This window comes from Vanessa cardui, chromosome 13 (assembly GCF_905220365.1).
Source record: "Vanessa cardui chromosome 13, ilVanCard2.1, whole genome shotgun sequence".
NCBI classification, from domain to species: domain Eukaryota; kingdom Metazoa; phylum Arthropoda; class Insecta; order Lepidoptera; family Nymphalidae; genus Vanessa; species Vanessa cardui.
In genome coordinates, this window is record NC_061135.1 from 7761172 (window position 1) to 7905350 (window position 144179).

At 31.3% G+C, this 144179-nt stretch overlaps 1 protein-coding gene and 1 long non-coding RNA gene across 4 annotated transcripts; one reads left to right on the forward strand and one right to left on the reverse strand.

The window, feature by feature from the left end:
• Positions 1 to 4299: 4299 nt before the first annotated feature.
• Positions 4300 to 89473, reverse strand: LOC124534858 (hemicentin-2-like). Of its 3 annotated transcripts, none has more exons than XM_047110886.1 (7): positions 87838 to 89473; positions 63655 to 63881; positions 36688 to 36872; positions 9459 to 9669; positions 8042 to 8141; positions 7692 to 7861; positions 4300 to 6641 (listed from the first exon to the last, which is right to left on the reverse strand). In XM_047110886.1, the coding sequence occupies exons 2-7, from the start codon at positions 63692 to 63694 to the stop codon at positions 6409 to 6411; spliced, it is 939 nt and encodes a 312-aa protein (XP_046966842.1). In that variant the 5' UTR covers positions 63695 to 63881; positions 87838 to 89473; the 3' UTR covers positions 4300 to 6408. The 3 variants fall into 3 exon arrangements, with proteins under 3 accessions (XP_046966842.1, XP_046966841.1, XP_046966843.1); XM_047110885.1 differs by having other exon boundaries at positions 63655 to 63913; positions 87838 to 89472; XM_047110887.1 differs by having other exon boundaries at positions 7692 to 7849; positions 63655 to 63913; positions 87838 to 89470.
• On the forward strand, positions 51894 to 86610 carry LOC124534860. The gene is made up of 3 exons (XR_006966766.1): positions 51894 to 51983; positions 84236 to 84337; positions 85343 to 86610. It is a non-coding gene; the product is annotated as an uncharacterized LOC124534860 (long non-coding RNA).
• Positions 89474 to 144179: the final 54706 nt, after the last annotated feature.

The following is a 144179-nucleotide window of genomic DNA, read 5'->3' on the forward strand; positions in this document are numbered from 1 at the left end:
AAAACTTATTAATTTAGTGTTCCATTGTGCGTAAAATGGTAAATTTAGCTTAAGACGCCAATGCATAAAGGCGGTGCATAACAAAGATAGTATATTTACTCGTTAACGAACCTATTTCATATAAAAAAAAAGTATAGACGGTGCTCGCCATACCCACTAGCCACACACATGACAGGCGTATCATACCTCCCGCTTGGCCATTATAGTAATTACCAAAGCAACCGTGTTCGTTAAGTACCTGCGTCAGCTTAAATGTCAGGATGACAGCTCAGCACAGCGACGCAGATGTGATCGTATCGCCTCCATTGTCGCCAGGCCCGCTGAAGGAAACCACCAATTCTTCTTCCAACCCTCCCAAATCCTTTTTTATTGTGTAAGAACATTTCTTCTATGAACAAACATTTAGGGAGATAAAAATGACTTCCAAGGACTTCAAAATACTAAAATATGAAAATCCGATGAAATCTCGATTTCCGAAAATTGAGATGAAAACATGTAATCCAAAACCAAGATATATCCTTTATTCCCATTTATGTCTGTTTGCTCTTGCACCAAATACGCATCGGATACAGACAAACTCTCAAAGTGAAATGGTACGGTTAACGAAAAATATATTCCAGGTTTTCCATGACGCTGAAAGTTCTACAATAAAAAAAAAAAAAACAGTTGTAGGTATTAAATGTATTTCTTTTTTCTAACTTGTGGTTTATTATGTAACTTGATGTGCCCGCGATTTCGTGCGCGTTTTAATTTAACAAAAAGTTAGCCTAAGTTACTCCTAATTAAATATTATCTATCTGCGAGTGAAAGTTTCATCAAAATCGGTTCAGCCGGAACAAACAGACTGACAAAAATTGAAAATGTGTTATTTGGTATATGTATGAATTTAGAAAAAGCGGTAATTTTATTATTACTAGCAGACAATTTGAAATTTTGTTATATATGTGTATATTATAACTGAAATGATAATCAGTTCCTCCGAATTCATTTATTCCTACAAAAATTTGGTGTGAATTCCACCAAGTTCTTGTAACAAAGGAGTTTAGCATATTTTCGTTGAAATATTTTTACAACGAATCAGTAAAGCCTTATTCTAAAAACTTATAATTTAAAACAATAAATTATAATACAGTTGCCGTCTGGCTCGGTAATGTGTGCAAAATTTGTCCTTAAATAATAATAATTAATACAAAAATTATAGTACGACACATCTTAGATGTGGTATTAGCAAAATTCGTAAAACCGATCACATCCGAATTAAGTAGGCTCTCCCAAAATATCGCCATTTATTTCTTATGTGAATATAATCTTTACAAAAACGTAATAACTTGTAATATCCTATGATCTAATATATTCCTCAATTCGACGCGTCGATTTACATACACTTGCTTTCTCGGATTGAAATGACGCGAGAATCTATAGCGACGAAGAGCGTGGAATGGCAAGATAGGGGAGCTATTTCTATTGGTTGTATTAATCGGTTTTATTGAATTTGCCGATGCTACATCTTAGTTGTGTCATACTATACTTTCAAATCTCGAATCGAACAGTAATGTATACAACGCTATGCATTTCGTCAATAAAGTATATTATACGATTAAATAAACCATGAAAAAATAAATTTACATGTGTGCTAATGGTAATTTTGTACAGAAATAGACCAAATCTGTTAGACTAAGAATTATATCGGCTTTCATTTGTATGTATAGGTATAGAGACGATATTTCAGAGGAAGAGATCGGAAAAGTACAAATTATCAGCAATTATTTTGAATTACGCTGTAATAATTTCATTCTCAAGTTGATTTTAATAAATTCCTTTGTTAATTATTATTATTGTCAATGAAATTATTAAAGCGAAATTGATAATGAATACGTTTATATTGTATTTTTATAATATTTTAATTTGACTATCACAACCAAACTGTACTTTCACCTGTGGTCGTCGATGCCGGGATCCTGGGTTTAAACCTCGGGAGATGTCATTAAAAAAGTTCTAAGTTAGTCTTTCGTTAAATTGACCGTTGTTACAGATTCTGTTGAGACTTATGTATTACTTTTGTATTATTTATTAATTATAAATAAATTATGTGCAATAATGGGAACCTTCAAGAAAAGAGTGTATCCCTTTATTAAAGGCCGGCAACGCACCTGCAAGCCCCCGGGTGTTGCAGATGTCCATGGGCGGTGGTAGTCACTTTCCATTAGGTGAGCCTCCTGCTCGTTTGCCACATATCCCATAAAAAATAAATTTTGTTCATCATTGAAATTAAAAACCGCCACTTCACATTGAATTAAAACTTAATAACGTTTGTAAAGCTATCGTCGTTTAAAAGTGGCTTGGATTCGCTATCATAATATCATGTACTCAAAAAATGCGTCAGTATAAAGATATATATATATTTATAAACATTAACCCACAAAGACATGATACATAAACACATTCTGATTTCACAACAAAACAGCATCGCACTCCAGGGACAACGATATGTCAAAGTCTTGCCACCAAATGATCACAATAACTTTGAAACGAGAAGATAAAAAAACGAGAATCTTGTATTATATTTTGTTACGTGCTTTTCTTTGACGACCTCCGTGGTCGAGTAGTGTGTACGCAAGTTTTCAAGGGTACGCCACTCTGAGGTATTGGGTTCGATTACCGGCCGAGTCGATGTAGAAAAAAGTTCACTAGTTTTCTATGTTGTCTGGGGTCTGAATGTTTGTCGTACCTTAGTAACTTATGATTTTCCATTACACAAGTGATTTAGCTAACTAACTACTTACATTGGGATCAGAGTAATATACGTGATGTTGTCTGATATTTATTTATTTATATATTTTCCTTTCTATGTATCCAAAGGTATTTGCTAAAATATATGTTCAAGCTATTTAAAATAACTCAAGATTTAAAAGCATGAAAATTGGTGCCTATGACATTCTGACCCCTTATAGGTCATGTAGAATTATTATCCTACTAGCGTGAGGCATATAGAGTACACCTATTCTAATGCATTGTAATATCTGCGTTAATCGGATCTTATTATGATCAATCGCAATTGTCGATATTAAGTCAGAACCTATTAACCTTATTATTTGAAATATTACGTATATGTTACGAATAGTTGAACCTGCGGCTATACTCGTATAGCAAGAAAAGATAATCCTTCTGAATCCGACATCGTGTTATCAGAAAGAGAGGTTATAATTATTTTGTAACAATCATAATAAGGTATAATTAAATATAAAAGTTAACCCATCCAGAATAAGTCGTTCTGGTGTGATTGAGTGACAAAGATCTATACATCCAAAGTTTTACATTTTATGGCATTAACAGTTTTAATATATAAATCGAGGAAATTAAAAAAAAAATCTATAATTTTTCACATTTAAATGAGCAAAGGTGATAAATAAAACCCGTTGACATAACACGTAAAACATTTTTATTTACAAAAATTTATACACAGTGTTTCGAGCTAAATAATACATATTACAGTACTTTATTATAATCGTTTTAATGGAACTGTTACGCATTTGAGATGTAATATAGACAATTTAAAATGTTAATAATTATTAATCTACAATATTTCATATAATTTACAATTGCTTATTTACAATATAGTTTCATATACACTTAGTAGCCGATAAAAATATATACATAATTATAATGTTATCAGCCGCAGAAAAAATATCCCGTTACAAGTTATTTAAAAAAAACCATAATTTCACAAAGGTTGCGTACAAAATCAAAACACGTGTGTACGATCATGAAAATCGATAATTTTTTCTTCGAAATCATAAATGTTTTTGTATATTTTTTTTAATTCGGAACGTAATTCCCGGTGATAATATAAAGTAAGATATAAAAGATCGGTAGGTCACTATAATACCAACACATAATGAATTTCTATACACATGTTGTTTAAATAAAAACATTTTCGATCGAAACTGTTTAAATGTATTAACAATTAATCGAACAAACATTATCTATAATCTAAACAAATGTCTAAACATGATACAAAATTTCTAGTAAATGGAGACTTCATTATACACTGTCAACATAGTAATTAATAGCGCTGCGTCATAAACGAGTTATGCAATATTGATGACGTTATCAATTACTGTTCTGATTTAATTCCCTCAGTTATTATGTATGCGTGCTTCATATTTACATCGTTAATGTAATATATTTCGACAATGTTGCAGGAGAACCACGTTGACAGTTACGTGACTGTCATCCCGTGTACAGTCAGCAGAAAAATGTATACAACTTTTTTAGTTGATAATTCAAGTGTATGCTAAACAATAAATTGAGTATTTGAGGATTCATGATGATAGATTCGACTAAATTAATAATATATATGTGCTTTTTGAGAAAATATTTGTAGCACTTTCTGTGAGATAGACGATCGTTTATTTGATAGACACGTTCATTAGCTGAATAAATATGAGCCAATGTACCAATTTATTTTGGTCATTGACAACGATTAAATTATTTCGAAATAAAACTTTAGCCGTTCTATAGATCATTATATAACTTTTGAAGTTGACTGTACAGGTGTGCCTTTGATGAGATTAGTGTCATATATGTCAAAAGTGTGACTACCTGTACATTTCCAACTACTTTCTTTGCTAAGTGGCAGTGAAGCAATAAAGAAGAAAACCATGATACATTGAAAATGTTTAAAATATATACTATATATATACAAAAAAAAAGTTACTAAGACCGTTTAAATTGGTTTGCATAACTATTTTAAAAGTCACATAACTCATATAAACTTGTTAATGGACATTTAAACAAATAATCTAATTACTATTTAGATCGTCATTTTGATTTAATTATAAGGAAAATAGAGTATAATCATAATAAAATAAAATTAGATTAATTCAATAACCATTAACAAATAAACGGCTTGCTTATGTAGGTATATTATATACTATTGCTTATATTAAGTATACTTTTCTACATTTATTTTAATGTTATTTTAATCCATACACTCATCCACAAAGGAGTCAAAAGACATTTAATGCTATTCAAGCAGCACTTTCGACAAAAAACATTTTCAGGATAATAACGAACCAGGTAAAGGAACATCAAAAATAAAGCTTTTGATCTTCTCCGCTCCCACATTTGACATCCTCTTTGATAATACACTCGAATATTGAAATTGTCGTTTATTCAAATTAGTTCAAAATAAATGGCAATTACGAATACTATGTAGGTAAAGCGTATTTCCCCTATATTTACATATGATATGAAATATCATTCGCCCATATCTGACTGTTTTTGACAAAAGCGAAGCTAAATATTCAGTTAATGTTGACAGATGTCATGTATTTAATTGTTCTATGTGTACTGGGCCCCAATCCTTCTAACAAATTGACATTTTATCGCAATCGAATCCAAACTTAATTGTTGCTGATCGGCGGTATACTTATTCTACAAATTCAACGGTCTAATTGCGGGTCGGTAATGTTGGATCGGAATATTAACGGATTTGTATCGTAAACGCTACACAGTGAAATCCTGTAAATTTCCCACTGCTGGGTTATAGCCTCGTCTCAATTTGAAGAAAAGATTTGTAGAAAATTTCACCACGATGCTCCAATACGTGTACATACACATGAGGCAGAATTTCATTGAAATTAGATACATATTTTCCTCATGATGTTTTCCTTTACAATCAAGCACGAAATAAAATATAAACACAAATTAAGTACATGAAATTTCTAACTTGCTTTGGTTTGATTCCGCAATCATCGGTTAAGATACACGCTTTCTAACCACTCGACTATCTCGGCTCCCTAACCGTATTATTCAAAGTTAGTTTACGATGATCCTTAGATACTTTTAATTTTTCCGGAAAATTTATTTTTCGGAAATTTTATTTTTCCGAGGAACAGTCAAGGTTGAATAGTAAATAATCGGAATCGCGTCATGACCTATATATGTTAGTAGAAAAGACCGCCTGATGGAATTAAATTAACCGACTTAAAATTATAACAAGAATTCACTGAGAGTATTTTGATTTTTATTGTAACGTTAATTGCTTTTCTTGACGATGCGTCAATATATATTTTTTTCATATCGTTAAATGAAATATTTTTTAATATATATACACACATATGTATAAGAATTAAATATGACAAATTTCCTTAGTAAAAATAATTACTTTCAAATATCAATCATATGAAATATTTAAGAAACATAAAAACTAAAAGTAGGTTCGTGGTTTAACTATTTATAAGTTACATTATAATTAATTTTAAATTACAACATCAATCAGTATTTTAATACATTCTAAGTTAATCAGACGGTAAATATTATAGTAATTCGTTTTTTTCATAACTAAGTTAATTTTAAAACTTATAATGCATCTTATGCCTTTAGAATTAGGTTTAAATTTGCACGTCATCTAGATATGAGTCGAACAGAAATATCACTAATAGATCGATGTTTGATTTGAAAATGTATGATGGACGTATACACTAAAACAAAAGTGTCCATGATATTGTCAAGTTTTTGTCTTAGAATAAGTATAATTAAAAATATAAGAGTATTGGCTGGCTTTGTTTGGTAAGCGTCGCTTTGCATGGCCGCCGGTCGCTCACCGTTCAGGACGTGTACGACCACAGACGCAGAATCTGTCAAAATAATTCGTCTTATTATTTCGTTTATATTTAAAATTATCTAAAATTTAACGGATAAAAGTTTTGAGTTAAAAGGATAGGATAACATTAAATCCCGCAATCTACAGATATGTTTGAAGATTTAGATAATAGTGCATGATTGACTATGATGGTAAAGGTATCTCTAAATCATACTATCAGATGGCCTGTACGCTTACTACCCTAAAATAAAATAATAAAAAAATTATACTTGGTAGATATATCACCAATTAACAATATTGTTAGTTTTGCTGTGCCCCGGTTAGAAGTGTGAGTAGTAAAAATATAGAATTCTGTAATAGTATCATAGCTGTAGTACGACACGACATAGATGTAGCATCCAAGACAAAATTCGTAGCACCGATCGCATCCGAATTGAGTACGCTATCCCAAATTATCAATATTTATTTCTCATGTTAATATGATCTTTATACAAACGCAATAACTTTTAATATCATATGACCTAATATATTTGTAAATTTGACACGTCGATTTACATGCACTTGCTTTCTCGGGTTGAACTGACGCGAGAATCTATAGCGACGAATAGCGGAGCTATTTCTATTGGTCGTGTATATCGGCAGTAATCAGTTTTATTTTCATTTCATTGCATTTTTCGTTGTTACATCTAATTTGTGTCGTACTATACGTACCTCCAGCTATCACACTATAACAGAATTCTACTTTAACGTAAAGTATATGATGATCCCTATTTAATGTAACGAAGTATAAGATTTCATTCCTTCATTTTACTTTATAAAACCTTAATTAAAATATCTGTCTCATCCTTTAAGAGGAGTGATTTCGGAGTGGTTTAACCTCGAAATCTTGATGCAAATTTAAGTACTGAATTGTAATTTACGAGTATTTTGTCTTGCGGCGAAGAAAGATATCGGGGACGAATTTAAAGAGGAATGAAATATTTAGATTTAGAATTTAAATGTTATGATTATTGCTCACGCTTTATATTTAATTTAATTTTCATGATATTGTCACTTTTACGTTATTATTTAAAAAAAATCTTACCGGAACTACTCGGGGCGCATGTATAATTTCCCGAGTCTCTTGGGGATGCTCGCGCGATCAGAAGACGGCTTGTGCGAGTACGCTGCTCTGTTTCAACGCTGATGCCTCCGCGTTGAGCGTAGTTCACGACATTCGCACCGCGATACCAGTATATAAAGCTGTTGACAGAACTGTTTATAAAGTAAAACTTTTTTAATCAAACTGAGAGTAAAACATACGTGACAATTTCATTTTCCGTTGTACAAAATAGAAACTATTGAAATACATTTTTATTTGTATCCAATTTTAGCTTACTATGTGCATAATTCAATTTAAACTTATAATGTGTTAAAATATTCAAAATGTTTTACCTTGGTGGATCGGGTGCGTGCCTCGCAACGCATGTTAAATTAATATCAGATCCGGCGCGCACAAACAGCTCTGGACCCGACAAGATCTCGGCCTTTGAAACTGCAACCAAAATCCAACATAATTAAAATACCAACTTACATACAAATTATATATCATCTGGATTCCTATTCGAATCGCAGAATAAAATCTATATGAACCACAACGAGATAGATAACGCCACTAGAAATTTTGATAAAATTATGTTTAATTACTGTTTAATTTATAAACTATCTTATTTCCAAACAATTTGTACTATTCAATTAATATAATAAAATATGGACATTGCTAAAATGATTTAAGTGAAACTAGGACAAACTAACAAGAATTATTAAACACCTTTTGAACACGACAATCAAATTTACAATTATTTGTTTAAATGAAATATAAATAGTAAAGTAACTGTAAATTTCCCACTGGTGGGTTAAGGCCTCCACTTTCATTAAGGAGAAGGAGAGAGAGAAGGAGGGAGAGAGGAGAAGGTTTGAAACATATTCCACCACGCTGTTCCAATGCGGGCTTGTGGAATACACGTGTGACAGAATTTCAATGAAATTAGACACATGCAGGTTTCTCTTGATGTTTTCTTTCACCGCCGAGCATGAGATGAATAACAAAGACAAATTAAGCACATATATATAGTGGTGCTTGCCTGGATTTGAACCCGCAATCATCGGTAAGGATGCACGCGTTCTAACCACTGGGCCGTCTCAGCTCGAATCAAATATAGTGAAGGGATATTTTAAAATAACTATACGTTCCTACATTTGTTTATCAATTAGAAATGTCGATTAAATAACACTTTTAACATTTTAATTAAATAACATGTTTTCCATAACACAAGAGATTATAGCTACTTAAATTGGGATCAGAGTAATGTATGTAATATCCAATATTTATCATTTATTATTATTACTTTTGTTATTCATATGGTAACTTATCAAAACAGCATTATGGTCACAACATACGTTATCAGATTTACGGTTATATGGCCGTACGTATATCTGGTTTACTATTCAATGTTGGAAACTTTGCGGCTTATTCTCGGCGCCGATAGTGTGTCTGTGGTGGGGCTGCAACGCAGTTTTAATGTGTACACAGTATTGCAGTTCGGTGACAATGCGGCTGCATCGCCATGTACACGAAGCTTAGCCTAAGTTCGTCTCCATGTTTCAAACTTTACGATGGAGCATTGAATAGAGAAACAAGATGGAGGATCGACATTATTTTTCAATTGCAACTTTATAATTACTTCATTCATTAAGTTCGGTTACATATTTTATTTGATTTAAAATCTAGTAAAATTTTAATGAATTGTAAATAATTAAAACGAGCAAAGCTTTGTTGAGCTTATATTTAAGCACCTATTTAAGTACTTACCCACAACAGTAAGCCAGAAGGACAAACTGATTTTTGGCTCTGTCGATACTTGGCATTCATAGGCGCCAGAATCTCTGGGTTGCGCATGCGCCACTCTCAGCGTCCATTCATCAGAACCGTCGGTGTGCAGCGCTGCGAATCGGGCATCGCTACTGTACGTGTGAACACCTACTGTGAGGATGTGTAGGTCACGTTTTCGTATCCAGGATACCTGTAAATTTAGAAACTATTATTTGAATGAATTAACGAATTTATAATTTTATATAAAAATAGAGAAAGTCCAGCGATTGAATTGTAATCGGTTCAAACTGAATTGAATACCATATTACCAAATACACATACTTTTTAATTAATAGAAATTCTAGTTAGTCATGCTAAAAGATAAAAAATAACATAGCGCCCAAATGCTAGTCAGACTCGCCCACGAAGGGCTCCGTAGCAGCAACTAAGATAGTGAATGAGTACTTGTAGTTCGTTATAACTTTGATGGATGTTTTAATAATAGTGTATTTTTTATATTATTTAAAATTCTGGTAATCGTAAACCGATTACCAGAATTTTCTCTTCATAATTTTATATTTATGAAATAAATAATAAAAATTCTTATCGTTTCGGATATAAGTGACTTTCGGATAAGAGAGACATGACGAATCCATAAGGGTTCCGTTTTTTTCCATTTGGCCACGGAACCCTAAAAATGAAGGGGAATTTTGACCGCAAAAGGTCGGTATATATAGGTCGATATGATAAGTGAATTTATTATATTAGATAGCAACACAACGAGGGTATGAAACGATCGACTCCGGACTATATGTTATATAGAAAATTATAAATTTCTATGAAAACTAACCGAACGAAGAAAGAAAAATTGTTGTTTATTTTCGGATCTCCTCATATATGTATAAGTATATATGTTTTGTTTAAATATTAATAAGCATAAGTGCTATGTATAATTCAGAATAAAATATATTAATAAATTAATTCGATCAGAGTCGGACGTGGTTAAAATCTATAATCATTATTAATAACGAGTTAATTAGTAATTTATATACATTCAGCTATTAATAATAATTTGAAATCAAACTATCTATAACACAAGTTACACTAAATATATGATAAAGTCTCCGATGTAACTAAGAAAAATTTATATATTTTTTTAATTTTATTTCACAGTACTCGTTAACTCCTTTGAGTCTGATTTGGCAATCCCAACGCATACCAACGTTTTAAACTGATTGTTTTTGTATTCAATGGCGTGATATTTTTCCCAGTTGGTAAATAAAAACTTTTAATTATTCTGATAAAAAAAAACATCTTAGTCACTAAAAAAATATATGATGTAATCACCTAACCAAAAATATTCGCTAAAAAATAGATAGAAGATAAGAAAAATAGATAGAAACAGTCTATGTATATCATCTTTAATTATTTATTGATATGTTTATAATCTCGATACTGAAACGAAGAATGTACAACGAAAATTATGAAAACAAACATTCAAAGGAATTCGTTACAGTATCATAAAAATAAATCTTAACCCATTCGGATTACAGCATGTTTTGCCAAACGGGTGTTTTAATAGCATTGTAGCATTTTATTGTTTACCCAATTACAATGAACATTCGTAATTTATACCGTTTTATCGCTTATTTACTGTTTGTTTGAACATTCCGAATACGTTGATGTGTTATTTTCGTAAATTTAGGTGGATATAAAGATAATGAAACCACTTTAAATAGCGAATTAAATGTGTTTTAATAAGCTTTGATTAAAAAAAACAATATATACTTAGATATAGTGTTATCATTTGTTTTTGTAACTAAATGCTCCTTGTATACAGTGACTGAAAAGAGATCTCAAATCTGATATAACAGAAGTAGTCAAACTTCAGACAGAAACTTGTTATCGAAGGCTGCACTAAACAAACGAACAAACAAACTAGTCAACGTATTCTCCATGACATACGTTTAAGTCCCTACTTGTACAAGTGACGTAACTTTATACCGCATTTACTGGGATCTTTGGATTTCCTCGCTTCCTTCAAGTGGATCTCTCCTCTTATGTGTACTTAGTTTAAACATTGTAGACTTATCTTGGAAAAACTTTATTTTAGATGTACTTCAAATTATTCCGTTTTAAAATCTTATAATTACATATTCATTCAAGGCAAATATTTTATAATAGAGCTGTACTCGTCAAACATATCTCATATAAATCATACAAGATATTTAAAATACTAACGAATGCTACGCGATACATTAACGTAGCCTTGCTACGAAGGTCTACGCTCGTAGCCTTGTAACATCAATTCATACATCATATACGAGAAATAAATCTGTAACTAATATCAGCAAAATGTATAGACTTTAATACAGCACTTTCCAGTCTGACGGTTCTAAATGTAATTTCCAAATAAAAGACTGCCACCCTCCGACACGGGAAATTTTCCTCGGTGTAGCAGTTTCCTTTCAGCGGGCTTGAGAGCAGGCGTCAGAGCGAAACAATGTGGGGGCAGGCCCTCAATTAAATGCAGTGCTAGCCAAGCGCGCCAGACTGCAATGCCTGTGAGCGTTACATAAGGTGGATATAATTATCATAATACCCTAATAGACACGTATATTGTATACTTCTGTACATATGGTTAAGCATGTTTGTTTTAATATAGGGTGTGTGTTTCCTAGTTTATCGAGCAATATTTATTTTGATCAATATTTTGATATACCTACGAATTAATCTACAATGATACAATTTTAATAATTAATTATAACATGCTATTTAAATGTCTTTCAAAAACGATATTTTTATATGTTAAATATTACAAAATATTACGCACCACAGCATAGGTATTTGGTAAATTAATAAAAATATATTGGAATAAAGTCAATTAACACAATTGATTAATTATAATAATAAATATCGTTTTAACCAAATACTTTAATAGGTATATAATCATTGAATATTAATTATTTCAGGATTACGTAGGAATGTGAACGCAACTCGGAACAATTTATAAAATTTTGATGGCTGAACAAAATATGTATACGTCCATTGTATTTTTGTAACGTGTGAATATTTTGGTGTTCGTTTATATTTTTTACGTGTGAATTGTTCGATTGAAACTTCGAAAAAGGTCAACAGTCAAATGTTTATTTATTGACTATATCTAAGTGATTTTTATTGCGCGAACAAAACGTAGAATAGGTATAGCATAGTTTATATATTTATGTATAGTCTTGTGATTTGTGGTTACGGCACGAGTAGAAAAGAGTGATAACACAAGTTATATGCTATTACTACATTCAATAAAATATTACATGTGTGCGAATTGTGGAAGAGACTACCAGGCGTGAGCTTTCTTGGTTTTCCAAGAAAGCTCACGCATTATATAAAACACATATACAATATTAACAGTTCGAATTTTCATAAATGACGTTTTTATTTAATCAAAAATCAAAACCAATCAAAATAAACTTTATTTAAGAAGGCTTTTACAAGCACTTTTGAATCGTCATTTTACAATTAAGTGAAGCTACCACCGTTTCGGAAAGTAGATTCTACCGAGAAGAACCGGCAAGAAACTCAGTAGTTACTCTTTTTCAACATTTAAAAAATACAAAGTCATGTTAGTTTATACAACTATTTAAATTAATATATCCTGCTTGGAAATCAACAGGTATTAACTCCACGCTTTTTTATCATCTATTAAATCTTGTATCGAATAATATCCTTTTTGTACCAAGGTATTTTTTTACAAACGATTCGAATTTACGAAACGGCAAAGTTAAAAATCTATACTATTAACTGTACTTACTGATGCAGAATAATGATTAATCTGATGTAAGAATCCTAAATAACAGGTTTTGGCGTTAGATCAATTGAATGTCAAGTGTCTGAATGAATGAAAGTGTACGATTGCGAGAAACCAATCCACGATCGTAATTATTTCCAAAGTTGGCATTAGCAGCAGTCTCAAAAATCTGCCAAATGATTTCCCTGCTTTTTATATTTATTTTCATCTGTTCATAAATGTAGCTGAGATTAAAATCGTTATTCGTAAATATTTTAATTAAAACAAATGATTTCGCAAATGAGATCATTATTCAAAGAGACTAGGAAATAAATTGTTTGAGGTTACGAAGAAAAATTACTTATTTTTCGGCGAATTTCGCCGAGAAACAACAAAGATTTCAAAGATTATAATTAGTAGGCTCAAACACTCTCAATAAATTTTAATTAAAAAAACTAAAATGAATGTTTTTTTTTCAATTCATATATATTAAGTTTATATCAGAATTTAGGACTAGCTATGACAGTGATGACGAACTAATATAATGATTAAATTGAATAACATAATAATAGTAATAAATATTGGATCATATCACATACATTATTTTGATCCCAAGATTTTTCTACAATAACTCGGCTGGGAATCGAACCCGCGACCTCGGAGTGGCGTACCCATGAAGACCGATGTACACACAACTCGACCATGGAAGTCGTCATAAAATAAAGGTTACATGCGTTGTAGCAGTGCAGTAGAATAAGCTGCACAACTTTTTCTTTAACAACTCAGCTTCTCTGCTTCAGCAGAAATAGTTAATGACCTATTTACCTATACAATCTGTTGTCTTTCAACTCTGTGATACGAGTACATCGTTTACATTTATTTTAATACTTTTACCGCTCAAGTTTTGTCAGTGACTTTTTGTATCAAGAATTTTTCTGTATATGACCAGAGTTAAGAAGTTGGCAGGCTCAGACTCCCGTGCCTTGGGAAATACTTCAAGCCGTTGGTCCTGCGCCAGATCTCTTCAGTCGTGTCAGATTACCGTTCCATCGCACTAAAACCCACACATAGCTATCTATATAGTAAGAATAATGAACGTATTATCTTACTTATTTTTTTCTTTACATTTAAAATCGACAATCGCAGCTATGCATTAGAAGTTGATTTTCTCTGATTACTTTTATAGACATAACTATATTAATTTTCTCTTAGGTATTACTTTAACCTAAATTAGCCGATATTTATAATGTTGTGCAAACGCAATTCTCTCTGGGGATAGAATTTACGATAACCAAATTATTGTTGATAATTACGAGCTATAACATAAATTTTCAATTTATATTTGAAGCACAGAGTAACTTATTCATTTTCAATCTTGTAAAAAAATGGATTTCGATTAATTTAATCACAATGATATAATCTGCTTTGGAGTGAAGAATTGCAGTCGAATTATGAAATAAATAATTACACCATTGAAACCGTGCTTTTTTGTTGTATAACAGGCGGCTATTAGCTTGAGATGGCAATTTAAGAATAAAGCTATGGGTCTATCCAAAAATGTATATATATTTTTTTATGCTGTAGTTTATAAAAATATAATAAAACTAGCTATTTACTAACGCGAAATTTATTCAACTATTAGTATTATCTAAAACAATCATCCAATTGCCGTAATATACCTACAATATGATGAATTATAAACACATATTAAGTAATTAAATATTTAATGGTGCTTTCCTGGACTTGAATCATCGGATAAGATGCACGCGTTCTAACATTGAGGGATTTGGCTCGGCAATTGCCTATATCAAAAACATGCAATATTATTAAAATTAATTTAGCATTGTGAATAGAATTATTGAATATTATTTATGAGTTACATAATTATTTCAAGATTATTGCTTTGAATTTTACTCAACTAGTCGTTATTTAATGTATAAAATAATGTAAAAAATATTCAAATATTCATACACGTTATGTTTAACGATTGGTGTAATTGTAACACGCGGAGTTTCGTGTTAAAACGGCGCGCCTTATTTATATTAAAAACGATAAAATAAAACAAGTTGACACGGAAATTAAAACATTACGATAAACTGTTTTCATACTTCTTGTTTATGTTTAAAAATGGAATTATGATTAAATTGTTTAGACGCTTCTACTACTATAATAATATTTTTTTACAGAATAAAATAGTAATCGAAAAAAAAAACCATATTATAATACATATTTTGATATTAGTGATACTGGTGTGAGTTCATCTGATTGATGTATATCTATGATGGACTAAAGGATTCCGTTTATATTTGCTAAGAGTAGAGGCAGTGCACTGTCACTGTTAATCTCACATATTCTACCGAGTAAGAGTAATACAATAAAATAGTAAAATGGTTGAACTGATTGCCTGTATAACTACTAGCGCTATGGAAATAACATATTAGTTCTTAAAACCAGTGGCAGATTTACCAATAGGCTAAGTAGGAGCTTAGCGCGGCAGATTTAGAGGGGCGGCTGATTTAGCCATAATTGTCTTTATCTTATAGTAATAAAAAAATCTTATAATTATATGTATACACATTACGTCCGTAATTCGTATACTCGTCATTGCATAACGGGTTGCAAAAATAATCTAGTAACTGACAGAAATATCACCTAGTTTATAATCATACTAATAACGGGAAAAACCGATGTAATGAGGTCGACAGAAAACAAATCATAAATTTTCATTTTCAGAATAAATTGTGATTGTGAACTAAACCAACGTATCGAATTTCAAAAGTCAGTAGGGGCGGCAAAAATCGAATAGCCTACTAGCGGCAAATTTGTAAATACGTGAAAATAAATAAATTTGTGATCACTTCCCTCTAGGTGGTGAATCACACATAATGACAATTTAGACGACTAGTCATCGTCAGGTGTTATAATTGGACGCCTTGACAAAATGAGTTAAAAAAAATTAAAGATTAAGTTATACTGACGTAAATTAAATCTTTATATATATCGCTATGTATATTTTTTATGAAATACATTATTAAGTAATATTGCTTGTTAAAAATAGACGGACAATAAATCTTCGAGTGATTATATAAACAAAAAAATACCGACACAACTTCCACCTTATAAATCCAACTCTTACGTCACTGAACCTCAAAACGCTTAACGAATCTCAAATCCGTTTTAATAATCACTTTGTTTTACATTTTATAATCCATCAAACATTTCTAACTAGGACTAAAACTTTGAAACAAGTCCATTGTCAGTTTTTAATTTGAGTAATAATCTAAAAAAATAATAATTGGCTGTATACTAAGCAATTTCAGATGTCAATATTAAATGCACTTCAATTCACATTCAATTTAAACTCGAAAATCAATTAACATGCGGTTTTCTCTCAGAGCTTGTATGTAATATACTCAACGGTATAGGGACAGTAGAATGGAGCTTTGTTGAAACTAGGTCTGTAGTTTCCAACGTAGCAGTATTCATCTGCCCGGTAGATAGAAACCAGACATCCACTAACATACTTTTGTTACTTATAAAACTTTAGCTAAGTGGTTTTGAACAACGTTTATGAGGTAAACATTTTTATTATTATATTTTTAAATATAAACATGTTCTTACTGATAATAAGGAAAGTTGCATTTTATTTATTAAAAAAATAAAACCAACTAACCACACAATATTTTTCTTTATTTCATAGAAAATTTTCAACTATTCCATTCTATTGTATGCTAACATTTTGAAAACATATTTACATTATAATATCATAAATGAAAGTAAATGGGTATTAGTTTTTGAATTAAATTGTACGAATACTGTATTTAGTTCTAATTTTAGGTCATTCTATATCATTTGTGTTATTCTATTGTGTTACAGTAATACTATTTGCATAACGTTTGTTAATTTTGGTATCGAGTTAATGTACAACTTATTTTAATGAGTAATTTACTTCAAATATATATTTTTTACTTTCATTTGTCACTGTAGTGTATTAAATGAAGAAAATTAAGTACCAACGCCACCACCATTTAGTTCCCCACATCTGGGTAAAGGCAAACTCTCGACGAAAACGTTTAGTGTAATCCACAACTTTAAAGTGGGATTTTGGAAACACAAATGGCTGAATTTCATCTGAAACTTGCAATTCGCCGCTATCCGACTTTTGCGACAACGTCATCTTAACCGAAGATTTTAACTTTAAATCCGCGCATCTAAGTATTCATGTGTGTATGATACATCACGTGCTCTGCGATCAAAAGATACATATTCTGCGAACTAGCCTGTATGGTGTTAATCAAAATAAAGCGTGTGAAATGACGAATAAACCCACAACTTGATTACCCAAAGATGAAAGGTTGTTTTTGACCATTGTAGGACATTGGCCATTATTTTTATTATATTAATGTATGATAACTTTATAATCGATAAGGACCTAAAAAATAAATTTGCTGTTTTTATTTTATGCAACGTGTTGTGTAATCCATCTAATTGCTGTGTTGCAGTTTGAAGTAACTGAGTCAAGGATAATTACGGGCTTAAAACATTACAAAGTCAGTTGCAAATTGATAATATGAAAAACTATTACTATATTATATAATTTACGCCGGACGGACGATATTTGTACGTCGCGTCTGTGTATGTGTGCGTGGTGCCTTATTTTAACAGATGTTACATCCATACCACATAATATGTACGTCGATTAACTGTATAAGTTCAAAATTACTTGTATTCATTTTTTATGGCGACAATTTATGCCAATCTACATCTAAAATAAAAAAAAAAAACCACACAGTAATGAAATGCAACATCGATATTCTTTTAAGGATGACATTTGTTTCGATAACAAAACAACAGTAACAGCCTGTAAATTCCCACTGTTGGGCTAAAGGCCTCTTCTTCCTTTGAGGAGAAGGTTTGGAACATATTTCACCACGCTGTTTCAATGCAGGTTGGTGGAATTCACATGTGGCAATTTGTCACTTGCAGGTTTCCTCACGATGTTTTCCTTCACCGCTGAGCACGAGATGAATTATAAAGACAAATTAAGAACATGAATCAGCGGCGCTTGCCTGGGTTTGAACCCGCAATCAACGGTTAAGATGCACGTGTACTAACCACTGGGCCATCTTGACTCGATATTTGTTAATTGTCCGAAACTGAATTAGGTTTACATTAATTAGCATTTTGTTTTCATGCAACGTTTGAGGAATTGAAATACATATTATACAGCCACAAATAAATGTTTAAAATACATATAATCTAATTTAAATATTTGGCTGTCTTTACTGTTTGTTATATTAATCGTATCACGCACACTGAGATACAATATCTATCAAGTAGGAGCGCTACTCGTACTAACACACCGATTATAATGGTATTCGATTTGTCTTTCCTTATAGAAGCTTGTTAAGGTGTGACATATATGTCTTCTGAAAACGATTACGTTTACAAGTGTACATCTCCTTTGTACGCGTCCTTTCGTGCTTGGATATCATTCAAGAGGGAATGATTTTAACACCCATTTAAATTAAGAATAGTTTAAGAAATAAAGTTTCTTTGACAGACAATTAATTGCCGCCATACCTGAAACTAGTTTAGTATCAAAAATAATTGTATTATGGCTTGTCCAGTATTGTTCTGATAGAAAATATAATTGTTTTTATTAAGAAAGGCAAGAAATACTAAACTTAAATTAATCTAATTAATTAATTTAAGTCTTACCTTGTCTGTATTATTTATTCAATTTTCAGAGTATTATATTAACGTAATTTTAGTTATTCGCTTTAAGTTACTAGTGTTTATAATATAAAAGAGATACATTATGAAAGAAAATATTGAACCTAACCAATAATACATAGAAACATAGTTTGTTTGTTTCTTATTATAATGCAATTTAGAAGCGTACAAATCCATAACTATCGAAAATTAATTCTCAATTAGGTAAGTTAAAACAAATATACCAAATCTAAACACGTACTTTACATTAGAAACATTAAATAAATTTAAGTAATGTTTTTTGTAGATACTACAACGTTCTCATAACGAGGAAGAAAAAAACGTTTAATGTAATTTAAAGATGACGGAGAACCTAAAAGTATAGCGCGATCAAATCAAAAAAGTTACTCCAGGTACGATAACTTTCGATGATATAATTCATCTCGGGGGAAATTTGCTGCGACTTCCTTACATATTACTGTTATTTTTGGCAATTTACTATCTGAATTATTTACAACCCAATCATTACGGCAATACATCCACTTTATCACTGTCGAAATTATTTTACAATCAGGATATTTATGTATATTTCGCTATCAGACATTTCGATTATTGAACTATAAAGTAGACTGGTTAAATTGCATAGTTCGTTAGTTTACTACATCAAATATTCCTATTTTTCCGATCAAGCGCTTCCAAAACTAGAAACGGCAAGAAAACCAAAGCTTTGTTCTCAATAACTGTCGATTCTCATCTCTCGTAAATGGAACAACACATTATTGACTAGAAGAAATGGTCATGCAATATTTTTATAAAATAAAATAAACAAATCGCCACAGCTTTGGTTGGCTTTGTTCCAAATGTACTATTCTGCAAGCCTCGACCCAATTCTCTATACTTTATTCCAGCCAGGCGAACGCTCACGCGACATTTCCTATAGCACTTACTGAAAATCAAATCCCACACACCGACTGTAACAAACGGTCGAAAAGTCACGTTCTATAAATTGACGGTGGCTAATAGAATTTTCCTGTTTCATTACGCCCATGTGTATGAAATTACTCTTCTAATTTATATCAAACAAGCCGCGTCGTGATGGGATATCTAATTGGGACAATATGAAGAAACCTCCCGACAATCTTCAATATTTAATTGAAGATTTTAGTAAAAGATTTAGTAAGGTCTAACTTCCGTTACCTATCCATCACTTTTCCTATTTATATTTACAAATATGAAACTGTCATCATGGTCTATCAAAGTTGTTCATCACGTCAACCCTAGACTAATCCTCTTGAGGGTACTCATAAACGGAAGCATAACGATCAATATCCACATTTTTAACATCAAATGTGTAGAACTTCAATACAAACTCTCATCCTCAATTTCAGGTACCGCTCTTAGGTGATGTACTTTTGTATTCAAAACCCCAGCTATACATATGCATAGAAACAATAGAATGCAGTGTGCCGTGCTTTGCATACTCTAACTTGAAAAAAATAACCTTCATGCGAAAATTCAAACGTTATTTAATCCCCATGGAATTTCAAGAGGCTCATTTAAAAAAAGGAACAACTATCTTTTATATATTAAAACAGCTGTAAATGTCGAACTTCAAGTTTCTAACTTTAAAATATTACGAAACAAGCTTTATTATCTGTCTTTGATTAGATTCGAACTGATATGATGAATTTTCATATTCGTTTTCACTACGTCCTAGAAGGAATTTCTTTGCAAAAAATCATGTTAGTGCTGATCAGAGCCTACAAGCTTAAGCCTAAACCTTAGTCTGTCTAACAGATAAACATTTTAAAATTGTATGAAATAGATAAACTTCGAATAAATAAAGCATTGAAAGACTCACAGCACTCAAAGTATTTTGATGACAAAAGTAATGACTTTAATAAGAGCCATTTTGCCAATGTGATATCAGGCAAACCTTTCTTATTCTTCTAAATTTTTGTGTAAGTATTTCTCTTCACGCGATATTTGACTACGATAAGATATCTCGACGAGAAAGTAAGGTTAAGGCTATTGGAGGTGGGAACGAAAATGGATCTGTGAATTTGTTGAAATAATAATTCCTCGGGACAATTTGAGGAGTTTGCAAAAGAAACTTTTGTTATATTCGCGGGCATTCGATCTAGAGTCCGGGAATCACTAAAGTTTATTCATTTTAAAAATATGATTTGCGATTTAATTGTTCTCTTTTATTTAGAGAGTTGTTTAATGGTCGAAGCCAAACAAATGCCGATGTAAATGCTAATGGTTCTTGGAAAGAACACCTTTCATTAGAATATACAGACTATTGTATTATTTTGGATGATTGTTACGTGTACTGAAATTATAAAACAAACTTTACGAATATAAATATTATAAATGGAGAGGTACTGTTCATATTATACTGAAATACTAAACCCTTAGGATTTTACTGTTAATTAACATAATTTCATAAAAAAAAACATATTCATGGATGAATAACGTTTTATAAAAAATAATTATAGGTGCGAAATGGAACGGAACGATGGATATGAATATAGTTATAAATTTTTAATATCATCATTTCATCATTATTTTTGCAATGACGGTAACTATGCTAATAATTCTTAGGTAAATATTCAAATAAAATATTTATAAATAATTTTTAAATGTACTCATAAATACGTATAACTATAAATATTGGATATTAATTTAGAGGTATTCGCGTAGTAACAAGATTTAGATTTTTTAATTCTATCAGAATGAATTGTCTGGAAGCGATAGCTAATTAGCCGCTTCTTGTAAAATACAATTATTTATTGCTCTTAAGCAATTTTCTGTACTGTAAATTTATATACATTATTTTGCTGGCGTTTTATTTGAGTAATTTTTTCGTTATAAGATAACATAACCTCGAAAAACCTAACTTAGTTTAACATTTGTTTAAAAGTTATAATATTTATATTAAGTTATAATATTAGGTTGGGGTAAAAGTCTCTTCGCATATAGTATGTATGAACTTGTAATAAAATCTCTTTGGCTATACCATTTGTATCTGGCTGGTTTTGGTATCATTAAAAAGTTTTAATTTTAAAGAAGGCACTTCCAAATTCAAATTAGGAATTTGTGTGATTTTCGTTTGTTTTTGTTGTTGTTAAAATGAGTGAATCTAAAGAAGAAATCCGATACATTTTAAAATTTTACTATAAAAAAGGTAAAAATGCAACTCAAGCCGCGAAAAAAATTTGTGATGTTTATGGACCTAATGCAGTATCTGTGAGAGTAGCGCAAGTTTGGTTTAAGCGTTTTCAAGCCGGAAATTTTGATATCAAAGATGCATCTCGCTCTGGTCGCCCTGTTACGGACAAAATTGATGCCATTTTTGAAAAAGTGGAGCAAGATCGGCATATTAGTACTTACGATGTAGCTGAAGAACTGGCAATTGACCACAAAACGGTTTTGACTCATTTGAATAAAGCTGGGTACACAAAAAAGCTCGATATATGGGTGCCTCATGAACTCACTGAAAGAAACCTAATGAACCGTGTACTCATTTGTGATTCTTCATTACGACGTAATAAAACCGAACCACTTTTGAAGAAGCTGATAACTGGTGATGAAAAGTGGATCACATACGACAAGAACGTGCGAAAAAGATCGTGGTCAAAGGCCGGTCAAGCTTCACAGACTGTGGCAAAACCCGGATTAACTCGCAACAAGGTAATGCTGTGTGTATGGTGGGATTGGAAGGGCATCATTCATTATGAGCTGTTACCGCCCGGCAGGACCATCGATTCAGAACTGTATTGCGAACAATTGATGAGATTGTAGCAAGAAATTGAGAGAAAGCGGCCAGAATTGATCAACAGAAGGGGTGTGGTTTTTCACCATGACAACGCTAGGCCTCACACATCTTTAGCCACTCAACAAAAATTACGAGAGTTTGGCTGGGAGGTATTAATGCATCCGCCGTATAGTCCTGACCTTGTACCTTCAGATTTTCATCTGTTTCGGTCTCTGCAGAATTCCTTAGGCAGTGTCAGGTTAACATCACGAGAGGACTGCCAAAACCACTTGTCGCAGTTTTTTGATCAGAAGCCCCAAAATTTTTACAGCAATGGGATCATGTCACTACCAACAAGATGGCAAAAAGTTATGGAACAAAATGGCACCTACATACTTTAGTCAAATGTAAATAAACTATAAAAAAAAACTTTTTGAATTTTCATATAAAATACGAAGAAACTTTTTCCCCAACCTATTACGTCATTTATTAAATGTAGATATATTTTTGATACGAATTTTATTTATTTCTTCCACACAACTTTTGATTTGTCATTAATCAATAATAAAAATGTTTTATAATAATTAGAACAGAGTGAAAATGATTATAGGTTATATACTATTGTACCTATAACCTATAACCTGTACTATGCTTTTTTAAATTCTATATGACTCATGTTCAGCTTAGAATTTACATATATATTCAGTTATCTAGTATATTGAATCGCAGGATTTCGTTACGTACTTATGGTTCTGGTGTTGACAAAAGACAGTTTTTCAGAAAAATATTAGCTCCTAACTAGTTCTCCTTTGGGGATGAAATAACGATTAATAATTTGTTTTATTTACATTTGAGAGCTATAAATTTTAATAGTAAGTGTTTAGTTATGATATATGAGAATCTAGTTTACATAATATGTTAATTGTTTAACGTTTATATTGCGTAATGTGATATATTATAGACTAAAACATATCCACAATCGAGTAAAAATACGACGATTAAATTTAAGAATAATTGCTACTGTTGTGAACGAGTCTTTATGACAGCAGCGTATAAGGTCGTATGATAAGCAACAAATAGAGACTTTGCCGCCTCTACCCGATTTTTACGGTGGCTGTGTATGAAAGTTATGACTGTGTTTGCGGCCAACTTTTATACCGAATTGTTTTTAGTGTCATTGTTTTTATTTCCTGTACATTCAGCATTTGAAATTCATTTTTATTTGTCTTAGCTTTATAATGGTGAAGTTAATTTCAACATTTCGCTATTATAACAATAGTATGTGTTATAGACGAACTTTATTTATTTCGTCTCTCAGTCGATTGTGTTGCCAAAAATATAGCAGTTTCTTTTGTATTCATTTAATGTCGTTTCTCTATATTGGTGCTACGGGAGAACATATAATTCACATTTTTTAATTCAGATTTCGATTACTAAAACCGATGCGTCCTAGAATAAGTCTCCAATTTAAATTTGGATTTTTTATACGCCGCCGCCGCAGAATAATAAAAGGGTAAACTTATTTCAGTACATAATATTGTCAATAAACAGAAGGAATAGTGTATGACTTTTTTAATGCGAGTGCTGCCATCCGTGAGATTAAAGATGTTTATACATTTTTGTCTGCCTGATAATAATAAGATTGATCTCACTCTATTCTCTTTCTTCTCTTAGTACTCTACCCGGGTAATCAAAGGAATAAAAACTGATACAATACGTATAATTAATCTCTTGACAGAATATTAGATAATTTCTATTGAATTATTTTTGTGTAACAGACTTATTTCAATATTTTCCATAAGAATAATGAAATATGTGATTGTTGATTTAAATTATTTTTAAAACGTGATATTAATATAACACAACAATGAACTTTAAAAATAAACTTGTTTACTGTTATGAAAATATGAACAGAAATAAACAATCTTAGATATATTTCTAGACTTTTAGTAGAAAAAATGAAATATATATTCCATCTTATTTTCCTTTACATACATCTACGAAGTGTAAAACTAAAGAAGAAAATATTTGTTTTCATATCGTATTTGCTAAATATCAGAAAATTCAATTTTATTTTTTTATTTAGTGTGGCAATGTCGTAGTGATTTTTTCTCACACGTAGTTTCATTATTTTGTTATAATTGTACTTTGTTATTATTAGTTGTTTACTCATGGTCAGAATCTATCTGCAGTTAATTTGAGTCAAATTTTGACAAGTCTTCAAAACAGGTAGTCATTTTATATGCTTAACTAAGTCAATCAAAATGGAAATATATCATTGAGAATCAAAGACAAATTAAGCTACTTCTATCATGATCAAAAACACACTTTAAAAACTTAAACTAACTGCAAATACTGTGACGAAACTTTGCTTATGAATTGAAACTTAAAGGAACTTGTGGCTTCCATGTGTGCGTTGCTAACTATTTGTTTGAATTTGTCAGACAACTTTCTAGAACTTACTATCTACTAATTAACCGTAAGCTGTTTCTTCCCCTTTGAACCCCATTATAATATTTTATATTTAGAATAAAGTTCTAGAAGCTGGATTTTGCCGCTGCGAATGATTAGTTACCGGATCTTATGCCAATAAAAGTTATTGCAGTAGTTCGAAGTTATACCATATATCTTGGAAAACACATGCAGCCATTTTTCCTCGGTAAACAAATATAACCTAGTTAGTACATAGCCTGGTCCGTGCCTATTGGACTTGTACAGCGTTATATGTATATATGTATTGCGCAGTAGACTGTCTCTGCGTTTTGCCTCATATGATATTATCCCAATGACTATTTTATTATTGGCAAATATATAAAGGCAAAATGGAAATAATGTTCCTACAACACGCATATCTCAAAACCTATATAGGTTGGATGGTGGGTGCTATTCTGGGATATGTCTTTTAATCAATCCTAAATTGAGATGTTTTAGTGACACAAGATCCAAATCTTTATGAGAAAACATCTTTGGCCATCTGGGCTATTAACAGATTGTTATTTTGTTACCCAAATATATCTAGAATATTACTAAACACAGTATTTAGCGAATGTAATAATTATACGTTAATATATATATTATGAATATACAAACATGAGTTTTAATTCAATATATGAGTAAAGGCCAAACCAGATGTTTTTATTAAAATAATTGTTTTTATAAAAACTATTATATAGACACTCTTGTGGGAATTTTTATACCCAATACCTATTATTAAGACGGATTTTTTATTCCAAATAAAAAATAAAATCTATCAATTCAATTTACGTGGAACTAAATAATATGGTATTCGTTTATAGTTTCAGTTTATACATAAATAGGGTACATTCCAAAATGTTTATATCAAAAATCATGAAAGAAAGAAATCTCTTATTCATTGGGTATTTTTTTATTTGACCACCGGTAAAATTATAACAACTACACAAAACTTTTACTGTTAAATCTTTATATAAAAGCCACTAGTTGAATATTTATATATTTTTAAAAGTGAGTAAATATTATTGGTTCGTTAATTTTTCAATTTCATTATTATAAATAATACCTATCAAAGAGTAATTTGTAAACCCTTTGATAACTAAAATTATAATAAGCCCGATCTAGGATTGCAACCCGGAACCCCACGACCAGCATCCATTGCCTAGTGCCAAGAACGAAACTGAATATATAAATATGCTTTGTTTTATAATTATGCAACCTAGATAACGTGACTTCGCATACGTTTTCTATTATTGTGTTTTATTTACCGAACTGGCCGTGTGTTAGAAAGTTTACTGAATTACAGTTGCGAATATAATTATCAGACACCGTGTTGTTTTTTGATTCACGTTCATTTGATATTCATTAATGTTTTATAGGAAAATATTCGAATTTATTAATTGGCAAAGTTAATATATTCATCTTCAGCTATATTTCGACTTCAAAGACTTATTTCAGAATATTAAATTACTCGAATTACTGAATAAAATTTGTGATTTTATTTTAAAGTTATAGTGAAATTCTCGTTCTAACTCACTTCTTATATCGCTTACGTAATATTAAAATTATATTTACGGCGAAACGTTTCCGTTTATCGTATATTAAAAAAAATTACTTTGATCAATTCTATGTGATTCTATTACTCAATTATTTCAATTTTTAAAAATAATTGGTATCATTTATTCAATTGATTAATAAAACTTAAGTTTTTGCACTATTTTTAAATTCAAATATAATATTAACAATGAACTAGAATGTAGTTATGGTTGTGGAATGTGCACATGTGTCCGTTAAAATCATCAGAAATAAGAGCTTACGTTCGATATTTAAATCTGTAAACGGTTGCATGTTGTACTTAGGCACGAGGGATATAACTTATTAGTATCAAAGATTGTGCTTACATCGCTAATACAGTTACACTCAGACATATAAACTACTCGATATTTCTAACAACACTAATTTGTATGGACGTGTTGATATACGATTAGGTAGCTGATTTGCCTTTCCACCAACCTATTAGAAACAAAACAAAAACGACTTCATCCCATAGAAACTCTATCGTTTCTCTCATGATCCTATTATTGTATTAAAGTCATTCAAACGTATATAACAAAAACATCCTTAAAATCGTCATAAATCTAAAAACAAAGGGATGAAAGTATATATTATAAGATGGTCTATAAATATATTGTTGCGAGGTTGTTACGGAGAAAGATTCTGAGCTCAATCTGCCATATTTTTGAGTAAGGGTTGGCAGTAACGTATATTAATACACGTATAAAACCTCTTTAAACACACACAGGTTTTTTGACGATGTTTTAATAAATACATAGATTCTTTTGAAATGCTTCAGCAAACTTTAATGTAGACGTAGATTTAAGACATAAGATTAAATTTAAAGTAAAATTAGTTTTCATTGATTTGAAAATTGTGTTTAATTTTTTGCCTACAAGCAAACAAAAACAATTTACAATTGTGAATCAGATACCAAAAATTATTTGTTTCAAAGTTAAATTCTCCGCATTTCTAAAGTAATCAATTGAAAGGGGTAACTTTACAATTAAAAGTAAATAAACGAGTGAATAAAACTGCTCAACAATATCCCATTGATGGGTACATCAGTGTTCTCATCTCGGGGAGATTCGATAATTATTTCGTTACACACAAAAAGTTATACATTTAATTGTCTTATTATGATGAGTCAAGTACGTAGTTTTACATTTTCAGATCCTTGGTTCAACAGTGAGGTCGGATCAATATTTTTTTAGGTTAAGGTTTTTCTGTCAAGAGATCTCAATAGTACGTAAATTATTGGTTCTGAGTACTGAACTTTTTATAGTCGTTTCAGATTTGTTATCTTATCTCAATATGAGAGCGAAGAAACAGAGAGCTCTAAAATGTATCCTACTTAATAAGTCTAGTCGCTAGTCTTTTAAATGTCGCTTTCCTGGTTGATATACAATTACATACCACATACGCAGGTTTTCCCACGATATATTTGTTCACCGCAGAACATATATCATCTCTGAAATGAAGACGCAAATAATTTAGTTAAAATATCGTTTTCTAACCGTTTGACATATTTAGTTCTAAATATATAACACAATAGAATTATATGTAACCGTTGTTCTTGCATAAATAATCGAAATAGTTAAATTAAAATTACTATCTAGCTTTCAAATCTTATCAATATTTTATTAGTAGTCCACAGACAAAAGATCGTGGATTCAAGAGCAGGTCTTAATACGACAGTGACACATTAAATCAACTATTATTATTCATGATAAATTATTCTTATCAACTAATCATTATCATTACAAATTAAATTAAAATCAAAACTATATAATAATCAAATATAAACTTGTAATTTATGTAATGGTAAACTTATAATTACATTACAGAAACTTTTGTCGTGACAACGCAAAAGTAGCAAATTTTCCTTTTGTAGTGAACCATTTTACAATGTTGTCCTACTGTGGAAATTGTTGTCGTTTCTTCTCGGTAGAATCTACATTCCGAACCGCTAGATTTACATTAAATTTAACTTGGAGAAATTTCGATTCTAAAGTGCCTGTAAGAACCTACTTATAAATAGAACATTTTGATTTTGAATCGAAATCAGTTAACACTTAAATATCAATGCGATCGAACTTTACAGTTTTATATATTCAAAATGTATTAATTTTGAAACATTAACGCCATTTAATAGTATTATTATACGGTTGGTGTTTAATTCCTTATTAATTTTGCAGATTATAGCGTCACATTGTTAAACAAACAATGCAATAATGGATGCAATAAATATGTAATGTAATCGATATTATTGGCTGTGTAACAACGGAGAATGCATAACGTGCAATATTTAATGAACTAGTAATTACGACCACAGGTTCTGCGACGATATTGCAAATGTCAAATGTAGGTCAAATCGAAACTCAATTAAGACGAGAATCGCAGATTTAGGTGGAATCATAAACTGTTTAAATCAATATTTGAATTCGTTTTGTGATTGGTTAAAAATATATCTGTTTATAGACATATTTAAGACTTTAAAATTTAGTACCATAAATAATCGTATTTAGGTCATAATGTGTTATATAATAATGTTTTAATAAAAAAATGAAAGTAACAGCCTATAAATTTCCCACTGCTGGGTTAATGGCTTCCCATTAAGAACATATTCCACCACGCTGCTCCAATGCGGGTTGGTGGAATGCACATGTGGCAGAATTTCAATGAAATTAGACACATGCAAGTTTCCTCACGATGTTTTCCTTCACCGTCGAGCTCCAGATGAATTATAAACACAAATTAAGCACATATATATATCACTATATATATGTGCTTAATTAACAACACCACTGTGTTTGCCTGGCTTTGAACCCGAAATCATCGGTTAAGATGCACCACTGGGCTATCTCGGCTCTATTTTATTTTATTAAGAATAATATTTATTATATTGTTTTTTTTTTAAACAGACTATAAATACTTATTTATAGTCATACCATCTTTACGACTCGTTTCATGGGACTCGGTAGAAAGAGAAATGATAGCAAGAACCCTCTTTAAAATAACATTGAAAAATATTTTATAATTGGATCCAATGTGTTCCTGAAATTATAAGCAAATAATATTTTTCCTATTTACAACATAAGTTTGAATATATAAGGTTTCGTAGTCCAGGAAACACTAATTCTAAATCAGAATTAGCGTTCAGTGATATCGAACCTCTTTAATTTGTTTAACCTCGACAGACAAATTAAAATAATTAGCTATTCGAAACTAGATAAAATTATGAATGATGATAAAAGGAAATATTTCAGACGTGTATATTTTGTTTTACATATATATGTATGTATGTATGTATTTATGTATTTATGTAATCGAATATCTTTGGATGAAAACGTTTTATAATGATTTCCATTAAAATAATTTTAATACAAATTAATTTTTGTTTTTAAGAAAACAGCGTAATTAACTACTATTAATGTTACTAGGATCACATGACATCAAAGAAACGTTTGAGTGAAAAAGGATTGACAGATACCGGTAGTAAAGTAATGGAGTTACAGTTCAATTTCGATATTGGAACGCAGATTAGAGATCGATCTATCAGTTGGCATACTCGAACGTAAAATCGATTTCAACCTCAGATTGCAAATATTATATTAATTTCAATCGTTTAAGTACTGAAACGAAGACGTCAGCTCATAAAATACGTAACAGTCACGGAACGACATGAAACATCAAAATTGATGGTTATCGAAAGGGTTTATAAACAAACGAAACCAATATGCATTCGTTTTGTTATAAAAATAAAGTACAGTAACAGACTGAAAATTTTCCACTGCTAAAATAATGTATTGAAATTAAATTAAAGTATTGTACGAACCACTAAAGGGAGAATAGCAATGTAGATATGTAAGAAATCTTTGCGTTACACCGTTAAATATTGACGATCGACTTGCACACGAGTTGTGCACTATTTAAATAGGTGTATCCGATGAATTATATATGTATAGTTATTATAGACAACGTTGCATATGCGCTTGTGTTATGACAAAGCCAAGAGGTATTCTATAAGAAGAACTAACGGAGTGGCAGCGGTAGGAGCATGACAGAGGCTTACAAATTTTGATGCAGTTTTAACTCCAGGCAGTTTTTCAGATATTTTATACCTATTCATCACGAATTAATGTAAAGAAAAAAGATTGTTTCTAACAGCCACTGGAAAGGCCGAATTAATATTGATAGCGCCCTTGATTTTTCACTTGGTTACTCTTCATCTCGTGGTCGGTGTTAAAAGAAAACATTGTGACGAAACCTGTATATATTGTTTCGTATTTTCCCACATGTTTATCCGAAAGGAAACAATTTCAAAACCTCGTCCTCAAGAATAGTTATTTTCTCTGCCAAATGTTCAGTTAAATTCTCGTTCTGGTTGAGGTTATCTTGAATACTGAAAAGCTTGAGTCGACGTTTTAGGTATTGTTCTTGATTCCAAACTCATTTGTCGGTCCTAGCGAGGAAGCTAAGTTGTGCAATTTTTGTGGTCGAAACGATTCTTCAACTCACAGACTGTACTCACAGTATAAGTACCTACTGCTATTTCAGGTATTTTCATAGTCTTTTGATACGTGGAATGCTCTTATGTTATAAGAAAACTAAAAGGTATTTTTAATCTTTTATAAAAAAGATTGTCAACTATTTATAATAATACTTCTAGGACAGCAACGGGTGAGAAATTTACAGAATTAGATGAAAAATATAAAAAAATTAATATAAAAGCTGACATGTACATAAATACAAGAAGAAAAATATACTTGTTACGCTTACATAATAAAATATCGGAAGTGTAGAACTTATTTGCAACAACACAATAAATCATATTATCTATTCAAATAATACTTTTTGAATAAATCAGCTAAAAGCTTAGATTAACAGTTCCAATACAAAACTGATCAAGAATAATAATTGTGGATATTAACCCTATTTTATATCTGGTTTGTTTTAAATGAGAAGCTATGAGTTTGATCTTACTGGAATTTCAAGTTGTAATTTTTCGATACTGCTTAATTGTAAGGTTCATTTTAATGTAATAGGCATGTATATATGTATTTGATTTGATTCGAAGAGAAAGCCTTAGCCCGACATTTAGACATTTACAGGCTTTTAGTGAAAATAATGCATAGTATACAATAATAAAAGACACAAAAAAACAAATATCGATTGCAATTGGTTAAAAAAAATAACTTGGAGATTCTCAAGAGTTTTTTAATTATTTCTCCGAGGCTTTTTCCATTTTCAACACTCGAACCAAACAAACTAAGGCTTCGAACTTTCGACTGTTTAACAATTACGGAAAGAGTTCGAGCGTCGAATGAAGTTCTTTTATATAAAACTTGAACATCGGTTGTTGGGATTTTCTATTTTTTTTTATTCATATATTTAAAGATTTTCTTTACCGCAAATTACTTTTTAATATTGAAAAAACAGGATTTAAAAGGTTTTAGAAACTAAGTTTCATAATGACTTTCTTGTACTTCAATTTCGACTTTCTTCAATTTGAAAATGCTACGAAATGAAATAATATATTATGTGCTTAATAAATTATTATTAAATAAATAGGACATTGATTTATAATACATACCTGTTTCTCACAAGTAAACTCACTTCTAAAGTATTTTGTCTACGTGTGATTAGTATGACGCAATTCATAGGCGCATGTTATAACTTGCAGTGTTTATTATATGTTATGATAATGCTTAATATCGATAACGTTACGCCTCACTTCGAAAATTACTTAATTAGAAAAAGAAGATAAACAGATGAACGACAGAAGTTATACTATGCATTAATAAAAGGTGACTTGATCAATATATATTTATATTATAATACTCAGTGTCGGATTTACCAATAGGCTTAGTAGGCTGAAGCCTAGGACGGCAAATTTAGTCCAAATTTGTTATATTATCTTAAAGAAACTTATAATTATATGTATACGTCACATTACTTCCGTAATCCGTATACTCGTCACTACATAGCGGGTTGGAAAAATAATCTAGTAACTGACAGAAATATCACCTAGTTTATAACAATACGAATAACGGGAAAAAACGGATGTAATGAGGACGATAGAACACAAATCATGTTGCAAAAAAAAGTAGGGGCGGCAAAAATTGAACAGCCTACTAGCGGCAGATTTGTAAATCCGCCACTGATAATACTATTCCACTTAACTACTTATATACGCTTCTATATTTGCGAACGGTTTTTTTTCGTAAATCCATAATGAATATCATAGATTATTCATGTTCCTGACCAATGATATTGACTCAAGTCGATCTCCAATGTTGTTTATTTGACTTGTGTCCTCTTTTGTTATTATATATATTATAATAGGATAAATTAAATATTGATTGAGAAAATTGCTCAAAATATTTCATAGTGCGACTACCAATTGCTATTGCAATCCAAATGAGAGATCAGCTGCAGCTCAGCTAAGAACTGAGATGTACAGTGCATCTTAACCGATGATTTCGGGTTCAAGCCCAGGCAAGCGCCACTATATATAGGTACTTAATTCGTGTTTATAATTCATCTTGTGCTCGGCGGTGAAGGAAAACATCGTGAGAAAAAATTCGTGTGTCTAATTTCATCGAAACCCGCATTGGAACAGCGTGGTGGAATATGTTCCAAACCCTCTCCTTAATGGAAGAGGAGGCCTTGGCTCAGCAGTGGGTTATTTACAGGCTGTTACTTTACTTTACTTTTAATCAGTGTTAGTATATTACTTGTAACGGATTGCCTTTGATCTGGGTTGATATGGATCCAAACCTGTACATAAACGAGACAGCCAAATCACGATCCTTATATAGCAAGTGCTTCCCTGTGGTAAGTTGTAACTTTTTAGTATATTTAATCTTCCAAAAACCTTTAATACGTATTTTTAAAGTTTACTATAAATAAAAATATACCATTTAAAATTAAGAAAAACACCTTAAAACTTTTAAGTATTCAAATTCTATGTTGGTATCGGTCAGTGCATATTTTCTTGGATCAGCAAAAGTATACTGCCTAAGGACGAGGTACATCAAAGGAATGTCGCATTCAGCCTGTAGTCGGAGGCATGCCTTCGACTGCGGCACACTATAAGTACGCTTCAAAAAGGAGGTTAGGGATTAGGAAAGTGATCTCAATAATATTGTGGATTCTCTTTTTTTCTCTTCTCTATCAATCGTTGTTTTTCGGGCTTTGTTCATTGGAGCACAATCATTTTATAAAACATCTTCCTTTGCTACGCCGATAATTAATAATTGTTGAATATCTACTATTTTTTAGTCCAAATACGGACCACGGAGATCACTCGCGTAGCATTTGTCCTTTCGAGCATTTGTTAGATATTGCGATACAATTACTCGATGTTCATGTATTGAATCACTTCTGCTTTTGTTGTGATTTATAGTTATAAATAATTTATATAATTTAAATAATTTAAGAATTGCATTTTTTTATTCTTCATAAACACAAATCTTAATAACTATTAAGTTAACGTCGCTTTTGATCATAAGTTTGTACCGAAGAACAGCAAGGAATATAACGGGTACGTTACATGTTGTATACAATAAAATTATTAACAAATATATGTACGAAAATCAATGATTTTTTATTATCTTTATAAACTTGTACTAAAAACATACGTTTTTTTTAATATAAAATTAAATTAAAGTAATTAATTGTAAAAACTGTGGCAAAAGCGAGCCATTAATTTAATGTTTTTAACAACAATATTACAGTGATATCTCTTAATATAAATTGAAAAAAATAATAAACATAGCATTGTAAATTTGTACGTTTACTTTTTCAAAAAAAAAAAATGAAAAAGTGAAGGCTTTGACCGATGGCTATTCGATTTAACACGTTTGCTTAACGGTTGGCGTGACGAATTCGTGTGGTAACACTATTTACACTCCGCTATGCTTTGACTTACAGATTCGAAATTTCGAATGTCAACGAACTGACATTTGGAATTGCATATCGCCTGATTTTTTAAAGGTCTTTTAACAATTTGTGACTTTAATTAAATCTTTTTTATATATATTATATTCTATAACATAGTTTGAAATTACGTTCGAATTTTGTAGTGTAAATGTCAAATTTATATATGATCTCTATGGTGAAATGGATTGCCATTTAAAAAAATATAAATAAAATATTTCAACGTATTTTATGAGAGATTTTATCAATAAATAAACTATACTGAAAGCGTCTGAGTTGAATTTACTCATCCAAATAATAAAGATTATGTTCTTAGCGCGTCTTTTATAAAATTCGAAGTACCGATGAAAAGAGCATTGAATTTTTAAATCGTACCTTAAACGAATAAATAATGAAGTGGAGATATTAAAGCATTCATAAAATATTTCGCAGGTCTAGATTATATTGGTATTTCTCTGGTAGGCATTAGGTTCAAGAATTAGTTAATTCAATATGCATTTTATTAGCAAATAAAGTTTATATTTAGATATTTATTTCGGTAAATTTTGCATTAAATTAAACTCTACTGTATGAGAACAAAATGTGATAAGTTTTACACAAATGCAAACAAAAATCATGTAGTTTGTAACTCTGTACCGGCTAGTCTTTACTTAATTCACGTAACATTGATTATTTATTACGTCACAAAGTAGTTTAGTAAATAACCCTATTTTGTATTTCAAACATTTTAATTAAAAATTTGTTCCACATATTTTTCTTTTGTTTAACTTGAATTTCATTGAGTGTGAAATATTAATCAAACAATTTATGTTTTAAAATTTTAATATTCACATATACCGACTATTATATATAGATCAAATATGTATATATATTTGCTTTCAAAACAGTACATTGTCGTTACGTTCATTTATATTTAAATACTAACTGTGCCCGCAACTTCATACGCGTAAAACATTTTTTTTAATTCAATAAAAAAAAGATTTTGTTGTAGCCTAAGTTACTCTTTATTACAACAGTCCCGTTCTGAAGAATAGCCAGAACAAACAAACGGACAACCAAAAATTGAAAAAAGATATATATTGGTGTATGCACCGTGTATATGTATATATACATATATGAAATAAGTAAAAAGCGGTTATTTCAATATTACGTACAGAAATTCCAATGTATATTTTATGTATAGAAGATTAATGTAATAGTATGAGCGGTATAATATATTATTTTTTCAGAAACAGCGACGTGTAAGCCGTAAAATAATGCTTATCGTTCAAGTGAAGTAGTTATAACTATAACAATGTCGCGATTTTAATTTTAGATTAAAAATAAATTATCCGCTATAAAACCGATATGTTTTACAAACTATTTCTGAAACAGCAGCTCATATTACTTCGTGGCGACGCTTATGTGTAGTACAAACGCCGAACAAGACGGCTGATTTTGTAACTATCTAACTAAATTATCTGTGATATATTAATTCACTCTTGTTAAAAGCTCATCTCTCTTATCTTGTATATTAAATTACTGAGCTTATAATCCTAATTGTATTTATATATAGAATGTTATCGTTCATAATTTAATTATTTATATTATTTTACATTGTATAATATTATTATTTAACTAGCTGTGCCCGCGACCTTGTACGCCTTACAAACGCCCTAAATATAACAAAAAAATATGATTATAGCCTAAGTTACTCCCTTTTATATCAGTTATCTGCCAGTGAAAGTCCCGTCAAAATCGTTCCAGTCGTTTTAGAGATTAGCCGGAACAAACAGACTGACAGACAGATCGACAAAAATTGTAAACAAATGTTATATTGGAATATGTATCGTGTATAAATTTACCAACCCGTAGATGACATATCCATTGAGTAAAAAGGGCAATTTTAATATTAAAAACAGACACTCCAATTTTATTATATGAATATAGATTTAGTAATTAACTTTAGTAAGTAAGTACCTATGATCAGAATAAATAAAGTATTTTATATGACTTACCGATCTATCTCCGAGATTTTTCACTCTGCAATGTAAGTATGCAGGCTGACCCACTGCTGCTGTATATTCGCGTTTGGTTGAATTGTCGAAGTGAGGCTGTACCATCGTGTCAGTGGCTGCGGTGCCGTTGTTCACCGCGAAGATCGCATCGGGATCTGTCGTATCACTCCCGCCTGCGGACAGGTCTGTCAACAATAATATAGATTTACATAACTGATGTTGTGGTGTCATCTATACACAATTCCTCATTCAAATCTTTTATCTATGAAATATCAATCTAAAGCGTAAAAGTGGCAAAAGTTGTGTTTATGAGAAAATGTGATACTCATAGCATTGGTACAAGGAACAAACACAAACTTGTTACTCCTGTTACTCGACTTCATAGAGTCAGTAACTCTTTTGTGGGGCAATGTATACGGTTTTACAACAGGATCCCAGAAAGCGTTCAAAATGCCTCTGTTGCCGAATTAAAAAAAAAATATTAAGGAACGTTTGTGTGCAAAAGGTTATTATACAATTAATAAGTTTATGATTGATAGCACACCTTGGGAATGAAACGATCGTCTCCTGGCCATTTCATTTCATTTAAATAGTTTATATAATACATGAGACAAAAAAAAAACCGCTGATTTTCTTTCGCCGGTTATTCTCAGGTCAGGGTATTTTCTTTTCGGTGGGACTGTTTCAATTGACTATCAATAAGAAAGTGTAATACTTCTATATTGAATAAAGCAATTTGAGTTTGAGTTTGAGTTGTCGAGCAATATTTTAGGCGACCTGCTTGAGCGAAACAGAAACATTAAACACCAAACTAAACCATGAGTATTTATTTCTTTGTATTTTATAATGTTTAAACTCACTAAGGAAGTTATTTTAGAAATTCTATCCGTGAGGTAGAATTACGATTACCCTTACCCTAAGGTAACTGTTCAAAGTTTGTATGTAAGTCTCTATGAAGTGAAAATATTTTTTTAGCTACTGATTAATAATGAGTAGTGTTATATCTTAACATTTTAAGTTAATCTCTAACTATTAAATTCAACTTCCACACGAGAAAAGACGTTAGTAAAAGCTAGTATTTAGTAAAATAATTCGCTTAGATGATAATGTGATATTGTTTTCAGTAGGTATTTTATTAGAACTTATAATTAAAATTTCCACCTACTTAGTGTATTCAACGGACAACATTTTATATTCAGGTTTTCACAAAACATTATTAATTACATCCAATGTAGGCTTAATCTTTTCATCTTAATTGAAGATTTCGTTTTAAATAAATTATTAAGTAAATGGATATAACCTTTTCTAAAAAGGTCGTTTCATGATACTGTTTCTGTCTCAAACTACTGCATCTCAAATTTATTCTATAATGAATTTATTCGAATTATTAATCTATTTTAGCTATTTTACAACATGGTATATTTAAAAGAAATAACTATTCGAAATTATTAGAGTTTATGTATGGGTACATATTTTTTGTAAAAACTCCTTAAAATAGACTTTGATTATGTCTGGTCTGGACTTTCGAGATTCTGATATTTTAATCCCATTCATCGTACTATATATAGGTTAGGGACTAAACAAAACAAATACTACCAGTAATTATATAAATAATAACTTCAACTCAAGAAAGTATTAGTTTGTTTTATATGGATTGCCATATTATATTCAATATCTACTAAAGATTAAATATTATAAGTATGGCAGATTATTCAGATGTGCTGATTAAATATTTATTAAATTAAACATTTTAAGCAAGGTAACCTTACACCTTAATTCGTTACTTTTCACAATTTTCAACAAAATAGGCACACATTATTATATTACCGATACAAATAGACCATTGCCATCGTCTCAATTAAGTAAGAATATACTATAGGGTGGTGTATAAAAAATATAATATTTTATGTCATTATAATGAGGCGTTGAAATACTACGCAAGATAGGTCAACAATAAGTTCAACCAAACTACAGTGTATTTATGAATGTATTTAAAATAACTACATAAATCGACAGAAATAGTCATGTATTCGAACAATCACCATAAAAACATAAATATACCAATTGCAATGGCAGTCGGACCAAAATTTTTGGCAACAGTAAAGTGTATGAAACGACAATGAAGATATCATGTCCAAATTTTCTTGATGATCCGTCAAACGGCGATGAAGTTTCTTGATCACAAAAATATACCAACGTGTATTATTACAAACACATTGTACTCCACCATGCTGCTCTAATGCAGTTTGGTGGATATACAAGTGGCTAAGTTACATTGAAATTAGATACATTTCTCACGAAGTTTTCCATTACTCTCTAGAACGAGATGAATTAATAAACATAAATTAAGCACAAGAAAATTCAGTGGTTTGGGCATGCACTCGTTCTAACCACTGTGCCATCTCTCTTGCCTTTAAACTGGTTCATTAATTCTTCAAACCGGCAGACACAATATTAAGTATTGCAATCCCTACCCATAGTTACATGAAGTAAACTCAAAGTAGTACCAAGAAATAAAATCTTATTATGAGTATTTATTTCAAATATAATATTATAGTATTTATTTTCGCTATAATACTTAATAAACAAAAAACTAAGAAAGTTTTTGCCTAGGTTTGACTTAATCAAAGTAATGGAACGATATATAAATATATTAATATTATCATACAGAAGATTGATCTATATGAAAATAATATTATGCGAGGGTTTGTTGTAGCAAAAAAAAAAAATCCGCAAACTCATTCATGTTGAAATATTTCACGCATGTTAGTCCTCCGGAGACCGTCAGGATACGCCAATGTTTATTTTTAATATATTTTAATTTAAATGCGATGCGAGCGATGATGTGTATAAATCATTACATTGAGCACAAGGCTTAGGGGAGATAAAATGACAAAATAAGATACATGACGAGTTGTTCTTTTTTCAAAAGCATAAGTTTGATGATAATCACTCGGTGGTAGGGCTTAATGCAAGCCAGTCTGGATAGGTACCACCCACTCATCAGTTATTCTACCGCCAAATAACAGTACTCAGTATTGTTGTGTTCCGGTTTGAAGGGTGAGTGAGCCAGTGTAACTACAGGCACAAGGGACATAACATCTTAGTTCCCAAGGTTGGTGGCACATTGACGATGTAAGAAATAGTTAATATTTCCTACAGCGTCATTGTCTATGGGTGATGGTGACCGCTTACCATCAGGTGGCCCATATGCTCGTCCGCCAACCAATAACATAAAAAAAAGATAAAGATATTCAAGCGTTCTTTATTTATTGCTTAACGTTATTTAAAACGAATAATGTGATATTGACACAATTTTTTCATCCTCTCGAAAAACACTATATTTAGCTACAAACGAAAATATAAGTACCGTTTAAAGATCCAAAGCGTAGAACACTTCGAATAGTGTCAACACGCTGCAAAAGAAATTTTAAATTGCATTTGTGAAAAATCGCAGCCTTCAGGAGTAGGCGACAACAATAGATTTTCATCCCATCTACAATATTTGCGACAGAGGAAACAAGCCTCTTTATACGGGCGTTCGTTTGTGGATGTAGAGATCCTCTTTGTTAAGAAATCAGGTTTATATCGTCAGCCTGGTTATTCGGTTTGCTAGAGCTTGCTAGTCTGCACTAGTGCTAGTGATCAAGTTCTATACTGACGAAGCAGTTTTCATTTTCTATTTTACGCTTGTGATTCGCAAATGCACTGAGTATGTAAAAGCAGTTTCAGTTTCAGTTGATTGTACATGGAGTATAAACTTCCAATAATGTTAAGTCTCATTCCGGTGCATTTTTAACTTTTTGCAAGCATAGATAGATAGATTACTTTAATGATTTTTGTCTGCGTGTTTATAGAAATTTCGTGAACAAAATATTAATTATAAATAATTAAAATTAAATTTAAAAACAAAACCCGACAAAAACAAGACAAATTCAATGTGCCCAAACTCGATGGATTTACTAAAATGTAGAGCAGAGTTACGTCTCCTATCTTCGAGCCCTTTCATCAGACCAGCTCAGAGGTTCCAGATTTCTAGCATCAGGTCCTCGTCAATAAGAAATATAAAGAGAACTAGTTAAGACAAATCCAACGAGCCCCATCTGAACGACACGACACAAAAATACAGATTCATTTTAAAATATTTAATATGACTTCGTTTTATAAAATACAAACCATTGTTCTATGAATAGCAAAATGTATTGTTATACATTTTTTTTAAATATAATGCTTACTAACTACATTATTAAATTTTTAGCCTTGTTCTTCATCATTTTCTTTTCATTCATAGTTAGGTACTGTTGTAAAATTTAGTTTATAACCAAATATCGCAGAGCTTTGCTGTCGTGAAGCTAAGGGAATAAAATAAGCGCTGCTAGGAAGTGCATTGCCCGATTTTTATGTTCAATACGTCAAAGGATAAAGTAAGCTTATTTTCTTATTTGTAAAGTTATAGTTTCTTTAACATATTTATATATAGTATTTTATATATATTGAATATAAAATGAGTACGAAGTGTAGTTATAAAAGAAATATGCATTTTTAAAATTAAAATTATATTTTATTACAGCGGCAAAACACAATTTAATTAAAGAATATAATATTCAGCAATAACTAACATTTATAGTATTAAGTGCTGGCACAACTTCGTACTTATCTAAAATAGTAAAAAAAAAACAAGTAAGAAATCTCTTTTTTTTCATAATTTCTTTCTATCTTTGTATTCATCATCACCATTATCATCATTTTTATATTACAAAGAGTTGGATAATGTTCATGTTAAAGAAACATAATAAATCCACAAAGATCAATTTAATATACTGTTAGTGCGTGCAAAACTTTAATTCGGATCCTACAGGAACTGAAATATTTACATACCTATTATAACTTTTAAAATGAAAGAGATGATGCTAGAATGCTAAAAGATATTTCACTCTTAATAGAATGATAAATTTCAATTTGCATTTGCTATATAGAAACGTGGCAACCGGTTTTCTGAAAAACCTACTTATTAACACTTTGGCAGCGGCATTCATGTGGTCCGGGGCGTTTATGAAAATTATTATAATACCAGAAAGGGCTTATTAGACCGCGTAAAGCTTAAGAAACTAAAACTAAGAGTGATGTGAGGATGTGATGTGATCGAATTTTATTTCTTTAGTGCGGTACGTGGTCAATGAGACCCCACATTAAGGTTGAGACCACACACCAAGGCATTCTCTTTTCAAAAAACATCATATAAATATATTTATCAGTTTCCTATAATAAATCGAATAGATGTTTCGGCTTCAGCACACACACAGACAGAGAAATTTATATTTTTTAGGAGACACGTATGCGTCATTTCGACCTCGTTTCGCATTTAACGTGTTAAACATAAAAAAAATCATGGTATACCATCAAGACGTTTTCAAGTAGTTTAATCAATTAATAAATACGAACAAACAAATTAAACACGGAAGCAATTAGCAACTGTTAAATAAAGCTGTTGTTTATTTTATTTGTAAGCGTTAGTCATTGGTAACTTTTTTGACAAGTACCCAATTTATGTATATATTTTGTTTATGTAATTTTATCATAATTTTTTGCTATTCTGTATTAAAAGTGAATAAGATAAATTTATACTCTACTAATATTATAAACGCGAAAGTGCTGTCTATTACTCTGTCACAGCCAAACCACGTTGCCTAATTCCATGAAATTTTATAGAAAGCAAGTTTAAGCTTTCATCATCATTCTCATAGGATACTTTTTGCCCCTAAAAACTAACGACCAATCTTTAAAACGTGAACGAAGCTGCGAGCGAAAATTAGTATATGACATGTGTTTTAATTACGGGATTTAACTGTCAATTAGAAAGTGTACTCAATTCAAATACCAAGATTATAAGTGAGACGTAAATAAATTGAAATTGGTTGTATCTTATTCGGAGAAGGCGGCATATAATCCGAGGTATTATGAAATTCCGCGGTACGAGATACCATTGAAATATTCTTATTTATTAAATGGATCTTTAAGAATGTCTTGCGTATAATTGAAATTCATTTTTATATTGTTTGAATTCATTGCAAGCGGAAATAAAAAAAATAGACTTATAATGAAACATTCCTTTTATGAATATTATGCAACGGCGTTTGATCATACATCAATTATTCTGACTTTGCGCGAGTTGACAAAAGGTTATACACCGCTTGTTTATATTAAACAACAACCTGTAAATTTGCTACTGCTGAGCTAAAGGCCTCCTCTCCGTTTGAGAAGAAGGTTTGGAACATGTTCCATCACACTGTTCCAATGCGGGTTGGTGGAAATTAAATTTATTCGTTTTCGTTTTTGTATTAGCATATATTCAGGGGTCGAGCAAAAGATTAATTTTGGTTAGATTTTGTTTTGTATTTGTAAACAGTTTTATGTAAGAAAAATATAAAAATGGATCGAAGCATTATTACATATTTATCATATATGTGAATTTGTCGTGTTCAAATTCGATCACGGAGGATAATCTCAAGGGAGACCAACAGATACTATACTGGACAAATATGAATGCAAGCATTGATGCACTCTCTATTCTGTTACACTAATAATATGATGAGAGAGCATATGAACATATGCGGAAAGAGTTCAGAGCGTGGTTTCCCAGGTGGACTTCCAAATTCCAGACGTCGTACTAGACTGAGAACTTTTTAGTAGTCCAACAACCCAAAAATCTCGTAATTTGTAGACGTAATCAGTCCACTTAACAAACGAGGCAATTAGAATTAAATAAAAAAATATAACATATACTATAATAAAAAAACAATTCTAACACAGCAATCCTCCTTTCACAGAATTACAAATAATCCTTTTTTTATAAATGTGGACATTTTATTTATTTTTTTATAAAACACCATCAGCATTAATTGCAATCACTTTATAAAAAGATTATAATCACTTATACTAAAACAGATCAATTTATCACACTAGCGATCAGATTATTTTAGATATTATCAGCACCAATAGTGTGGAATAGTTCAGTTGAGTTAGTTCAGATCGAAAAATTCATTAAACCTTAAATGGCTCGGCCTCGACATTTATTATATGCGCTTAATAATAAATCCCGCTGGTTATTACATATAATATACCTATATATTATTCAATTTATACGCAAGTTAATTACTTATTCATCTCTATAAAAGCAATCCTTTTAATTTTCGTAAAGCAATTTGCCGTATGAAAAGCCTTTTATAAGTTCCTGACATTGACCGTTCAAATAAGTTTTCGATCGGTCCAAGGGTGGGTTCGCCAATCCGGGCTCGAGGGTATGTCATTCATTATCTATACGTCTGTCAATAACACTAACTTTTTTAGATATAAATTACGAAACGATGACGCGAATTTAATTTATTTTATATTAAAGGACCTTTGATGTATTCGTGAGAGCAAAAGATAATTTTGAAATAACTGCCTTAAAATGCGAATCAAATGGACGGCGTGGATTAGGAAAGATATTTTTATTTCATTTTTTTTTCTCTAAATATCTGTTGATTTTAATGTTAGCCTATTTTTCATATATGTGTAAATTGATTTGATTAAAAAATGTGGATTTTTCGAATATTGCTATTAAATACTTAAACACATCCAAGTTTACATGTGTTCAATTTTTGTTAAGAATTCATATTCTCCTCGAAATTACTTTATATTTTCATCTGATGCAGATAAAATTTTGAAATATGAGTTTCAACCATGGAGCAACGTGATTAAATGAGCCCCAACTTTCATTATCTTTAAGAAGATAGGAGGTTTTAAGGTAGCCCTTGATATTTATTTTGGTTATACCTAATATACAACGTCATGGATACCTAATATACAACACATTACTTGACATAATAACTTGTTTACAAGGTTTTATGTATTTTATACCAGTGTAGTTTGTTTGATTTAATATGAGAATGATTTTTTTTTTATTTTTGTTTCATATTATAATTAATAATACAAAAACTTAGTTCTTTTACAATTTCATTAAAACTGAGATCAAAAATTTTCTATTAATTTCCGAATACAATGAAGGTGTTTCGTATGCGTTAAGATAACGACTTTACGATTGAATTGAGAGATTAATGTAGCTCTTATACTGATGAGGAATTGTGTTATTCATAATATTATGTATAAATTATGACTGACATAACATGTCTATACCAATCAGTATTACCTTGGCTTATTATTATTAGATCAACGCTTAATCTAATTGTGGTTTAGTAATGAATTGCAATATATTGCAATTAGTAACATAACTAGAAATGGTCTTTATTATGATAAATAATTTAAAGTTTTAAAATTATTAATACACTCTTAATCGTTGATTCATTTGTTTTACCTTTTTTTCTGTATCTTTCTTTATTTCTGTCTGTGGTGTACAATAATTTTTATATACATTTCATTTAAATTGTATGTCGAAGATTTAATACACATGACGTGTATTCTTTATCATGATAATTATTTAAGGAAGTTGTATATTACATTATGTAATATTTTAAGCAATTAGGTCCCTACACCCTCGAGTTAGTATGCGGTCGGTTTAACCGTGAAATTTCTCTCAAAATAGGTCCCTTCAAAAGCATCTAATTTACACATTAAAATATCTTATACATATTTTTCTTAATTTTTTGTATGTATATTACTAACATATACAAAGTGAACAGTTGAGTAAATTGTTATAAGATTCTGTTATAAAATTGTGTAAATGTAGAATTGTTGTATTCATTTGTTAGTTTAGTATTAATTTAAAAAGATTTACTAATGTAGGTGCACCATGCACAACTTAAGGTATAAAATACAACTTATTGATATTAAATTTCATCATTAAGTTAAGAAATCTTGTGTTTATTTGTTTATTTTAAAGAAAAAGTATAAACACATGATTAAAACATATAAAGTATATAAAGAAGATTTAAGTATAAAAAAATTATATTAATCTCTTATATTACTCGTTATAAAAAAAAAAAACACGGAATCAGATTTGAGCATGACAAATAAGAAAAGAGTATCAAAATGAAGGGTAATCCAACATTTCAACCTTTATTAGGGTTGTCATGTACTTTGCAAATTAAGAAACCAACTAAAAGATATAACGAGGTTCACTGCCTTTGTTGTGACATCTTTATCAAGAATGTTTCTTGGTTCAGTGATTCCGTATTAGTTCGTGACTGGGTCGATTTCATACATCACAATTAATTCGCAATAAATAGAGAAAAAAATAACAGTACAATAATGTCCTTCATTCAGTCTTCACATCATTATTCCTTCCTCCAGTTGCGCAAAAGGATTCAGTTCTATTTTCATCAAACAGCGTTTAGGCTATACGTATATACTGTGTCGAACTTGAGCTACGTTTCCGAATTTCTCCTAGTACTTGCAGGTTTCTATTTAAATGGTAGAAATTAAAGAAGAAGACATTAAGACGCCTTGAGATTAAGTCAGTGAGATGTAAATGAGAATGAGGATAAAAAATGGGTGAACAAAAGACATTTTTATTAGTAGCTATTTCTGAGTTACTACGCAAGATAAGTCTAGACTTCTTAGTATCTTTACCGACTTAAAAAACCGCTGAATAATTATGGATTTATAAGCAGATATGAGTAATTGTAGTATATTCACTAGAGGCTAAAATACAAATGAAAAGATAATTAAAATATCTATAACACAGAAAATAAATATGATAGTGTAGAATGATTAGTATAGTACATAATAACCAACATTGGAATAAAAATGAAAAATCTTATATTTAAAAACTTACTTATTTATATTAATTATAAGAATCAAAATCTATCACCAATGATTTCATTCCCTTAGCTTAAACAATTTATTAAAAACAAGGTTATCTATGAAACTGATCATTCTCCATTTATTGGACCATTAGGGAAAGGAATCAGAGAAATCATAATAATTATGTGCTTGCAAACGCAAAGATGCAATACTTTCCCTTACTTTCACCTAAAATGTCTAACTCATGGTTACTGGACTATGTTTGTGGACCGGTCACCGTGGCTGAAATTCGATCAAAAAATCACTGTTCATCACTTTTGCTTTGCTATTGAATTGGATTTACTTTCACTTTGCTTTTAAGATTTTTAATAATATAAATAACGTGTGAAAAATTACTCCCAGGGTCCAAACCCTGGGAAATAAATTACGGTAGCGAGGATGGATTAGAAGTTAATAGTCTTGGTAGATTGTTTACCTACTGTGGGAAGTATGAATTACTTCTTGCAACGTTGATGCGTAGGTACAGGATGTTATGTCCATTTTTCCTGTAACTTCCCTGAACCTACCTTCTCATACTAAAAGAACATAGCTATAAATAATACAGCTTTATTGATAGCTTTAGATTAATTGGGTAGAATAAAAATAATTTATCATTATAATAATTTTCGGCAGGTCAGCGTTCTAGGTACGCTACGTCGTGTTGTGTAGCGCCGAGGAAGTATGTGCTTGTTAATTTTCAATGATAATCCTTCAGTAATAAGACATCAAAGTGTAGCAATCATAATCATTTTATTGGATACTGAGTGTGAGTGTTCGTCCGTACACGATATATAAGAACACTCATTTAGATAAAATTTGAACATCATCAGCTCAAACTTTAGTTTTATCATTTTATTATCCGTTTTCATGGATATTGACGATGTAATAAAACGGCCGTAATGTATTTTTTGTGTACAAAATTAAATCAGTCGTAAAAGTTTTATCGATTGACATAAATAATGAGGTCGTAGACTTTTCGTGTCTTTTCTTTTACTCTATCTCTGGGTATTATGAAATTGCTTCGGAATGTTTCTGTGCATTCAATAAATGGTTCCATGATTGTTGACAATATGATTATGACAGCACTTTGATTAGACGGTAAAAAAAATCTTTGATTGACTTACATTTATATCGTTTAATGATTTGTTAAAGATGAGAAAAAAGTGTCTATAAAATACATGGTAATAATAGAAAATTGTAACAAAATAACTACACTTTTTCTTTAAAAATCGATGCAAATAACTAAACTATACATACAAGAAATTAATTTTCCAAATTGGTTCAGAAATAATAGAGTTCTACAGTAATAAACATTTCAGAAATATAACTGAGTTGACAGAATATTTTATTCATTATATTTGTGACACAAATTGTTATTGCTTTTTAAATTTGATGTAACTAGACCATGCAGAAACTGCTATACAAATACCTATCTGTATTTTCAACTACCTCATTATTCTAATGTCTCGCCTGGCTAAGGCTGCAAATTCCACTTCCTGGGTTACATGCTCAGATTTAACAAAGATTTATTTGGTTTTTCTGACAAGCGATGCTTAGGAGCTGCATGGAATTTGGAAGTCGATAGTGTTAAATCCTTCTCTCGTAACCCATTATGGTCGAAGGATCCAATGCCTCAATTGAAATAGATTACGCCCTAAAATAGTCTTCAAAATTAATCAGAAGATTATTAACATAATCACTATTTATTGAAAAGAAATTAACGACATTGAATCGAAATTTAAGTGATTTTTTATCTCGTAAATTGAGGTTTCCTAGGATTTCCCTACTAAATATTCATCGTCCACAGAACAAAGTATTGGTAATAGGTCATTGAAAAAGATTTTACTATGATATGCAAATAGGTCTTAATCGATAATTCTGCTTCAAAAGGCAAAGTAAATCGTCGGAGCGGTAGTTGGGCTATTGAGAAACTTCAAGGTAAGGCGGTCCGCGTCGTTAGGCTCAGTTTTGGGTATTGAAGATGATACATACATATTACATGAAATGATGAAATAGTTCACGTAACTTTCTCTCTGAACGAGAAACTGTCGAAGTTGCGTTATAACTTGTAACTAAAATAATTAAGTCCTGTCTAAAATATGACTATTAAATTTGTATAATCAAAATAGTTTTCAAAAGTTTGAAATAAAATAAAAATGACTAAATACTTTTTTAAAACCATTTATGTGATTAAAACTCCACTAACAAGAAAAGTTACATAATATGATCAATGTAGGTATACATAAATATTGTATCAGTAATGGTCAAAGTGTGACGTACATTTACCAGTTTCAACAGTTCACATCTGATAAATTTACATATATTCAGAAATAGATAATATCATAAAAATACCATATTATCATTAGAGTATAGTGACCAATTTCTAAACAATATGCGGTTAGTTAGTTTGGCATTTGTTATTTTTTTAATGGATGTATAAAAAACTCCCTAATAATGACACATACAATGATAGTTTTAACACCTGGAACCAAATTGCGTTAAACGCTGTTCTATGTATATACTAGACCAATTAGGTGTCATCACATATATAAAAGACGATCTTCGTCATGAACAAAAGCAATGGGGTACCACAGATAGTGGTACCAACTTATACGATGACCAGTCGAAAAAAGTTGATTTCTTTTAATCTCAAGCAATATAGAATCCATTTGTAGTAATAACGATTAAAGATACTTATGTGTAATAACAGTACAAGTAAAGACGAATTCGTGTAATATTTATTTGTAAGCGCGATCTAACATGTGACAGGTGCAATATCTTTATTACAGCATCTGCCATGTCAGCTTTGATAAACCTAATCCTTACAAGGGATATTAGCAGCGCTTATTTACTTACTTTGCTCGATCGGAGATACTTTTCCTTATTAATCTCATTCCATGATTCATATATTCTTGCGGCTAACTTTCGGTCTATTGTTTTCGCAAGTCTATCCAATTTATAGTCGTAATGTAAGTTATCTTAGAGTTATCTGGAAGAAATGGCTATTTAGCGATAAGGCGCTTTATTATGTATCCTAAATAGTCGGATGTTATTTATATGTTTGCGCTGTGCAGTAAATAACATTGTATTTATAAATTAAATGAAATATACCAGACCAAGTTCGGCACTAAAATTATTTTTTTATTTTATGAGACAATTCGAACCTAAAGTATAAAACGGTACCTTAGTGAATTTAGAAATTGCGATAGTTATAACATTAGTGTATATATTGTGTTTTCAAATAAATATTTCGATATATTTTCCTGTTTATTTTATAATTTTTAGGAATAATATTGTGTCAATATAGGATGTATCAAAAGTTCTACGAATTATATTAGTGATGTTTACATGAAACAAACAAGTTTTGTTCTAAAAAAAACAAGTGAAGGTTCTACTTCAACACTTTTAATTATTAATAATGATTAATATATATGTGATAAACAAAGGATATATAATATAAAGCTGAAGTGGAAAGTGACACTGACATTCTAAGCCTATATTTTCACTAGTTGGCACAGTTTGTTACTTTTTTCACGTTTCATAAAGACAGGAATACTCGACCTAAAAACAAAAACGAGTAACAATGGTAAGTAGTTTTTGTTTTGTGTCTCCGTGTTCATATTATGCAGTTGTTACTTGATGACGTTTATTTCAGTCGTCATGAAAAATGCGAACGTTTTAATGTGTTTTTAATTGCAATACCTTTGGTGTGCTTGCTCTTTTAACTTTCTCTCGTTTTTATGCTCACTAGTTTGGTGATTTTTTTTCATCGAGTTTAAATTGCCTTTTTACAGTATGTATTGCCGTACTTTATGCATTTAGACATTTCAATTGCAAATATATTTCGTATGAGAAAATCGACAAGAAACTAAAGAAGTAGTAGAAGTACGGTTTCATTAATGTATAAGCATATATAGAAATAATATAAACCTATTGATACAAATATGTTCTGTCGTTTTATTAATTTCTGTCAAAGCATTTGATGATATTGTTTATAAAATACACGAATGTACGCTTGAATGTTATTGAAGTAAAAGGAAATTATAATTGGCTTGATCTTTCGGATTTCGAATTACTCGAATATTAAGAAATCAAAAATTTACGATTATACTAGGATTATGAAGTTATTTGATGTATTAAAAATGAGTGCGTTCCAAATAAATTTTAAGTTCTTTTCAATTTTCGATATTTAATTTTTAAAGAAAACATGTATTGTTTGTTCATTATATATGTATTGTATGCCTATGTATTATTTTAATGTATAATCTATATTACTGTAGAATGTAATCCAAAACCGTTCAGTACTTTTTTCATGAAAGAATAACAAACATACATACATCCATCCATCCCCACAAACTTTCGCATTTATGATATTACTAGGGTATCTACACATAACTAAAAGAACTAATATAATCTGACACTATAGGTTATTTTAGTGTTGTGTTAGTAGTTACGTGAGTGGCTGAATCAAAGTTTATTGGAAACGACGTAAACCCAAGACATATTTTGTCGAAGAAAATCAATATTCTATATATGAACTAAGCTAAAACTTAATACGTTTCGTCTTATATAACCTAACCTTGGAAAATGTTTCGATAATAATTATGTAGATTAAATATTTTGAGATAAGTACGAAGCATACTCACAAGTGTTATTAATTAACACTGCGGATAAAATAATTATCGGGAACATAATAAATTAAAGTACTGGATATTACATTAAAAATATACTTCATTTATCTTTAAATTTCTCGATTCAACCTATACTTGATTTCGTAATACTATTACTTACGCAAATATTAATTGTTTAAAATATAAGTTTGGGAAGTAAGTAATAAGATATTAAGCCGTTTCTTCTCGCTGTATGTCTTCCGAAATGGTAGACAGAATTGCTATATATAAGTACCATTAGGCCATATTTAAGTAAGATATAATGCAGTTCGATGGGGTAGTTTATCAAACAGCCTTTCATTTTTACATTCAACCTTTGAGAAATCCTAATTTTTTTCTATCAGTCTAGTTATCAATGACATATTCGTACGTCGATATATAATTGTATAAAATACGAACTGTGGTTGTAAAGTTGTGCTGATGTTTGATCGATTTCCAATCACTACAAACATTATACGGGCTGGGTTGTTGTGCATGTATTAGTTATTATAATATAACCCTTTCTGTACACTATACAACCTGTCAGCATATTTTCATGATGATCGGTTGACAGCTAAGACGTGAAAGTGTTACAAATCAAACAAATAAACTAATTATTTTTTTAATAAAATTTGTTAGACAGACATAACAGCAACTAATGTATTATACTAAAGTATATTAATTAATTAAAATTGTTATTAAAACACAATTGTTATCTGTAATGATAATTCAAACAGTATCAACTGTATTTATATCATTCAAAAAGTTTGCGGCTTGTGGGGAGCCGTGTGTAAATGTGCGGCCATCAATTTAGGACTAGAATGGAAAGCTCTGAGTGCGTTGGTGTTTCCATCAAATTCAATTTTGGTTAGTTGCAAGTACTGGATCAATAGAATGGTTTTGGGAGGATCATACATACTACAACATATTAGGACATTATTTATAAGATACACATGAAGATATTTTTTCAAGTTGAAGTTGTTGATACGGTTGTGACATGTTGAATTGTAATAATTTTGAGAGTTGGCCTTACCTGAATTCATGGTTAGAACGCATGCATTCAACCATCAGCTAAGGCTGATGATTGCATTTTGAATCTTGGGTAAGAACCATGCATGAACCATTGCATGTGCTTCAAAACATTCGTGTGTATAATTTGTGACTACATTTTGAAAAAACCTGGAATGTCTTATTTCAATGAAATCTGCCACATTTTTACAATCTTGTAGAAAATTTTCCAGGCTGACATCTTTCTTAATTATTTAAATGTTTGTAATTTTTGGAATTTTGGTTAAATGTACCTATTCTTAATTTTTTCAAAAGTTCATTACTGTTTATATAACGTATGATGTTGTGATAAAAAGGGCTTCGTGCAAGTCCGTCTGTACCTATACTACCCCCCATCAGATATTCTCTCGACAAACAGCAGTACCATTGTGTTCCGGTTTGAAGGGCCTATGTAACTACAGGCGCACGGGACTTCTTCATTCTTCAACTTTAAGATGAGCTTTCAAGGTTCTTGACCCATTACCGATGTAGGGAATTGTTAATATTTCTTACAGCGCTATTTACTATGGGCGGTGGTTACCACATACCAACAATAATATTTACGATCAATAATCAAAAAAGATATTTGAAAATTACATGCAATAGTTGCTTTTCCTTGCCAATATAAATTACAATCGAGTTTTCAAACTAAAACAATTAAAACAAATAAATACATTTATTCGAGATATTTACGCTATTTGATAATTATAATTGAAACACTTAACCACATCAATGTTCAATTATAATTCTAAAACCTATAAATTTTAGCTAATATTTATTCATCTACGCGAATATGTTCTGATTAATCTTGAATAATATATAACATTGAAACATAATACATCTAACTAGGGCAACTGGAAATAGGGACACTAAGCAAACAGATATAAATATCCTGTTAAAGTGATCGATTGACTCTCCATATTCCTTCAGGAATATAACCTTTATCCCTCCGTTACATTCTCTATTACAAAGTATTCGACTAAAAAAACTGTCTGTATATACATTTATAGATGCAAAAGGAACTTTGTGTGTTACTTCATTCCGCTTCAGTTAGTGTAAAATGTAAATAAAATTATGAAATATACTGAAAAAATAGACAAGACTACTGGTATACCACTTATACTCCTCCAAAGGTTGTTGTGATTATTTTAAGCAACTATACGATCTATGTAAACCTATAAATATATATATATATATATATATATATATATAATTACTCTTCGTTTTAATCACTGTACTATATTTAATTTTTATGTTCTTATGGATGTTATATTGATATACTCGAAGAAATAAAAAGAACAATATTTCAAACACCGTCTCTCCATAAATGCTCAATAGGTCTGTTAGACGCACTAAACTCTTTTGTAGTGAAATCTGAGTGGTGTGCATTCCCTCGTACACACTGCCACTTTTCATAGGGGAGAGCTATAACAAGGGTGTGACAAAACACCAGTTTGTTTGTTAACGTTTCTTCTGACGACCCATTATAATAATGGAAAAAAATATACTTAGCTAATAAATTGCAATCCACGCAAAGGCCTATATAAGGTTTATTTTTTAAAATATCAGTTCTTCGAGAATGATAACTTGATATTAAGTAGTCACCAATTCCTCTTTGTGAATCGCAAATGCGCCACCAACCTTAAGAACTACGTTGTGTCTCTTGTTTCTGTTTATCATTAAGCCAGTGTCTCACTCACTCAAATTGACATCAATTATAAGCATCGCTATTTGGAGGTAGAATATCTGCCGAGTGGGTAATACCTACCCTACTATAAAGCTGCACCATTCAACAACAATAAAATTTAATTAAACGATTTAAGTAATTTGATTAAAAGTTTGGGGTGAATAAATTTCTTAGTCTTTACGTGTATAAGTGAATATAAAAAATAGCATCTATAAGTGTCAGGAGTTTGAGATATATATAAAACATTTCATTAAAATCTATGAGCTCGTTACTGCGTAGCCGTTACTAATAAGGTGTATAAATAAATGAGTCCGTACCACATAAAAAGGCACGATAAAGGGTAGTCATAAAATTAGTCTACATAAAGTAAAAGTAGGTAAAACCCTCTTGGGTTAGCGCTTGCTTTTATATATGTCAATGAGTGTAGCGCTTCAAAGACTTTTATTATATTTAATTATGTAAAAATTTGCGTAAATATAATGAAAATTCTAGTTCAAAGAGCCGAGATTGAAGGATACAAAGAGACACATTTACCAAACCTTTATCAGTTTTTATGCGAAAATATCGCTGTTCTGTGAAAATATTATAAACGTCCTATCAATTATGTCATAGTTCTTTTTTGTGAATATTTTAAATAAAATAAACATATAATATTCTTTATACAAATAACTCATTACACATAAAGTAGGATCTCTATTCTATTTTATTATTTAAAATTCAACATTCTACACTTTAATTACAAACATTTCGTTAAATTATTATACATATTAATAATTTTTAAGTATTATGTATAAATGTTGTTAACGTCTAAGATTAAAATCAAAGATAATTTTACAACTGAATGTTATATTAACATTAAAAAATGTAGATTTTTTAGGATATAGCGTTGGTTTCTTATTTTATACATGAAAATTCTTAATATTATGATTATTTATTAGCAGCTCGGTCCTAATAAGTCATAGTCATATTACAGATTTTCAATAATTTATGTAAGTTCTGTCTTCAATGGAATCCAAAAGCTTTTCAAATGTAAATATTATATATATATCAATATAACATTTTATGTATTTTTGTTGCGGAAAATGCTTCCTAGTAATTACTGATTACATCACAATTGGGCATTTGTTTAAAGGTTTTGTTTAATAAAACAGTCTAATTCTGTTGCAAAACCAGATATCAATAAACTTATTATTTTATTTATTTACTCTGATTCCTTAAGTTTTGTATATTTACGATTTTATGAATAAAAAATAGTCTTGTAATAAATGTTAAACGTGCTTATAACAAACCTCATTTAAGTTTTTAAAATAAACATGATTTAAGCATGAAGTATTTTAGACGAACCGAGGTTAACCCAGTAAGGCCATTTCTTTAATTTAAATGCTAAGTTTCACACTCCGTTGCTCCATAAATACTTAGTAGGTCTGTTGGCCGTGGAACTAGGCTACGTTATAATGAAGAATCAACACTGTTATATTTTAACAAACATAAAAAACACCTAGTGACTAAAAACTTACACGCACGTGCAATTTATGCCAAGAGTTCTAATGCCCTGATATCACGAAGAAGTTTCCATTAACTTTAGCCTTACATCGTAAAATGTTACTTTTTTTATTTAACAAGAGTAATTTAATATATTTATAAAATAGGGTGTAATATAAAATACCTATCATCATCAACAACCACAATGGCCTGTAAATTTTCCTCTGCTAGGCTAAGTTTCCTCTCCCTTTGAGGAGAAGGTTTTGAACATATTCCACCACGCTGTTTCAAGGCGGGTTGATGGAATGCACATGTGGCAGATTTTCTTTGTAATTAGACACACGCAGGTTTCCACGCGATGTTTTCCTTCACCGTCGAGTAGGATGAATTATAAACACAAATTAAGTACATTATTATTTACTGGTGCTTGCCTGGATTTCACTGGGCTATCTCAGCTTCTGAATATGTCCCTTATCTATCTTCATTTCATATTATTAGAAAAAATATTTAGATGTTTAATATAATTTAAGCTTTACATAAAGACATGAGAAATTATGAATCTGTTCACTTACGAAGGTACGCCGTGCATGTATGAGTAAAGTTTATGCTAACAAGATGTGTTAGTGTGCGTTGAAGGTGAGGAGCGAGTCAATATGGTAGGCAATACTCGGATTCCATAAAAGAATTATTAATAAAAAATACCAAAGAATTTAACTAATTTATATTCAATTGCAGCCTTTATTCTTAGTCGTCCTACGTGACTTAGACATCTTGCATCAGCGTGCGACTCACACACACTAATGCAGGCTGTTGATAACTTAACGTAGAGGGGCGCTCCTTCGCGAACAAATAGATTTATACATTTTTTAAGTATTTTTAATATCCCTTTTATTTAGGTTATCATCTAAATTTGAAATGTAATTTAAAATAGTGTTTTATTTTTACGTATATATTTATTTTCAGACATATTGATGGGCTTTAACTATATATGGGTCATTATAAAGCTTTATGATTCTCTTAAAATATTTTTATTTCAATTCGTGTTTCAAATAAACCCTAAAACCAGGTTTCTGTTATCTACAATATTCATCCCAGATTGTATGACCTAACTCTAAATCAGTCTACTGAAGAAAACAGTCTGTGACAGGTGGAAAGTGAGACATAAGACTAGTTCTATAAGGATTTTATGATATATACACAATAGCGTATACGAAATCTTAAAAAAGAGAAATACAGTGTAAATAAAAATTGTTGTGACGTATGTTGTTAAAATTATATCACATTTTTTACGTATTGTATTTAAAAAAGACTTGTATTACAGTGCATTCATTTTATATCTTTTTTTAAATAGGAAGAATACATTCGGTGTTTTTTCTTTTTTATAAGCGGCCTGTTTTTGATACATATACTTCTTTGATGTTTATGAAATGTAAGGAACAAAAAGAGGAAAAAAAATCATTTGATCTGAAAAGGTGCTTGATGAGTGATAAGGTTTTGTATAACGATTGTAAGCTTACTTTTGAAGTTTTGTTTAATAAAGTCATTTCCCGTTATATAACGTTATAATTTTTCCTTCAATAAAAAAACCTTTGATATCGATTTATTATTATAACGAATCATTTTGCTTTTAGTAAATTACAAGTTACATTAAAATTATGGTTCGAATTGGTCAGCGGACTGTCAAATAGACTTGATGGTAGGCACCTTATAATAACACACCCAATTTAAAAATATATATACACTTTTATATCCCTACTGCCTGTAGTTACACTGGCTGGCTCACCTTGTAAAATGGAGCACAATTTTTAGTATTGCTAGTAGGTGGTATGATATTTAATGAGTGGGGTGTTTTGACTTACCACCAAATACTATACCAAATTAAAAATATTTAAATAAAGTGTGATAGAGTCTTAAGTTCTTTAAACTTGTAATATCTTTAACAGTTCATTCGAACAGGTGTTAAAATTAAACGACTTTGCAATGTAGCTCTTAATGATAGTTTAAAAGCTTTTAAAGAAATTTATTTGCAATTAAATTTTTATTTTACGTGACTTAAATTGATATACGTGCACGGAAAATATTAACTTAAATATGACTGTATTATTCTATATGTAACATTACTGACCGCCTTCTACTTAATATCGCGGCCGTTTCCTTATTTTACCAATTTCATTAATGTTGCGATTACATTAATAGATACTACACGCAAAATATATGAACGTGATTCAATGCGAGTAAAAAGACCGGGGCCCTATCGTGACCAACTATCTTGAACATTTCCGAATCGCGTATCAGAAGGTTACATCTTTTTTCAAGACATAGAAAAATAAACTCTGCTGAAAGATGAAAGGGTACAGTTTGGAAAGACGCTATTGTATACGATTCTTTTGTGTGTGTGAGGGCGTTACAGTCGGTCACTAATCCCTTTCAACACGAAACCCAAGTTCCATTTGCTCTTATTACTATTACCGTCACCGGAGCCCGTCACTATTTCTTTGAAGATATGCTGACGAATGGCTTTTAAAAGTAATCTTCACACTGTACATAAAAAAAAAATCATTGGAGCCTATAAAATCTTTATTACAGTATAGCACACGTTTTTTCTAACACGTAGTAAGTTCATACACACACATCTAATCTCTAACTAATTTAATTATTGTGTCTAGGTTCGTTTTCACATGTAAATAATATTTTGATGAATGGTTTTCTAAATTGACATAATAATACAAAGACGTAAGTGAGCAGAAATCTACTTAATATTTACTATAAAAACAAATTTAGACGATGATAGTGTTTGAAAGGAGATAAAGATTTATGAATCTGAATAGAAAAGGTCGAGTTTAACGCCTGATTTCATATGCAGGCTTCGATCCCAACATTTTCACCAGAATTGTTATCCGATGATGACAATTTTCAAGAATGTTAATAATATATTATCTATAATGAATAAAATATCAACTTAAATTGTATAATTATAATTTAATTCAAACTTTTTTTCAATCTATTCGGTATTACCACTTTAAATATTTCTAAGTAGTTGTCAATAGAATGTTTTCAATTAGTAAAATGTTTTTTATCATTAATTTAGTGTTCGTTATTATATAATTTATTATTCAAGTTTCATAATATTGTATTAGTGACGTAATCATTTATCTTACATCTATGACAGCGGCGACACTATGATGCATCGATAGTTGCCTCATTTGTCAAAACATGTCCATCGTTTTGACATTTGAGGACGTCCTAATAATTTAATACATATTCATAGGTGTATCCTTAGGTGTTTTATTATGAAATTTTAAAATTAAACATTAAATTTAAGCCATATTTTTCTAATAGAAATGGATATCTTCGAAGCTATTTCCAGCAGGAAGTCGATCGAGCTCTTTCTGATAAGTGGCCTCTTGCGTCATGCACCGCCGCCGTCGCCCGTCACATTTTCCGGTGAGTGGGTAGCGTTGATAACAACATATTCATCGTGAGCTGTTTTGACCGCGACTCCGCTTACTTAGGCCAGGAATAATCTATACCAATTAGGCCTTTTTTAGTATTCAAATGAAAAGACTTAGTATGAAATAGTCCTAGTCCTAAAGCCTTACCGATAAACGTTGCGTAGCAGGTAAATAGTTACACGCCGATTCGTCTCTTTCTGTCATAGGCATTTTTATATTAGACAGAAAAAGATAGCATTCTGTAATTGTAAGTCAGTTGCAGAGTTTGAAAAGTATTGTATTTACGATATCTGATGTAGTCTTAAAACGTAAATATAATTCGAGCAATTTAATAATAGTTACATTTTAAATTCATTAAATATTTATCACGTTATATGCTGGAACAAAACAAAATATTATCAACAATTGTGCGTGTGGTCTCGATAGCGATAAAAATGTTCCCCGGCATGATTTATGTACAGCATATATGTAATATTATATATTTATTAATCATTGCGTAACAATGTCATGTTTTTCAACTATTAAACTAAATTTAATTTTCTTTGAAAATATTACTCTAGTTAATAATTTCTATGTACAAAAAGTAGCATGTTATGATGAAGGCGTTCCACAGAAATTGTTTGCAACATTTTTTTTCAAGCTCAATAACAGAAACGTGTCTCACTAACTTATGTTGACGACATATAAGTTTCCAACTTACCTTAAGGGAGTACATAGCATGATACGCATAATATACTAAGCTAAGTGATGTGTTTCCGAGTTAGTTTCGTTTCGATTCCATCAATATACATTAGGTAGATAAATTATTCGATAAAGAAAATAATTTGAAGTTTCTTGACCTTTGATAGTTCTCGTGACATATTACTATAAAGATTAACAATCTTAATGATTCTCTTTTATTAGTTTACAAGTTCTTATATAACTCATGAGAAAATAGCCTTGTGGTATTATTGATGATTTATCAATACTTGGTAAATTATGTTGTTCGATCATGTAAAAAGAAATACAGAAAAATAATATCATCTTACTTAGTTTGTTTTACAAGGCGATGAAATTTATTTCTTTCATATGATATTTTATGGAAAATCAAGATCATCTAAAGTCCAGTACATACACCGTCAGTTTTCCTCTGCTAGGTTTTCTATGTATGCTTAGACCTTTAAAATTACAAAACGGATTTTGATGCGGCTTTTAATAGCTAGAGTGATTCGAGAGTAAGGTTTTTGTATATAATACATGGACAATATAATAAGGAAATAAGAAGCCACCAGGGCGGGTTGCTAGTGTTAATATATAATTATATGTATTACTTTTTGCTTGTTTATACTAGCCCGCTCACAGTTATTACGCCAAGAAATGCCAAAATATTAATATCATACACGTTATGATTTTTACGGTTGCGCAAAGAGCACTTCTAAAGAATGATTTACATCTTTATTCTGTTAATTATCTCCACTGTAGATAAGTAGATGTACACGTCTTAGGATATCCTCTTAAATATGCTGATTTTCACGATGTTCTCATCCTCCGCGGAGCGCGAAATGATTTGTCAATATTGAATCAGAATTTCAAACCTCAGCGATATTTCACCCGGTTTAAATCTGTGACCTTTAAAATTAACATGTTTAAAGAAGCTCTTCGGTTTACGTAAATTTAATTTTTAATATTAAAAAATATATATACTTGTATTATTAATAATTATTCTCAAAACGATTAAGTAATTACGTACTGTATTATTATTCCTGTAATTCATTTAAATGTTACTGGTTTATAAATCAGTCGAGATGGCCCATTGGTTAGAACCCGTGCATCTTAACCGATGATTGCGGTTTCAAACCCAGGCAAGCATCTGTGATTCATGTGCTTAATTTGTCTTTATAATTCGTGAAGGAAAACATCGTGAGGAAATCTGCATGCGACAAATTTCATAGAAATTCTGCCACATATTGTGTATTCCACCAACCCGCATTGGAACAGCGAGGTGGAATATGTTCCAAACCTTCTCCTCAAAGGAAATTACAGGCTGTTGTTGTTGTTGTTTTGTTGTTGTTGTTGGTTAATGTATAGGTAATCTTTTATGAATAATAATTTACAGTTGTATCAACTGATTTATGCGTCATGTATTTATGTACTAACACGCGCAGGACAGAGTGAAAACAAGTGTGCTGTAATTATTCTTCTAAAGACTTAATGTAATCGAATCAAACAATTTGCAAGACCATGTCCTTAACTGTCAAACCACTGTAAAGCGTCTAACCCGTATAATGGTGAACGATGTAACCGTAAGAGGGTATGTAGCATTAATGGCGGAATAAAACATCTACCTTACAAATACATAGAACACTGTTTCAGTTGGTATGTATTACAGTTCATTTGTTTGTGTAACAAACTTAGTACTATATCTATAAACTTAATCTAACTTTTTAATTCCGTTAATTTATTGTTTAACTCTTTAATTTACACTAAGGCGGTTTATAAAATTTTAAACAATATGTCCTAAAAACAAATACATGTGTATATATAGTTGAATATATGTTAGCAAAATTAAATTCGTCGTATGTGTATATATTTATATGCAATTTGTAAGTAATAAATGCGCTAGATTGCATCGATTTCATTTATATCGATAACGACTTCATATAACCAGGCTAGTTTCCAAATTACACGGATCGAGGGAGCGTAGCGGTCGCCATTCCAAATGAACTAACCCTTGTGAAAAATAAATCTAAAATAAATGACTACCTACGCCGTTAATTCTTTCTACTGGATAAAATACTTAAACAATTTCGTTGTAAAGGCGAGTTTTCAAGATAACTTTTTCTCGCATTGAGTCAAATTGTTGACGTTGCTTATTTTTTGCATTCTAAGATAACGAGTCTACCTGCTTCCGAATTTGTTTTAGACGCAATAGGAAATGAGATAGAATATAAGATGATATATACTTCTGAAATCCTCATTTGTTAAAATCAAAGAAAAAGAGTAATTATGTAATTTTACCTGCTAGTTTTCCGTATTTTTTATATGATACATTACAACTAATGAGTGTGCATTTTGAAGTGATTATTATTGGAGGGTAAACCACTTCGTTACGTAACGCGTAACGGCTTCTCTCTGGCTTCCCTTTCCCTTACGCATACGGCAGCGATAGGCAGGCACCTCTTCTCTGACTTTGACCACAATGTGTTTCGGACAGCTAAATTTCTTTTGTCGGGCGTGCCGAGACGGACAACTTTTTTTATGTTCGTTGATGTCATGACTTAACCATCCCCACAATCAGGGATGCAGAAATGAAAAACTTTAACTCTATCACGTTAACATGGAAACTAGCTACTTTCTCTACTAAATTTTGTTTTATTATGTAGGGGTAATCTCCGAAACTATTCAGCCAAGTGGAAAGTTACAGTATAATAGACGATATTTCCATTTTTAATAAATAACACCCTACAAATTACATGTGAAATTAGAGTCGCTTGTAAACATATGAACTGTTAAAATTTTCAACAATACGTAAATACCTACTTAAACAGACAAAGTGTTACGGTTTTCTTGTAAGTATAAATAAACTTTAGCTGCAGCAATAACGGATTTTGCAATGGAACATTCGCTTCCTTCCGCTTTCTCTCTCGAATTTGTTTCAAAACATATTGTTGTATAAAAACTTGTTACATAAAATCTTACAAATAAAAATATTTAATTTATTTATAACCAATTTAAAGTTCCCGCTGGGTTCCTTTTCCCGATTCTTCTCAAATGTTTCCTTCTGATCTGGTTATGGAATTTGAAAATCAATGGAAAAGTGTAATATGTAGAACACAAAAAACACAAAAGATGTTGAAAAGACAGACAGACAGACAGACAGACACGTCAAACTTATAACACCCCTCTTTTTGCGTCGGGGGTTAAAAATATATTTATACCTGACAAGCCGATTTTTGTCCCATTGATTATGGGATGATAGCTGCATCTAAAAAAATGGTTATGATCTCAATTTGAAGAGCAGATGTTAAGAAAAATAAAGAGGATCTTAGATTGAAATTTATTAAAATGTTACAATTTAGTAAAGAATAGTAGAGACTGGTAAAAAGTTACTGGCTAGTGATAAAAAATTAATGTATTTGAAATTATCACAAATTTAATTTAAAAAAGATTTCATCAGTTTAAAATTAAATGAAATTAAACAAAAACTGTCATATGATTTGGAATACCTCAAAATATTTTGAATGAACGAGAAGTTTCTTCTAATAAATAAGTTAAAAATAAATTTAAAACGATTGCCATTTGACTTCCAGACTTTCATATATTTTTCATTTTATGTCTTAATATTATTTTGTACATACATATACCTAGCATGTATGTATTTTAAGATGTGTGATGTGAAGTCTACGGTGCGAGTGTTAATCTTAAGTGTTTTCACTTTAGAGGCGTGATTTTAATGAAGAAGAGACGAAATCTCATCACGCTTAGGAAGGATAACACACCATTTAATATTGCGGAGTATTATCGTATAATATAAGATAATCTCTGAATATGTGGTTGAAATATTCTGTTACAGAAATTTTTTTACAAACTCAATTAGAAATTATTAGTTAAATCAAGTCAAAATATAGTTGATTTATGGAGATAGTTAAAAGCCATTACAGTCCAGAGGTATACGTGACCCTTTACCGAAAATAGCACATTATAATCCGGGCAAGAACAATTGCAGTCATTTCTGTTTTATCATTTAACGTTGCGAAAACTTTCTGTGTGCGTCGAATAAACTTTTGCCACAAGATCTTTTGTATCCATTATTCAAGTTTTATACAATAAAGAATACTATTAAGATATTTTTCTCAATTTTAACATTCGTATTATTAATTCAAATACATACCCAGTTGACCAAGCAGGTACAGAAGCGCCGGGAGCCACATCACTGCCAGTTCTTCACATCATTACTCTCTTGTACAATATATATTTCTTGAATTCACTTTTCTTAACAGGGTTGTCACACGCTCATTATATTATACACATTTTATTATTCACAACTTCGAACAAATTTATAACACTGACTGTTAATCACTTATTGTTTAAACCGGTTTAAATTAAATACTTTTGTCACTTTTGAGCGTTTGATTTAATTATTATATTCACTGAGCATGTAATAATTAATCATGATTAATAAATTTATTTGTTTTATACAGTGTTAATCAACACGCCAATTATTATGGGTTTGAAAATTATTTAAAGGAATTAAATCAAAATAGAACTAAAGCAATATCTCGTCATCTGATGATTACGTCATTTTGACCAATGAAATCTAAGGCGGAAGGAACAACAAAGAATCAAATGCCAGTCTCCGACTTGTTACCGCAAATTTTTCCACTCGAAAATCAAAAACATTATGATGGCCCGAATTTGAACCCGCCGAGTCAGGTTCTGTGACCTTATTATGTCAAGGAGAATGACTTTGAGGTTCCACTTTGTGTCTCATTTTTCTTTTATCATTTAAATTATTTTCAAATCCACAGCGCAAGATATGAGAGAGTAACCAAAATTAATATTTAATTTCAATTTATATGTTTGTCCACAAAATGTTTCGTAGGACTTTGTAATTTACGTTGAGTAAATTGTACAATATTTTCGAATTTACCTTAAGCAAATGTTTAAAGAGCATTGACATTCATTCCATCCCATAAATTAAGTTTACAAAGGACAAATATAGCTCATTAAAACACATTACAAAGATTAATATTCTTTTTGTTCATACCTGAGACACATCCCACTAGAATATCAAACAAAGATATTATTTTATTACGTTGGTATCTCATATAAAAATGAGCGTTTTCTTGTAACAATGATAGTGTAATAAAAATATTACTTGTAATCATTTTGTTCCGAACATACCAGCACGACATTTCAGAATGATAATGTAATGTAATAATTGACACATAAAGAATTATTATTACTCATCTGACATATTAAGGCAATTTGTTATCACAAAAAGTAGTCCGTTCTTATAATAGCGTTTCACGCAGACGATCTCGTTAAATGGCAAGAAGCGGCCGAAGGTGAAGTGAACCTAGAAAATAGCCTATTCACTCCTACCTCCGAAGAGCTATTGTTCAATTTATTTTATCAAATTCTAGGAACAAAACCGCGCAATTTATAAGCAGGTTTATATAGAAACAATTGAAAAATACATTAACAATAAGGCATAGAAAACAAACAGCTCTTTAGGAATAAATCAAATTCGAACCACTTTTCGAACCAATACATTATAGGGTGAGTAATGGCGATCACATTTTGTTCGATAATGTTATATGGAATTCTTTTTGCAATATTTTGAAGTCTAATATATTACATGCATGTATGTATATATAATGTCATTTGTATTTTCGTTTGGCATTATAGGATTGCAAGTATATTATAAGTTTAACTATTGTTACGAGAGTAACCTTAGCCTTCAATATTATACTATATATAGCAGGGCTATTGAATTTACTTAATTACATACAATTATTATTGTTATTAATTGATCAATAATTTGTTAAACTGTTATTAATATTATTTAATATGACATAGCATTTAACACTGGCATGTAACACTATTTCTTATTTTAAATATGATTGAGCTGTCAATAGAAAACAATCGGACGATAGCGGGGCATTCTAACAAAAGATAGAGACATTGAAGTATCATTGTAAAACGATAATATTATTTTGGCCATCCCGAACTACTGAATTTACACTATATAAACTTAGGTTTTATGAAATTCGTAGAGATAAACACTAACTCTATCAAACTATGAAAGCAAATAAATCGAAGAGATAATTACATTAGTTTTGTATCATTATTAAAAAAAACCGTAACGTATATCACTTGTACATGAAGGACAATATTATTTTTAAAATAAACCTTCAATTTTGAAACGTCTAAAGTCAAATAATAATCTTTAAGCGCTTGTCATCGATGTCAATCACACATTGCTCTTTTTCGATTAAAGACTTTTCACTCTACGGAAACGATACGTCATGAAAGAAGTAAGCCATAACGGTCAATAAAATAAAAACTCTTTTAAGACCGCTCTTTTTTACGTCGAGTTTCAAACATTATATGAAGACTTTTTTTTAAATCCCTCTTGCTTAAATATTATTTCAGAATTTAAAACAATTAATTATAAAATAAAAGAGACGAGGAAAAATAACTGTAAGATAATAGAACTTTGTTTAAGATAATATAAACGGTCCACTCCTGGGGCTCGTTTAAACATGCAGGATTTGAAAGGTAATCTTCCTTTCTAATCCACTTCGCGTAAATATATATCAATCATTCCAATAAAAAAATAAAAAATTCACACTCAATTTTTTATATTCTGTGACAATCCCGAACGACATTCGTAATCTTTCGTCGAGTAGAGTTTTACCTTTTTCCTCTAGATGATTTCTCTAATTTATTTGTAAATTGTTTATTTTGATGTAAATAGATGACTTAACTAAACATTCATTCTCCTTTTAACCTTCCATTCTTTCTCATACAACGCAACCTAAAGTAAATATTTATACGAGGGTCTATTCGGCCGCTGTTCTTCAAGAGACAATTGCTCCTTTCAGCGAAATAGGCTACTTGAGCGAATTTTATACGCTGTAAGGAAACTTTTCTATGTTCTAACATAGTAAATAAGAAACCTAAAGAGCGTTTAAGTAAAAAAAAAAAAACGGTTAAAGAGCGGGAACACTTTTATCGTAGACCTTTGAAGCGTTCCTCATTGTTGTTCAATAATTTGATGTACCATTTTAATGTAAAGTACAAACAAATTCCTTGTAAGCAATGTTTCAAAAGCGATTATAATTTAAATAAAATAATTAATATGTTTTTTCAAGTAAACAAAAAATTAAGGCTACAATAAAAGTCGTATATTTGTACGGTGAGTTATTTCATAGCGAAAGCATAACAGGATAATAATTTATCTGACCAAAACATAAATAATAGCAGAATAATGAGAAAAGATACAAGAGCTGAACACTCATATTTTCTGTTGTTATTGGAACTTACGATCCAATACTCGACTTTGTTTATTGAGATACATGTATTGTGGTACAAAAAATATCTATCGAAAGTCCAATTTTGTGCCTAAAATATTTTTCATTTATTTATAAAAGAAATATTTATAGTGTTAATTTAATTTGAATATCAAATATTGAAGTATTTAAAATTTGAAATAAACGCGACCGCGTTATATTTTGCCTAAAATTTAAACTTATCGAAATATTATTCCATTTCTTTAGGCAGGAAATTTATTAACTGTCCAGTCAATAATAACACCAACAACAACAACAACTACTGGGCGGAGGCCTCCTTCCCCTTTGAGGAGAAGGTTTAGGGTGATATTAGCGATGATATATTGCTTATATTTGTTATGATAACATTAATGTGTATATATTAAAAATTAATTTTAATGTCAGTTAAAATGCTTTGCTCTATTTTTATAAAGCGTAAGGTTGAACAACCTCGCAACTTTAATTCTCTATTAGGTATGGAAATTAATACTTGTTACTATTAGTGGCGATCAAGAAAACCGACCGTAGCAATCAACAAATCTAAGCAGTTGAGTTGAATGGCTTTGACGTAAATTATACCTGGTATTAAAACTATAAGTTATGATTGCTCAGTGTTGAAATATTACTATACTTATACGTTTTAACAGTAAGACTAGGTATACTGTTAACACGGAGTTTGCATAATGCTAAATTTAAAAAAGTTCTTAATAAGAAATAAAATATAAATTTCCGTTTAAAATATTTAATTTGATCAATATTACGGATATATGAAGAGATTCAAAGGACCCATACTTTATAAGATCCTCAAGCCTTTGTGCGGAAAGATGTATTGGTTATGGATGATGGGCTGCCGGAATTCTATATTTCATATATTATATTACATATTTTACATATATTATCTATAATTTAAATACTGGGATGTTAGTCACTTATGAAAAAGCTTGAAATATCAGATTGTAATATAACACTGGCTTTTAGAAAAATGATTTAAAAATCATCAAATTTTTTTTTATTAAATGGAAAACATTTTTATTTAATGATTTTCAATAACGATATCGATAAATTGGCACCAAAGAGTATACAAATAGTTATTGCAATAAAAGAATATATACATTTCTGTCCGAAATGTGCATAATATCATATTTTAAATTTTATTTATCTAGCTTATAAATACCGCATAATAATCATGTGCTTATTTTAAAACGACGTAAATCCATACTTATCAATACAATATTTTATCTTATTTCATTTTGGAATAATTGGTACATTAAATTGCATTGAGCGTTAATTCATTTTAAATAAATTTACAGAGAATTCTCAAATACCTGAGAACACTGGCGAGAGCCAAGGCCGATTAAGCCTTGCATCGATGAATAAATGATCTTCTAAGTATTCGTGAAAAGCGACGCTTAGTTATTTTAATGGGGTTACTTCGAAAAGGTTACATAAGTATTTCAAAGACCTAATTGGCTTATTATAAACTTCTTTCACGCAACCCCAATAAAAAAACTACTGAACTTAGGCCGTCTATGTGAATGAGGAGGCAATACTATTCGCTCCACACGACCAATCCGCTTGTTCCTTAGTGTATGTATATTTAACTATTGATATTATTATCATTACTTTACGCAACGACTTGGTGCTTATAATTCCTCTTTTAAAGCCAATAGATTTTTAAAAAAAGTCATTGATCTATACCATTAAAATGAAATCGATGATGATTTTGATGAAAAAATGTATCAACCACAAACATTCTATTAAAATACACTTTTCAATATTAAGTTGCTGCTCATAAAAATGCAGGCACGCTTAAATAATAAATTTTAAAACTAATAATAAGACACCACAAAGGCACCGACGAAGTAAATCAATCGAGTTAAAAATAAATAAAAAATAATATAAATATATATAACAAAGTTGTGTTACGTTTATTTCTACAGACATAATGTAAGAAAATTATATTTTAAACACCTGTTTTGTATTTTTTTCAAACGGCTATTAGCTTTAACATCATTTTAGGCTTATTCATTTATTACCGGACACCCTGTACATAAAGCAGAATTAAATTTTATTTTGATTAATGACTATCCCGGACGAGTCGCTAATATTTTATGAGCTAATTTCTATTAGCTAGTTAGACTTCAATTTATGTATGAATGAACTTACTTTGTTGCTAACAACGCATCGAAGATTAATCACAATAATTGAAATATACGATAATGTATTTTAAGAGAAGTAAATAAGGGTTACAATTAAAAAATATATATGCAAAATGTTTTAATCTATATTTATAAAATTAGTCTTGATATAGTATTAAATTAATCTTGATACATTACATACATATATAATTGTATTTAATTAACATGATTGTGTTTTTTAAATGTTGAAAAAGAGTAACTACTGAGTTTCTTGCCGGTTCTTCTCGGTAGAATCTACTTTCCGAACCGGTGGTAGCTTCACTTAATTGTTAAATAACGATTCAAAAGTGCTTGTGAAGGCCCACTTTAATAAAGAGCATTTTGATTTTAATTTTGATTTTTTTGATATTGAATTAGTCCCCGGTATCGCTCGCGTTTTAGTTGGTTGTCATGTGTTAGGCTTTCTTGGAGTGCGGATTCAAGAATTTGATCGTGAAAGAGCAGACAGACAGAGTTACTTTCACATTTATAATATTAATATAGGTTTACTTGGTTGTAGGGATTCGTACATGCCTGTATATTTAATTAGTCAGTGTAACTGCAGATACAGGGGTTATAGCCCTTGACTCCAAAGGTTGATGCTGTATTGAGGTGATCTCACATAATAAGCATTACATATAGCACTATTTTTAATAATAAATTATTATTATTTTGTCTTAAACAGATAAAAGAAGTTGAAATATATTGATCAACCAAAAGCACTCTGTATCGATAAAAAATCTGAGCGAATAGCGAATGTTATTTTCTGTCGATAATAATAAATCACTACCGCCACTTCACGTTCGAGGTGTGCAATATCGTAACGTGTTCTCACTTTATTTTAAAAAGCAATGAAATGCAGTGTTAATAGAGTTCCTATGAAATTTATGTGTATAAAAAATCTCAGAGAAAGAGCTTAAAGTTGTGATATCTTTTTCTTAAAATTTATTAAACGTATTGCACATAATATTGTTATTGTCAGCTGGAAGTTCAAGTTATATCATAGCGAGGTATTAGGATAACAAATATTAGTTGTTTTTAATAAAACCAACTGTAAGAATACTCATTGTAGGTTATTATTACTTAAAAAAAAGAAAAGTCGTGAGTAAGCTGATGATGAGATAGAAATAATTTCTTAATAATAAAAACAATGAAATGAAATGTAATAGTGGTTATTTATAAAAATTAGATGTGCAGTAAAACATATAAGATGAAACAGTTTTCAATAAAACTGTATATAAAAGAAAGAGACAGAGAAAGTGAGAGGGAAGGTCGCTTTTTCTTTCCATGACGATTGTTGCCAAATCACTATATTGTAAGTCACGTAGAAGAGCTTTGTTTCAAAAATATGAGTTAGCGTTATAGAGATTTCATATTATCCGATCCGATGTCGGTATCTTACGAATAGATGACAGTCGAAAGCCGACAGACACCATGTGCTATTTTAACATATTTCCGAAAAAAATATTCCGATTCGGCCGTTTGGTTGCACGTCATCGTGGCATAATATAATAGAAGACTTTGTTTATTATATTTGGTTATGCATATGGTGTCGGCGACAGGCTGTCAACTACCGTTACCCGACACCGAAATCGGGTCGGATAGTATGAAAACACTCTAACGGTTCATAAGTGTTAAAAAGAGGAGCGAATCTTAAAATAAACTAGATTTTGATACCAAAATTACTTATTTATTTATTATTTTAAAGCTTATATACGCTGGTAATTGTTATTCTGGTACTACGTTGGTAATTCGTTCTCTTTTACTGATAGAAATACGGGCAAACGCTCTTAATAAAAAAAAGCAACGAAAAACAACAAGATACACGGCCTGCCTTTAAAAGTGATTCACCTTCTACAGAGTTTCGACTGTCTGATATTGTGAAAGAATATTGTAAACTACGTTGATTAAAATCATGTTTTCACTAAAAAAATTAAATCCTACATGCAATTTTCAAAAAAGGGGAACGCTCTATTGAAAATTTGAATGATCTGCTCTTAAGTTTTGTTTTAATATTTTTATACACACAATATGTAAATTTTATCATACCGAGACAAAAAAGTGTAATAATATTTAGATGTGAATATTATAATGATCATGGGTGCATTATTTTATATCTGAATATGTTTTTATCTTGGTCGTATAACATAGCCACATGATACTATGTCCACAAAATAATAGGTCACTAGATAATTTCTAGGTTGCCTGGATGAAGCAATATAGGCAAATAAGGCCGCTTTTCTAACCTTTATTATGAGGTTTTATTTGTTTTCAATGTAAATCATTTACTTGCCATGTAATAAACATCCGAATAAATCAATGCAATAGCTTCTTTATTATTTAGGACGCGTTAATGGGCTACTTGATGGTAAGTGGTCACCAACACCCATAAATATTGGCGCTTAAGTAATAATGACTATTCCTTTACGCCACCAACTTTATCTGTAGTTACAAAGCCGAGATGGCCCAATGGCGTGCATATTAACCGATGATTTCGGGTTCAAACTCAGGCAAGCACCACTATATATGTATGCTTAATTTGAGTTTATAATACATCTCGTGCTCGGCGGTGAAGGAAAACATCGTGAGGAAACTTGAATGTGTCTAATTTAATCGAAATTCTGCCACACGTGCCTTCCACCAACTCGCATTGGAACAGCGTGGTTGAAAATATTCCAAAGCCTCTCCTTAATGAAAGAGTAGGCCTTAGCCAGCAGTGAGAAATTTAGAGGCTGTTACTTTACTTTACTTTACTTTACACACACTGTAAACCACAACACGTCAATACTAAGTATTACTGTTTGGCGGTAGAAAATGTAATAAGTGTTTTCTAACCAGAACTGCTTTCACAAAGGCAAGTAAGTAGTAATGAAATTAATATCCTGGCGCATACCATCACTGCAAAGTTCCTTATTCGGAATGTTACATGCCCATTGTTTACAGATCCTGGCTTACATTTGGCTCACACTGTGTTTAGATTCTATCGCCGAGGAGACTTACGATTTATAAGTAATACGGGTAACTAATATCAATATTTGGGAGAGTCCTAGTGGTTTAAATACGAAAATCTCGTGAGAAGGGTCGCTAGTATGGAAATGATTATTTATTGTGGGTTTCTGTCTAGACTTATTTAATATTGCGCTTGTACTTTCGAGTTTTATGTCCTGAACGTACGCACGTTAGGATATTTTTTATAGGTTTCAATATAGCGATACTATTGATATCTTATTTTAGAAAAGTCTTACAAAACAAAGCTTTTTCAATAAATTACGCCCATTTTTCAAATATTTTTTATTATTAAGAGTGAGGTATTTTTTTTATTAACTTTGTGTTAGTATTTAAAAATAAATATTACGATGATGAGATAATTCTATTTTATAGAACGTTTTATTTAAAGGTTATTCAAACTGGTATATATTTAAAATTATAAAATAATTGGGTTTTCTTTTATTAATTAATTCTAATGAATAAAATGTGACAGTTATTTAAATTCAAATGGGATTTATATTTTATGTTATTTGAACAACAGTTTGATGAAACCATTGTGGATTTATTTAGATATGTTTGTACGAACAACTCTTTACGTGTTTATTAGTAGTTTAATCTACTTGAATAGAAAGAAAACATTGAAATGAGTTTCTACCATTATATTTATTGTCACAGTATAAGTAAATATATAAAAGATAGCTACCAATAAATAACAACGGGCCATAAAAGTATCGTTTAAAATAAAATCCGATACCTGTATAGTTTTCGGAATAGGTATCACGAAAAAACTTTTCGTAAAGTATTTGGAATTTATACGCCCTCAATCGAGTACGGAATACGCAAAAGGGACCGAGCTGGTATAAATTTGCAAAGAGATTTAAGAACAAACTTATTTCACCGAGACGTTTACGAAGCGCCTATAAAGGCCTGAATAGTGCCATTGAGCTAGGAGTTCGGCGCGATAAATATTCGTAGCATCGTAATTCCTCCGATCAAAGGTGTCGCTTTTAATCCTTACTTCTTACCTGTTTGTTGATTCAACGTTAAAAGAGAACTCGATAAAGAACGGCTTTGGTACAAAGTTTTTCCAATGTAATACAAATACTAAATTGAAAAAGTTACTTTATACTTTAGACTTATGTGTATGATAAGAGGATTTCTTCCAAGGTTTTTATAATTTTCTTTTAATGTAACATGACGCAATACAGAGATTAGCGAATTCTCGTCAGATATCACACTGTGAAAACGTTAATCTTATAATATTTACAGGATTTGGTGGAACACTTTTAATATTATTCCTTTTTTGTGACAAAGTATTTAATGTTTTCCATATCTCTCCGTATCATATTATGTATGAAGTTATCCAACAAAAATGAATTGTGTTTAAATATTCAACGAAGATTTTTTAGGCTTAAAATTATTTGAACGATATGATCTGTTAATGACATAAAAAATTTACTCTTAAAAATAAGAAGAATTAAGTATGTTGTACGTATTGAAACATCGATTTCCATATCTATTTCAAATGTGTTCTTAAATTTTTTTTAAATAAAATTATTTCCGATTCGCGTTTAATTCTTAACGATTCATTGTACGAAATGTCTTAGTAGTCACATTTGCAATTCAATACCTCATCCTCGCTTCTATGAATTGATGAATAAAGAAATATCTCCAGGTAATAAATCGAATAAAACTGCATTCGCTCCGTGAGAAAGCTAATCTAAATAAATGTGAAAATCCTCACTGACTCATCACGTTCTCATGAAACTACGTCTTAAACTTAAATTTCGCATAGATTTTAAATCTTATTTCGACACGAAGAATTTCAACGTTCATTTTTATATTGGAATGATAATTCAAATGAAATCGAAAACCTTTATACTTATAATGAAATTACAATCACAAATTTAACAAAGTGTTGAAATACAAATATGCTCTCTTTTAATAATTTATTATAAACGTAAATTAATAAATTAGTACGATTTATATTCAATGATTAATTATATATATTGCATATTATTTTATCATATCTATGATTTTGTATTGAATAATATTGTGCCTTAATTAAAAGTATAACACGTTTCGTTTTACAAAAGAATTGCAATGTACGTAGGTATATAAAATACTCTTTAATAATTGTATAATGTATGTGTAAGTTGGATTAGCATTGACGATCGAATGAAAATATTTACAAACTTAACTAAACAACATTTAATCTCATAAAACGCAAAGCACTGTTTTTAATTGCATTCTGCAGAAGATAATTACCAATACACTTATTGATATGATTATATTAGTTAGTTGTAAATGAAAATCAATTTAATCAATCTTGATATAATATAATAATTATGTATTTACATAATCATATATCATTTTGCCATTGATCACGTCATTTCAGTCCGCTACACGCTTCGCCACAGATGTCTGGATACATCCAATCGTGCGAAACAAGCTACCATGAATGCCGCGTGAACTATAATGGTGTTTACAGAACACAGGCTTAGGATTGGCTTACCGAATTCCGAATTGATTCGTGAACTGGGAAATGAACGCAACACATATTAATATCAGTTTACTTACACCATCTAAATAAAATATATAAAGCGAACCCACATACCGACACTTGGCAAAAGACTTTCCTTTTAAAAGAAAGTGTGATACGATCATTCGTCAAATACTTAAAATCAAAGTTTAAATAAATTATCAGAGTGTCTACTAAAGTACTGTCTACTAAAGTGTGTACTAAAGTGAAAAATAAAAATGACCCTTATATGACATGACTGGATTTTCCTTTTACAAGATCTTCACTTCAAATAAGGCTTCACTTACAAATAGTTAAAGGTGTTAACAATCAATGATCAAATACTTTTAAGAATTAATGAAAACTATATATTATTAAGAGTTACTAAATTGTTAGAGTATAAATCTTCTTAACTACAGTGGAGTTTAAATAATGTACACGTAATTGATAGATGTTTATCACTCAATTTTGCCAACACGATCGAACAAATTTGAATGCAATTAGGCACAGAAATGTATGATATAGCACATAGGGTACTTTTAACCCGCCCTTTACCTCAAACTCTGGTGAAGTTTCGCGCAAAAGGCTATTATTAAATATATACATACAGGAAGCATTGTTGTGCGTTTTATATAATTTAATTATTTGCTTAATGGCTTTTAATCGTACCAATTAAGCATAAATGAATTTGAAAATGTTAAGCGGTCTGTATAATAAATCACAATAATGTTAAACCGCTTAAAATTCAATAAAAAAAAACTATTAAAACAAATGAAGCAAATATAATCTGCAAAGTTGAATATTACAATATTATAAATTTAATTTATATATTATGTGAAATATAGGGATGAGTGAGATATTCATCCCGCCTACTTACGAGTACATTCCATAGGTACAAAAATTACACTTTTCATTTCACTTAAAGTTGAAATTTCCAAAACTCCTCAGTGAATACAATATTTTGTCGTTTAAACTATTTCTGTCTCTTTCCATCACAGGCGAAATCACGAGAGCAAAGAAAAATTACAACTAATATTACTTTGTTTACATTAATTTATTCTACAAAGTCTTATTTACTGTAGTGTTATTAATTAATTATCCACGCTTACATTAACTAACTGTAGAGATTGTATACTTAAACACTAATGGAACTACTGATTTAAATGCGATTTAAAAATACTTTTTTATGTTATTTATGTTTATGTACTGTAAACCTTTTTATCTAGTCTAATAGAAGTGGATAATTTATGCTTCGACTGTAAGAAATGGAGTAATACGCTTAAACTAGTTCTTAACTACTTTGTTAATGTAATTAATTCGGTATTCAAGTACACATAATGTAAATAAAACAGGCTATTATACTTTGAAATATTAATATCCACCTGACCTATTTTTGGTCACGACGGTCAATATCAAGGATTGCGCAGAATATATTAGAGTGCATAAGTGTGGGTGCAATCACTGGCCCACATTCCATTCTCTTACTTTTATAGTCCAATCGAACGGAAATTCGGAAATTCGAATGTACAGAGATCGGGGGCAGGGCAACGGGTTTACGTGTTTTCCGAATGAAGGGAGTGTAACCCTGTCAACTTCCTAACTCTGAACTACTGCTGAGAATTACATACAGACTCAGAAAGACCACTAAACTTTTTATGGGCTAACGTGGAATATATGGCATGGGCTCCGAAATTTGTAGCACTGAAGTATCATATGCTGTATAAATTAAGCCCAATTATTAATAAATTATTGTGATTTTACTTATATTATATATTGAGGATTCCACCATGTAATTCTCATCAAAATCTAGATTGCTGACGTCTACGAATCAAATATTTATCAGAGGGAAAATTATCTATGTTCTATTTTAATACTGGAAGATACAATATCATGGTTGCTACAAATTAACAAAGGAGTTGAAGCTTCAACCTATTTCACTAAGGCGTTTTTCAAGCGCCAATAAAAAGCCTGAATAGTGCTATAGAGCTCGGGGCTTAGAGGTGATAAATATTCGCGCAGGCTCGCAATTCTTTTGATCAGCCGTGTCGCCTTTACAGCTTATTCGTAACCTGATTGTGCAAACCGGAATAAGAAGTCTATTGGATGTTTTAAGAACATCGACGAATTGTGTGCATAAATAAATAAAACCAAAGCTTATTAGCTCAGCTTTTACTAATAAATCTTGCATTGGTCGCCACTTATTCGCGCACACAGACGTACATAAACCTACTTTATCATATTTTGAGTGCAAAAGTATAGTATAATATATATTTTAAAATGTGTGTTTTGATTTGTTGAGTATTTAAGCTACATTTCAAAATTAAAGTAAGCCCGGAAATAAGCACATATATATAGTGGTGCTTGCCTGGGTTTGTACCCGAAATCATCGGTTAAGATGCACGTGTTCTAACCACAGGGCCATCTCAGATCTAGCTAAATTACAAGTAAATATTTGACTTGTAAGCTAAATTAAAAATCAAATATTTAAAGATAAACTTAAAGAGCTGGATTTTACTTATTTATTGAAAAGTTCAATATAATTTTAAATATAGTTATGTTTCAAAAAACTTATGTGTTTATACATACGTAGAAATACGTTTGTATTTTTTCCAGATAACTCTGGTACAAATAAGAAAACTCGATAGCGTTATAGCCGAATTTCACTTCGAAACTTAAATTTTTGCATAGATATTTCTTTTAGATCTCATTCGACGGATAAGAGATTTAGCGAATTTTCCCCGCATTTCGTATAAGGATAGACATTTCAAAGGAAACCCACCAAAGCGAAGCCTCTTTCTTATCTTACATTTTGTACAATTATTTTCCTTTATTGTCATGCAAGTACATTGCCTGTTATCAATGAAAATATTTAAAAGAAATAATAAAATATAAAGCGGTGTCATTTCGGTAACAAGGTTAAAAGAAATAGAAAATGTTTTTCGTATGATATTCGTCTCGTATGAAAAACAATTTTAGATAACATACTTCCCTTTCCCATGGCCATATCATTAAAAATTCTAGAGATTATTTAAGTCTTTCGTATAGTACAACCAACTAGCCTCGACGGTTACTTTAAAAATCCACTGACGCCTTATAAATGACCATTAAAAGTTATCTGCTATTTAGAAATTTGCTTATACAAAGTGTCTGTAAAACAGTATCGAAAACTAAAGTTAACTTAATTTAATTTTATAAAACACCATACTATGTTCTGATGTGTTTAATCAGAATATAGTTTGAATATATCAACCAAAGGCATCGATGAAGCAGAAGAAAAATCTGTTTTCTATTGCGTTATTAAAACAGAGTAAACGCTTTTTTCTCAATGGCATGCACTAAAAACAGAAGGTATAATTAGGAAGATATTTTAATGTATATCGCGCAATGTTTAACTCGGATATATTATCCAGGCAAATATGTACCGAAGGGGAAAATCAGAGGAGTTATTGAAACATTATGTGACCTTTCTAAAGCATTGGGCATACACGGCATGCCTATACATTATAAGCTTAAATATTTTGGTCTTAAATGGAATGTTCGTGATCTCATTACTTTATATATTCTCATATTTCAATAAATTTAAAGCGATGATTCAATAAACATATTATATTAATACAATTTTAATTAGCGTTCCATGGGTATCATTTTAGGTCGTGTTTTATTTTTGATATACATAAATGGTAACCAATTATTTTTGCGTATTACTTTGTCATAATAAATTTAAATTTATAAGCAATAAAAGGATAAAAGTAATAATTACCTATAAATTCTATTTTTTTTTTCACTACAATGTTAAAGGAATTATGAAACCCCAGATTTATTATTTGAATAAACATATTACCTATAAAATAAAACACTTATAATCATAAAACATCAAACAAAATTAAAAAAAGATTAATTTTATTATTGAAGCCTTTTCCTTTTCAGAAATACAATAACAAAATTTTACGATAAATTATGTTGGATTGTTAATGTTCAAATTAGTCAGCACCTCTTGACCTATTCATTCAATTACAATTCAAGTGCGGAAACTTCACCAAGTACATGAAAAGGAACATTGTACCGTGGCAAATGCCTTAGGGTACAAAAATAGGGCGCCACATTTAATGGCGTCGCCTGGCAATGCTTGTGACATCGTTTAATATTGCCAAAAGAAACACGATCTTGAAACAATTGTTCCATGTTATAACGATTAATTGCAAGATATTTTTTATATGTAAGCGGATATGATACTTATGCTAGACTAGATTGTCCAGTGGTTAAAGCGCGTGTATCTTAACTATCAACGGGTTTAAAACCAGGCTAACAGAAAATATATTGAGTACTGGTATAAATATGAAGGTATTTAATGAGGAACAGTCACATGTGTCATATTCATCAAATTGCATTTGATCAGCTTGAAATAAGCGCCAAATCGACTTCTCAAAAGATCAAACTGCCTTAGTCTGGTCTTGGGATATTCACTAGCTATTCCTAGGTTTTAACTAGGGATAAAGTATTTTTGTAAATATATTTTTAAATACATAAAAACGAAATGTTTTATTCAATGTCAAATTAAGTCCTTTATTTGTCTAAGATTTAAGAGTACACATAAATAAAATTCGAATGTGTAATATAATTACAGAACTGGTTCATTTTAGGCCACAGGACCAGAATTACCATTCAATGGAAAAAGGCCTAGACGTGGCCATTATTTAAACAGCAATTTTTCTGTGTACATACTTAAGGTCGTTATTTATATAAACAAGTACAAGAAATATAAATATGAAGTCTTACATCTCACGCGACAACATAATGGATAAAAGGGAACGACCAATACACATCATTCCAATATCTATGATTACAGTTGGTTCATTTATATCTCCTGCTTGTATTAATAAAAATAACGTCATCTTTATACCTCAGGCATACGCTACCGTTGACTAATGAATATGAGTCTCTTTACGAGAGTAATGTAATCATAAAATGAATAAAAGATTATATATCCAAGTCCCACCTTATAACGAAATATGTCGTCCACAAAATGGCTGCTCTTAAACTTCAACTTGTATTCTGAAGAGAATTATAATGATTATACATACTAAGTTTATAGTAGACAATAACTTTACATACATGATATAAATACATGATTGAATTAAATTATATTGCCCAGTATATGTATATTAAAAGAGAAATATATTCAAATAGAGCCGGGATGGCCCAGTGGTTAGAACGCGTGCATCTTAACCGATGATTTCGGGTTCAAAACCAGGCAGCACCACTATATATATGCTTAATTTGTGTTTATAATTCATCTCGTGTTCAGCGGTGAAGGAAAACATCGTGAAGAATTCTGCATTCTATCTAATTTCATCAAAATTTTGCCATATGTGCATTTCACCAATCCGCATTGGAACAGGTTGGTGGAATATGTTCCAAACCCTCTCTTTAATGGGAGAGGAGTGGGAAATTTACAGTTACTCTACTTTTTTTTCAAATAACGACTTGGATCATGAAAAATTGCAATTTATCGGATATATACTGTTAAATTTGTCAGCACTAGTGTAGAATCACAACGGCGGAAAGCAATGAAGACCTTTACCAAGCAAAGAGTTATTAAGACAATGATGCTTTCTAATGCAAACGACTTCACCAAAAATAGATTTGAGTAAAATGTTAAACATCTGCATTCGCTTGCGCAGAGCGTTAAAGTCATAACATCAATGTACTTCAAAGCTAAATAAACAGAAATGTATTTCCATCTTCTATAAAATCAAAAAGACCTCAAACGTTTCAAAGTTTTATTTGTAATAACGGCACCTTGTGATGACGGTACGGACGTAGAAAAATTTCAACATTTCGGAAAAGCGTTTGTGCAATCAGACTGGATTGTGCCGGAAATCTAAGCTGAGCCGCGTTAAGTAACGAAGGTAGCGGGAAACATTTCACCGTAAAATCCTATTATCGGTTTTAAAAGTTTTCTCCGACTTCAAATATTTACCTTACTACGCTTTGCACTTGGCCTTAATCCCTTGGATCTGGTGAAATAACTAGCAACGCGAAAATTGTTTTATTGTATATTTTTGAGGTTAACTATTCGCTCACGAAAATGCGTCCCTCCACGTTAAATCGGCGTTCATTAATATTGAATGATGCTCGTGATTACAAAATATCTAAGAGAGCGTCAAACAAATAACATACGAACATCAAAAAATATAATACATTTTTTTGCCTTCTTTATCTTATATTTATTTAATAAACCTTAATAATTAAATCCTGAATCGTTTAATAATGAACATTGACTGCGATACTTTCTTCTTTCCAATGACAAAATACTGACGAGAGCGAGAGAAAAGTTAAGTGTTATCCCAATAAACAAAGTATGTATATCTATAATCAGTTCTATATAAACATATAAAATATATTTCAAATTCTCTTTACTGGACAAAGATAAATCTCTCAAGTAATTAGTTTGTTTAATACGTTAAAACTTTTTTTTTTCTGTTACAAAATATTGGGGACTTGAGTGATTGATAAATCTGTTTAATCTTACGTTGCGTAAATATATTTTAATTAAAATTACGATGCGGTGCGACGACGTAACGAATTTAATAAATCATCACTTTGTAAGACGTGTTTAAAATATATTTCGATAACCACCTGAGTCTTTGATTTACTGAATTTTAAAATGTATATTTATAATGTTTTTCATCTTCTAATTTGTTTGCTATTCATGAAAATAATTCGTCTTTTGGTAAAACACACAAAATCAATCTGAAGCAATATTTGGTGTAAATAACATATGAGAGAGGCTTCAAGGGTGCTTAAATATCAATTTAGTTTAAAACAACGAGAACGCAGACACAAAACTAACCTCCCAACATTATTTGCTTATCTCTAGTTGAACATGAAGTCAGTCTGCTAAACCGGCGAAGATCAGGGGTGAGGCAGACTTCACTATATTAGAAAGTCATTAGTAAGGCATACAACGTTTGAATAAAAATAAAAAATATGCTACAAGATAATCGATATACTATATATGTATACATAGGTACAAAGGAAGAAGCATTACATTTCTCGAACACTGTATTACCTTATCTCATTATACGTAATGCGATATCCTCTATTTTGTAAGTGTTACTTTCCTTTGACCTATCTAGTTCATTAAAATAAAAAACAAAGATTCTTTTACTCCAGATAGAAGTCCAAAGCCCTACAAGACAGTGGCTAATTACACAGACAGTGCCACGTAATTAAAAGAACGGGAACTTCTCGGATCATTTTTTCATTATTGTGAGGCTAAATATAGAATTTGAATTTTAGCATTATTGGTTGTTATAAGATTTATTTCTCTTCTGAAGTTTGGACATGTAAATGGTATACATTTTAACATTGCTTTATTCTGAAAATATAACTTTTTAATTTGTTACTTTTTTATCAAAGCTTGTTGATTCATATTTTCATTATATAGATAAATATTAAAACAGAATAGGGTAAGATAAGTATTAAAGATTTACCAAAAAACCAATGCTCACGGGCAAGTACAAATGAGTTTTCATCTGCCTAAATTATGCTTGTAATTCATCTCAGACTGCGGGGAAAGAAACATTCGTCACTCGAATCGAGTCAGCGTAGCGGAATACTTTCTAATCCTTATCATTTCAAAAATCGAAGGTTTTTCCATGTAGTTGGAAATTATAATTATAAGTTAAGAATCGTTATTACTTATGAGATATATCTATATACCTATATATATATAAAATATTAGTCTATGACAGATTAAATTTATAGAAAGTGAACAGTTGTAAAGCTTACTCTCACACGTATAGTAAATGTTGTTAAACCCTCGTCACGGGAGATTAACTTGGTAGAACTCAATTTCAACTTTACAAATACATACATACGTATGCTAATTGTTTTTTATTATAATCCTCATTTATCCATGTAACCAGTCCGTTAGATGAAGATCGTTTGTTTTGTCTGATTCTGTATAGAACAAAAGACTTAATGAAAAACGATTTATCTTATTGATGTACATGTTTCTCTATCTTGTTATTTTCTTTTTACACTGGCACATTGAGACTGTTTTTTCTTTACATTTGTGTATTTAATCAAACAAATAATTGTTTGTAAATGAAGTCTCAAAAATTTATGTACATTGTAAGTTATGCTTTCATTTTGATGTTAAACCTTCAATTGTTTTAATCAACCGTGTAAATGTACGGTCTCGAGAAATAGTATACAACCTCTTTTATTGTCAAATATGATTTAGGCGCATCGCACACTCCGCTTTTATAAAATATGTGGCATGTAAGTGGGGTCTTATGACAACAATTGTAAATTGAACTTTACTTAGGGCTACCAAAGGTTTTGTTAGCTCTCCTAACATGTTTGACATTTTAGTATAATAGCGAGGATAACTTAGGCTCTCGTGTATTCTAAGTATTATAACCATCTGTACCTTAACTGAACGTGAAAATGCTTTCAGCTTAAAATATTCATTCTATATTAAGCTGTCATAGCTTATTTGTTATTGGAAAAGAAATGTCTATGCCATTATCCCGCCGTGTACATATTCCATGTAAATATTTCAAACATTTTCTAAATAGTAAGAGTTAGCTTTTCACCATTAAAATAAAGTAAAGAAAGATTATTATTACGAACTGCCTTATGAGTTTATAAACAAACACTAAATGACCTACAACAATTTATATTTAGTTTTTTTTAGAAAGGTTAAAATTAGTTTAAATATATCAACGTTAAAAACATAATTTTGCTTACAAACTTTTGATTTTTTTCTAAACGTCACACGAAATATATTTAAACGAATGCTTTTTTTAATATTAAGCTAAAATCAACTGTCATATTTCTTACATACCGCCTTTCCACTTGAGAAGAAGTTTGGAAGCCTATATTATCATGCTGGTCCAAGGAAATTTGTTTAAGATAGAACAGAAAGAAAATATTTATGAACAATCATTACTTTATATTTCCTATGTATATACAACATTATCTATACTTCATAAATGAAATACAAACAAAATTACTTTACACATCGTTCGTGTCATAACTTGAAACTTAGTTTCACTGATTTTTTTTCGGTAATGACGGAGTGATATGGGTTGACGAGTCTAAAAACGGTACAAAGAAGCAAATATCACGAATGGCACAAATCTAAGGCAAATGTCATTTGGAGCTCGAAATATGAGTGCCAGAGTCCTCATTAGAACTGTAACTGAAGTCTATTTCGAATATCAAAAACATCTAAAATGTCATTTGTTTTCATTTTAATGTTTATTTACTGATTACGTTCTTTTAAAATTGTTGTTTTTTAATTCTTTATCTTCGGTACTTTTCATAATGTAATACGATACAGTAAAAACAGCTTTTTGTTATTATAGAAATAAAAATACAATAATACTAGAAACAATGAAAATAATCTATCCGCCTGATTCAGCTGCATACCTACTTAGTATATTAAAATATCTATTACAATAACAACTGTCATATATAATATTAATATGGATATATTTATGAGAAAAATTATAATCTATAACTATGATTTAGATCGATTAACTTCCAGAAAACAAAAACACCAGCTTTATTACTTTAAATGAGTATTTACTCTGTGGTATCTTGACCTTACTCATTTTTTTTAAAAACAAATCCATTATGTGACAAAAATAAAGAGAAATAAAAATGATACTGAAAAAGCGCGTTTCGATGACAATAACTTTTTTTTCTTTACAGTAAGCTGTATACCGTTCTCTGAAAAACGGCACATTGTGAGTTAAACAAAAATATATATTACTACTGACTACTGACCTGGGAATCTACATCAACATAATAAAGGTCAGATTATTCATTTTAGTCTAGCAGTTTACTGTTAATTGATTAATATAAAAACTAAAAACAAATCTTTCATAAATATACATAAAACCTCCTTTCTAAAATTTGTTAGAGAACATTTATGGGTTATAGTATAGTAAGCCTACGCAAAGTATAAATAAAATATTACTGTTGACAAATAAAGATAGTAACTGTGAGTGTTCCATAAATATTAAATACTTATACAACTTGTATCGTCAGTATACGACATACAAATATCACTGACTGGAAACCTAGTTTAACTGGAATGGACATCAGTTGTAGTTTCACAAAATTAGCTAAGATCTCAGCTATCTTTCAGACACAACCAATAACAAAAGATAGATTAATTATAATTGATATTTTACATGTTATCTTCCCGTTTTATTTTTTAAAATTGTCGAAAGTTTTCCTATACATATCTTTTTATAAAAGTACACTGTTTTGAAAACACTCGATCCGCTAAGTTCTGAATGTTAAAGTGTTATAACTTTAAGAATAATATTATTAAATCAACGCTTTGTCAATGAATTATTTATAGAAACAAAATTCAGTTTGTATTAAGTCGAAAATATTATTCATAATTTTGACAAAAATTGTTTGCAAAATGAAAATTTATCATTTGTCGAATGGGATCCTGTTGTTTGATAAAAATAACAGGTTCATAATTGACATTAATGTTAAGAAAGAAAATTAGAACGTAAGGAAAAATTATCTTGTATTCACAAAAACGTAACTTGAATTTAATAAAAAAAAATCATGAAAATGAAAAATTTTAAAAAGGCCATTTTTTATTGTATGCTTGGAAGTTAAAAGACTACAAGAAATATCAAAAAGATCAAGTAAGCTCAGGGCCGTATTAGATGAAAACTAACATGGCTTGAGCCAGTCCCAGTGGATTAAATACGTGAACCTAACTGAGTTGTGTTGTTGTTATCCGAACAAGCCCTACTGAGTTTTTATATCCTTAATTTGTGTTTATTATTTCAGCTCTTGTTTGTTGGCGATAACAACGAGGAATCTCCGTGTATCAGATGACGTTCCGCCCACAAGTGTCAACCCGAGCTGAACAAGAACAATTGCCAGCTGTTACTTTAACTAACTTTAAAATTTGATCGTTCTCCCAGTGACAAATATATTTTCAGAGCCTGAAATCAAAGGCGTTTAAAAACAGTCATCCATTATATTACACCATCTTGTACTGACAATAACAATGATTTAATTTTTAGGAGAAATATTACGACAAAAAGAAGACTAAAAATACTTCTTAAATACCGGTGAGTTGCAATACTAAGTATCGTTTGTACCAGTCAGAAGGTTCAGTGATTGTAACAGCAGGCCCAAGGAACATCCCACAACCTACCAAGGTCCGTGGCGTATTGGCGGTGTGAGTAATCTCAAAAAAAAATGGTTCAATATCTATCAGCAATGGCGATCACTTACCGTCAGGTGGCCCATTTGCTTGCCTACATAGACCATGAAAAATGGCCGTACTTTAATCGATAATTCGATTGTCGATGATATTGATTAAGCCTCGTAATTAAACTCGACGATCGTTCTCACTCATATACTCATTAAACAAATTACAATATTTTATAATTTTTTTACCTATCTACAACTATCAATACAAATAAACTAAACTCCAAATCAATCGAACTATATTGGCCATTTAATCCTTTCGAAGAATCCAACGATGTAATGCTAACTTCCAACTAAATCGTTTTCTTTTGTTATACACACATATTTGAAAAATTCACAATTATTTTACGAATTTAAAAAGTTCCCCGGGGACATTCCAGAAACTACATTTCCATTTACAGCGATTCCACGAAAGTAGCAAATTGTACACATAACCTCGTCTATTAAAAAAATTAAAAACTTGAGTATTATTACATATTTTAATAGAAATGTTACTATACTGCAAACTGCACGAACGACTTCATTAAAAAACCTGGTACCAAATTGCAAAAATAAGAACGAATAATTTCATCAAAATCGATTCATCAGTTCAGGAAAAGTTAACATATGTTTGCAGATCTATATTCTATCTATTTGCGAATACAATAGAGAAAATAAGATAAAATCCTTTTTCATCACAATAAAATTTCTAATAATTGGTAAAGTTCTTGTTTTGCTATTAACTAGTGTAATTAGGTAACATTAGGTAACACTATAAATAATTATTATTTATCTAGAGATATCATTTTTAATTGAATTCCAATATTGACCCGTTAGCGCAATAGGCTTTCAAATCATATTTCTTTCTACTAATTCTTTCTACTAATACTTATATAATAATATAATAATACTTTCTAATAATACTTTTCTACTAATTAAGTAGACCTATTCTGTAAAGATAAATTCGAAACTCAACGCAGATCACAGCTGTGACAAGTTAAAAATTGATGTGCGATATTCACTACCATAAGTTGTTACGGAAAAACAGTACTTTTATAAAACGAATACATAATATATTCATTGCAGTGAATAACTACACTAAAAATCCACATCATCCGTTTAGCCTATCACAAATTTTACGATATCGATTTATTATAATTATAATTATTTTTTAATTAAGAACTGTTCTATATCGGATATTTTTACCCAACATTTATTGAAAACAATTTCTTATTTTAACTTATGTTTTTTTGTAACAAAGTCCCTGCATAAATTCACGTTAACATTTATTTTAAGCTAACGACGTAACGTTAAAATTTACGTTTTGATTTCTCGGGAAAGTTTCAGACATTGAAGTAGTCGTATATGCCAAACTCTGAATAACAGCAGCTTCACAATCAAATTTTATATATCACGGTTATATAATTGATTTCCTTAAATTACGTATTTTTTGCTAAATTGTCCTTATATAAGTGAAAATTGCTATTAATACTAAATAATGCACGAATTAAAAATAAAAGTTTAGAATACAGTGGAAAAAAATGACCGATGGCACCTTCTTTCATTAAAAAAAAGAGGACTAATTACGAAGGAAGAAATATTTTTATATAGTATATACTCGTAGAATCGTTGTAATAAGAGTAATTTATTTTAAAATTTACCATTAGGCGAAAAAAAATAGTTTATCCTATAAGAAATAATAATTTTTATGCATCAGATTTTTTTTATTATGTTGAAAATGTATTTTATTATTCCTTTGACAGTTTAATAAAATTTAGTAAAAAATAATTTTGGGATAGTGTTTAATTATAAAATAGTACATAAAGACTACATACATGCAAAATAAAATAACACTTCTATTTTTAGATTTATCAAAATTTACCTTCAAAATATCACCTTCCTATAGTGTAACTTTTAAATGTGAGTTAAATAAAATAATAAAACTTTACTACAAAGTTAAAATATTAATATCTTCCATTATTTAAAAAATATTTAAAGTTGATTCTAGCTTAATTAAATTTTAATTAGAATTAAAGATGGTTACTCTCTCATATAAATAAAAAATAATAACGAAGTTTCAACAATACCAAAAATTTAAATTTGTCACAGCACTTTTCCAAGTCACAGAGTACTGTTTTTGGTCACTAGAACAGTTTTACATCACTAACTTTTTAAAAACAATAACTTTTTAACTTGCACAATTTTTTTTGCATCCCAAGAAACAGTTTACAGTTTAAAATGTCAACTTGGCATTCGAGTTGACTTTCAAACGAGGCATCGCGCAGGCTCGTTCGGCACTAGCACAAGCGTCGAGCAGACTGGACGCTGCGGCTTCGGATGCAAAGCGCGCGTGCGCAAACAACCTCTTATAATTTGATATCTCACATCACCGCCTCTGACGTGCTGTGGTGAAATATACTCACTAGATTATTCAATTTTATCATCTTACCCGATACTTGGGTAAATATAGCCTTAATGTTTTATGACATAAAAATCTCAAATGAAGTATGAAGCATAAATAATATATATTGAAAATCAATAAGCATGCTCTTTATATAAGTTGATAACTGATTCCAATAAATTTATATATGATAAAATTCCAGTTTTGAACTTGGTATTTTGACGAATTACAAAGTTTGTTAAGTTTACGTAACCATTGTTGAGTTGAAATTTAGTGAAAGTTTGAAGTAAACTTGTCCATGTAATTGCGTATCGATTATACAAACGCTGGAATAAGTACGGGAACAGGGGATTGTCGTTCAGTAAGCCTTGTAAATAAAGCGGGGGAAAGTTGAAATAGATTTTGGCAGGGCGCCCGGGTGTTAGTTATCCCGTTCTAGTCTACCCAATGTTCTCTATCCACAAAAACCTCCACCCGGCTTTTCTGTCCGTGAACATCAGATATAAATTTTTATAATAACGAACTTTAAAAAATATTTTATTGTTGGAAAAGACTCTTAAAAACACAATCCCTATATTAACTGGCTATCTGACGGTAAGTCATCATAAACGCCTGTCGATAGCCGTTAAAGCCGTAAAAAGATTTAACCATTCCTTACATCACCAGTATACTACCAATCTTGGGAGCTGAGATATGAGATTTAGGACTATCGTTACACTGGCTCACTCAACACTTGCACAACGCTCTACCAGCAAGTATTACTATATGATACTATTATTCATTATCACTGCAATATTGCTATAAATTTATTACAAATATTATATTACAGTAAAATAATATTATAATTTGTTTGATTATAAATCAGAAAGGAGGGCGGAGGCCAATAAAGCAGCAAATTGGTTTACCGACTCGTTTGAAAAGAAAATTGATTGTTATTAAAGATACAGATAACGATTTTATTATTATCAACGACTCAAACATGAATATTATATTGGATAATTAATTTTATAACAGATGTATACAGCAACTAGCAGTTACCCGCGGCTTTTCTCGCGAAGAAATTGAATTTACAGATTAACTTCAACTAATACGTTAATTTAAGCCCACTTTAGTGTGTATTTCATTTCATGTTTTTTACTTTAAAAAAAATGATGGAATTCCATACAAACTGTCAAAAACTATTTCACCCCCTGAGGGGTAATATTTGCAAAATTCCTTTTTTAATGATTTTTTACTCAATAAAACAATCTTAATCACGAATTTACTTTCGGCCGCGATGAATCTGTCAGGACATGTAATTTTATCTATATAGATAAGATATAATAATAATATAATATACACTTTGTTTGCCAATCGCGATTCAGATTTATAGCAGATAATGCCATACATTGAATAACATAAATTTAATAAAATGGGTCTTCACTGTGATAAATTATTTATTTATAACTAATATTATTTGATCGTTTTAATAAATGTTATGTGTAGTAATTAAGATCATAACGAAGAACATGTTTTATTAAAATGAGGTTTAGATTTCAAAAAGGTGTTAGTGGTTTCCATATAATAATGACAAGAAGTAAAAAAGTTTATTATTAAATAATTATTACTGAATACAATAGACGTTCTAAGTAGAAAATGTTACGTTGATTAAAATCCGGTATATCCTTTACACGTCAAACAGGAAAACTCATATAAAACAAAGCAATTCATCGACGTTTAACTTTTATTACAACTCGAATCAAATATAACGAATTAATTTGGAATAAAATGATACTTGACTAAAAACGGCTAGCTTTTCATTTCAAGGATTTTTATACACAAATAGCTTTAACTTTTATCATAAGCACTTTATACTACGTAGGTAGCACAAGAGTACATAGTACAGTTTATTTATATTTATGACGACCTCCATGGTCGAGTAGTCTGTACACCGGTTTTGATTGGTGCGCCACTCGTGCGCCGAGATCCCGGGTTCGATTCCCAGCCGAGTCTATGTAGAATAAGCTCGTTAGTTTTCTATGTTGTCTTGGGTCAGTTGTGGTACCGTCGTTATTTCTGATTTTCCATAACACAAGTGATTCAGCTACTTACATTGGGATCAGAGTAATGTATGTGTTGTTGTCCAATGTTTAAACATATATTTATATTGATAGAGTACAGCATGCAGGCGCCGCATGTTGATAGTGAAGCAATTCATCGACAAAATCAATAATCTATATATGAATCATTATAATCCTATATCAGTCCACTGCTGGACATAGGCCTCCAAGGTGCGTCTGAGCCTGATCTTTGGACTTTTCACAAGCCACCTTCCGTACATCATCGCACCACCTTGCCACAGGGTTTTACACCAAACTTGCCGATTCGCGGTCTTCATTCTAGAACATAACATTAACCTTCTGACCCCAACAACTATTAGTTCTAAGGTACATGTGATATTTATTAATACGAGAATAATTTTATTAATTTCTTTTATTTTATATTGAATTAATATTATAATATGCCATGTAAATCTTGTTCTTAACCCTTATATGTATATTTGGATCGTCTTGTTACAGCTACAGGATTAACCTGAACGTAAATCTACCTACGGTACCGAATGTTGCTTTCGCTACCTTGAAAATTGTTATTTAATATTTTCTGAAAATAAAATATATGCATACAATTTATTTTATAATGTAATGAAGGTTTATCTATTATTTTGTTCAATATAATGTTAAAATTCAATAAAGTCTGGATAACTTTTTTTTAAATAGTTTACTCAGTCAAAGTTAATTAAGATAAAGACAAGCACATTTTAATAATGAATTAATAAATTAATTAATTAAATAGAAATACTTTATCTCTTATACAAATATTGTTCTTAGCAATAGATTTATTTTCGCTCTTATTAATTTATTGATGTAGTTTTAAGTTTTAATGATAAACTATTCTCGCTAAAAGCTTTTTTTTTTGTTTTCGCGAAACTCTTAATTATTACTGAACTTAATCACTCATTAAAATGTTTTCGAAGAAATTTTACCGAAAAAAAAACGTTAATGGTTACGTTAAACAAGTTTTTCTTTAAGTACTGTCTAAAGGCTTTTCAATTAATGCATAAGAATAAGCATACATATCTTTGTTAAAATATCTTTCTAATGGATACCTAAGAGAAAATTTTCTATATTTTCTTTGTCTTTGAAACTAAATTATTAAGTGGAATTCATTCTAGTAAGAGAATATCAATACGTACCCCATAGTAAGTTTTTGCTTAAAAGATTTTACAAAATCTTAACAAAACTTTCATATGAATAATCAAGTTTTACAGATTGTTTAACTTTATTGGGAAATACGAAATTAAGTAAGTTAATTTAATGATTTTTAACGTTTTGTAGCACCATATTCTTGCTTGATTCTTAATGTGATATAATCTGTGTGATGTTGTCTTAAATTTTCGCGATTACACATTGAAATAAAACTAGCTACAACGGATTTGAATCGCGTATATTAATTATTTTTAACATCCCGATGTTTCGAGCACTTTACAGTGTTCGTGGTCACGGGTAAACATTTACCCATATATATAGGATATATAGGATTGGTATCAGTCAGTTTTATTTCATAATCTGTGTGTCTGCCGTGACATCATAGTTCCCACATAGGCTATTTTGTTTTGTTTGACTAACTTTATTCGAGAGCAATATAAAAGTTATGAGGATTAAAGTAGGAATGAAAACCAAATGTTTTAATTTTATAATTTAATCTTGTTAGTAAAATGTTATCATGCATTTTTGTCTAAATCATGTAGACAATATAACAAGTAGAACCGCCAAGGATTAAAACATATAAATGTAATTGTGGTGTTGCTAACACGTCGCAGAGTCACATAAAGCTGGCCGTACGCACAGGAAACGCTCCTTATAAAAACTATTTTATTTCAATAAGCATAATACGGTATATAAACTTAGAATAATTTGCTCTACATCCTGTTAAAATCTCTGCTTCTATCACGATGTAAGTTGATCACTTTTAATCTGGTACTGTTACATAGCTTTGGTAGGCTTACATTTCTAAGCTGAACCCTTTTTAATATGTCCGCATCAATAAAAGCTTAAGTTACATTGAAATTTGTGAGTAATGTATCTTCATATCCAAATATTGTTTAAAGTTTACATTCACTGTTATACTGCCTATTATTTAACATTTTTTAATAAAAAAATTACATGTTTTTTTTTGTTTCGTGGTATTTACATTAACCAATTTTAGTATTTGAAATACTATATAAAAAATCTCATATATATGAATATATTCCATATTGCAGGTATGTCGGATATTCTATCCTCAAATAGATTACTATTAATAATACTTAGTATTGTAGTGTCTCAGTTTGAACTATGAATTAAGTGTTCCTACGTACAAGACATAACATGTTAGCTCCTAAGGTTTGTGGCTCCAATATCTATGGGAGACTACCTTTCACATATGTGCACATCATCCTACCTATTACATATTTTATAAATGATGATAATGATGTCTTGTCAATATTAAAGTTATCATTGATAATTTCTTTGTATTTTGTCAGAAACAATTAATTGTTCTGATCCGGAATTTAAGCTAGTCACAGATCAAATTTAATTTAAAGGCATTATTAGAGGCATTAAATTGACGAAACGATATGCGTAATAACTAAAGTATTGCTAATATCACAGAACAAAACCAAGATAAAGATGGCTTTATTTAATTGGTAAACAGTTATTTTTAAACCTTGTGGTTGTCAATTGTTTTTCATGCACATTTAAGTCATTTATCCCTGTAGATGTTATAAAATGCCGTGAAACATCTGTTAACACTCAATGAGAGTAAGAAAAACGAGTCGTAAGAGGTGACGATGAACGGCATTACGCTCACCTCGCTCTCAAATAAATTGGCCGTCAAATTAGATTCGATTTCTGTTATTGTAAATTAATTTTGCTATGAGATAATAATAAACGTGATACTACTAAGCCGATCTCGTTTATATTTCACCCTTAGCGAGTATCATTATATTAATATTCAACCAAGACGATAGAATTACATTTAACTAAAATTACTTACAAGTGGTAGGTACTCGTATATTACGAGATTACAAGCAAGGCATTTCACGTATCTCCAGTATTTCAACTGAGGTTCTATCGTAAGCTCTTTACATTACATGCCCCTAAGGACGTGTGTTTAAGGCCTGCGGTAGTATAACTTGAATAGTTGCTGTATTCAAAGACTGAGGACATAGAACGTAATTGTATTCAGGTAAGCCAAAGACTAATATTTGAAAACGTCTTGTTTCAATACTGAAATTCATTTCTTAGTGAATTTCAGAACATGTTTCATTTATAAAGCTTTATTACCTCATCTGTTCGTTATTTATTTACGTAGCAAATAAATCTTCACAATACAAGTAAAAATGTTTTCCGTGATAAATGTTTTACAAAAACGACGCACCTAGAATTCTCGCTCGTATTTTATTAATATCGTTATAATAATATGAGTATTTATATTATATACTAGCTGCCAGTCCTTACTTCGTTTCGTTAAATAAAGATTTAACGCCATTATGAACATTCACCAACCGATCTATTTATCCGTACTGTACTAATGCTTCGGCAATATGCTCCGTGTATTTTTTCACGAGCTTATTTAAATATCTCGTAAAATTTCAACAGCAATCGATATCATACATTCAAAGGCCGGTTACGTATTAGCAATGTAAAGAATGATAAATATTTCTTTCAGCGTTTTTCCTATCAAACTATTATATACTTAATTAAAATCTAAAACCAAGATTTCGATTTCCAAGTGTTAAATACATTTATCTACAAATACATTTTAAAACTTATGATATATATACACATATATAAGAGAATACTTAACACTAAACTTCACTTTTGATTATTTTTTTCAAACATATATAAGTTTGTTACCTATAAAAGATAAATATATAATACTGATGAGTTTCTAAATATATTTTTAGACTCAAAAATCTTTCACATAAAGCCTTTTTTCTGTAATAATATTGAGAGCGTTCGCTTCAACAGTGCATGAACCAGCAATTTTGCTCCGACACCGTAAACATATTAAGCTTTATATACAAAATAAAATAACGTACTGTGTAACCTTTGTCCGACTCGAAACTATACACTAAAGGAAATTTAAGTAATATAACCCGATTTGGTAGCGTCGAAACCGAAAAAAAGAACAGACAAAAGTTATTTCTTTACAATATTAAACAATTATACTATTTTATACCATCAGTATACTATAAGATAAACATCTCATACATTGAAGGGGAAAAATACGGCGTTGGGAGCGATCCCATTCAGGAAATATAATTTCCGAAACATCGTATTCGAATCCCAAGACCATCAATTAACCTTTGACGTACATTGGCTTTTCCACGTTTATGTGAGTATTGTGCCAAGAATGCTTTGCCATAAAATATGAATAGCGTTAAATATTTTGAAGTTCTCCGTTTACTTTACTTTGTTCGATTAGTCAATTTTATAAAAGTAGAAAAAGATAAACAAATGATGGGCGAATGAAGTGACTAAGTATATCATTCACCAAAACTCAGCAATCAAGCTAAGGTTAGGTTAAGGTAAGGCTACAGTAATTACATTCTTTCATTTAGGTCTTTGTTCGGTTTGCAATTGAAACACTTGGACTAAAAGTGCAATCACCTTTATTATCATTGAATAATACCATATCTCATTGTGACTGATGATAAGAAGGTTGGTTTGATTTCGCCCAGATTTGTAACCTAACATGACAACACTTCCACTTCTTCTAATTGAGGTAACTTATGAGTATGATTTAAAGTAAGTAATTATTAATCTGTTGTAATTTATCTTCCATGATGAAAGTGCAAGCCATTTAAATAATTTTATTTTTAAGCACGTTTGTTATAGAATTGCTCATTTCAAATTTTATCATTTTCAAACCGACGCCGCTTTTGTGCGATGAAAATGTCCGCTATTTGTCCAAGATATTACGTCGACCCTCTATTTTTCATAGCGATATGAACACTTTTAGGAAGCAGATATTAACCTGATTCTCCATCGAATAGCCTCGCGTTTTAAAGTATGATCTTTGCATGCTCTATATTAAAATTAATATCGATATTAATAACATTTCCGATGAGTTCATGAATGATGTAAGTTGTATAAAGAAAATTGTGAAAGTACTATATTTAATTTTAAAAATAATTTACCACTTCGCGCAGGTTATTTCCCTTCAGGTGTCTTTCTCTCTTTGTTTCTGTATCTCTTTTCCAAAATTTCATAGTATGAACGATATGTTGCAAAACAACAACAACAACAGCCTGTGAATTCCCACTGCTGGGCTAAAGGCCTCCTCTCCCTTTGAGGAGAAGGTTTGGAACATATTCCACCACGCTGTTCCAATGCGGGATGGTGGAATGCACATGTGGCAGAATGTCTATGAAACTTGTCACATGCAGGTTTCCTCACGATGTTTTCCTTCACCGCTGAGCACGACATGAATTATAAAGACAAATTAAGCACATGAATCAGCGGTGCTTGCCTGGATTTGAACCCGCAATCATCGGTTAAGATGCACGCGTTCTAACCACTGGGTAATCTCGACTCTCAATATGTTGCAATAAAAATTACACATCAGTATATAAAGCTGCATGTGGCTTTTGTTCGAGAATATGTCCATTCGAGCAATGTTATCTAGATGATATTACAATCGACACATTTATAATTCTTAAGTGCAGAATCCACTTATAAAGGAGTACTTAGATAAATATATATATTTTAAATATTACACAACATCACATACATTACTCTGAGCCCAATGTAAGCAGCCAAAGCATAATTATGGAAAATCAGAAATAACGACGGTACCATAATAATATTCAGTTAATACTTTTATTTGTAACACTGGTTTTAGGGCAAATAAGATATAAATGCATATTAAATAATGGCCGTAAAGATGCAAGTAATGGAAAACAATTACCCACTCTTAAGCAACATTAAGAGCTGAGATAGCCCAGTGGTTAGGACGCGAGCATCTTAACCGATGATTGCGGGTTCGAACCCAGGCAAGGACCACTATATATGTATTTGTGCTTAATTTGTGTTTATAATTCATCTCATGCTCAGCGGTGAAGGAAAACTTCGCGGGGAAACATGCATGTGTCTAATTTCATCGAAATTGTGCCACATGTGCATTCCACCAACCCGCATTGGAACAGCGTGGTGGAATATGTTCCAAACCCTCTATTTAATGGAAGAGGAGGCCTTATCCCAGCAGTCAGGACGTCTTGGATTTGGGTAATAATAATTTGAAGCAGTTTACGAGTATCTTGTGCCCGATGTGTTTTTAAATTAGTGTAATTGAATATACTGCACGATCTATCGCAGTTGTTTTATTTCTATAAGCTAGTAAATATAATATGTTTTCCGTTATCACCAACAATATCGTAGACAGGCACTCGATAACATGTGACATGATGTATCGTTTATTTACAGTATTTTTAAACAAATAACAACAGTATGTACGAGGGAAATTTATTTTAAATATAGTGTCAATATTATTATAGTTTCATTAAATTTAATGTAACTTTTATATAGTTTTATTTTATTTCTCGATCGGTATTATAATATGATTGAGTTAAATTAAGATTTTTTTATACTTTAAATAACACCTTTGTCATTGGAGAAAGCGAAACCGTGGATCAATTATAACGGCGCGAGTTTAAGTCTAGACGATACTAAATTTATCTTGTGCTAATTATCTTGATTTGGATCGTATGTATAATATATAAGTTCCCGTGATTTCATTCGTATCAATTTTTCTCTCGTAAATTTTGTAGTTTATTCGACGTTATTTCAGTCCAGTTTATTATCGATTCAGTAGTTCAGTCTTGACGATAGGGCTTTGTGTAAGCTTTTCTGGGTAAGTAATCATTTTCCAAGTAAAGAAATAGTTTGTACTGAAGGGCGAGTTATTCAATTGAAATACAAGTGAAAGAACATAAGATAGTTTCCAAGTTTAGTTATGTAAGAAATTATAAAATAAATATATCCCTTTAATGTAACCTATAAATGGTGACCCATAATGTTACGTACAAGTGGTGACCACGTACCATCAGGAGTGTCATTTGCCCGTTCGTCTATCTAAGTCATGAAAAAATATTTAACCATCAGAAATACAGGTTTCAATGTAGATTTACCTATAGACATTTTTTTTATATTTATTTATTGAGGGTCAATCTCTAGCACTACACTCACACATGTAATAATAAAAACATACCTAATAACAAAAAACATTCTCTTTAAGACTGCTACATCGTGCATTTTATATTATGTTTCTATACTATAAATATGGTGGACTAGATCTCGTTTCAAAATAGAGCAATAAATATTATCTTAACGAGTGAACTAATTTTATTTATCACATAACAAAATAATTTAATCTTCTTAAGCTGTCCGTATTATTGGTCATGTATATAATGTGTATATGTAATAAATTGATATTTTATATTTGTAAGTGATTAGTTCACAACTGAAAATTACTATGAATAAAATAAAAATTTCATTTTAGACCGATAAATATCTTTAAAAAAATGCAAATTCAAATAAAAGAATCTTTTATTATCATATAACTGACATAAGAAAAAATGTGTATAATTCAGTAAGAATTGAGTTTTATCATAAAATTGAATAGTTTGGCCAACTGTGCTAATAATAATAAATGACTCGTACGTCATTTTTGCGTGAAGTATGCAAGTAAGATTAATGAGAGCGTAAAGTTCTCTCCGGAGATTTCTTAAAGAATGGTTAGTTTCATAGCATCCGCAAACTTATTGCTTTTTTTCTTTTTCTTTTGAGTTTTGACTCGAATATTTTATTTTATTTTATACCCTTAATATTACGCAATTTTAAATATGCGCTTCATAATACAATTTAATCAAGAGATTTACGAAACGCCTAGTCAGCTTAAGAACTGCTCCTAAGTCTATTCAAACATTTAATACCTCGGAAAACAGTCCGTCTTCAATTACAAGGCAATTTGAAGTCTTGAGATTTATTGAAATTAATATAACATAGTTTATTTTGTCAGACTAACACGAATAGTCAAACTGAAATTATTTATTTATTAAATAAGCAATAGCTGGTACGGACATTACAATGTTATTTTCTGCTATTAACTAGAAGTTATTAAAATGTGTATTTCTTTAGGTTAAGGCTAAATGTAAGGTTCTTTTGGTTAAATGGATTGAATTAATGTGTCTTAACATAATATCGTAAATCCAAAGCATCTCTTAGTTTTCATTTGTTTAATTTCCAACAATTGCACTTACCTTATTGGTACTAGGAAATTATATGCGAAGAAATTCTCTCATATGTATATATCATTTCAAAAAGTACCCAAAATAGTAACATGATACAATAAGCTTATCACGTTTTCTTCAAGAAAAGGAAAGGTCTTTGCTGAGCCGTTATAATATATATTCTGATGTCACTATACCATAAATATACGACAGGCTTTATTTAATAGGTATAAAATAAAATTCTAAGCATTTCGTATCAATTAAATTATAACTTTTATTTTTATGTAAAAAACTTATTCCTCTTCGTGAGTTAACGGCTTTCAAATTTCTGCAAAATAAAACATAAATTTTTCAGTACCTAAATCTGATATAATTGGTTTTCGGTACGCTTTTTGTCCCAAATTTTATCCCATATTTCAGTTTGAAAAATTCATCAGTTACGTTTGTTTACATTGATAGATGGAATAATCAATGAAAAAGGAAATATTGTATCTATGTAAACTATCAATTCGAATAGAAACATCACAAGTTTTTTTTAACGAATGTTCAATAATCAATCTGAATGTGGACCGATTTTGATTTAAAAATAACGTTAATTAAAAATCGTTATCAAATATTTATATTTCAACCAACCTAACTCTTAGTTAGTAAATGTATACCTTGGTGGAAGGGCTTCGTGCAAGCCCATCTGGTAGGTACCACTCATTCATCAGATATTCTACAGATAAAAAACAGTACTTAGTAATGTTTTGTTTCGGTTTGAAGATTGAGTGGGCCAGTGTAACTACAGGTACAAAGGACATAAAATCATAGTTCCCAAGGTATGTGGCGCATTGACGATGTAAGGTATGGTAAATATTTCTAACAGCGCCAATGTCCATGGGGGGTTGTGACTACTTAGTATCAGGTGGCACATATGCTCGTCCGCAAACTTATGGCATAAAAAAAAATTGTAGTATAAAACTGGCTCACTCACTCTGAAAACCGTAATACATGGTGCGTGGGTGGCACCTAATATGACCTATACAAAGTACTTACCACGAAGTAACGATTTGTATTGAATATTTTTGCCCATTTATTGAATATTGTTGAAAATATTACGAGGAAATGTTAAGTGATTTTTCTTGTATACGTCGTTGCCATTATTATAAGGTAAACAGTATTTTTATCAATGTTGTTAGAAGTTCAACAAATAAGAAACACGAATTAATAAATTAAATTAAAATCTTTATTTTTCATATATACATAGTCCATAGATATTTCATTCCGACAAAAATAAAATCAAAACATTATTCGAATAGGCTTTTATGTAATTTTAGTTAAAATATAATAAATTCAATTAAATTTCATCAACATTTAAATAAATACGTCATTTTTATTTAATTTTGTTTGTAAAAAATATAATAATACAAAAATATAATGTAAGTAATAGTCATGAAAGTAAGGAATAGAGCAAGTCATCGCAACTCTACAATGTTCCGGAGCCTATAGCCGACTAAGGAAATTTCTGCTAGACACATGCATCAATTGAACACATAAGCGCTTTAACCAAGTCGGTTGTGGGAAACCGACATCAGCAGAGACTGTCAGACTTAAACGTCCACCAATCTTTTTGCACAGTTACAAAAATTGAGACAAGAGCAAGCGAACTATAGATGTACCTAACTCTAACATTTGCCTAAATCGGTACGATGGTACTTCTTTTTTTGCCAAATTTAAACACATAGAAACGTAAATAATTTGAATGAAAGTATAATTTTCTAGGAATTTGTTAAAGTTCCTAATATAATCAGATTACACAATTTCCGATTTCCTATTAACTTTCTAAATTTTCTAGGAAATAAAATAATTTTACATCCTTCAGTCTTTCGTGCGGCAGTGAAATTTGTAAAGCTATCTTTAAGATCTGTCAACGTCAGATGAAAATATAAATTAACTTTCGTATCATATTATAGATGGAATTAAACTTTTGCTATTATTAATGGAAGTTAAACCATTCATAAAAGCAAGAAAGATTTCAGTGCCTAAAGTGGTTAAACAAATGACATCGTTTCATAATAATATTATATATATGAAAACAGTGCATTTTCCTTTGTCTTATTTTTTACAAAAAAAAAATGTAAAGTTGGAGTATGAAATTTTATGGACTAATAAAAAATATTGAAAACATCTTAAGCTAATTATATCTAAATTACACGCCTGACTTTATATTTATTAATAACAATAATAATTTTCCATTATCATTGATTATATTAATTAGAACCCAACTCTTCATAAATTTTTGGTATAATAAACCAATAATTTAGAACGTAAAAGTAATATTATATATTAATATAGTATGGTCTACTATAAGATTTTGCTAAAATGAATTATTTGCAAATCGAAATCTTTAGTCAAGATTCTGTCAAGAGTCGGTGTTACCGTTGTTGTAATCCTGGCTCACCCAAAAAAGTTAAAGCAGTCAGTAATACTAGCAGTAATACTTAGCAGTTAGTAATACTAAGAGTATAGGAAGGATTTGAGTATGAGTTGTTTTGCTATATGATTAGACAAGAAAATATTAAAATAGCTGAAATGGCTGAAATGTAGCGCGCGTACGTCGTACGCGTGCATCTTAACCGATGCTACCTCTAAGTTACGTCGTACAATACTTGTTTATTTATAAAACAATCTTAAATATGTACACAAAGTTGAATCATAAAATAAATGGAACCAGTTCTTTAAAACATTTTTTGACATTTAAAAACACATAACAACATTATTGACATTTATTTCGACTTACGTGTTCCTTCACACCTAAGATAAATAAATGGCATAATTTGACAATAGTAAAAACATTAGCAAAATTTTGTATTTAAAAAAAAAATAAAAAAAATAGTTTATCCCTACCTAAACCAAAGGAATAACAAGTAAATGTCTCAAGGCCAAGCAGAGATGGACCAGTGGTTAGAAAGCGTGCATCTTAAGACAAGCACCACTATATACTTATACACATATGTATATGCTTAATTTGTGTTTATAAATCATCTCGTGCTTGGCAGTGAAGGAAAACACCGTGAGGAAATTTGCATGTGTCAAATTACATAGAAATTCTGCCACATGTGGATTCCACCAACCCGCATTGGAACAGCGTGGTGGAATATGTTCCAAACCCTCTGCTTAATGGGAGAGGAGGCCTTAGTGCAACAGTGATTAATTTACAAGCTGTTATTTTACTTTTGTACTTTAAAAAATATTAAAAATTAGAAATAAAAAATCAATAGTACCTACTGTAATAAACTTTTTTCTGCTTTCGATAATTATCTTAATCCGAAAATATGTTTGCAAATATTAATTATCTATTAAATCTCACATCACTTTACCAGTAACTTAGTATAAATAAGTACTTAGTACTTATGTCTCAATACGCTGTGCCGTCGACTAATAACTTGACTTTTTAAACTTTTCGTGACTAATGGTTCTTAGACCGAAGACTACACTTAAAAGATTAACTGAAGAGCTTTTTGTTCTTTTTTTTCACAATAATACCATTATAGACTTCACAAGTTAATTTTGAAATGTAACTTTGAGAATAATTAATTAAATATCATTATTTTTAAGTCTTGATTTAGTCATCAATTAAAACTGATTTTAAGTGACTCAAAAAAAATAAAATATATAATTTAAATATTGTTGTTAATGTAGTTAAATATTATAAATCAGTGAGAAGAATATGGGAGAATTTAGTCAGGATTGCATTCATATGCAATTTCATCTACGCTTGATGCAATATTGTATATACTTACTTCTCTTAGTACCAATGATCAGATACAGGCTGTTTGTTTTCGTTTAGATTTTGAGCTTATCCCCACCATACCTCGAAAAGCACGTCAAGAGCAGACCCAGTATCAAATCTCTAATATCGATTCTTGGTATATAAAGTATAATTTAATAAATAATGTTTATAACATTGTGAGCTGAGATGGCCCAGTGATTAGAACGCGTGCATCTTAACCGATGATTGCGGGTTCAAACTCAGGCAAGCACCACTATATATATGTGCTTAATTTGTATTTATAATTCATCTCGTGCTCGGCGGTGAAGGAAAACATCGTTAGGAAACCTGCATGTGTCTAATTTCATCGAAATTCTGCCACATGTGCATTCCACCAACCCGCATTGGAGGCCGGAGGGCGAAGAGGAGGCCTTATCTCAGCAGTGTGAAATGTACAGGCTGTTACTTTACTTTACTTATAACATTGTAGATATCTCTTAATCAGTTTTTCTAATAAAATAAATGCGGTTAAAATATTACATTATACTAATTGTCATATCTGAGAATGGTAATTTATAACAGTTGAATGATGTTTACTTAATGTTCATTCCTGTCTATGTCTTTGTCCCATTTGCAGTTGAAAAACTTAGCCTCTAGAGAAGTAGTGCAAAACCTTAATTAAAAGTATAACACCTCGCCTTCTGAATGAAAAATGTACCAGCCCTCCTGTCACCTGTGGAGGTAGAACATTTTTACCGAAAGCATCGGAATAGCGATTCAATGGAAAAATGCTGCTCGCATTTTTGCAACCATTCCACACGGGCCTGATTTGTACAGTAACTATTTTTAATTCACATTTGTTTATTTATGGAATTAATGGTAAAAATTCTTAATGAAATAATTTTATATAAGACATTTCTTATAAATACAACAATTGATTACGCTTTGTGGCAAGCCTAAGGGGAAAAGTAAGCATATGCTGTCTGCAAGGAGTCTCTTTAAGTTATACCCACTGTTCTTTTCAACCGACTTCCAAAAGGAGGAGGTTATCAATTCGTCTGTATTTTTTTTTTTTTTTTTTTTTTTTTTTTATGTTTGTTACCTCATAACTTTTCACTGGGTGGATAGATTTTGATAATTTTTTTTTTGTTTGAAAGGTAGTGCTTCCCGTGGGGTCCCATTTTTTTTTTATTTTTTTCCGATGATGGTATCCATATGAAAACGACATAAGTCTTAAATTTGCATTATGTATATGCGCGACAAATGGGTGAATAACTGAAAATCACGTTAACCAATTTTGATAATTCTTTTTTTATTATAAAATATATACTTCAAGAGTAATTTGGTGAAAGTTTGGTAAGGTTCTGAGCACAGGATCCATGACAAAGTAACGGAACGGAAGGGAACGGAACAATTCTGAGGAGCACGTTAGCGATACTCGGTCGAATCTTTTATTTATAGGTTATTTGGATAATTGAGTCACCTTCCGTAATGTGTTTATGTTTATGTAATTATCATAGTCGAATATTATAATCAACTAGCTACCCACCCCGGCTTCGCACGGGTGCAATACTGATACTAAATATACTACAGAATTTGTTTATTTACGACATCACATCGCAAACTTCTAAAATTATCAGTGTTTCTTTACTATATTGTTCATGTATTATATACACAAACCTTCCCCTTGAATCACACTATATTTAAAAAAAAACCGCATCAAAATCCGTTGCGTAGATTTAAAGATATAGGGACAGAGAAAGCGACTTTGTTTTATACTATGTAGTGATGGAACTCCTATACGGCTCGCAGTTATTGTGCGATATGGGGCAGAATTTCTTACTATCTTTAATCAAATTCTGTGTATGTGATGTGATGTCATATGATGTACGAAATATAGTTGGTCTTTTTCAAAGTTTTTTTGCTGAGTTCGATTACAGCTCTTTCGAGGGATCCTTGTAGTTTACGCCGCGTGACGTATTAAGTCCGCATTTTCGAAAGTCTATTTTTGCTTTATTCGCAAGTTTCCTTTGAAATTGTCCTCGAAGTAGTTTCTGACTCATATAAACGGAACGCTTAATCTATCCATATTAAAAAAAATTAGTTAGTTAACATCAGCTTCACTTAAAATCAAAAAATAAATAAAAATTTTAACAAAAAGAAAAACCGACTTCAAACAAAACACTATTTTAAAACAAATGAATATGCACGAAAAAGTAATAAAAATAATTGCGTATTCAACATATTTTTTAGAGTCTTCCTAAGTTAAATGAAATGAAAAATATTAGACTACTTAAAAGTCGATTAACGATTATATCATGTAGTTATAATTATTGTTATATTTGGAGTCGGTGTCAGCCAATAAAACCCTACATAACCCTACCTACGTATATCTATCAAAAAACAATACGAGAATACTTTAACAAATATGTTTTTTTAAAAATTACCTTTTACACAATAATATACTGGATCAATCAAGGGGCTCGTATCGCTTCTTTCTTTTGATTGTTGGGGCAAGGGCACCGTGGCTGACACCGGCTCCAAATATACCAATAACTATAACTACATGATATAATCGTTAATCGACTTTTAAGTAGTCTAATATTTTTCATTTCATTTAACTTAGGAAGACTCTAAAAAATATGTTGAATACGCAATTATTTTTATTACTTTTTCGTGCATATTCATTTGTTTTAAAATAGTGTTTTGTTTGAAGTCGGTTTTTCTTTTTGTTAAAATTTTTATTTATTACGTCTCTTCCCTAAAATCAACGTCTGGCATCTCCTGAAATAAGTATCACCTGTAAATCTTGGATGGTTTATTTATGCTCCGTTTATATTCAGTCCATGGTTATAGCATCCAAAAAAATTTCAAGAGCTGTTGAGAAAACTTTAGGTATAAACAAATCAGAAAAAAATTGCTTATTCTTTAATTGCTAATGTGGCGTATACCTATATTGTTTTTGTTCCCCGTGATTCTGGTTCTCCCTATATTTTAGAGCGTTTAAGTAAGTCAGATATTTTATTGTAGTCAAAGAATGCTAGATGATGCTAGATATGATATGTGCATATTTGGATGTTACAATTTAGGTTGACTCTCTGATAGCATGGATATGATCAATTGGTAAAATATTACTGCCAAATCTTGCATGCTGTTTTATTTTTATTTTATGAGTATAATGGTTGTCACTTTTATTGACGACGTAAATAATCTACATGTAAAATGTCATTGAATAAATCTGTGTAATGTATATGTAAATTTAGTGCAATTACTAGACATTATGAGTCAATGTCAATTCCACGACATGTGTTTATATACGTAGAAGTTTCCGCAAGGACACGTGTTCTATCCTCAGAGAATTATCGCATTATGTCCAATTGTCCATTGTTCAATTAACATACCTAATTAACTTAATACTGACGATTGGCACTGAATCAACAATGAATTTTGAAAATTATAATATTCATAGTAAAGTAAAGAAACAGCCTATAAATTTCCCACTGCTGGGCTAAGGCCTTTGGAACATGTTCCAATGCGGGTTGGTGGAATCCACATGTGGCAGAATGCAATTAGACACAATCAGATTTCCTCACGGTGTTTTACTTCACCGCCAAGCCCGAGATAAAGTATAAACACAAATTAAGCGTATATATATAGTGGTGCTTGCCTGAGTTTGAACCCGAACTCATTTGTTAAGATGCATAATATTCATGTAAATTCAATATGAAATATAATTCGTAAACATTAGAAAGGAGAATAGACAATATTATAATGAAAAAAACGACAACAAAGTATTACACATAACTAAATTCCTAAGAAGAAATAATTATTAATAAATACTATTAATATAATATATTACTATATAACTTACACAAGATTAGTAGTAAAAGTAATACATAAAAGAACGTTGATTTGCAAAACAAAAGTATGTTCTACTATAAATGTGTATTTTGATTTTGATTAAATCCAACGAGATGAGCCGAAATGGCCCAGTGGTTAAAGGGCGTACATCTTAAGCGATGATTGCTGATTTTGAATTAAATTGTAATTGAATTCTCATGTGTTATAGACAATATTATAATGAAAAAAACGACAACAAAGTATTACACATAACTAAATTCCTAAGAAGAAATAATTATTAATAAATACGTAAACGAAAAAAAAGTCGAGAACAATTAAATCACCTTCAAACCTAATTTTACTTATCTGTATTGGACCCCACAATCTTCGTTTTAGTTTTTCCTAACTAGACACAATAAAAAAGATAATGTAACGTAAATAGATAATAAATACACAATAACATGGTCTTCCCTTTAATTACGTTGATGGATAAAAGAAAATATGGAGCTTACATAATTTCGTTGTACTATAAATAAACAAATTAAATAAACCCAATTTGATACTAAATCAATGTGACGATATATATTATATTATTTCCTTTGGCTTTGCCCGCAAGTGAGGAGTTCTGGTGCCCTGTTGCTCCTTATTCGTTAGCTGTACCCTTTACAACGTGTATGAAAAATTTCTTATTGATTAATAGAACAGTTAAACAAACAAACACATGAAGAAACTCACATTCACACTTATCATATTAGTTATAAACATGACATAATTATATTATAATTCTACGCATACCAATATGACTTACTGTTGCTAGTAAAAAACATTAACAAAAAAAAAACTTACTTCGAATATTTTTCTTGAAAGTTAATTGGGTGAAAACCGAAAGTTTACCGTCCCAATCCGAAAATAATAATCAAATCTGTTCAGAAATGACGGAGTTCTGAGTTAATAAACATGAAATAAAAAAATATAATCAACCAAATTGATTAACTCTGTTTTGAAGTCGATTAAAAACTTCCATACCGAAAAATTTCATTCATTTATATAAACGGTTAATTAAGATTTGCAAAAATCTTATGTCTTATACAATAAATTAATCAGTGAGTGTATTCTGTACTGTAAATGAGATATTCAGCGGATTTGTAACGAAGCAGTGAAGCAATAACATGATTGAGACGCGACCTCATTTGCGAGTATTTATAACGAAATTCTGAATATATGCTATGGTAGAATCGTTAATGAGTACGCCTGCATTTATTTGACGAAAATATATTTAAAAAAAATGAAACTACAGTGCGAACTTTTTGTAATATTACATTAAAATATTTTACGAAATGTTAATACATGCACAATACTTAATTTGTGTTTATAATTTATCTCGTGCTCAGTGGTGAAGGAAAACATCGTGAGGAAACCTGCATGTGTCAAATTCTGCCACATGTGTATTCCAGCAACCCGCATTGGAGCAGCATTCTGCTCAAAAAGCAGAGGAGGCCTGAACACAGCAGTGGGAAATTTATAGGCTGGTTATGTAATATTTATACATGAGACTTGAAATCAACGACCTTATTAGCGTTCATCTGTTGATATTAGACGGCAGAATCTCACGTAATGGTTGTCACAGAATGACTTCCTGACAGCGGTTTTATCTTGAGCTCATTATTTAAATCAATTTTGATATTTTATGCTTGTAATATCTTCATATAAAGTGCGGTTTTTTTCACAAAAAAATATGATAAGTTGCTAAATTAAGAAGTGAATTGCAATCAGCATCTTATTTCTCTTGGAATATATTTATGTTATAAATAAATTAAAAAAATTGACAGTCATAAATTTACCATTTTGTGGTCTGAGAAGAGATATTATAAATACTCTAAACGCTGTTTTGGATTTTTTGAATATTCTCACATGCTATGACATTTGGAAAGGTGGCTTCCAATAACATTCCTGCTAAAGAGCCAGACATGTATTCGAAACAACAGAAATGTGGTCAGAAGACTCAACAAAAATCTCTGCTCCATTTAAATCCTCAATATTCTCTAATATTAAACTGTCTTCTTCATAATTCACGAGTTTACCTATGGTGAGACTGATTAAGAAATAAATTCATATAAAGCCAGTAAGTATGCTTCACTTCCTTGCAGAATATATTACACAGACTAGCACTCTTAAATTTAATTAAGATAACTTTTCTGGGTCAAAATTGCAAACACAAAACTTGTGTTTTATTTGGCAAAATAAAATTGAAACTCTTTGATTAAGATTTCTTAATTTAATATTTTTGAATATTAGAAGTCAAATTAGGGATACGGATTTATTAATTTTGTTTTTAAAATTTTTGGTACAAGTAATTTCTTGCGCTTCACACATTATCTTAATAGGAATTTTGATATCAATGGTGATAGTAATGTCGACTACCGAATAAGCGATTCATCCATTAGTGACAAATGTTTGCTGCAATCAGACGCGATGTTTCGAATGCTCGTAATAAATCAACCGGTATTGATACACGGTCGGAAACAATGCTTTATTGTATTGAATTGATATGAACGAATTGATCTAATTATGGGTGTATGGTATTCTCTCTGAATAGTTTCAGAAACATCTAATATGTTTATGAACGTAATAAACTGTGGTGTTTATTGCTTGTAATCATTTGTTTTGTTAGTAAACAGAGAACAAAATAATAATGAAATGGTATAAATTGTAAATCAATAGAGCAATTGTGAATATACAAGAATGAATATAATCCGAAATATGAGCCGAGATGGCCTAGTGGTTAGAACGCGTGCATCTTAACCGATGATTCCGGATTAAAACCCAGGCAAACACCACTGAAATTTTACGAGCTTAATCTGTGTTTATATTCATCTTGTACTCGGCGGTGAAGGAAAACATGAGAACCTGCATGTGTCTAATTTCAACGAAATTCGGCCACATGTGTATCTCCAACCCGCATTGAAGCGGCATGGTTAAATACGCTCCAAACATTCTCCTCTAAGTGACAAGTGGGAGCACATAATTACACAAGTGCAAAACCTATTCCCCTACTTTTATAATGTGATGACTGGGAAGATTTCAGGCGTAGTACCAACCTTTTACATGCAAGGAAGTGTAAAAAATATCAATTTTCAAACTACATGCTAGGGTTACTAAGAATCTTGTGATAGAAAAACGTAATAACCCATTTCCCTCGACATATGTGGTGTTCTAAGCTAACGTATGAACAACGGATGTATCGTTAGTATATTTTTTGTTATAAAGTCAAAGGGTAGAGGAAACCGCGAACCAACATGACGGAGCCTTAACTTAGTTCAGTTTTTATATAGTGCTCCTGTAGACTTTTATTTATTTATTTTTTATGTTTTATAATTATATTAGTTTTTTGATAACAATTACATTAATGTATATAAGTAACGTGACTTTTGAACTTGTGGATTTAACATAAGACATTTGGCTTGTTATTATTTCAAAATTGTAATTATATATTAATTATCGTTAATTCAATTAATTAAACCAACACTTTAATTTATTTATATTATGTGAAAATTAATATCACCAATATATTAATTTGGTTTCAATTGTGTATTATATGATGATTGATTATATAATTCTATGCGGCTTCAATTGTATTAATTACTGCATTATCAACTGAAAATTATATTTTAATTATAATTTAAATTAAATGTATATAATTTTTTGACCTAATTTTAATCGGCTTAATTTGTATCTATATAAATATGTGGCTGTTAAAATGACGAGTAAAAGGTTGAAAAGTAGTTTAAGAGTATTTTTTGGTAACTATATACAAAAAAATGAAAATATTAAAACAATATAATGGAATTAAATTTACTTACGATTAGGACATGAATAGGACATTAAAATAGATACGAATATTATTACGTTTATACGTTACAAAACAAATAATTTTCTCTAATAAATTTTTCAAAAAGGTAACAAATAGGTATTGTTAATAAGAAACAAAAAGGGGCATATTGATACATTTTAGTAGTACTAGAACTAGTAGTATGAACAGAAAGATTGTTTTCACATCAAAGGGCTTATTGGTTTAAGATGACGTGACGGAAGCCCCGTGCTATCATTATTGTGTACTCAATACATTACACTTTAAAACATCAAACGAGCTTCCTCAATAGACATTTCTCGATAGTACTTTTGTATTATACTTCCAGTCCATAGTTCCAGTTAGTGAGGATCAAATTCGTATGAAATATTTGCTCTCATTTTACCCTTAAAAGTTGAAATTTCTAATCCTTTGCCACTGAGTGCTTAGTTGCGAAAAGAAAATTTACATACATTACATTTACATTTTTTAATAATATATTATGTCATTATTAAACTAAAATATTTTTATAAATTTATATTCATCTTTATCTTTATCTAATAGTAGATAAATAAATATTATTTACTATTTGATAATAGTAATTACACCTTTCAATGGTGTAGCAATCAGATCAAATTCTGGATAGGAATTACATGATGATGACGATGTTGCCTAGACGATTTCTTCTATCATAGCAGAGATTTATTATAAGTGTAAAGTGAACTAAGGTACACTATCTGTTCTCTCGATCTTATAATACGACAAACCGAAATAGTTCAGGTACAAGACCAAAGGCTTTACGTGTTTACGTGCTTTTGAGATTGAGAATGAGAATTTTTCAAGAGATACCCAATAATTTTTTATCAACCTGATAGAGGTTTCAATCCAGGAGCACAGGATTTTTGGCCTAATATTACAACCGAGACGTTATACATATAAATACATCGGTAAATTAAAAAAAAAATGATTCATACATTACCAATACCTTGACGCCTACCAGTTAAAAAAATCATAGAATGTTTACAGATAGTATTGTAATCGAAAAAAAATAACATGGTACCTTCTAAGGCGGCTTCTTCTTCTTCTTCGAGGCGTGATGATGCATCGTGCGGGCCGGTGCAGTTCTTTCTTGCCAACGATTTTGGTCGTCTTCGCGTTTCGCGTTTGGACTACACCTCCGCTTAGTATCATTTGGAGTGGAATCATATGCCTACCCGGAACGTATAAAAAAGTCACTCTACAATAACCATCAATGTATAAATAATTAACAAACACTACATTCGGATTACATTACATTTTTCATCTCGTCACGATGTTTTATTTCACCTCCAACTTGATGATTTCTTCACACAAATTCAAGCCCAGGATATTTGATTAAGATTTACGCGTTCGTCCACTAGGCCAGCTCGACTTAATTGTGTGCGCCTTGATTAATGTTTTTTAGTTTTTGTTACGAACATTTTATTTTTAAACATTACTTTGTAATGTTTATTTGGATCTAATGTCAGACTCGAAACTTTAAATTGTTGTTTATTAAGAGATAAAAGCCATCTATGTCATCGTTTCATAAGATATTTGTCAAAAATATGTTTTTTTTTTTATAATTACAATAATATTAAGCAATGAAGTATGTACAGGTACACATCACACACACACTAAGGTGTAGAGAGCTTTAGGCGAAAAAACAAAATGGCGTTTGCAATAAATTTCCATAAAACAGGTGAAATTAAGGACACATAAAGCAAATTTGTCACTTATACCAAAAGGCATAAATTAACAACGAATTACAATACAATGTGTCAAATATAGTAGACACTTTATGTTACTAATAACAGAACCATATAATGGCATTGTTGTACAACAGTGATTAATGCCGTATATATGTTACAATTTGAAGTATCCGGTATTTCTCGCTACAAATTAGGGGGCGAGCTGTCGACAACACGCGATAGCAGCATGGCCCACAATTCAATTTGCGTTTAACTCGTCACAGATGCATTGCAAAACAATGGTATACATTTCAATAAATTTGTATCATTGTTCTATGTTTGAATTTCTGTACAAATCACATTAAAAAAAAGAATACTACAGACAATCAATTCGATTGTGAGTTGTAACATTTTCATTTAAGAGTGTACTAAGGTATTACGAGTAGCAATAATACTAAAAAGAGGCGTTGGCTCTTGGTGCCGGGTCGAGCGTATAAAAGCTACTAGTTTTACAAACGAAAAATTTTCATTAGCGTCTCCACAAAAAAAGTTGGCAATATTACACTCATACGCTTCGGTAAGTAGGTAAAGTCTTCGATCGAACAATCTCTTACACAAGATTAGTCGTAAAAGTAATACGTAAAAGAACGTTGATTTGCAAAACAAAAGTATGTTCTACTATAAATGTGTATTTTGATTTTGATTAAATCCAACGAGATGAGCCGAAATGGCCCAGTGGTTAAAGGGCGTACATCTTAAGCGATGATTGCTGATTTTGAATTAAATTGTAATTGAATTCTCATGTGTTTATAATGTATCTCGAGCTTTGCAGTGAAGGTAAACATCGTGAGGAAACATGCATGTGACTAATTAAAAAAAAACTGCTACATGTAAATTCACCAACCCGCATTGTAAACCCACCAAAGAGACAGGAGTACTTTCCCAGCAGTGGGAAATTTACAGGCTGTTTAAATCTGACGACATAACGATATGTGTTAGGTACCGTATATCCTTTTTGTAGCCGTACGCAAAATGCTATGATAATCGAATTTGATAGTTTATTAGAAAATTGAATAGTTAAAATGTGAAAGGGTAATAAATAAACTATCTTTCAGTGAAATAATAAATAATTACTTTGTATTATAGAATTTCAGTAAATAATTATCACTTTGAAAATAAAACTGGTCATACCTGTCCCATCTGGTATTTGTCACATTACGTATACACACGAGCTTAAATTTTAAATAACATGTTTTTAACCGCTAACGTTAAATTTTACCTGTAATATTTTTTATTTACACACTATCATTTTATGGTAAATAAAGCAAGTATTGTGTTATAACTTGTAATGTTCGATTTTGCGAGAGACTCCACTTACCTTCCCAGCGTCGATATGAAATTTGTGAAAAAGTATGTACGTAATACACCTTACGCGTCGGATGAAATTAGTTTAAATTCGATACCGTGACTTTCAAGATATTCGGTGCAAAAGGAACAATTTACGAACATACATACAAATATACTACAGTAAGCTAAGTGGGTACTATAAATATTTGAAGAGTAAACCTTCAGAATTGTTTTCATAGGTTCCAGATTTCTCTACGTTTTTGAAGAATTTCGTAACTTTTCCTAGAATAATTCATTCGAGAATGTGGGTGCATTCCACGCGAATGAACTTTTGGCCGAAACCTACAAACACTGACAACACTTTCAACAACGGAATGCCATTCGCAAACAACATTACAATAAAACGGCATACAACTTTAAAATATTTCTATGAAATTTAAAAACATTATAGCTTATACCATGCATACCTTTCATCGTATTAATATAAAAAAGCAATATAAATATCGGTATCGATACCACAATTGCGCAATAAATATAATTTCAATAAAACTTTAGTACCATTTATCGTTTGCATGATGGTTTTACAAAGGTTTGCGAATCTTAAAAAGTTTTAAAAAACGCGGCGTGATTATAAAACAAGGGCAAGTCGACCTCGCGAACAACCAAGCGCGCTTTTCGTGCCATTATCTAGAAATATGTACTTAAAAAATGTCTATTTTATGAGAACACCACTTAAATATTTTTTAACTGTTTTTAGTATTTACTATTACTGCAGAAATAAAAAGACATCATCTGTAAAGCTTATTAGATTTCAAGTGCAATCTTTATTGTGGCCACAGATGAATATACGGGCGAACGGAGAACGAAGTCTTAGTAATAAGGTCCTGTTTTGCCCTTTGGGTCCAAAACCCTTAAAAATTATATAATTGATACAATGAAATTAGTAACAAATGGTTTTATTCTCAGTTCATATGGGTAGAATATGAATTGAAAAAAAAATTAAGCGTTAATTAATAGTTTATTGTTAAGCCTGTAAGAGATGATTCGAATGAAGTATTGTTTTTTGATTTTGATTTTAATTTCATACTACGAATGGAATACAAATTTCAAACGTATGCATTTTTCAGACAAACTGATTTGAATTTGCGCCTGTATATTGTTACCGTGTCATTCAAATTCTAATTTTTTCTCTATTACTATATGACATGATAGTATAAGTTATTTTTTATGGAATACATAAGTAGGTAAACTGGCAAATGTGTCATATCATGGTTAGTGAACATCACTTAATAGGTATTGGTTCTGTCAGAATTGTTAACTTTTCCTTACATCCTCAATCCACCGTTAACCTTGGGAACTAAAATAGTATATCCGTTTTGTCTGTAGTTACGCCGAGTCACTCGTCTTTAAATGTCAGTTTCTATTACCTATTGCTTATTATAGGGTATGTGATGATTGTAATGTTGTCTTAGATTTTCGAGACCACACATTGAAATAAAACTAGTTTTAACGGATTTAAGTCGCATATATTAATTATTTTTATCATCCCCAAATCTATACTTATAATAAATCTGTAGGGATGTCAATTCTGTACATGAAATATTTTTTCAAAATAACTATCAGAGGTTGATAAGGGATCGATAATGATGGCAAAAATGCAATCAGTAAAATTTTTGTCTGTCTGTCTGTCTGTCTGTCCTTATAACCGTTATAGAAACAAAAACTACTAGACGGATTTTAACGAAACTTGGTACAATTATTTTTCATACTCCTGAGCTGGTTATAGTATACTTTTCATCACGCTACAGTTAATAGGAGCAGAGCAGTGAAAGGAAATGTCGGGAAAACGGGAGAAGTTACTCCATACTTTAAGCTTCCGTAGCGTGTTTAGCCTTAATTGTTAAAGCTACACAGAAATCATGTATTACGGAAATGTTCTCCTTAAAATTATGTAAAAAATATCCCATGACAGCCTTTGTCTATCTTTTATGGTTGACTCACAATAACACGTGTCACTCCCAATAGCGTAGTAGTTCGAAGCTTTCTGATTATATTTGTCTATTCCTGCGTTTATAACACTCTCAATCATCCCAAATTAAAAAGTTAACAGTATTAACTGTTCCATAAAAAAGAAGCATAGAAATCGGTATAGAAACACCAAAGTTATACATGAAATACGCCAATAATAAAGCTATCGCACGTGAATACTAAATCTATACTAATATATAAATCTCTAGAGTCTGTCTGTACACTTATTTTTGTCGTAATTCGTCATAAGTATTCTTTTTATGATTGACTGACATAATTTTTACCATTTTAGACATTTTTGTCTGTATGTATGTTCTGCTATAACTCGAAAACAGATGCACCGTGCATCTTTATAAAAATTGGTATACAGGAAAAACATGTGCTTGCGCAAATGATAGGATATCTATATACAAAAGTGGATGTTTTTGTATGTGTGTAAATAAATATATATATTTTTCTTTTTTTGTCTTCGATAAACTCAGAAACTACTTAATCGAGCATTAAGATTAAATGAATACAGAGATTATGCTATCCCCATTGATGTAACTCGCCACCAGGTAGCGCTGCGATATAAATACATCTACACCGTTCAACCGATTGATCATCATTGAATCAAATAATTTAAATAAATAGAAACCATCATGCCATTGAAGAAACAAAAGATCGGAACATCAACAATATATGCGCAGCGTCATCCAAAAGAGCTACGGAAACAACATACCAACAAGAAATACGTTTAGAAACAGATAGAATTTGAATTTCTATTTTGAGAGTTGCCAAAACAGTTAGTCAACGTAATGATCAAGTTTCAGATCTTCGAACAAGCATCTTCATCAAGAGATACTGAAAAACCTGACGAGCGACTGGATAACCACCACAACTGGTTGAACCATCAGAACCTCTTCTTATCTACGTTACGGGAACTACTGAGGAGTCTGAATATTTCCTTAACCTTTAAATACTGATGTGGTTTAGTCAGATCATAAATGATGACGTGACGTTTATCAGACGGTTATTTAAAAAAAGGGTAATGGGTTCTTAATATTTACTAAAATTCACATGATTTAATTGCAATAGTACCGTTTATTATTCATTTACTAAGAAAAAATTAAAAACAGCAAAATTTTCGTATGAGATTAACATTTATTAGGTACTAATCATAAAGCTAATATTTCGCTCTTTTTAAGAAAGGTTTCATTTCTTCACGATCGGTTGGTTTTAGTTCAACTTTATTGGGATTTTTATAATTTGTGCAGATCTGTAAAAGTTTTTGATTTAACTGTTGTGTTAATCATCGTCGTGTCAAATAGTTCAAGTCATAAAGATTCTGAGATTTTGGGTTGACGTCGAGGGTTTTCAACAATATTGAGACTTCGATCGACTCATAGATAATACATATATGCTGTAATCTGGCTCGACTGATCAATCATTGCGTTGGATCCAGAAGCTACAGAGAAGGGCGCGGAGGTAACTTTAAAGGCGCCGAAATAAAGCTCATATATGTTTAGTCAGCGTCTGTGAGACACCCACGTCAGTACTTAAAGGTTAAGCATATTAGAAATTACAATTCTTGTTTTGAAATGACATAATTTGGAGCAACAAATATTGTACAATTCAATAATTTTGCGTCTACGTTTAAAGTGTATCATATGATTGGTTCAATTCTTCCAGTATCTAAATAAAATTTCCCGTTTCTGGACATTTATTCCATTAACAACGTAAAAAAACGTTGATCTTTAATGCATGTTCATTACCACAACTAATCGAGAAATCATCGCTAAATTTAGGATTATGCTTTATGAAAATAAATGTTTAGTTAAACATTTTAAAACTGCTCTAGAAGGTGAAACAACAAATGATTCAAAGTCATTATCAATGCAGATAGAACGCCATTGAGTGCAGAGCATTTTAATGCTGCCGTAGCTCCTGAGGTCACAGCTGTAGTTGTCGGTACAGAAATTACAAAACGAGGTATTGTTATCATTAAGCGACAGAAAACAATCAAGGTGTCGCTGAAACACATCAATCGTATGACAATTATTACGATTATCCTATTATAGATGGATATCATCTCCGACTGTAGCAAAATATTCTCACGACAGGCTCTGTGACATCGAAGAGTTAGTTGTATGGATTTTTTGCGTATCGTATATATAAAAATCACCGGCGAAAAAATCTTCTATTTCCACAGAAGGTTGTACGAGGCAGAAAATATCTTAAAAATCGCGCTGTTGTAGATTTTTGGACATCTAGGTGATGCGGATGAAAATCATGTTTATTATTATAAGTCTTTATTATGTATTCAATATAAGTCTTTTATTTATTTTTTGACGAATTTTGCATCTCCATTTAATAGACTTATTATGATAAAAAAATGCATATATGTAAATATAAGCTGTACAAGTTTGAATGTATGTTATGAAGGCTTAAAATTAGTTGCCCTATAAAAGTGTATTTCAACAGGCCTCACTTATGGCAATCGGTCAAGCAAATCTGATAACATCAACCCGGAGGTCAGAGGGAACTGAGTGATTCACGCGATTAGTCAATTTTCGGGCCGACACGAAGTAAAGCCGTAGTTTTTTATAATAAAATATGACGACATGTCACGCTGGGGAACAGGCGATAACATTACAAATTAACTTGATATTTCCTTGGATTAATACAACTGATTGTTTTTTAAATGAAACATAGTTAATTTATTCAATTTATCGACGTGGAAATGCAGATAATCTCGCGATGCCTTGCAACTTACCTCCGCAAAGAGAAAGGAGAGGTTGATTATGCAAGACAATCAACAAGGCCTTTGTTGTTCATGAGACTTAAGATAATGTAACTAGTGCCTGGAATTACACGCTGCAAATGCATAGATGGGTTTCACTCTAATAACCTATTAAGTGACAGTTATTTGTAAGACAAAGAGTACATACATAGATTATAAATGATTGTAAGTTCTATTTCATGTTCATTGGTTTAAATTATTTTTCCGTCTTGGTGGATAGGTGCACTTTTCATGCTAACTTAGTCAAAATTTTTATTTGGTTTCTTTAAAGCGTTATATAAATTAATTAAGGAAACAAAACAGCTTTTTTATGCTGTACCTTGGTGAATGAGCATATTGTAAACGGTCCACATCGCCAACGCGCCACCAACCTTGGGAACTAAGATGGTATGTCCCTTATGCTTGTTACACTGGCTCATACACCCTTCAAACCGGAATACAATAATATTAAGTACTGTTGTTTGGCGTAGAATATCTGATCAGTGGGTGTTTGTTACCTGTACAGTCTGGCACAACGCCCTACCACCGAGTAAAGTACAAACTAAGTAGGTATATTCTGTTTTGTTTATGGATGTAATATTTTTTGTTAATCTATAAGATAAAAAAAAGTAAAACATTTAGTTTTGTTGTTTGTTGTTCAATTGAATTTTTATGACGTCATTCAAATTTTATACACAGATGCGTAGTTTGGAAGCAATAACGTAAAATCGCGCCTTTTCCTTTCATTGACGGTCCTTTGGTAACATCAATAAGGGAAATCCTATTATCGAATTGGCAAAGCCGTCCTTCCTTTTATCCGCTTTGTGTCAATGTGTCAAAACTACTGCTGAAAAGAATAAAGAAGGCAATTCTGTTAACATAGATTTTACAGTCCCAGAATCGTGAAAGAGAAGGAATTGTTGCCTTTGTCAGTTTAACCTTACAGATTTGTATTTGTGTATTTTAAAAATGGAACAGTTTTTCTGAAAAAATTTTAATTACGATCCTATTTATAACTTTTACTAGAAGTCATTTGCTTCATTAAGAAGGAATTATAAAAATCATGTAATTTTTCCCCATACATAAGTCAGCATCGTTACTAATTAGCAATTAAAGAGGAAAAGCATTAAAAAGCTACCTTTAAAAACGCAGTAGGCAGAGATACATAGCGACTAAACTTTATCATATTTTTGGATATAGATAGAAAGTAATATTTTACAATGTGCAAATATCAAAATTTTATCAATGTATACTAGAATACATGACGATTTTGTTCGAATATCTTGTAACCAAAGATTTGAGCCATTTTTGCTCTTGGAAATTTGTGAAAAAAAAAATCTTAATTTAAATGTTCCCATTAATAGGAATATAAAGATAGAATTGTTAATAATTGGCAGATATAGTTATATTCAACTCGAAGCATTGAAGAATTGAAGATTGCTCAACGTGATATGAAGCAAGTTACCCTCAAAGTAACTTTGAATGATACTATCAGAAAATATGGACGAAGATAAGGATTAACAGGAGTTAATAACATTGTTTGCAAAATTAGTAGTCTCTATATATTATGGTCACGTATATCGAATTCTGATGGCTGATGGAGTAGATGACTCCAAGATTGGAGGCCACGGATGAGAATAATGCACTCGCTATCCAGGTGGGGCGATGACCTGCAGAACATAAGGGGATATGAATGATTGTGAAAATTTGGTCAAGCGGTTATGTCCAGCATGGACTGCTAGTGAAGATATTTGTACAATATACTTTTATGTAAATACACGTTGCATATGTAAATGTCCTACCAGCCTATAAACATGTTATCGTTACGTGTAATGACATAACCGCCATCCCACCGGCACCTATATTCAAATGCTTTTAATATGCAGTATCGTAAAAACTAGGTATCCATAATACCTCCTGTCTATTCGCCTAACACATGTATCCTGTCGATTAAATCCCACTTTGACATTGTTAGCGATTGTAAAATAATGAAATGGGAATACAAATAGCTTGTTAGAGCTTTAGTTAGTGTTGCAATATATCATTGTATTTTTAACAATAGAAACAGATTGTTCAATTACCATCAAATATATTTTAAGGAATCAAAAATCAAACGATGTCTTAGTTATTACTAAGACATCGTTTGATTTTTCACGTCGTAAAAAAGACAAGATGTCGTCACTTCGTTAGTTCATAATTTCCAAATATGAATTAACGAAGTGAAAATTGAAAAATAAAGCTATTATTGTTCAAAACTACCAAAAAACTGGCGGTCCAGTTGCCGCCTTGGAATGAATTTGAGAAACTGTTTCCTACCATTCATATATCAGGTACCTAAAGCAGAATATCACTGGCTGATCGATCCTGATGAAATCGTAGTATTAGTTGCTAAGCAGATAGTTCTCCGCTAGGTACCGCAGGAGCTGGCTGTTATTATGGATTCCATGGTCATCCAGAGTCAATTTAGACAGCTCAAAAATCATGCTTTTAGGATCGGTCCTCTGGGATACTACATATCCAACGAAACGTGGCAGCGTAGAAGAACGTCAATCGATTTTTTAAAGGTATACCGCTAGAAAAAAAAAAAAATATATATATATACATATATTTTCTTATTTAATACTAAGACGGACAAGAGTTCAGCAGATATCAAATTGACACTAACATTTGTAGACATTGATACTAAGCAATATCAACTTCTTCAAAAGCTAGACGAGAATGTTTTTTTCTTTTATTTTGTTTTCGAATTGAAACTGGTTAAACGCAAATTTTCTCAGCAACCAGATGAGATGCATAATCAAGTTTCAATACGAAAAAAAGTAACTGACCTACAATAATTTTTTACGACGTTGCTAAATCTTACTCTATTATACCGTCAACGTCAAACTATGCGTAATTACACTAGCCCTTCAAACTGGTACGAAGCTGTTTAGCAGTTTAATAATTTACAAGATGGAGATCCGTACTCAGGCGGTCGCACCCAAAGCCCTTTTGATACAATTGAAATATCTAAGTCCTTAAGAACAATAGGTAACAAAATGTAAGTATACAACGTGATCATGAAACAATAAGTAAATACAATTTTATATAGCCAGAAGAATAATTGTATTTACTTTGAAACGATGCCCGGAGACAACTTAGCAGCTAATTAGTTTTTGCACAAAACCCGGCTTCGGACTGCGATTCAATTTCTTAAGAGAAATGAGAAAGCTTAATCAATATTATCTTAACAGAATGTGCCATAAGATTTTTATATCTTTTGAACTAATTGCACTCGAATCAAAGATAAAGAATAGCGACTAAATAAATATACTATTAGCAATCAGAAGCGGTTTAAATTTAAAAAAAAAAATACAATTTATTACCTAAAAATAAAATTTACAATTACAACATAAATTTAAATTATTTGAAAAGAAATGAAACAAATTCCTTAAAAATTAAGAGAAATAACAATCGAAAAACAATGTAACAAAACGTAAATTACGACACCCGTCTATACCGCCCGACAGATGCAAACCGAATAGGAGGAGGCGTTGGTATTCAGCTGCTTATATAACAGTCGTCACCGTAATTCCACCATTGACTTAAGGGAATCTCCAACACGGCCTTTCCTGACATTCTGACGTCCTCGTCAGATAGTCTAAACCGATCGCCAGGCTTCAATTCAAGTTAGGCATGTCAAGTCCTCGGGAAGATTCTGGTTCCAGGTGATCTGGTCTTGATGAGGGCCCTTGTCAGTGTTCCAGTGCAGATGACTCTGGCTGAGATTGCTGGTTTTCAACCAAACTATCATCGTCATCATCGTCATTGTCTGTAGTCAAATTTAAACCATTATTAAATAGCAAGGGCACTAGCCCATGATATCCATATGGCGGTTAATTCGTATTAGTGTTAGAATAAACAATTAGTTATAGAGTTTGAACGTCGGTGCTTAGTAGCTTAGCTAGTTTTCTTTACTTGTAATTTAGAAACAGCTCCAGCTCTCGTAAACACTAACGTTCAGACAACTTAGGTACTAAAGTGATTAAAAATAACTGTAACTAGCATGCTTAATAAAGAACACTGTGAGCACACTCCTCACAGCGACTGATCGGTTTGCAAAGCCGACCAGCTTCCAGAGGTCATGGGTACACCCAATGGGTGCACCACACTGACAGAAGGCCAAACAGTATTACTATTCCCACGAATAGTAAACATAACCACTGAGTCTGAAAGGCCACATTGCCCCAGAAGAATATCTCTTCGAAGGTATTACAAAAGTTGGTCAACGGCACCAGCACACTTACCCTCGAAGAAACCAGCACACGACTCGGGTGTCCACTTGCCACCCCAAGGCACCATATACTGCGCAGCAGCAAAGGTTGTTTCGCCATAGGAACCGGCCACTAGACGTAACTCGTAGCGTCCATGAGGCAAAACACGAACTACTCGATAGGGCCCGCGCATGCCATGATCAAGCTTCCCCGTAGACTGGGTATACTTGATTACAAAGACCAGGTCGCCTTCCTGAAACACACGAGGGGGACACCTGTCCCGGTTAACTTGAGCGTCCATTGCCGCTTGGTTTCTGTCTAGCCGTTCGGCCGTCCTTTGTCTGACGAGCTCCCTCCTCGATTCACGATTTTCTGAGGAAGGGCCCAGTGCGACATCTCGCACAAGGACTCGAATTGCTGGTGTCGCATTCTCATGGCCAACTAAGAGGTTCAGAGCCGAAGTTTGTGTGGTCTTTTGTTGTGTCAAATTAAGAATTAGCTGAAGACGCCACAGCTCCTCAGCCCATTCAGCTTTTTTGTAAGCTACTTCGATCCTCAACATATTCAAGACAGTGCGAACATACCGTTCCACCTGTCCATTGGAACGGTGCATCTCGGGTGTTATGTGGTGAAGTGAAATGCCTAGAGATTGCGCCCACGACTTAAAGCTTGCGGATTCGAACATTCGGCCTCTATCGGATATAATCAGACGAGGGGTACCGAATAATGAAATAACATTTTGACAGACTTGTTTAAGTGCCTCTAAGTCTTGGGAGCGGATAGGTGTAAGTAAGCAATATTTACTGAATGCATCAATTACTAGCATCACATGTTTGAAACCCTTAGATATAGGCAGAGGGCCTAGTGCATCAATATGAAGGGTGTCGAATGGGATATTAGGTTTAGGCCAAGAAGAAATAGGTTGAAGTGGCGCACGAGGGACCCGTTTATACGCCAAGCAAGTTACACAATGACGTATATACTTCTTAACGAATGCCCTAAGGCCGGGAAACCAGAAATGTCTCAATATTAATTCTAAAGTTTTATCGACACCTATATGACTATGTTCAACATGGAACACACGCAAGAGACTCAGGCGTTGTCCCTTCGGTATATAGCAGAGAAGTCGAGTCTCCTCTCCGACCCGACTGTACCGATAATAAAGCACCTCATTTCGTACTAAATATCGGGAAACGTCTAAGTCTCCTCGTTCTAACGCCTGAATCATGTTACGTATTTCATCGTCCCCGGCTTGAGCGATCTGAGCCCAGTTACGTGGTCTGTCAACGTTATTTACGGGGTTACGGCTTAGATAATCAGCATGTGGCAACATGATGCCCTTTCTATAGGAAATCGTAAAATTAAAATCCTGAAGAAAGATCCACCATCTCGCCACACGCGGGACTAGGTCTTTTTTATTCTGAGTTGCTTTTAAAGCATTACAATCGGTAACTACAGTAAAATGAGATCCTATTAAATAATGTTTAAAATGTTTTAGAGCCTTTACCACAGCCAGGGTCTCGAGCTCATACGAATGGTACTTTGGCTCTGCACCCTTGGTAGCCTGGCTGTAGTAAGCGACCACGCGTTTAGTACCATCCTTGCACACCTGTAGCAGAACGGCACCATAGCCCAAGCTACTGGCATCAGTGTGCACTTCAGTTGCCAAGCTCGGATCAAATATGGCTAACACGGGTGCACTAGTCAAACAAGCAATAATTTCTTGTCTGACTTGCTCTTGCTCTGATCCCCAGGAAAACGAAACATCCTTACGAGTCAAACGTGTTATGCAGGCCATTCTATTTGAGTAATTGGGGATATATTTGCGAAAGTAGCCCGCCAATCCTAAAAATTGACGGACCTGTTTTACGCTTTGTGGAGGGCCAGAGTTCACAAGGGCCTTGATTTTACTAGTTGAGGGTCGCACTTCCCCGTTAGATATAACGCGCCCCAAATACTCTATTTCGGTACACAAGATTGATCGAGAACCCAGCTGCGGTTAAGGTGGCTAGGACTTCCTCCAAGGATTGAAGACCATCATCAATAGTGTTTGAAAGGATTAGACAGTCATCTATGTATACCAAAACCTTTCTGGATTCTATAAAACTACGCAAGGTGGAAGCAATTATGCGTTGGTACACTATGGGTGCGTTGGTGAGACCGTAGGGCATTTTTAAGTATTCGTAATGCCCCTCATCCCCGGTATAGGGGACGGATTCATCATCAAGGCGGATTTGATGGAATCCTGTTGCCATATCAAGCGCAGTGAAATAACGACACTTACCCAAGCGATCGATGTGGTCATCGATTAGAGGTAATGGGTAACGGTCTTTGACTGTTATTTTATTGAGGGCTCGAAAATCCACGCACATACGGTCGGAGCCATCCTTCTTTTTGACCAACAAAATAGGACTGGAATAGGGGGACTCCGACTCTCGGATAATACCCTTGGACATCAGGTCACGGATGATGTCGCGGACTTTCGACTTTTCATCGTACGACATTTTGTAAGGTCGATAGTTCACTGGAACACTGCTGTTGAGCTGAATGCGCATGCACCCAGTAGTAACAGTGGATGTTGCAGTGCCCGAAATCATGTGCTCTGAATATTTTTCTATAATACTTTTTAATTTCGTTAAATTATCTCCAGTTAGCGGGGTATTAATTATTGGTGCGCTTGACTCCACATTAGACACTAGTACAAGATTAGAGTTTCGAACAATACGTTGCGTGTTTTTTGTACGAATGTAAGTAACCCCGTCCCTATTAAGCACGTCCGTACCTATTATGATGGGTGCATTCATGCACTCACTCGGTACAATTAATAAGTCTACCTCCAATGAGATCCCTTCTAACTCGATCATTAATGTTACATACGTATCTATGTGGGTAATTGACCCACCTACACCCTTAATTTCGCGATTCGTGGGTTTCCTATTACACACAAAATACTTAACCACCGAGGAGGATATTAAAGATACACCTATCGCGCCACTATCAATTAGGAGGTCAATCGGAATACCCTGGATGACTCCTACGACAATATCATTAAGTTGTGTGCCTGCTGCACAGAAATTTACGTTACTTTTATAACGCTGCTGATCAACACGTTGCTTCGCAAAACACGACTTAATGTCATGACCAGGCTTTTTGCAGTAAGCGCAAACGAGTGAAGAATTAGATTGTTTATCACTTGGCTTTGGCTCTGAATTAGAAGCTTTGGAAATAGTAGGCTTTGCCTGCTTGGGGCATGTAGCCTGCTTATGACTAGTATCGCCACACCCAAAACATTTGGCTGGACCAACGGGGCGTTTCTTGAAACCATGTAGTTTACCGTTACGACCGTTATTAAACTGGATATTTGAGCGAAAAGTTGAGGTTGAAATTTTTGGTGGCTTTACAAAAGTGGACAAGTAATTAACTAGATCCGAGGGTTTCAAATTTGAATTGGTCGCAGTTGCCTTAACGTGCGGGTCGACAATACCCCTCAAAACAATTTCCGTGATTAAATCGTCACTGAGACCCTTAACAATGCGTAATTTTAGCAGGGACTTACGGGCATACTCGGCGTATGTTTGATAATTATCAGAGTTAGAAGACATGACTTCATATAAAATTCCTGCCGAATCGATTTTCTTTACACATAAAGGTTTAAAATCTAATTTGAAGCTACTCCATGTGCGATCATTACATACCCATTCATTGAGCCAAGACCTAGCGTCTCCCTTCAGACAATTACCTATCTTAGAAAGGCATTCGCGGTCATCCCACTTGTTAGCTAACTTGGCCCTGTCAACCTCTTGGAACCAAGAATCTACGTCATGAATACTGGGATCGAAGTTCGAGACATAATAACTGTGGGTACTCACGGATTTCAGCGATTGAATTGCCTCCACGATTTGCTCTGTACCTTGTGCAGTTGAAGTCAGTCCAACCGAAGCTGGCACACGAGAACTTTGTTCCAGCGCCTCCAATCGCGCCAGTACAGCGTTCCAGGATCCACAGTTGCTCGATGGCAGAGCCGCAGGTGACAGCGACGGCGTGCGCACAGCGCGCGACGCCTGCTCATCATGCGGTACGGGGCCGTGCCCGCAGACACGTTCACTGGAACGACCTGCGTGCGGCGAGTGCCCACCGACACGTCCACTGGAGCGCCTTGTGTGCGGCGAGTGCCCGCCGACACGTCCACTGGAGCGCCTTGTGAGCGGCGAGTGCCCGCCGACACGTCCACTGGAGCGCCTTGTGTGCGGCGAGTGCCCGCCGACACGTCCACTGGAGCGCCTTGTGTGCGGCGAGTGCCCGCCGACACGTCCACTGGAGCGCCTTGTGAGTGGCGAGTGCCCGCGCGAATCGCTGCGAGTGTGACATCGCCGCGTGTGCCGATCCCGTGAACGTTGAAGACGCGGGGTGCGTGTGCGTGGACTATTACAGGAGTGCCGCGACCGAATACGCGAACCACTACGTGAACGACTATTCCGTGCACGACGGTGGGTACGCGAGTATCTATTGCGAGATACACGCGTACGGCGTTGAGGAGAACAGGAACGATCTCGTTTATCCATTATCAATTTATAAATCAAAAAAAAAAATATGTAAAAAAATATACACAAAAAAGAGGGTATGAAGATAACAAAATAAAACAACTACTTCGCGATTCAAATAGAACTGCTAAAATCACGTCAGGATATTAGTGGGAATGAATCATTTATCCCACTTCTGATATTAGCAATCAGAAGCGGTTTAAATTTTTAAAAAAAAATACAATTTATTACCTAAAAATAAAATTTACAATTACAACATAAATTTAAATTATTTGAAAAGAAATGAAACAAATTCCTTAAAAATTAAGAGAAATAACAATCGAAAAACAAAGTAACAAAACGTAAATTACGACACCCGTCCATACCGCCCGACAGATGCAAACCGAATAGGAGGAGGCGTTGGTATTCAGCTGCTTATATAACAGTCGTCACCGTAATTCCACCATTGACTTAAGGAATCTCCAACAATACTATATATTTTATAAGACGAATTTAACTTAACTATTTAAACGACATTAATTATTTGAAAAAAAAATCACACAAATAAGTATGTAATATTTTTTTTCTTTTTGGCATTGTTTTTTTAATGCCGTGATTTCAAATTTAGAATCTAGTAATTGTGCCTTATTTATTTTATTATTTTATAAAATGTAATTTATATGATTCACTCGTTCTTTTTCGTTTAACATTAAGTTTAATCCAAGTTTTGAAATCTGTAAAGTAAATTGTAAATGTAAATTCTTATTCTAAAAACATTTTAGTTCAAAGCTGGCTTATGCTACAATGTATTTTACGTATTTTTTTTAAAAACTATCGATTTTACGATGCTCAGTTCCCTTGCTATACCAGACATTATTCCTCTTGACCCCGTCCAACGAATTATCGATGGCCTAGTACTAACAGACGAATTTTGATAATTTAAGCCTCTGAATGAGTGTTCCAAGGTATTTCAAACTTGTGTGTTCGGTATTTCACGAATACATACGCGACAAGATTTTTCTGCAACAAACATATAGGGTATCTTGCTAAAGATTTTTTGTAAGAGCGCATTAATATGGAAGTTTTTAAACTCGATGTACACAGCACCAGTGAATCAATTAATTTTACACAAAAAAAAACCGTCATATGAATTCATAAAATACCAAAAGAAACAAGCATATTTTATTATAGGTATACGTATCAGATTAATATGATTAAACTAAGATATTTACATTTAATTTAATATTTTTTACACACAAAGAATATCTACATATGAATCAAAACGAAATTTGATTTGTGATCTTGTTTCAGATGAAATAGAAAAGAAAAGGAAAACGCAATATTTCACAGTAAGATATATTTACAAGTCAATGATTCATTCGTTATTTGAATTCGGCCCAAATCTCAAGTTTGGATGGATTAAAAATCTGATGTGAGTAAATAGTGAAGAGAAACCACGGAGGAACTGTCAAGAGGAATTGACAAGAACACGCTTTAAGTCCAAGGTCGCGTCCTTTGTGGTGGTTAAGATAAATGACTGCGCCTTTGTGAAAATAAAAGTAACTATGCGCCGGTTGGAATGATACTAAAATTATCACAATAAGACTTATCTTATTTATGTCTCTTAAAGAACTTCAACGACCTTCTGCAAGTAATATAAAAATAATTTTAATTTGTTGAATTGTAGACGTTACGTACTGTTGAAAAAAGCTTTAGATAAAAAAAATAAAATATGATTCTCTTCCTAATATAATACATTACTATATTGATTTAAAGTAAAAAAAGTAAAGTAAAGTATAGTACGACACAACTTAGATGTCGCATCCGCAAAATTTGTAAAACCGATCACATCCGAATTGACTACGTTATACCAAATTATCAATATTTATTTCTCGGGCGAATATGATCTTTGCACAAACGTAATAACTTGTAATATCATATGACCTAATATATTCGTCAATTTGACACGTGGATTTACATGCACTTGCTTTCTCTGACTCGTGAATCTATAGCGACGAATAGCGTCGAATGGCGCGATAGGGAGCTATTTCTATTGGTTGTATAAATCGGCAGTAATCGGTTTTAATTTCATTCCATTGCATTTTCCGATGCTACATCTAATTTGTGTCCTACTATAACATTCTGTAAATTTTCTCACTGCTGGGATAAGGCCTCCTCTTCCATTGAGGAGAGGGTTTGGAACATATTCCACCACGCTTCTCCAATGCGGGTTGGTGGAATGCACATGTGCCTGGATTTGAATCCGCAATCGTCCTTTAAAATGCACGCGAAATTTACATATCAGAAATTGAATAAATAAAGAGGTCTGAACATTTATGCTTAAAGGAAATCCATAAATCAATGTTTAGATGTTAGTTATATCCTGAGCTATAGAGAGATATTCTGAGTCTCGATAAAGTGATTATAATTCTCATTAAATAGACACATATTTTTTTATTTAGATTAGATTGCTTAATTTTTGTATAAATTACTGAATTAAGGTATGAATTAAAACTTATCATATTACTACTTGTATTAAGTGTGTATTGCGTAGATTTTTATTAGTATAAAATAGATAAATGATTAAAGGTCAAGATTTGATTTAATTTAGTTTCTAACACGCAAAAATGCAACTACTAAAAACTGTACACTGAAAATCATTAAAATGTATCAAATGTAAGATTTATGAATTGCTTTATCAATAATAAATTTATATTTAAAACAAAAAAATTTCATACTTAGACAACTCTATTACACGTACAGACAATATAGCAAGGTAGGTGAAATTTGTTGAAGACAATATGTTACTTTCAGAGTCGTTAACATGCGGAGACTGTGGTTGCGAGGTTATTTGCTGGAATTAATGATTTATTGATATTACGTTTCCTTACAATGTTACTTTGGTCGCACACTTTATGTGTTCTTGCATCGCGTACGATATGTTTGAAATTCGAATTATGAATAAAAAATATTTGAATAAATTATTGAATTACGGTATTCACTTTTATGGTGTTACAGTTTCTTATTGATCACGTTATACTGTTTTATATTTTCCTCGTACTTATGTTTACAAAATAAATAAGAAGGTTTTATTCCTCCATTTGTCAGAGCGTGTTTTTGGGATTATATTATAATGAAATTATTAACAAATACCATATTAATAATATATATTTAATTTATATATTCTTTGCACTTCGGATAAATTACAATATTTTATACTGAAGGCATACATAAACTTTTTGTGTTCTGAATTATAACATACCCCGTAAAACTGTAAGCGTAAATTTGGCTGAGTGCTTGGAAATGGTGTTATTTTATTGATATGTGGGATTTATATTTGAGCCAGTGTAATCTATTAGAGCTCGTTTCACGCAAAACGGACCGCAGAGCGCAAATCGAATGCAATCACGTGGTCACATTTTATTTAGCTCCGGGGACGTTATTGCTTTTAACAATTATATTACGTACTAGGTGCTGAATTTACATGTAACCCTGACAAGATTATACTTGAAAAATAACTTTAGAACATAATTAGGGTCAATAGAAATAGGATACATAATTATTATATAAAAAAAAAAAAATAGTTACCTTTTTTAATCCTTTTACGATTGATTTTTGATAACCACAATTATCCATTAATGTATGCACAAGATCAATAAATATAGAGTACCATTTACAACTGTTTTGAAAATAATAGACTTACAGTTCGATGTCTAATTTAAGTAAGAATAAAATCCAATGAAAATAAAATAGGAATATCCTCCCGAGTAAAAACAGAACGAAAAACGTAAAAAACGAACTGAAAAAAACGACTGTGATTATATATAGTACACAAAAACGAATACACTTTTATATAGTACATAAACAAAAAAAAAACGCCTGAATAAACTATATACAAGTTGTGGTTGATATAATTTGTAGATTTGTATTTACGTTAACTGAGTCGTTTGTCTAAGATCATGAGATTCTGGAAGCAAACCCCGAGCTGGGATAAAAGAAGTTAAAGGACTTTTCTGCCGAGGATTTCTCAATAGCAGTTCGAAGTTTGTAAGTTGGCTGGGAATATTCATTCCGAATTCCTCTCGTATAACTGTACTTATAAAATATAGTAATTCATAATTTATTATTTTAGGCGCTTATTTACGATTAATTCGATTACGACTTCATGGTTACACAAAAATCACGATCAAACAATTTATTTTTATAAATTGATTTGACATTGTCAATTAACAAAGATTAAATAAAATATTCAGTGTGTCGAGATAGCAGGTCTTTTTCCATTTCACTGTATGGATTTTCCGTTTACTGTTTGAGTTACATAAATGGATTTGTTTGCATCTTGTTTTCTTTTTCGTACTGTAGTCGTCATAATTTTCAGTGACACGGTAAGTAAAGTTAAGCAGTTATTGGCAATTGAGATATTAGAAAATATGAACCGGGGAAAGTATTATCTTTGGAGCTACATACAATAAATTTATTATTTCTTCAAAAGCAATATTTGTGTATAGTAACGTTTTTTTTTTATGGTATAGGTGGCAAACGAACCGGAGGCTCACTTGATGGAAAGTGACTATCAACGCATCTGCAACACTGGGGGGCTTGCAGGTGCGTTGCCGGCCTTTGAACGTATTATCATTTCTTAATTCAGTAAAAATAAATAACTTCTACGCCCTTCTTGTTGAAGTTGAGAAATGAGATGCAAAGGTAGTTGATAAGTGAAGTCGCAAGATGTGTGTTAGAAGTATGTATATTAATACTCCTATAAAATAATGAACACGGCTAATGATGTTCGCTACCATATAAGCTGTTTCAGTCCAATGAGCAACGGCCCTGTAAGCTTTACGGTTTCGCAAATTTCCATGGGCAGTCACTTTTCATCAGGTGAGCCTGTAGTTGGCCACGTCTATCAAATAAAAAAAATATACAAATACTAGGACTTTTGAATATCAAGTTCTATCTGAATACCAGAATTTCAAAACCCAACAAAGAGAATAATATTTAGACAGGAGTAAACGCGGCGCAAATATCATGGCTAGAACCGGAAGGTAGACAGCGTAAAAAAAAGTACCTGAAAATTCTATCTAACGGAAGAAAACATCAGGCCGGCAATCACTAGTAGCGAACGAGGCTCGAATACAGCTGCTATTTCGGTGCGCATGTGCTGGAAATCAATTTGTACCGCCAATTGTAATCATTTAGGGTTTATGCTTTAAGAGCCAAGTTGGATAAATGTAATAAAGTTAGAACACAATTTAATTTGTTGTATTTTATAAATTAAGTTTACGTAATAATTAAGCAAAGTGATCTTTAAAATATTCTGAAATGTTTCCTTGACTTTTAAATGTATATAATTGAAAATATCATTTGGATTAAATTCCCTGGTGTACTGTACCGTCCTGATACGATGTTTAGTTCTAGTCTTTATTTTTATTCAATTTTCTTTTAGTTTCGGGTATTATGTTCATTTGTTTTTTTTTTTTTCGAATATAAACTGATTGTGTATGGATTTAGTATATATTTCCCTACTAATATGCCTGTTGTATACTTCATAAGATAAAATATGAATATCGTGACGTACCTTAATCTAAGTGAAATAATGTTTGTAAAGTAAATTTTGAGAAAATCTTTCTTCTATATTATACTATTTCCTTATATTTGAATCAAACTGCTTAAACTTATAAATAAATAATATTATAAATAACTAATCAACTATATAACTAATCAATTATATATCGGAATGTCCTACTTAATATTACTACAATTTGGCTTATCTTTTGAGTAAAAAATTAAAACAATGTTTTTTTTCTTACTCCTGGATACACTGATTATTTAAAACAAAGGGATAATGGAAAACTGTTTTCGCAATGAAAATCATACATTAATAAAGCATTAAAATATCAGAACTAAGTTGGAAGCTTTTGCTTCGTTTTATCATTATTCTTATATTTTTGCATTTAATCTTGCAGGTGAAACAAATGGAAAGTTGAAATAAATAGTTCAAATGTTTGGCTTTTGAATCACGGGAATAAAATATGCCATCTATCTCTAAAATGGCAGGCAGCAGGCAAGGCTCTTTGATACTAGTACAACTTAAGCTGCACTTAGTTTTAACCTTCTATGGAACTGGTAAAAACGTGGCATTGTTAATTGGTACCTTTGCACACGTTTTTTATTAAAGTCACCATTACAGCCACAGGGCTTTCCCCATAGTACGTCACTGAGCTTGGCTCGGCTTTAACAAATAGAACTAAAGAATTATAATCATACTAACGAAAGTACCCTTGCACGAATCTATAACTTATTTGGAACAAACATTCAATTCAATTCTTAGTTTAATGGCTTTTAGTTATAGGAACAAACATTCTGAACGCAGCCGTAAACGTCAAACGAGAGTCCACTGAACTGTCATGTCATTGAATTTTATGGATTTAATATCGAAATATCTCGATTATACGAATTTCGTGTCTATATTTAATCGAATCAAAAATCATCATTTTTAAACGATCTATAAAAATTGTGGATAGGTTTCGAAGGCGCCATGTTAGTTTAGATTGACATAAAACAGGTGACCATGCATTCACATTGTTATCCAAACTGAACGTGTATACAAAATTTTAGCTCAATCGGTAAAGATATTTGCTTTTAATTGAGTTACAAGATTGCAAGTTGAAGAAAGCTTTGAATTAATCGGTAAGTGACAAATGACAATGCAATTTTTATGCTTTTTACCGTCAGGGAAGGTGCAACAAATGTTTACATCTTTTGTTAAAGTCAATTGATATATTTAATTATTGTACAAAATTCATTTTCATATAGTAAAGTGAATACTGTTTCTTAGCGGTTGTTTGTAGTAAATTTCAGTAGTGTTCTTTGAAAAATGGCAATTAAATACTTATTTTTGATATTGGAACTTTTTGGAGTACTTTTTATCACGATTTACGAAGTTTTTCTGGAAAAATGTTAATTGCTAGAAATTTTAATAAACGCGAATGTGGCCGCGCTGTTTGTTTTTGTGTAGAATCCTAATAATAACATGAAAGCCGAAGCTAATTGGAATTAGCACTCAGTTGATTTATTGCGTTGAAAATAACTCCAATACAAATTGAAACCAATTATAAATCCGATATTCTCTGGGAAAACCTAATTTAAATCTAAATAGAAAAGTTGTATTGTGGCAAGATACGTTGAATAATGACGTATGCTCGAACATACATATTTCAACGTCGAGGGAAAGTACTCGGTGGTACACTATAGAAACTCGTTTTGGTAGATACTACCCACTCGTCAGATATTCGCCCACCAAACACCAACTTCTCTGTTGTTTCTTCTGGTTTCACGGGTGAGAGAGCTAGCTAGCAGGCACGAGGGACATAACGTCTTAGTTCATAAGGTTGGTGGCGTTTAAGTAGTAGTACTATTTTTTAATCAAATTAAGTCAAAAAAAATATTAATTGATTATACAAACGCCATATACCATGGCTGTGTTGTGATACTTTTTCTACGCTACATTTTTTTTCACAGCACTCACGAGATAAATTTTGAACAAAAAAAATTACACGAAAACTTAGAAGTGCTTGTTTTGATTTACCCCGAAATCAACGATTAAGATTTGAGCGTATTCATCCTATTTAGCTTATTGAAGTTGTTAGATGAAAACTCACGCATAATTTGATTGGATTCTTAGAAAAATGTTGATTTTAACCCGTGCCGGGGTTAAAAATTAAAGATGTAAATACGTTTTTGTTTACGGGACTCATTTTCCTTCGTTATTTTAATCAATCGTTTCTATTTTAACGCTATTAATGGTATATCAACTTCATTTTTATGTCTGAAATATTCTTAATTCAAACTGAAATAAAATTTAGAAATCTTAAACGCATTTGTCCATGAACTAAGTTTGATAACTCTATAGTATATTATGATCGTAATCTTTATTGTATATATGTTACAATATTATAAATGAAATATGTGTGATGTATAAATACAATATTTATTTATAGGAACAAATGACTCCGCGACCTGGCTAGCCTAGCCATTAAAATCAACGAAGCAGTAAATTTACTAATAAATAACGAATTCTATATCCCGTATAAAAATAAAATATATATTTGTTATTGATAATTTGTTAAAACAGCATCATTGGGTTCACTGTCTGCACATTCAAATAGTAAATAATTTACTCGTGTGTTGATGTGACCGGTTGAAGCCAAGGTGGCTCAGTGGTTAGAACAAACAACAACAACAGCCTGTAAATTCCCACAGCTGGGCTAATGGCCTCCTCTTCCTTTGAGGAGAAGGTTTGGAACTTATTCCACCACGCTGTTCCAATGCGTGTTCGTGGAATACACATGTGGCAGGATTTTTATGAAATTTGTCACATGCAGGTTTCCTCACGATGTTTTCCTTCACCGCTGAGCACGAGATGAATTATAAAGACAAATTAAGCACATGAATCAGCGGTGCTTGCCTGAATGTGGTTAGAACGTGTGCATCTTAACCGATGACTGCGGATTAAAACCCACGCAAGCACATCTGAATTTTCATGTACCTAAATTTGAGGTTGTTTAGGTGATATATATTTATATTTCAACAATCTTAAAAAAATAAAACGAACTAACAATTAAATTTAGAATGTTTACATCAGTGCACTATTCCAAAATAGATAAATATGATGATGAATGATTTCGTGTTTTTAATTTAATGGTTTAAATTGCGAATGGATTCTAGGAATGTTTTAAGAAATAGTAAATAATTCCTTATTACGAAGTAGAAATTATAAAATCCAAGACAAGGGCATAGCGTTATAAAGCCGACATTGAATTAACACCCCTGACCCAATTGAAACTCTGGTTATAAAACATAAGGGGTCAGTTGCGCGTATCTTATCTAAGCAGATAAGAACTTTATATCTTATGTTAATTAAGTAAGTGTAATTACGGACACTAGGGACTTTACAACTTCAACCCTGTGGCTAGCAATAAATTAACAGTTAAGGCGCGACTGATATTTACGAAACCAATGTTTGTAGACAGGTGATTTAAGGCTCCGTTACACGTGTTCCAATGGTATCGTGATCGGGGAATCAGTGGCCAAAACAATTGAATGTGTGAGTTTGATGCCTCTAATTCTTTGTGATTAAAAGGTAAAAGCCTGCGTTTAAAGGGGGGGGGGCAGATGTTTGGTAAGCTATGTTTTCTTCTGATCATTTTAAAACGTGAATACAAAATTTCAACCGTATGCGTTCAAAAAGATAATAAAATTAATATGATTAATAACTTAGTGCAAGTTATTGTCGTCGTAAAATCTCTATTAATTCTATAAATGCTTTACTCTATTTATATACCAAGCAACATACAAGCCCCCAGTATTGCATACGAGTATGTCCATGGGCGTTGGTAATCACTTTCAATCAGTTAAGCCTCCTGCTCGTTTGCCACCTATATTTAAAAAATACCGTAAAGAGGAGAGCTGTTTTCTCTTTAACCGCTGAAACAACTTAAAAGAGATTTGGTATAGAGATATTGCGAGTCCCGGTAAGGCCGTTGCCTATTGTTTTTTAATTCACCCCTCAATGGCTAAGAAATTGGGTGACGTTATGTGTGGTAGTTTTATTAATTTTCGCACGAATACTGCACGAAGCCGCGGGTAGCTTCAGCTAGTGTTAATATAAAGATAATTGTCACACGCCATTATTGTGACAATTACTTATAATTTATTGCTAAGTCTTTTCAGGTCTCAGCTGTTATGAAGAAGATGTTTAAATATTAAACTAAGTACAGTAGAGTTACTGCACTTTCATATTATACAAATGATAACATTAGTCCATGTTATACCATTTCATGAAATGTATTCAGTAACTGCGCCAAAGCATCGTTTGTTTTCTTTATACATAGAGTGTGTGTTTGTTAGCTTAATCTTCGCTGCCTTTTCTTATTCTTAACTAATGAATTTCATTTACTCTGTAAACAGTGACAGCCTATAAATTTTCCACTGCTGGGTTAAAGCCTCCTCTCCCACTAAGGAGACGGTTTGGAACATTTTCCACCACGCTGTTCCAATGGGGGTTGGTGGAATGCACATGTGGAAGAAACGCAAGGTAAGCCAGAGGGTTTAAACCCGAAATCATCGGTTAAGATGCACGCGTTCTAACCACTGGGCCATCTCAGCTCAGACGTGTATCATATGCTTTGATTTCAAAATTTTGTGAATATTTTTCAATTTATATTAAACGACTACATTTTAATTTAGATTTTGTATGTCCCAATTTACCGCTTATTTGTTTCCATCTTGCATTCTTGCGTGTCATGGAAGACCCTCTGTTCTTCCATGACACGCAAGAAGCGAAAGGTATGCCTTTTTGATCTGTTATTTTATTTTTTTATATACAGTTAGCTATAGTATTTAATAATGATATACTTATACTCGAAAATGTAAATAGGTAGTATTGTGAATATGTGTTGGAACTTAATTTACTTTAAGTTAGACGAAATAGTTAACACCTATCTATAAAATTAATGCAAATTATTGTTCATAACTAGAATTAAAAATAGTGCTACTGATTTTATGTCATTCAAAAGCTAAAAAATAATGAAAAAGGCACTTAGTGTTTCAGCAAAAATATCTCTAAATAAACAAGTTGCAATTTAAATGCGACTTACTACTCAATACGGAATATTTAATTCATAATTAACATAAATTATTTGAAAGTTGTAAGCAGAAATTTTAAACGGGATTTGAAATCTGAATCTCTGTAATTAAATTTTTTCACTTAATAACTTCTTGGATAAAATTTAAGTCATAATTTCAAGTTTTATAATTTACTGCGCTTGTAAAGCAAAGAAAAATTATATTTTTTTAAACTATTATTTTACATAGAATTTGATTCGCCTTTTTTGCGACAGTATCTTGTATCAAATGATATTTATCTAAGCTATTGTTGATATATTTTGTACAAAATTTTAAAATGATAAAATAAATAAAATCGGTTTCAAAAGAAAACTACGATGTTACCTCAGTAATTAGCTAGATTTTTTTAATAAATTTTACTATGACAAATACCATATCTGAAATATAAAAATCTTTGGAAAATTTTTATCGGGTAACAACGTAAACGGTGTAGAAACGACAGGTGCAAAAGATTTAAAGTCTGATAGATTTCACTCGATCCTAGAGCATGTCTAGACTCAACATTTTAATTTAATTTAAAATACATGTTCGTTATATAACATCATTTTACTTAGACTTAGTTTTCTTTTTACATATATTTCAATTAGAAAGGCAGACTGGCGTAGGTAGAAGTGGTCATTACTAGGTAGGCATCACATACAGATATTTGCCTTTAGTAAAAGTACAAATACATACACCCAGTAGAAAGAAAATGTTATAGCATTAAAACAACTTTAATAATTGGGAAAGTTAATTCTATTTAATAAAATGGATCTAAATATATAATCTTTAGATGCATACCAGCGATCCTAGAATCTACATAACATAAAAATTAACAATACGATTCTGTTTTGCGGAATTAATTTTCTGCTCATCTGAATAATTCTCTTAACTTCAGAGTATTTTTTAAGTAAATTAGTTTCGCAATCTGTATTTATTTAGTTCGTTAGCTTTTATATTACCTTTAAATGTTGTAAGTAAATAACTGCGAACATGTTGGTATACTGAACGTAATCATGTTACTTTTGGTCTTGTTAGCATGCGTCGACTGAGGTTACAGGATTATTCGCTTACATTAATGATTAATTGACAATGCCCTCTTACTCAGCGTACAGAAAAAAATAATAATCTACTTCATGAATCATGCCAAGGTGATAAAATGCAAATGAATATATCACACTTAGAATAGATGTCAATTTTATCAATGCGTTTGTTTTGATAATGATAATAAAACCAACACGACCTAAGATTATCATTAAAACATATTGAAGTCAAAGAAATGAGTTATTTGGATAGCCATGATAAACTTCCTTGCTCATATAAAAGATAAAATCGATATTTATCGAAACTGTGCGAAGTACATAAAGCTCATCTATAAAACACCATCGGTCACTTCTTATTTCACTACGTCGAAATGTTATTTAAAACAGTTCAGCTGTTACTTTCGCATTTATAATATAAGAGCAGATTTTCCTATGATACTCAATTCGCTTTAAAGATATGTATATTTGGATAAAAAAGATCAGTTAGTAGATAGAAAAATAAATACAATACATGAGTCGAAAAATCTAAATCATCGCATATTTGTGTAATTTATCAGCAGCTAAAGTATATTCCACTGAAATTATTCATCAAATTGAACCAACTGCGCTAATAATATATTGGATCCAAAGCAAATACCAACGTCAGAACGACCCTTTGTTTATCTGTTTACTCGTATATACTGATGCAGCAAGCTGACAAAACAGTGGTCTTGCACAGATTGTTGTTTGTTGTTTATAACGACAATTCCCGTAATTTATTACCAATATCTAGGTTTCAAAGTAAAAGTATATTACCTCAAGAATTATTTCACAATACATTTAGTAATAATATAGTTTATATTGTTGTTGTTGTCTTTTAGAACTCTTTTAATATTAATCTAACAAAAATATTTCTAAGCAGCAATGAATAAATTATTTTTAAGGCTGTTTTTTAATTTTAGACAACATATATTCGTATTTAAATTGAATTCCATATACGTGTATGTATGTGTGCTGCCTTTGAAGTGTGCATTGCTGTTAGGTTAATGCTCTTGACAGTATTACAGCTTGAAGTATAGCATCAAGTGCTGACAGCTAACCGAGCAATGCAGAACTGACTCAGAAAAATGGCGATGGTTACCGTAACAACTTATAAGAATTAAACGATTTCACCATAACAATAGCATTACTTGGCAGTCACTAAGCCATGATGCATTTGCTGAAGCACGTTGTAGTGCATTTTAATCAATAGATGATTTTTATCTCCGTCAGGCAACACTAGCTGGGAAGTTTTTGCTATGGGAACGACTACTTACTGTGATTTAATAATCTTGGACAACTTGTGCAAGAGTTGATGTTATACGTTTTGTAATTTAAATCATGTATCATGAAGATATAGAGCCACGCGTAAAAACTAGGGTATGATAGCAATTTAGTTTTCGATATTTCAATTTATTACACGCCAATAAATATATTTATACAATATTCTCGCTTTGATATGATTTAGTTAAATGTAATATAAATATTTGCCAACTATAACAGCCATTAATTTTATAATATTATTTATTGAATATTTAATTTCTTACAAATGTTGTTGCCCATCATAATGAATTTTTAGTTTTTTAACATTTATAAGTATGGACTTCTATATAATTTAAAATTGTTTAATATTTCTTTCATGTAATATATCAAATATTAATTTACAAGTGTAATAAAGAACTCAAGCAGTCGGCTCTACAGGCCGGTACTTCAGTTCATATCATTACATACTTTTAATATCCAACAATTTGTAATTTAAAAACGCCTCTTCATTTATATTTAGTGGTTGTTTTTTTATTCTCTACAATGAAATTTAATTTTTATTAAGGTTTTTATTTTCAACCGTTGCGTCGTGTAGGTTGTTGCCTCGTGTTGTTTTTAGTGGCTTGTAGATTATGACTCTAAGGATAATTAGAAAACAAATGATGTTTATGTAGTAGTGAGAGTATGTTTACTACGTAATCAATTGGTTTGAACTTACATTAGAAAAAGACTAATTGGACGATTCATTTGATTTTGGTTCGGTTTGCAGCACTTGATGTGAATTTTAAAGTTAGAAAAAAAATTAATTAAAAATATATACCAAAGTGAAGAAAATATTTTGATAAACTGGAGTATATATATTTTTTGGAAATGTTTATACTTCAAAATTTAACTCTTCCTCTAAATTTTTAGTTCGATTTCGATGTAGATTGCGACATTGGATTCAGTTATTAAAATTACTAGAAGTAAATTATTATAAAATTTCAGTGTCTTGAAATTTATTTGAAAAAAAAAATGTAAAAAAAATCTAATTTGATCTATGTCAAATCAAATTCCTTTATTCAACATGGAAGCATTACATTACCTTATTAATTAAATCAAACACTACCAGGGAACAGAGAGTATCCTGTCCTGAGAAGAACCGGTGAAAGAAACTCCACTATTTATATTATTATCGATTTGTAATTATTAACAATTGTTCAATATCAAAAAACAAATAGCCAAGAGATCGTTTCATATCCAAGGCGGCTATCAACCATGAACGCAGTCTCGATGAACAATACCTAGCGCAGAAGCACGGCTTTCTATTAGTTGCTTCGCTTTTGAGAAACATATCGTATGTATTCGAGATAACCCTTATATTCTTTTTTAAATCTACTATTTTTAAAAAATTGGTTGTTTAAAATAAACCACAAATATCGAGATACTTTGTTCATATTTATTGTACCTAATTAAATTTTTTATAACCAAAAAAAGCGTTTAACAGTTTTTTTTATTTTTATATCCCAACTGTAGAATTATGTAATTTGTTTTAAAAAACATTTTTAAATTCAGTAACTCTGTTTTGTGCAAACAAACATACTATCAATGTCAATACAGTTTATTGGAAATGCAAATGTTTAAAATTTATTATTTGTCATTCTATAAACAATAGCTTGTAGTAAATATGTATAAGTTAAAACAATATATAATAGCCCTTTTTTACTCAATACATATATATGTATACACGGTACATATCCCAAAATAACATTTTTTACAATTTTTGTCACTCCGTTTATTCCGGCTAATCTCTAAATCGGCTAGAATGATTTTGACGGGACTTGCACTGGCAGATAACTGATACAATAAAGAGTAACTTAGGCTACAAAGATTATTTTTTTTGTTAAATTCAAACGCGTACAAGGTCGCGGGCTAGCTAGTTTTAAATAAGCTATATGACTTATAATAATATCTCCACAGCTGAGTTTGTAATGCTCAGGGCACTTGGGTAATCCCTGAGATTGGCTGGCATGATTGCCTTTCGATGGGACAGAAATCCGACTCGACCAGAGATAGAACAGGCGCAGGTCGGCTTTGCGTACTTCTCGTGATGTAGAAGTTTAATATACTACCAACTACTAAAATTGGTCTCTTGCTACAAGCTACTTAATAGAATAACTAAATAAACCGACAATGTTTTACCTAATAGGGTTTTAATTCTTTTTCTATTATTCAAGTATAGTTAGTGATCGTTTATTTTATTCAATTTTCTGTAAATAAATGGCCGACTCGAAATTTTCTTTTGTGTCTTCGTTCTTGTTTCATAAATTAAATTGGTTGGCGAGATTTGTCACGAATGTAGTCTAAAGCCGAAATTAAAAGTTTATTAATGTCCCATTGCTCGTCAAAAGTCTGCTCCTTATTAGAAAAAAGCTATTTCTCCTATGCTATTTTGTGAGGTACGAAAACCAAATCTAAGAGTTGCATCCATTTGGATTTAGGACACCCGCGTCATGATACTATAATTAGGTATTATCAAGGTTTAATGTCAGTAGAAGCCTTTCAAGCAAACGTAAATTAAAATTATGTCATAATCACAAAGGAAAATTAGCTAATATGTATAATAATCTTAGTTAATATTTAACTATGAAGAACTCATTACAATAAAAAAAAGATTAATTTAAATGAAAACACACACACACCCAACATACACAGGAACAGGCATACACACAAATAAAAAGTTCAAAATAACGTAACTTATAATAATTGCGGTATAATTACAATTCTACATTTTAATCACCATAAAATTTTATTGCCATATACGAATAAATAGAGTCGAAAATACATAATGTACATTGCATACATAATTTGCTATTAATAACTTTGCTGCCATTTTAGTTATTTATGTTCAATGATACTCGAAGAGCACGGGACGCTTTGACGAAATTAAGTTAAGAGTGCTAATATTGCCTCTCAAATATAAGTAGGCAGCCAAAAAGCGCCGCAAAGGGTATTTTTTTAGTTTATTAGGAGCGGAAACAGCACAAAGAACCGAGATAGCTGAAGAGCCAAGATTTTTCAAAGAGCCGAGATATTTAAATGTATAACACGTGGAACCAGCGAAAATTGGGGTTTCAAATCAAAACAAGTATCATTGAGTTTTATATGCTTAATTTATGTTTTTTTATTTAACTTAATAAAATTATAATTCAATTATTACTAAATAATAAAATTACAATTAAAATATATGTGATTTCATTTCTTTTGATGTAAACAAGACATGCCCTTATGATGTTGAGTATAAATTAGTGTCTAGGCTATGACAGAAATAAAAGCTACGGTTACATCTTTTTTAAAGATAAGTTATTCAAACTATCATAACAGTACTAGCTCAAATCTTTGTATAACCTGGAGTTATATGTTAGAAATCATATCGATTGCTGCCCTAACAGGTTCCTACTAAATTCTGCTAGGCAGGAAAAAGGCGTATGGCAACACGAGCGTTCAAGGCGAACGTTGTTGAGCACTGAAATTGTATTGAAAAGCCCTCAAAATTAAGAGCTGGATCATAAATCTGGGAAACTGCTACTGCTGCCCGAAGTTTCTTTCTCTGAACTGTATGACCCGACACCCGACGAATCCCTAGAATACTAAGATGTTTGTCTCAATTTTCGAGGCTTTCTATTCTCTATCGTAGGCGTTATGAGACATCTCCTAAGTAAAACATTTCAAAATATAAAAACTTGGTCATAAATCTTATGTATCTGAAGAGAAAAAGACTGTCTTAATAATAGATATATTTGATAAAACGCGACGTAGACATTATCCTTTTAAAAGATTTGCATATTTGATGAGAAATGGTGAACGAATGATGTGTTCAAGAATGTACGAAAAAGCTGTGAGAGAAAACACTTATTAATAATACGTTACCAAAAGGTATCTTAAAAGATTGTATGTTTATCGTCCTATTTTCTTTATTTAAAGTTGTTTTCTTAGTCAATTATTTAATTATTCAATGACAGATTAAGTTGTCATGAAGCTGAAAATAATGTTCACTTAAGATTAAAAAAAAAAAAACAAAATTAAATATAAATAAGATACAAAAGTTATATAATCTTTATTAACAGATAAACGGCTTTTCTATCACAAAAGCTGCCTAATACAGAATTTATAAGTTACAGTAAAATCTGGCAACTGAAAAATAGCGTTGAAATAGCGGGCACAGCTTATTTTAAATATAGATACGCCTGTTTTTTTTTATATATACTATGAATAACTTTCTTTTTTTAATTTGTTGGTCCAGTGTCTAATTTGTATGAATAGTAAGTATTGTTGATCACAAGTCCGGGTTTTGATTTCGATCCGGATTATCTAATAAGTAATCACCTGTCGCATCATGGAAGTTTCCGTCCTGGGCTTCAGATAGACGTGAGTAAGTCTATATGCCATTGACCCTGGCCTTGTTTTATCCGGTCGCGTATTGCCGTCTCCTCGCTTTATAAAAGTTACGAAATATAAAATTCATGTTGTAATAAAACATACATATTTATGGCACTATAATAATATCATCGCTTATTTGTTGTTAAGAAACGGCAACGAACCTGCAATTGGTCAGAATGATGTCCATTCTAACGAACAGCTACAGCAAGCAAGAGAACTATTGCAAAATCAGGTTCATTTCATACACGC

Coding starts and splice junctions, on each gene's coding strand:
- LOC124534858 (XM_047110886.1), bottom strand. CDS start 63,694: ATGTGGCTCCCGGCGCTTCTGTACCTGCTTGGTCAACTGG. Junction 36,873..63,654: donor GTACCTGCTTGGTCAACTGG/GTATGTATTTGA, acceptor TATTGTTGACAG/ACCTGTCCGCAGGCGGGAGT. Junction 8,142..9,458: donor CTTCTGGCTTACTGTTGTGG/GTAAGTACTTAA, acceptor TTTTGGTTGCAG/TTTCAAAGGCCGAGATCTTG.